At 40.6% G+C, this 144,179-nt stretch overlaps 2 protein-coding genes, 1 long non-coding RNA gene and 1 pseudogene across 7 annotated transcripts; 2 read left to right on the plus strand and 2 right to left on the minus strand.

Annotated features, from left to right (window-relative positions):
- The first annotated feature begins 17,668 nt into the window (after positions 1–17,668).
- Positions 17,669–18,313, plus strand: LOC124963171 (high mobility group protein B1-like; annotated as a pseudogene).
- A 9,658-nt stretch (positions 18,314–27,971) lies between these two features.
- On the minus strand, positions 27,972–35,846 carry LOC124963172 (uncharacterized). Of its 2 annotated transcripts, none has more exons than XR_007104669.1 (3): positions 33,644–35,846; positions 31,385–31,530; positions 27,972–28,027 (listed from the first exon to the last, which is right to left on the minus strand). It is a non-coding gene; the product is annotated as an uncharacterized LOC124963172 (long non-coding RNA). The 2 variants fall into 2 exon arrangements; XR_007104670.1 differs by lacking the exon at positions 27,972–28,027 and adding an exon at positions 28,034–28,796.
- Positions 34,902–105,000, plus strand: Srd5a2 (steroid 5 alpha-reductase 2). 3 transcript variants are annotated; one of them, XR_007104668.1, is made up of 7 exons: positions 34,902–35,382; positions 77,352–77,515; positions 91,733–91,834; positions 94,342–94,492; positions 98,349–98,418; positions 100,387–100,526; positions 103,305–105,000. XR_007104668.1 is itself a non-coding variant. In XM_047522711.1 (6 exons), exons 1-6 carry the CDS (start codon positions 35,102–35,104, stop codon positions 103,323–103,325), a joined length of 789 nt encoding a protein of 262 aa, XP_047378667.1. In that variant the 5' UTR covers positions 34,903–35,101; the 3' UTR covers positions 103,326–105,000. The 3 variants fall into 3 exon arrangements, 2 of the variants coding, with proteins under 2 accessions (XP_047378667.1, XP_047378668.1); XM_047522711.1 differs by lacking the exon at positions 100,387–100,526 and having other exon boundaries at positions 34,903–35,382; XM_047522712.1 differs by lacking the exons at positions 98,349–98,418; positions 100,387–100,526 and having other exon boundaries at positions 34,910–35,382.
- Positions 105,001–137,544: 32,544 nt separating this feature from the next.
- Positions 137,545–140,034, minus strand: LOC124963265 (peroxiredoxin-like 2C). Of its 2 annotated transcripts, XM_047522888.1 has the most exons (2): positions 139,504–140,034; positions 137,545–139,371 (listed from the first exon to the last, which is right to left on the minus strand). In XM_047522888.1, exons 1-2 carry the CDS (start codon positions 139,922–139,924, stop codon positions 139,244–139,246), a joined length of 549 nt encoding a protein of 182 aa, XP_047378844.1. In that variant the 5' UTR covers positions 139,925–140,034; the 3' UTR covers positions 137,545–139,243. The 2 variants fall into 2 exon arrangements, with proteins under 2 accessions (XP_047378844.1, XP_047378843.1); XM_047522887.1 differs by having other exon boundaries at positions 137,545–140,034.
- Positions 140,035–144,179: the final 4,145 nt, after the last annotated feature.

The raw sequence follows: 144,179 nt of genomic DNA on the forward strand, positions 1-144,179 counted from the left end.
GTTTTAATTATGTACATTCTGAACTCCCTTTCTGACATTTCTTCTGCTGTGCTGTCATTGGGTTTTATTGATATAGTATCTAGGTTTGTTTGGGACATTTTCTTCCCATGTTTTCTCATATTGGTCAGATGTCAGTGGGACTCTGAGATATTGCAGATTTCCTCTATTGGCTTAGATGTCCCTGTAGATATCCAGTGTATCACCTCCCAGCCTTCAGTAGCCTGAAGTCTTGGAGGTACTTGATAATGCTATGCTTCCGAAGAAAGCTGCCCCTAGACCGTTACTGGTTCCAGGGCTTGGAGCTGGCTCTGTGTGGAAAGGCTCTCACTGGGGGGCCTGCTCCGAGAAGCAGCCGTGTGGGAAGAGCCCACTGCCGGAGTGTGCAGGGCTACCTGGGGAAGACTCTAGCTGCCCTGCCTGCTCTGATAAGCCACCCCTATCCATGCCTACCACCTAGGCCGAACTTCACCTGGTGGGGGAGACTCACCCTGTGGCTTTATTTTAGTCTGCGTCTCTCAATGCCTCCCCTTCTTGAATTCTGGGTTCTGGAGCAACTGGAGATGCAGTCACCCTCTAGTCCACCATCTTGGATTGCCCCTTGGAAAGATCCTGCAGTCGGAGGGGGCAGGACCGCCTGGAGAAGTCTCTGGCTGCCCTGCCCTGATCCCAGAAGCTGCTTGCGGGTCGGAGCTCTACGTTGGCTCTGGGACTTGTGGCTGGCTCTGTGGCTCTATTTTAGTCCGAGTCTTTCAATGCCTCCCCTTCTTGAATCCTGTGTTCTGGAGTGACTGGAGATGTAGTCACCCTCTAGTCCGCCATCTGTATTACCTGTATCAAAACTGAGCGCTCCTTATGACTTTGGACAGTGGACTTCCTTGAGAGCTACACAGAGCTCCTAACATTGTACTTTGTAGCTTTACCATCTTAGATCTACAGGCTCAACTTGGTTCCTTGGCCACTGTCGACCTGCAACGGCGAAGGAAGGAGGGCTTTGCTGTTCCTTGGTGAAGAGTGCTGCTTCTACGCCAACTCTGGAGAGACAAATGGCCCAGGGATAACTGGGGAAATTCTGCAGTCTCAATCAGTACTCTGTTTCTTGACCTGGATCATGATGATTACACTTGCTCAGGAGACCTCATGGTTTCCAAGCACTGATGCAAAGCCGGGTCTCCTGGTTTCGTTCCACCTAGAGGGAGAGGGCCACTGGGTCCCACAGAACATGCCTCAGGGAACGTGGGTGAAGGCAACCCAGCACCTGGGCCTTGAGCTGTGCTGGCAGCTGCGGCGCTGACAGCTGCTGCATGGGCCTCTAGATATATTTTTTATTGAGTGCATGTTTACATTTCCTCGTACTGGTCACCAAATGAGTTAAGTGTTTGGAGAACCTGGGCCTCCAGTTAATTCTTGGACCCCTTGAGCTGCTTATAATGCACAACAAATAGTCTTCACTTATGAATTTCTTTTCTTTGGCACTGGGGATTGAATCCAGCGGTGCTTAATCACTGAGTCACATCTCAAGTCCTTTTTTTAATTTTGAGACAGGGCCTCACTAAGTTGCCAAGGCTGGCCTTAAACTTGTGGTCCTCCTGCTTCAGCCTCCCGAGTTGCTGGGATTACCACACATGACTTACTTTCTATACATCAAATATGCACAGCAGCAAGTTTCATAAAGACCCAAGGAGAGAGAGAAATGAATGCAACTCCATAACAGCAGAAGACTTTAACACAATTGGAGATAAACCAAGTGGAAAAAAATATGCTGGAATATATAATATGTGAAGAGCATAATCAGTAAGGCAGATCTTGTAGCTATTTTGAAACTTATACCCTGATCTTAGAGAATATATGTTCTATTCAATACTTGAATATAGGGTATATTTATAAAAACTGACCATATATTAGGAAACCTTAATAAATTATAAAAAGTAAAATTAATTCAAATAATGTTATTTAACCACAATGCCATAAATTAAAATTGTTAAAAAATTCTTAAAGGGCCTGAACTCCTGAAAATTTTAAATAAAACCAAAACCTCTTCATTAAACAACAATTGGTTCAAAGGGGAAATGCAAACTGAAGTTATAACACCTCTGGTATCTAGTAGTAATGAAAATATACTCATCAAACTCTACAGAATATCGCTAAAGCAGGAGAGGAAAATTTGTAGCTTTAAATAGCTCTATCAATAAAAATATTTTTATGGAAAAAATAATCATTATTTTAATTTTATAGATTTTGTGCAGCTATGAAACCAAATCAAATGTATGAATCAAGTACAAACAAAACTACCAAATAATGATATTAAAATCTACACCATATTGATTTAATATTAGGAATGTTATTTTGCTGAAACCAAATCATCTTATCAATAAAAATTAATTGAATTAATTTAAAATTATAAGAGGAATAAAGTAAGTAAAAATAAAACAGAAGAAAAATTAATAAAAAGGCTAAATAAATAGGCCCATTAGGGCATATTAAATATTAATCTGGATGTTTCTCTGTAGGTGTGTTTTGGATGAGTTAATCAGTGGACCTTAAGTGAAGTAGATTACCATGCAATTAGGAAAGCTAATTAAGAAGACAATCACAAATGGACAAAATAAGCAAAAACAAAGGAGAAATGATCATTTAAATAGAAGAAACTAAATAAATCATAAGGCACATTCACACAATTCTATGTGAATTAATTTAGAGAACTGGATGAAATGGACAATTTTCTAGGAAAATACAATTTACCCAAATTGATCCCAATAGAAATAGAAAAGTCTTAACAGATCTATTTTGATGGAAGAAATGGAGGAAATCGTCATAAAGGGTCTTCAAGAGCTTTATGCCTAAATACCTTCATAGGAGAACTAGGTCCAGAGACCAGAGAAACTCAGAAAAACAACTCTTCAACATGAAAATTTGTTAGCTGCACTCAAAATAAGAGATAAGCCAGTTAAAAATATGTCTATCATCTATCAGATTGGCAAAAATACCAAAATTTGACAATACACTCCATTGACCAGTTGGTCTGTGAGGGAAGAAACATCATTGGTAGGAGCACAAATGGTACAAGTCCTGTGGAGGGGAATTAGGTAGTAATAAGATTACACATTTTTACCTTCTGATCCAGAAATCCCATTTCTAGGAATCTGTTGTAAGGATTCATTTAACAAATACAAAATGATATGTGCAGAAGATTATAAATTATAGCATTGTTTTTGATAGTACATATTAGAAATGATCTGATTGCTTATCAGCAGAGGGCTAGTCATCACTTATGAAATATTCTTGCCTAAAAGGTTTACCCAGACCCTAGTCTGTAAAAAATAAAAAATAAAAAAAGACTTTAGGTTTAACCTCAGTTTAAAGAAAATACAAGGAATACAGGAAAAAAGTAAACCACAAGGAAAAAGGAAATCTCAAATGTGTCTGTTATATGAGACAATTGATTTGGTTTCTTAGCAAGAAAAAAAAAATGAGAGCATGGCTATTTCTACTAAAAGAGACTTGAGAGACACATTCATCAAATGTAATGTGCAATCATAAATGAAATTAAGGACGAAAGTTATATAATAAACTCAATAGGTGAAAAAAAAGACTTTTGGAAAAATTCATCACCCATTCATGATAAAAACACTGAGGAAACTATGGATAGAAAGAAGTTACCTCAACATTGTAAAGTCTATATATGACAAACCCAAACATTATATTGAATGGGGAAGAAGTGAAAGCATTTCCTCTAAAATCAGGAATAAGAAAAGGATTTCCACTGTCACTATTCCTATTCAATATGGTACTTGAAATTCTAGTCAGAGCAATTAGGGAAGAGAAGGAAATAAAAATTATAAAAGTAGGAAAGGAAGAACTCAAATTATCACTATTTATAGATGATATAATCTTACACTTAGAAGATCCAAAAAGCTCTACCAAGAATCTGCTAGGACTGATGAACAAATTCAGTGAAATAGCACAATATGAAAACATTCAAAAATCAATAGCTTTTATATACATCAATAATGAATCTGCTCAGAAAGAAATTAGGAAAACAATCCCATTCACAATAGCCTCAAAATGATAAAGTGGAATGCAATGCAACACAATAATAAAACACCCAGGAATAAATCTAAGCAAAGAGATGAAAGACTACTACAGTGAAAACTATTGACTACTGGAGAAAGAAAAAGAGGCACTAGAAAATGGAGAAATTTCCCATGTTCATGGATAGGCAGAATTAATATTATTAAAATGGTCATATTACAAATAGCAATCTATAGATTCAATGCAACCCCCATCAAAATACCAAAGACATTCTTCTTTGTTCTAAAATTCATCTGAAAGAAGAAAAGATGCTGAATAGTCAAGGCAATATTAAGCAAAAACAGGAATGCTGGAAATGTCACAATACCCAATTTCAAATTATACTAAAGAGCTATAGTAACAAAAACAGCATGATACTGGCACAAAACAGGCATGTAGACCAATGGAATAGAATAGAAGACACAGAGATAAACCCACAGGGCAATAGTCATCTGATTCTAAACAAAGGCACCAAAAACATATTGGAGAAAAGACATCCTTTTAAACAAATGGTTCTGGGAAAACTGAACATCTGTGTCTGGAAGAATGAAACCAGATCCTTATCTCTCAACCTGAACACGAGTCAATTCGAAGATCTAAGAATTAGACCAGAAACCTTAAAACTGTTAGAAGAAAACATAAGGTCAACACTCAACTCACTCACAGGCAGTGAGTTCTTCAACAGGATTCCTAAGGCTCAGGAATAATACCAAGAATTAATAAACATGATGGGATCAAATTAAACAGCTTCTATACAGCAAAGGAAAGAACAAAGACCATGAAGATAGAGCCTACAGAATAGGAGAAAAATGTTTGCCAGCTACTCTTCCAACAGAAGATTAATATCCAGAATATATAAAGAACTCAAAAAAACTACCATCAAGAAAACAAATAACCCAATCAATAAATCAGCAAATGAACTAAACAGACATTTCTCAAAAGAAGAAGTACAAACAGTCAACAATTATATGAAAAAAGGTTTAACAGGTTTAGCAAATCAGGAAAATTCAAATCAAAACTACACTCTTTTATTTCACTTCAGTTAGAATGACAGTCATTAAGAATACAAATAATAATAAATGCTGGAGAGGATGCAGGGGAAAAGGAACACTTATACACTGTAGGTGGGGTTTTAAACTAGTATAACCACTATGGAAGCCCTGTGGAGGTTCCTCAAAAGTCTAGGAATGGAATGCCATATCAACCAACTATGACACTCCTCAGCATTTATCTGAAAGAATTTAAAGTTGCATACTTTAGAGATATATGCACAATGTTCATAGCAGCACAATTCACAATAGCCAAGTTATGGAACCAGTCTAGGTGTCCTTCAATAGACAAATGGATAAAGAAAATGTGCCATATTCAGAATGGAGTTTTATTCAGTCGTAAAGAATGATGAATTATGTCATTTGTGGAAAAATGAATGGAACTTGAGAACATTAGGTTAGGTGATATAAACCATGTTCAGAAAGTCAAGGATGGTGTGTTTTCTCTCATTTGTGGAATCTAGAGAGAAGGAAGGGGAAGTACAAGAGGAATCTCACAAAAATAGAAGCTCAATAGAGTAAAGAGATGGAGAAGAAGGGAAGAGGAAAGAAGGAAGGAAGGTATGGGAGAATAAAATTGACCAGATTATGTTATGTACATGTTTAAATATGTTACAATGAATCTCATTACTATGTGTAATTATAATGCACCAATGAAAAATTTTTTAAAAAGAGTGTATGGTACTCGGTTGGACATTGGTTTGATTAAACCCATCATAAAACACTTTTTTTTTTTGTGGGGGAGAATAACTGTTAAATTTGAATGTACACTAGGAACTAGTAAATTATTATGCATTTCATTAGTAATAAGTAAGTAGCAAAATGCTATTATGATTATGTAGAAGCGGGTCCTTGCATTATAAAATAGAAATGTTATAATATCTGTTATTTAAAATACTTGAGCAGAAGAAAGCTGAGAGAAGCAAATATGGCAAAATATTAACAATTTCAAATAGTCAACTAAATAATGCTACATAAGTATTCATGATACCATTCTCTCTCCTCTTCTATATGTTTGAAGATTGCAAAAGCAAAACCTGGAAGAGAGGTTTTGTAGCTAAAGATGTCAGACAACTGAAAAATGTCTGGCTGCCTGAGTGTATTCTTGGTTTGTCTTTGAGATTAGTGGAGAGGGAACTGGGCATTATTGGCTAGAGTAATGGGATTGTCCCATCACTTTCTGCAAGCTCTGAGCCCCCAACTACAGTTTGGAAAGTGGCCAACAGGGTGGCCGTCTAGGACACAGAGTTCTCTGAGGACTTCTTCCTCTGCTCCATCCTGTCCTGGAGCTTTGGGATCTCTGTAGGGCTCCATCTGTCCTGGAGACTCTCAGAGTCTCTGAGAGTGGAGCATTCATTCGGATGGTACTTGACTGCTTTGGCTTCTCCCAGACCTCATGAGGGAGGTTCACCTGGGACAGATTATTCATCTATTACCTCGATCCCTGTAAGTCCTCACACTCCTGTGTCTTTGACCTGATAGAAACTGGGGGCTAAGGAGAAAGTACAAAGCTGATCTCATCGATTGAATCACTGTCTTTCCCTGAGACTCTAGCTTTATGATAAATAGAGACTTTGATACTTAAATACTAGCTGATACTCTTGTTTCACCTGTTGGTGTTTCATACATGGATTCACTGTAGGTCATAGCTAGAAATTCTAGGTTACCCTCTTTCCATTTTAAAGATGAAGATAAGTAGGTTCAGAGAAGGTAAGGAATATGTCTCAGACCCTTCAGTTTGTTAGTGGAAGGGCTGGGGCTGGAGTTCACTCTGAGCACAAACTCTTTCCACCTGCCTCACTTCCTATTCATTCTAGGTTACCCTCTTTCCATTTTAAAGATGAAGATAAGTAGGTTCAGAGAAGGTAAGGAATATGTCTCAGACCCTTCAGTTTGTTAGTGGAAGGGCTGGGGCTGGAGTTCACTCTGAGCACAAACTCTTTCCACCTGCCTCACTTCCTATTCAGGCGCTCCAACTTCTTTCTTGGGGTGGTAGGAAGTTTTCTCATGCACCACCTTGAAACCTAATCTGATAAACATTTAAAGGACCGGATTGTGCTTCACTTGGAAAATAAGGGGCAAAATAGTAACTTAGAGTGGTGTATGCAGAGGGCAAGTGAATGGTGAGTGTCGATGTCAGACAAAGCTGATGGAAAAGGCACAGAACTGGGCTGCGTGAGGGTTTGGGATCTCAGTGGGATCCTTTCTTGCAGGGCAAGAAACCTAGTTTTGCCTGTGTTTCTGGAGAGTTCAGACTGTTTAAGTCCCTCCCATTCAAGTGAAATTCTCCACTATGAAAAACAGCAGGCCATTTATGGATTTTCAGAGGAGACTGTAACTGTCCAGGGGTCAAGATATTTGTGTCTGTGTTCAGGGGATTCTTTCCCTAAGGAATTGGGAGCCAAAACCACCACCAACATTTTGCCCGGTAATTTTTGAATGAGCAGCATATTGAGCAGATGTGGAAGGCAGATTACCTTAACGTGACCAGGTCCATCAACCCAATCCATTTGGTGCTTTGGTTATACTTCCTTTGGACTAAGTGGACGGGACACTGCCAAACTTGCTCTTTGGTTCCTTTTGTTCATATGTGTTAATAGAATTGATTAGATGACAGATTTCTTCCCCAAGTTGATTTATACATTGATTTGACTCCAGGTCATTCTTCCTGCTTTGATCAGGCAATCATTATGTTCCTTGAGGTGAAGATATCATCCATTTCATGAGACTTTTGCTAGTTCAGTGCTTAAACTGTAAATTATTTCAAAGTCGCAGCTTGTTCCACTTAGTTCTCAGCCAGGCACCAAGCACATGGGCAAGGGCTCCGGGCCAGTGTTTCCTAGACAGGGAAGCCAAATGGGCTGGGACCGTGAGAAGTTTTCCTTGTTCAGAAGTCATTTAGGAAGCTCAGCCTCAGGGTAAAATGGTTCTGTTGCCATTTATCCACAGCTGTTGGCAGTTCCTTTGTCTCCGAAGGACTGTTTTGAATAGGACTCTCATGTCATCCATCTCCTTGGCAGGGTGGTCTCTCTAGGAGCCCGTGTGGAGTAACACTCTGAAATGTGCTTAGGAGGGCATGCGTGCCCGGAGCAAGGGCTGTGACCGGTGGGCCTGCAGGGTCACTGCTGCTACCTCACGACAGCTCACCAGAGGCACGTGGACGTGAGGCAAGGTGAGATGGCACGAGGCCATAATGCTCAAATATCATGTCACACATCAGTGAGGGAAGCTGGCACGAGAACTGAGAAACAATGCCAGAGTGTTTTCAGCTCCAAATATCATTCCTAGAGGCTGGACTTAAGTCAGGTCTCAAGGCTAGTTTACAGCCAGGAAAACAGAAGCCTAGCACCAAAGCCCACCTGAACACATGCCAGCGGGGAGGAGGGCGGCCCACCGATGGCTCCTCAGAGACCCTTGTCTTCCCACTTGTGGCCCAGGGTCAGAGCCGGCCGACCTCCTCAAGCTGCACTGAAGCCTGGGTCAGCATGGCTGCCTCTCAAGCAGCCACAGGCTGTTAGAAGCCACCTTATTTGTGGCCTCCCTGGTTGCTCTCTAGCCCATCCCTGTAACCAGTCTATTGGTGACTTTGAGAAAGCGTGTTTTCTTGGAAAAAGTGTCCTACTACGAAACAGTTATCCCATCTGTGCTTTGAACCTGCTTTCCTGGCTGGGTCTGAGCCAGGTCTGTCTTTGGGGAGAAGAATGGCATGAGTCACTTTCCAGGGAGGAACCATGTGCACACTCTGAATAACACCAACGGTGGGAGGTTAAGGAAAGGTCCACTGAGAACATAACGAGGCTCACTGCCGAGCCCCGAAGGGGCACAGGCTTTTCTCAGAAGCAGGCATGGAACCCCTCCTGATGACTAAGCTAGCCCAGATTCCTGGGTGATGACATGGTGCTGGGACACGGAGCCCAGCGTTTGAACTTGGTTCTGGAGTTGAGGTTCCAGAAGCTCATCCTCTGGGTCACTCCAGCCTTGTGACATTTTCACTGGGGTGCCACTAGCTATCAGCGTCAGGTGGTCAACTGTTCTTCTTAGAAGGGGAGAGACTGCCTTTTATTCTGTAATTATTTTTTTCTAATTTTTTGATGTCCAAATAACATTTCTTCTACGAACAATTTATTTAAAACGTATTTCACTAGTGAAGTAAAAAGTTGGCCATTCTTGGGTCCCCATTCTAAAATACAATTAGGTTTAGTTGGTGAAATTTTAAAGTGTTTATACCACTGTTTTTGGTGTTCCAAGGAAAAATTGGTTTCTCAGAGACCTGGGACCAGGAGGGGTGTTTTAGAAGAGGGAGGTATAAAGCTCCTTGTGCCTGGATGCATTCTCCTCATCTTCACATTCCCTGTTCCTTCTGAGACCTCGTGTGCCCTTAGCCTTGACCAGCTTCCTCGCTGTGCAGACCTGGTTCTTCAGAACACAGTGAACTTGGCACAGTCGAGCTGTGGTCTGGGTCCACCCCCGGAGCTTATATCCTTTGATGTTTACACTTCCGCCTGACTAATGGCCTGTCTATTTTCCTTCAGGACACAGAAGGAGATGTCTCTTGTTCTTCCTAATGATATTTTTGGCTGACTACTAGAGAAAAAAGATCATATTTAAAACATAACGTGTCCCATGGAACAGATTCTAATTTGATGATATGATTTGAAAGCTCTGTGTGACCTTCAAGAAATATCTGCTACCATAACTTAAATCCTCACTGAGTCATTTTTTCTTTTCTTTTTTTAGTGATCTTCCAGGAAAAAAGGAAAATTAAATTTATTTGAAGTCTGATATCACTGGCGTAGTGTGACAAAAATGTGTGATTAACGATCATAAAAGGACTTACTTGATCATCATTTCTTATCTCACTTAGCATATCACAGGTCCTAGAGGAATGGGAGATATGTTTTCTTTCTTTCTTTTTTTTTTTTTCAGTACTGGGAATTGAACCCAGGGCCTTGTGCTTGCAAGCACTCTACCAACTCAGCTATATCCCCAGCCTGGGAGATAAGTTTTGATGTAGAGATGAGATGGGATGTGCATTAGGATTTTTTTTTTAATAATTAGCTTATGTTTCTATTCTGGGTAGAGTAGGTTGTTAAATAATGTCATACTGTGTGTGTGTGTGTGTGTGTGTGTGTGTGTGTTACAGGGAGGTGATGAAAACTGATGAATAAAGGTAACAGGTGCTAAAAGAAGGTATTGCACGCTCCAAACACATGGACCAAAGGCATCGGGCACAAAGGTTGCCTGCTTTACACCCTGTCTAGGGCTGAGCTTTGGGGTGAGAAATAGCCCTACCCCTAACATTAGTGAGGCTAGGTAAGACTCATAAAATCCTGATTCCATATGTATTTAAAAGCATACACCAAGTCAATGAACTATTAAATATGTTCTTCACTCCCAACTTGATATAGAGAGTTAATCTTATTATTTATGAATCCTATATTTTCAAACTTGCTGACTTGCTAAAATTCACTTGTAACCCCTTAACCAGTACTTACAGCACAAAACTTCATGGTAATTCTTGAACAGGATGGTGAAAAGTCAGAGAGGCCAATAACCATGTTGTTGCTAAGGCCAGGCAAGTGGTACCCTGCCTTCCTCTTTCAGCTTTCCTCACTGTAAATGTGTCCTTTGCGTGGTCTTCTCCTGGCTATGTTTTGCACATTTCTGTGCTTTTGTGGGTTGACTGTGGGGAGCCCTCTATGTTTAGCAGAATCAGGCTTGACCGAGCCATGGGATACAGAGGTATCCCAGCAACTCATGGTCATGGGAGACTGTTTCAGACAGCCGAGGAGTAGGTGGCCCTGTACAGAGTGTCTCAGCCCTGAGGAAATGCTAATTCTCTAGGCAAATGACTTCCCTAACTCCGCCCCATCCTGTTCCTCACAGAGGAAGCCCCTTCCAGTGGGGGCCCCTTTACCTGTGGGACTATAAATAAAGGTGAAGGTGGGGTCCTCCATCTTGTTCGAGGCCCTATCTGGTATGGCTGGTTCATCACACCTGCTTCCATTTGTATTGGCTCTTGGGTTTAGAGATTAGATAAGTTTATTAGTAATTAACTGATCACTGGCACCTTTGTCCTCTCACAGAAACTCTTCCCCTCATCCACGTGGGAAGTGGAAACCCCCCAGAGTTGACTTTGTTGTTGAGAATCCCCCTGAATGTAGTGCTGAAGCGCGGCCTGCCGTTACAAGGAGCGGGAAGGCTGCGATGTGCCTGGTGGTGAAGATGTCAGTGAACGTGGTTGAGCCTAGTTTTTGCGCTGTTAGCTATGAGTTCAGTGTTAATGAATCAACCAAAAATATGGTGTCTTTAAACAGAAAAGCACAGAAAATGTGGTGATGTATTAATTTGTTGCAAAAAGAGAAATCAAGGGAAAAGATTACTCAAAAATGTTGAGATCAAAGGTTTTCAGTAATCTCTGTGTTTCTCTTGAGTCAAAGATTCACTATTCACTAACTCAGTGTTAACAGTGACTTTATGGAACATAACTACCGTGAGTAGTGAGAATGGCCCAAATCTTCAAGGTGTCAGAATCAAAATATATATGTAAAGCTATGGCTTGTGTTTGACTGAAGCTCATCAAAACGTCATATTGAGTTTAACTCAATTATACTTACTCTGCATGTCTGGATGATCTGTTGACAAGTCTATGATATTTGGATAAATAAGGATATGCACAATTCATTACTTATTATAATTTATTTTATAGTATTTGTTTTCTTGCTTTCATTTCAGGAGAGTTACTATATTATTATAATCAATATTTTTACCTAATTGTGTTCTACTAATGGTAATAATAAAACATTTAAAACTAATGGTGTTTTAACTGGACACAATATGAATATATTTTGGTCATAAAGTATAACTTTAAGGGGAAAACAACATTGTTTCAAAAATATTTTTCTGTTAAAATATTAAAATTCTTTATTATAGATAAAATTAAATTATAAGGGGTGGGTATCAGCATTTAATAAGCAACTTTAATATATCTGATCTATGATTTAATTATTTATGAATTTAATGAAGTCATTGGATATTTTTGTAAAAGCAAATGTCTCTGTAGTTCTAGTGTTTGATGTTCATCAACTGCTGTTCTGTTATCATACAAGTAACATCTAGACTTCCATATACACAGATTGTAAGGATAATATTGTTTAATATTGCTTCTAGCTTGCTGTAGAATACTTACAAACTTTATAATTACTGACTACCTCTGAAATCAGAAGTAGAACTTGAAGTGAAGTAAGAACAGGGACTCAGCATTACTTGGAAGCAGTGCTTTCTCACTGAAGAGTCCACTAGGGAGAATCAAGGGAAGGTTAGGTGGACCTGCTCCAGTGGAGTTTGAACTTCCATTCCTGCCAGATAAGAGGGGTTTGGCAAATATTTTGACCTTTACACTGAGATCACAGGAGAGCCATACCTTCGGAGAATAAAACCTGTTACAGAAATAAATGACTTTCCCTAAGACCAATAGGGAAATAAAAATAGAGTTATCAACAAACAATACTAAAAGCAAGGCTTCACAAGTTCAAAGTTATCAAGGTGAGGAGGACCACGTACAAAATCTTTGCAATGTATTCACCATGTTTATTATGTAGTAAAATACTCCTAGATACGTCAAGAAACAGGAAAATGTGATCCACAGTCAAGAGAAAAATCAGTTTATAGAAGCTGGGTACTACAAGTACCCAGATGCTTGAATAAACTGTCTTTGGATTTAATTGAAATATGTTAAAATATATGGAAAATATGAATGAAAATTTAGGGAATTTTAGATGATATATAAAAACTTTAGAAAACAACCAAATGGAAATCCTAGAATTGAAAAAAAATCTAAAATTAAAAACTCGCTGGATGAAATCAGTATCATATTAGGCACTGCAGAGGAAAGGATTATGGATTAAAAGGCGGGTCCATAGACATTATCCACACTGAAGTACACAGAGGAAAACAAAGTTGAAAAATATGTAATACCACCTCTTAGTCACAACATGACTCTACAGGACTCGTCCCTTCTTGCTTTAAACCCCCAAATTAGAACTCCCCAAGAACAATCTGCTGGGGTAATGCCCTGGACTCCCATTAAACCTTTGGTTCACAAGTCCCTTCCTCTTCCTCTTCAGCTTGTGTTCCGGATGAGTTCTCTCTTCTCATTGGACCTTTGAAGTCTTTGAGGTGTGATACACTTTTCTCTCTGGGATCTCTAAGTAAAAGTCTGCTACTTTTATTTCCTGTGTTATGTTGAGTTACCTCCTCTGTGTCTATCTAACTAACGCACCTGAACCAAACTTCTTTGCCTGCAAGGCTGTCCAAGAGAGTGACTATCTCAGCAGGAATAAACTGGATACAGGTTGGACAAGAACTGTCTGCTAGTATCAACAGGTTTCCTGTGAGAGGTACACCTGGTCACAGGTTAGACACGTAGAAATTAGACCACCTCCCAGGATAGAGAAGAGTCCTGTGCAAGGAATACTGTACATGTCTGTGAATGCATCACCTGAATACCCAGCAGGTCAGGGCTAGAGTTTATAACTTAAGTTCTCCTAAGTAAGACCTTGAGATCAAAGTAGGAAAAATATAACATTGTGATATGATATGCACTCATCATTTTAAAAAATACATTTTTACTTTTGACAATAGTTATTATACATACTACGGGGTGTAATGTACACAACATATAAGAATCAGATCAGGTTAATTGGCATATGTATCACCTTAGATATATATCTTTTCTTTGTGTTGGGAACAAGGTTCTCTGTACTAGCTATTTTGAAGCATTCAATTCTTTATCATTTTTTGAGAACACTCTTACTTTTTGGTACAATGATGTTCTAACCTCTTTTCTTACCTACCCTGCATCAACCCTAGAAACAGCCATCTTTACCAGGAATTCTAGATCCTTGTAGTAGGAAATGGTATTAGAAACTAAGATGTGGGCACTATGTGTGCTCACTGCTATGGGATGTCTTTGCTTCTTGTCCCTTTCAACAGGCAGCTAGAAACTATGTGCAAGTATATAAGCATTTGCACACATCCATACAATATGCACATGCACAAATATATGTATGTTCAGATAGGCACATAAACACACATACAACATACGTATTTTAGGAATTATGAAGCCATACCAACACTTCCAGTTACAATTCATCCCCACAGCAATTTTTTTCTTCTCATATTTCATAGTTAAATTTAGTCATTTCTTTCCCAATGAGAAACATACTTCAGAAACATATTTATATATTTCCTCATTTGCTCAATCCTATATCATTCCTAAAATATTGTGCTTTACCTCACGATAAATGGTATTACTAAAAACAGTTCTCCAATGAATAATTTTGGTATCTTTTGTTGAAAATCAAGTAGCCACTTTTGTGTGAGTCTATTTCAAATCTCTTTATACTCTTCCACAACCCCAGCTCCTTCAGATCTCTTGCCTTTGTGATACACTATTGGATTCATTTTACTAAGATTTTGTTAAGGATTTTTTTCATCTATGTCCACAAGGTATAGTGGCTGGGTACTTTTTCTAGTAATATCATGTGGTTTGGGAACTAGGATAATATTGACCCCATAAATTAAAACAAAGTATTTACTCCTATTGTATACTTTTTATTTTAAATACCTTGAAATGTAAGGTGTTAATGTACACACTAAACTTAGTAATGCAAAATGTAAAATGCAGTGGGTCTTGATTTGTTCCAAATTATGAAGTCATCACCCAAATCAAACTTCAGAACATTTTCATCACCCAGTAGAAAACTTCATACCCATTTTAGTCACTGCCTCCTTCCCTCCCTTCAAGCCCTAGACAACCACTGATTTATTTATATCTGTATAGATTTACTTATTCTTGACACTTTTTAAAATGAAAACATAAACCATATGGTCTCTTTTGACTGACTTCTTTAATCTGACATAATGTTCTTGAGATTTACATTATATCACATATCAGTACATTATTTCTTTTTATTGCTGAATAATATTTCATTTATGGATAAATCAAATTGTAATTAGTTATTCATTTATAGATGAACATTTGGGTCATTTTCACTTTGGGGCTATTATGAATTATACTGCTATGAACATCCTATGTCTGAATTTTTGCATGAATGCATGTTTTCATTTCTTTCAGGTAAATACACAGGAATGGAATTGCATGGTAACTCTACAATCAGCTTTTTCTTTGTGCATAATAATTGCACAGAATAGTGGGTTTCACTGTGGCTCTTCATACAAGTGCATAACAAAATTTGATCAATTTCACTTTTCAGTACTCATCTTTAGCTCTCTCCTTGATCATCATCTTCTAGGTTAATGGTTTCTCTTTTACATTCATACATCCCTTTCCCTCTTTCTAACTTCCACATGTAAGGGAAAACATGCAATACTTGTCTTTCTAAATTTGGGTTATTTCTCTTAACAATGAAATTCAGTTCTATTATTTCCTGCAAATGACATAAATTCATTCTTCTTCATGGTTGAATAATACTGTTACATTAAAAATGTGATACATATCACATTTATATACATATATCCTATATAGATCAGATATATCATATATATGATATACATCTCAATCACATATTCTTTATCCATTCATCTGTTGACAAACATCTAGGCTGATTCTGTAACTGAACTGTTGTGAATTATATCATGACAAAAATGGGTATGCATGTATTTCTAAAGTATGCTGAATTTAATTCTTTCAGATAAATACTAAGAAATTGTATTCCTGGATCATATTGTAGTTCTACTTTTAGTTTTTTGAGGAATCACTATATGTTTTCCATATGACTAGACAGATTCATATTCCCACTAACAGTATATCAGGGTTTCTTCTTCCCTGCATCCTCCCCAGCACTTATTATTATTTGTTTCTTGATGATAGCCATTCTGACTAGGGTGATATAGAATCTAACTTTTGGTTAGTTTGGCTAAGAGTTTATCAATCTTGTTTATCTTTTCAAAGAACCCACTCTTTGTTTCATTGACATTTTGCATTGTTCTTTTATTTTCTAATTCATTGATTTCATCTCTGATCTTTATGATTTACTTCCTCCTACTGGCTTTGATATTGGGTTTGTTCTTGTTTTTCTAAGTCCTTGAGATGTATCATTAGGTTATTTATTTGAGATCTCCCTGATTTTGGGAATGTACTGGGGATTGAATCCAGGAATGCTCTACTACTGAGCTACATCCCCAGTGGGCCCCCACCTTTTTATTTTGAGACAGGACCTCGCTAAGTTGCCCAGGCTGGTCTCAAACTTGCAATCTTCTGTCTCAGTCTTCCATATCTTTGATTTTTTTTTTTTCTGTAGGGACTCAGCGATAAACTTCTCTCTTAGAACTGCCTTTGCTGAATGTGCCAAAAATAGACATTGGGAAAAAGATAGACTTTTTAACAAATACTGCTGGGAAAACTAGATATCCATATGTAGAGGAAGGAAACTAGATCCCTATTTCTTACCCTGCACAAAAATCAAATCAAAGTGGATCAAAAAGTTAAGAATTAGAACAGAAACTTTGAAACTGCTAGAAGAAAACACAGGGTCAACATTCCATCATATTGATGCAGACACTGACTTCCTTAACAAGACCCCTAAAGCTCAAGAAATAAAACCAAGAATCAATAAGTGGGATGCCGTCAAATTAAAAAGATTCTGTACAGCAAAGCAAATGATTAAGAACATGAAGAGAACCTACAGAATTGGAGACAAATCTTTGCCAGATTCTTTTCTGATAAGGTATTAGTATGCAAAATATGTAAAGAATTCAAAAAACTTGCTATCAGAAACAAAACAATGGATGTGATCCTACAATATGTATAATCAGAAAAATGAGAGATTACACTCCATTTGTATATGATCTCTCAAACTGTATAAATGCATTCTACTGTCAAGTACAACAAATTAGAACAAATAAAAAAATTAAAAACAAAACAAACAAAAAACTCAACAGATGACCCAATTAATAAATGGGCAAAAGAACTAAACAGACATTTCTCAAAAAAGAAGCACAAATGGCTAACAGATGTATGAACAAACATTCAACATCTCTAGCAATCAGGGAAATGCAAATCAAAACTACACTAAGATTTCATCTCACACCAGTCAGAATAGCAATGATCAAGAATACAAATAATAATAAAACTGGTGAGGCGTTTGGTTAAAAGGTACATTCATACATTGTTGGAAAATATAACACAGGGAATTCTACCTTTATATATATATATATATATACATATATATATATATATATATAAAAGTCACCAATAATAACTAACTAACTAACTAACTAACTAAAGAAATAAATAAATGGAAGATCAGGAGGCTGCGTCAGGGAATTCTACCTTTATATATATATATATGTAAAAGTCACCAATAATAAATAAATAAATAAACAAATAAATGGAAGATCAGGAGGCTGCGTCTGGCTCCCGCTCTCTCAGCCATTGCAGTACATTGAGCTCCATAGAGAGAGTGGGGGGCCAGTGAGAGCCGGATGGGCACTGGGCTACTCTGTGCCTTGCTGAGGAAAAACAATTAAATATGAGCAAAGAAGATCCTAAGAAGCCTGGAGGCGAAATGTCATCATATGCATTCTTTGTGCAAACTTGCTGGGAGGAGCACAAGAAGAAGCACCCAGATGCTTCAGTCAACTTTTCAGAGTTTTCTAAGAAGTGCTCAGAGAGGTGGAAGACCATGTCTGCTAAAGAGAAAGGAAAATTTGAAGACATGGCAAAGGTGGACAAGGCCTCTTATGAAAGAGAAATGAAAACCTATATCCCTCCTAAAGGGGAGACAAAAAAGAAGTTCAAGGATCCCAGTGCACCCAAGAGGCCTCTGTCGGCCTTCTTCTTGTTCTGTTCTGAGTATCTCCCCAAAATCAAAGGAGAACATCCTGGCCTATCCATTGGTGATGTTGCAAAGAAACTGGGAGAGATGTGGAACAACACTGCTGCAGATGACAAGCAGCCTTAGGAAAAGAGAGCTGCTAAGCTGAAGGAAAAATACGAAAAGGAAATCGCTGCCTACCAAGCTAAGGGAAAACCTGATGCAGCAAAAAAGGGAGTTGTCAAGGTTGAAAAAAGCAAGAAAAAGAAGGAATAGGAGGAAGAGGAGGAAGATGAAGAGGATGAGGAGGAAGAGGAAGATGAAGAAAATGAAGAAGAAGAAGATGATGAAGAATAAGTTGGTTCTAGAGCAGTTTTTTTTTCTTGTCTATAAAGCATTTAATGCCCCTGTACACAACTCACTCCTTTTAAAGAAAAAAATTGAAATGTAAGGCTGTGTAAGATTTGTTTTTAAACTGTACAGTGCCTTTTTTTGTATAGTTAACACACTACCGAATGTGTCTTTAGATAACCCTGTCCTGGTGGTATTTTCAATAGCCACTAACTTTGCCTGGTACAGTATGGGGGTTGTAAATTGGCATGGAAGTTTAAAGCAGGTTCTTGTTGGTGCAGAGCACAAATTAGTTATATATGGGGACGGTAGTTTTTCATCTTCAGATGAAGCTTATATGAAATAATTGTTGTTCTGTTAACTGAATACCACTCTGTAATTGCAAAAAAAAAAAAAAAGTTGCAGCTGTTTTGTTGAAAAAAAAAAAAGGAAGATCAGTAGAGGAAGGAGAATAGGGCGAGGGGAAGGGAAGGAAAGTATGTGTGGGAGAATAGGAACTGAAAGGGAGTAAATCAAATTCCATGCACGTATGATTTTGTCAAAATGAACCCAACTACTATGTAAAATTATAATAAAAACAAGCAGACAAACAAGTAATGCCTTTACTGTATCTCACAGATACTCATATGTTGTGTTTCTATTGTCATTTGCTTCTGAGTTTTTAAATTTGACCCCTCATTTCTTCAAAGACTCATTCATAATTCAGAAGTGCATTGTTTAATCTCCATGCATTTATATAGTTTCTGTAGTTTTTTTGTTGTTGATTTCTAGTTTCATTCTATTATTTGATAAGATGTAGGAAATTATTTCAAATTTTTGAATTTGATAAGATATGCCTTATTATCTATTTTGGAAATGGTGTCTTAAGCAACTGAAAAAAGTATATTCAGTTTTTGTTAGAAAAAATAGTCTGTAGATATCTAAGTACATTAGGTCTATGGTATTGTTTAACTCTGTAGTATCTTTATTGATTTTTCATCTGGATGACCTATCTGTTAGTGAGAGTGGTGTATTAAAGTTACCCACCATTATTGTATTGAGACTATTTATCCCTTATATTGAGTACTGTTTGTTTCATTAAATTAGGTGCTTGGAGGTTTGTAGTATAAATATTTACAATTGTTATGTCTTTTTGTTGGATTGTTTCCTTTACCACTATATAGTGAATTTCTTTGCCTCTTTTGACAAATTTAGGCTTGAAGTATGCTTTGTTGGTTATGAGAATAGCTACTCCTACTTGCTTTTAAATTCCATTAGCATAGAAAATCATTTTCCATTCTTTCATTTTCAGTCCATGGATGTCTTTTTCAGTGAGCTGTTGTTGCTGGAAGATGACATATAGTTGGGTCTTGCTTTTAAATTTAATATGCCTATATATTTTAATTGGAGAATTAAAGCCATTTACATTTGGTGTTACAAAGAGGTATGTATTATTTCCTATCATTTTGTTTTATTTCTAAAGCTTGATTCCTTTCTAATTCTCTTTTGCTTATCTATTTTTCTAATAAAATGTTTTTCTTTCTCAGTCTCTCTTGGTTATTTTTATCTTCCTCTGGGTGTAGGTTTATTTTAAGTGTTTTCTGTAATGGTGGTTTAGTGGTCATAAATTCCTTTAGTTTATGCTTATCTTGGAATGTTTTTATGTTTCCTTTGATTCTGAAGGATAGCTTTACTGAATATAGTAAACTTGTTTGCAGTTATTTTCTTTCAAGGCTTGAAATACATTATTTCATACCCTCCTGGACTTCAGAGTTTCTGCTGAGAAATCTGTTATTCTGATGAATTTACCTTTATAGTGACTTTTCTCTTTCAACTTTTAAAAGCCTTTCTTTGTTCTGAATTTTTGACATTTAAATTATAATGTGTCATGGAGAAGTTTTTTTTCTGGTCATGTCTACTTGGGGTTTTAGTCCAATATCTGAATGTCTAGTTCATTCCCAATGTTGTGGTTTAGATATGAGGTATCCCCAAAAAACTCATGTGTGAGACAATGCAGGAATGTTTAAAGGTGAAACGATTTGATTGTGAGAGCCTTAACCTAATCAATGCAATAATCCACTTGAATGGATTAAGTGGGTGGTAACTGTGGGCAGATAGGGTATGGCTGGAGGAAGTAGGTTGCTAGGGGTAAGTCTTTGGGGAGCTCTCTCTGTTTCCTAATGGCCATGTCCTGAGCTTCTTTCCTCTTCTGTCGTGATGTTCTGCCTTACTTTGGGCCCACAGCAATGAAACCAGCCATCTATGGACTGAAGCTTCTGAAACTGTGAACACCAAATAAACTTTTCCTCCTCTAACATGGTTATTGTCAGGTCTTTTGGTTACAGTAGCAAAAAAACCTGATTAAAACACCCAAGATTAGGCAACATTTCTGCAATTATTTCGCTGAGTATGTTTACCATGCCATTAACCTGTATCTACACTATTTCTTCAAGATCTGTAAGTCTTGGATTTCATCTTTTATTATTGTCCCAGAGGCCTTGCATTTTCTGTTCATAGTTTCTTTATTCTTTTTTTTTTTTTTTTTTTTTTTTTTTTTTTTTTTTTTTTGATACTGGGGACTGAACTCAGGGGCACTTGACCACTGAGCCACATCCCCAGCCCTATTTTGTATTTTATTTAGAGACAGGGTCTCACTGAGTTGCTTAGCACCTTGATTTTGCTAAGACCTATTTTGAACTCGAAATCCTCCTAATTCAGTCTCCTGAGTCACTGGAATTACAGGTGTGCACTACCGTGCCTGGTTGTTCATAGTTTCTTATTCTTTTTCTGTCTGAATGTTCTAGTTTATCCATCTTATCTTTGAGCCTTGGTCTTCTTTCTCTTGCTTGTTCTACTGTATTGGTGAGATTCTCCACTGAACTTCTTTATTTGGCTCATTGAATTTTCGTTTACAAAATTTCTGTTTGATTCTTTTTCAGAATCTCTGTTAACTGAAGTACTCTTTCATATCCTGAATTGTCATCCTTAGTTCATTTGTTCTTTTAATTCATTGATCATTTTCATAATCAACGCTTTGAATTCTTTGGTAATCCCTCCACTTCAGTGTCTATGATTTCAGTTATTGAGAGTTGTGAACTTTTAGAGGGCTTATTACCTTGTTTTCTAATGTTTTCTGTATTTCTATGTTGAGATTTGTGCCTTTGTTGAAATGGATATCTCTTCTACTGTTATGCGAGGGTCTTTTTGGTGAGCTTCTTTCTCTTTGCCATGTGTCTGGAGCTGGGGGTATATCTGAGTTCCATAAATACGTTGAATGTGTTTCAAGTGCTGTGTGCGGTCCCCAGCACCACTTTGAGAGAATAGAATAACCACCCAAAATAACAACATCTTGAAGCAAACTATACTAACCTATAGTAAAAACTTTGTGAAATGTGCTCTGATTCCACTAATCAAAGAGAAGAAAGTGGGAGTAATAACATAAAATAGGTTGAAAATTAGGCAATAAAGAATATAAAGTTAATATTAAATGATGTAGAATAAAAAAAGAAAGAAAAGGGAAAGAAGAAAAGGCACAAGAAAGTTAGAAAAAAGGAATAAGGAAGGGAAGGAAAAGAAACAGAAGAAGAAAAATATGAGGAAAAAAAGATAAAATAGCAGGGGAGAGTATAAAAATGAGAAAGGAGAAAAAAGGGAATAAATCCAATTAATAATTTTTTTAAAAAAGAAGCCTAAAATTATATAATAATAAAACAAATAAAAAATAACAAAGGAAACCAAAATAAACCAGTGCAGAAGACAATGCCAGCAAAGTAAAAATTAATATTAACAAAGACTAAAATGTCTCCTTGCGGAGGTATTTAAGGCAGAGAGACTTTTTCCAGGGACTTCCCGATTTGGTGTACACCAGTTACTGGGGCGTAACAAATGTTCAAGCCTTGGCGCCTGTTCTTGTGTCTCTGGGCTGGGAGGCAGTGACTGAATCCACGGCTCTGGGTTGAGTTGGAGAGCTGCATATTTATATTTATCTTTTCCTGTGTCTAGATCAGTCTCCTGCTTCAAAAACATGTACCGACCTTGAGCCCTGAAGCCTATCCACACAGTCCTCACCCTGCTCAGCTCTGGTGTGCATTGGTGTGGCTTTGGTAGCTCCACGGGGGCCCATCAGTGTGTTCTCTGGTTGCACAGAGAGGACAGGCCTGGGTGTCTGCAATCCCGCACCCCAATGCCTTTCTGGTGCAGGCTGCTGCTCGGTGTGCTGGTGGGGAGAAGCCGGAGCTATTAACACAGACCTCACTCCACCCTTCTCCAGTGTAGCCAAGGTGGACCCTAAGCTCCGCAGCGCCCCCAGGAGGTGGAGAGGCTCCTGCCTGTGCACAGAAGGTGGTGCTAGAGTGTTCTCAGCCCAGAAGGCTAAACCCCTGCAGGTGAGGGCAACAGTTTGTGTGTGTGTGTGTGTGTGTGTGTGCGAATGGAGTAGATCTTGGTGCACAGGGAGAAACTTGGTGCACTGAGGTTTTGTGGTGTACTCTCAGCCCCATGGCAATATTTGGGGCTATCTTCAGAAGTCATGAAGATGCAGGAATTCATTTTTCCCAAAGCTGCAAGCTTAGGTGTGACCTTCACAAAATGACTTCCTGTCACTACTCTCTACTCCCCAGAAAAGTGGAGCCCTTCTCCTGAATGGTCTACTAGGCTACCGAGCTACACCCCAGCCTTAAACTCCACTCTTAACACCACAACATTGGAGGTTAATGATTTACCATTTAATCTTTGGTTCTGATTTGTATTTCCTTAATAACTAGTTGTGCTGAGCATCTTCTCATGTGTGTATTGGTTATTTGTATATTTGTTTTGGAGAAATGTTTATAAATTTATAAATTATATCTCTGTATCCATTGTTATAATTGTATATGTGGTATATCAACACATTGATCCTTGTCTCCTTAAAAACTGGATTATTAACTTTTTCATTGTTGAAATGTAAGAGTTTTAATATATATTAAAATGTATGAATATATATGTGTGTGTGTGTATATATATATATATATATATATATATTCTTGATAGTAGACCTTTATGAATGATATGACTTGAAAATATTTCTCCCACTTTGGGGGCCATTTTTTCAAATTTCTTGGTGGTATTATTTGCAGAAAAAATGTGTTTGGTTTTAATAAAGCTCAATTAATCTAATTTTAATTTTGTTTCATGTTATATCTAAGAAACTTGCTTAATTTAAGGTCATAAGTATTTACATATGTTTTCTACTAAGTTTTATAGTTTTGATGCTTCCATTTGTGTGTTTGATCCATTTTGTACATGACATGAGAGTTCTAACTTCATTCTTTGCTTTTGACTAGTTGTATTAGTACCATTTGTTGAAAGAATTCTTGTTTCCTCATTGAATGAACTTGGCACCCTTGTTGAAAATCAGTTGATCATAAATGTGTAATTTATTTCTGGACTCCAAATTCTGTTCAACTGATATTTGCATCTTTCTCTTATCAGTACTACACTATTTTGATTACTGTTTCTTTGCATTAAGTTTTGAAATTGGCAAACGTGTGTCCTTTGGTTTTTTTTTTTTTTTCCTTAAAGATTGCTTTGTACATTCTGGATCTCTTACATTTCCATATGAGTTTTAGTATCAACTTTCTTGTTTTTCTGAAAGAAATATCATCTCAGATTTTGATAGATATTGAGTTGAATATGTACATCAGTTTGGGGAGTGTCTTGGTTTCAGGCTGCCAAAACAAAATACCAATAGGAATTTGTTTTTCACATTTCTGAATGTACCAATAGGGGTCAGTGTCTGGTGAAGGCTCTCTGAGTTGCAGATGGCTGCATTCTTGCTGCATCCTCCCGTTGACAGAGAGAAAGGTATCTCTCTGTGTAAATAAAGCCACAGTCATCTCAGACTGGACTCTGTCTGCCCTGAGAACCTTAATTAACCTTAATTATCTACTCTAGACCCTGTTTCCAGATACAGTCACATTGGGGTTCAGGGCTTCAATACATGAATTTTAATTCAATTCAGTTCATAGCAGGGAGTATGGCATCTAACAATGTTAAGTTTCCCAACACATGGATTTGGGATATCTTTCCATTAATTTAAATCTTCTTTAATTTCTTTCAATACTGTTTTGTATTTTTTAGTATATAAGTCTTACACTTAGTTTGCTTAATTTATTTCTGAGTATTCTTTTTGGTGCTATCATAAATGGATTGTTTTTGTAATTTCATGTATTTTTGTAATTTCATGTATAGGACTAAATTGATTTTTATATTGCCGAATTTTGTAAACTTGCCAAACTATTTATTGATTATAAGTTTGCTTCAGCATCTTATTCACAAGGTGATGTCATTGGCAAAACTCAGGAGAGTTTTGTTTTCTTTCTTGCAGTTCCAAACGTAACTTCCCAATGTAGTTATAATTGTAATTTACTACCTCACATAAAAAATAAAAATTTTGCAACATTATACATTTATATCTCTGTATCCTTTATGTTATAGTTGTATATGTGGTATATCACACATTGATTCCGCCAGTTATCGGTGACAAGTTCTGCTTCCTCAAATATTGTAGTTTGAGCTTTAGAGAAGCATTCTGAGGCAAACATAGAAAGCAGGTTTTATTTAAAAAGTAGTAACGCAGACTTCTCCCGGGAGGGAGAAGGGGGTCAAAGCTAGTATTCTGCTATCCCTAGAAATGAGAACCCTGCCCCTTTTATACTTTTTACTTTCTTTATTGTGCTCTCTCCTCGCTTATCTCTCCTTCCTGTGCCTAGGTCCAGGAGATGCTGGTGGGATGGCCAAAAGGGGAGAAGCAGATGGGCAGGGAGAAGTGCCAAATGGAGTGACCAGGCAGGTAGCAGCCCAAAGGGTATTAATTAACTACTCCCAGTCTGCAACATTTTGGGAGGGGTAGTTTAGGCAGGTAATCTTGGTAATCAAAGGGCTCTGGAGACACTGACATTCCAATTTCCCAGGGGCGACCTCCAACTTCCCCCACCCAAACTGGTCTCTATTTTCTCCATCTGACCCAATCACCTATTTATACCAACTGCCTGTCTTTAATTCTGGCTTCAACATTAGAAATTTTATAAAGCAATGTTGTAACAAAACTATAAACAGTTATATGGTGTCTTAGTCAGTTTGGGCTGTTATAATGGAATCTCATATTCTAGGTGACTTAAACATTTTTTTTCCCCCCAGTTTTGAAGTCTGAAAATCCCAGATCAAGGGACTGGAAGATTCGGTGCCTGATAAAGGTTTTCAGGTGACTGTCTTTTCATCGTGTCAGTAAGTGGCTAGGAGAGTTATCTTTCTTCTTACTGATTCCATTTATGAGGGCTCCACTCTAATGACCAAATTACCACCTCCCAGCCCCACTTCCTAATTTTTATTTTTATGGTGCTGGGGATCAACCCAGGGCCTTATGCTGCTAGACAAGTGCTCTGCCACTGAGCTACAGCCCCAGCCTAAAAACCCACTATTGATACCATGACATTGGAGGTTCATCTTTTACCATGTAATCTTTGGGGGGCATAAACATTCAGTAAATAGCATTTGAATTAAAGAATAGTAAAAGGAAAAAAACAGCTGTTTGTTTGTTTTTTTCATTTATCCAAATGCCCATTTCTGACACTCTACATTTTTGGTTGAGGAGCCATATCTTCATGAGGTATTTTTGTCTTTTAGCGAGAAAACCTTTCTTTACAGTGTATTGTTCAGTAATTATGAGTATTACATATGGAAAGTGAAAAAAAACAAACAAAACAAAACAAAAAACTAAACATTGAGGATTGAGGAGAGGGAGTGAAAAAGAAAGCCACACACTGAGAGCTTTCTCTGTGCATTCTTTCCCGAAAACAGAACAATCCCTAGTAAAGGAAGCCAAAGCATTGATCCTTCCCCCATTGTACTTCCCAGGGACAGTACAATGGGCCCCTGAAGGGACGGAGAGAAACACTGAATGCTGGCCCCAGACCCTCCATTCTGTTCCAAGTAAAAATATTGCCCAGTAAAAACAAATTTTCAAATTCTCACACACCTGTTTCCTGAGTGCCAAACTGATAAGCTCACTAGACAACCCTTCAAAAATAACCTATATAAACCCAGTCCCTGCCTTTGTTCAGTGGCTCATTTTCTACTGGGAAAGTGGATCCACCAATGCCATTTCATTCCTGCATCCCCTGTTCCTGTGTGAAACTTCGTTCCTGAATAAACAGCTGAGATGATTTGTGAGGTTTGTGTCCTGCCCGATCTTTTATGCTAACAATGAATCCTGAAATTTTTTTAAAATCTGAAAATATTCTCATTTTGCTTTCATGTCTGGTTTTTTCTTGTTGGGTATAGGTGGAATTTGGGACTGATGGAGTTTTATTTCAGTCTTTTTGAAGGTGCTCCAGCGCTCTCTTCCTGCTGCTTATTTTCCCATGAGAAGTTCGCTGTCAATCAAATTGTTGTTCTCCATAGAAAGTGTGTTGATTTCCTATTCCTGATTTTAAGATTTGCTGTTTGGTTTTGGCCTTCAATAATTAAATATGTCATCCCTCAGTGTGGAATTTTTTGCAATTTTCTGCTTTTGGCTCAATAAAAACCTTTCAATTTGTAAACACTGACCTTTTATCACCCCTGGGAATATTTCAGTGATTCTTTGTCTGCATTTCTTTAGTGTCTCCTTTTTCCTACTTAATTCCAATTCATATACATTTGGCAGTTTGATTTCATCTATAGTCACTGATGCTATGTTTGCTTTTCATCTTTTTTCTAACAATGATCTTCAAGTTCAATATAATTTCCATTGTCTTTGTTCAGCAGTTATGTGTAACCCCTAATATTTAATTTCAGAAATTGCATTTTTTGGTTCTTGAAGTTTTTGTTTTAAAAAGTTGTTCCTATATCTCTATTGAGATCTCCTATTTTTCTTTTGATACTTTCATGCATCAAAACATGTTTTATCTTAAGATTCTACCTTTATTTTATGTTAGTGCATAATAATGATACAGAGTGTTCTAATCGGCTTTTTTCATGGGTGTGACTAAAAGACCTGACCAGAACAATTTTAGAGGAAAAGTTTTTTGAGGGTTCGTAGTTTTAGAGGTCCCAGTCCACGGACAGCAGGAGCCCAAAGTGAGGCAGAATATCATGATGGAAGAGTGTGATGGAGGGAAACAGCTTGAATGATGATCAGAAAGCTGAGAAAGACTCCACTTGCCAGATACAAAACATCCCCCAAAGGGACACCCCCCATGACCCACCTCCTCCAGCCACATCCTACCCACCTTTAGTTTCCTCTCAGTTAACCCCATCATGGGATTAGTTTGCTGATTGAATTAAGGCTCTCGTAATCCAATCATTTCTCCTCTAAACTTTCTTGCATTGTCTCACACATGAGCTTTTGGGATTCACCTTATATCCAAACTATAACACAGAGTAATGGGTTTTACTGTGGCACGTGCATGTAACATATTTTAATAATTTTAACTCCCCATCACTCCATTACTATTCCCTACCTTCTCCTCCAATCCCCTTCCTCTTCTCTTATAGTCTCCCTTCTCCTTTCATGTCATCTTTTATCCCCCTCTGTATTCTACACATGAGAGGAACATGTGATCCTTTTTTTTCTGAGTCTGGTTTATTTCATTTAACATTATGATCTCCAGTTCCATCCATTTTCCTGCAAATGACATAATTTTGTTCTTCTTCATGGCTGAATAATAGTTCACTCCGTAGATACACTGTATTTTCTTTATCCATTCATCTGTTGATGGGCACCTAGAATGATTCCATATTGTGGCTATTGTGAATTGTGTTATGATACACATGGGTATGTAGGTATCTCTATAGTGGGCTGACTTTAATTTTTTTTATATATATTCCAAGGAATGGTATAATTGGATTGTATAATAGGTAGTTCTTTTTTTAAGCTTTTCTGAGGAAACTCCATACTTATTTCCATAGTGACTGGACCAATTTATATTCCAACAATTTTTATACCAACAGTTATCAGGGTTTCTTTTTCCCCAGTATGTATGTATGTATGTATGTACGTATGTATTTATATTCTTGAGGACAGCCATTCTGACTAGGTTGAGATGGAATCTCAATGTAGTTTTGATTTGCATTTCCCTGATGGCTAAAGATGTTGAACTTTTTTTTAGTGTAATTATTGGCCATTTGTACGTCTCCTTTTGAGAAGTATCTACTCAGTTCATTTGCCCATTTATTGATTTTTTTTGTTATTGTTTGTTTATTTTGGTGTTCAGTTTTTGAGTTTTTTATATATTCTGGGTATCAATCCTCTTTTGGGAGATTATGTGTTAGAGATTTTTCCCCTTTAGACTGTCTCCTCACTGTTGTTTCCTTTGTTGTGCGGTTTTTAAACTTGATGCAGTCCCATTTGTGGATTCTTGCTGGTACTTCCTGAGCAACAAGAGTCCTATTGAGGAAGTCATTGCCTGTGCTGTATGTTGAACTGTTTCCCTTATGTGTTATTCTAGCATTTTCATAGTTTCAGATCTTTATATTTAGGTCTTGGATCCACCTTGAATTGAAACAAAAAGCATGTTTTATTTTATACTTTACTGAGATTGATAATTGTCACATGTTGAACTGTGTCCCACAGGAGTAGGATGGGTCCATAATCCATTATGACTGGTGTCCTTATAGAAGGAACAGTTAGATACAGGCACATACACAGACACACACAAATAAACATGGAGAAAGTGACGTGACTATGAAGACAGAGGTAGGGATGATGCTTCTGCATGCTTCAGAATGCCAAAAATGGCCAGAAAACCACCCACAGTGAGAAAAGAGGTATGGAACATGGTATCTCTCACAGTCTTCAGACCCAGACAACCCTGTGACACCTTGATCGGAGACCTCCAGCCTCCATGACTGCGAGACAATAAGTTTCTATTGTTTAAGTCACTCAGTTTGTGACTCTGTTAAAGCACCCAAGCAAACTAACAGAATTATAATGGCCACTTGTCTGATAATTGTAAAATTTGGTTCATCTCAGGATTGAATGCAGTTTTCTTTTCTCTTGAGAAGGTAGCTGATTTTTTAAATATACATAAACTAATTCTATTTTATTTTATTTTTTATTTGTTCTAATTTGTTGTACATGACAGTAGAATGCACTTATACACTTTGATAGATCATGCATAAATGGAGTGTAATTTCTCATTTTTCTGATTATACATATTGAAGGTATTCGATTTTATTGATTCTTCCTGTGTCAGGTAATTTTCAATTGTATCTTGGACATTATCAATGTTACATTGTAAAGATTATGGTTGTAGTATTTTTTCTTTCATTAATATTGTTTCCTTGTTTCAGCAGGTCATTTCCTTAGCTGGACCTGCTTCTTCACAGGTATACCGTGAAGGATTACCTTTACTTCAAAAGAGGGTTGGCTTTTGTTCCAGGTTTCTGGTAAGTAGCCTATAATCCTTAGAATTTATCGAGTAATAGAAGTATCTTTGTCATTCATGGTGGGTCCTGATAATTTATGCTAATGAGGTGACTTAGGATAAGGGTCAGTTACACCAGAATGACCAACTATGCAATTGGAGTCTTATTATATCAGCCTGACCTCTGGGGGAGGGGATGAGGGCTAGAGATTGAATTTGAATCAATTGGCAATAATTGAATTAATTGCCCCTACAAAATAAAATCTTAATAAAAACTCTGGACACTGAATTTTCAGTGAGTATTTTTGGTTGGCAATATACTCCTTGAGGAGAGGACAAGGAAGTTTTGTGTTTTGAGTTCCCCTAGTCTTTACCCTATGCATCTTTTCTTTTGACTGACTCTAATTTTTTATCTTTTTACTGTAATAAAACTGTAATTATAAGTATAGTGCTTTCCTGAATTTTATGAATTGCTGGAGTGAATTATTAAACCTGAAAGGTTAGTGGGGACCCCTAAATATGCAGCTAACTGTTCAGAAGTGCAGGTGGCCTACAGACCCCTCAATTTGCACTTGATATCTCAAGTAAGGGCGGTCTCATGTAGGACTGTATCCTTATCTGTGAAGTTTGGCCACTCTAGTAGCTGGTATCAGAAGTCAAGGCAATATGCTTAGTAATTGGGGAATGCTACTGTGTTTGTCAGGTTTTTGTTACTGTGACCAAAATACCTGACAAGAACAACTTAGAGGATGAAAAGTTTACTTTGGGCCCATGGTTTCAGAGGTTCAGTCCATGGTCAGCTGACTCCATTGTTCTGGGCCTGAGATGAGGCAGAACAACATGGTGCACAGGCACAGTGAAGGAAGCTGCTCAGCTCTTGATAACCAGGAAGCAAAGCAAGACAAAGCATGAGGAACTGGGAACAAGATATGATCAAGGGCACGCCCCCAGTAACCTACTTCCTCCAGCCATGTCCCACCTGCCTACAGTGACTACTCTGTAGTCCATTCAAATTGTTAATTCATCAAGTGGATTGATTCACTGATGCAGCACGCATAATCCAGTCATTTCATCTCTGAGCATTCCTACGCTGGAGAGCATGTTTTCAAAACATGAATTTTTTTCAGGGAATATTTCTAGTCCCAACCATATCAGCTGCATTGTTACTTGTCTGGATTTAATTGTTTTCCTTTAAAGAATGTTCATTAGTATAGTGCTACTGTGTTTATCAGGTTTATGTCACTGTGACCAAAATACCTGATAGGAAAAACTTAGAGGATGAAAGTTTACTTTAGACCCATGGTTTCAGAGGTTCAGTCCATGGTCAGCTGACTCCATTGTTCTGGGCCTGAGATGAGGCAGAACATCATGGTGCAAGGGCTCCATTTTACTCATTTCTCCTAATAGCCTACTGCTTGTTGTACTGCAGGAGTTGCTATGGTAATGAGGGGAAGCTAACCTGAGAGAAGATTGTGTGATGTTGAGGGGACAATAATCTCCATAAATATAAGCCAAAATTTTATTATTCAAATGCTTATTGTTACAGATTGAATATTTGTACCCTCCCAATTTCATATTTTGAAGTCATAGCCTCTCAGTGTGACTATGATTGGACATGGTGTCTCAGGAAATAATTAAGATTAAACAAGGTCATAAAGGTGGAACCTGGACCTGATAGAATTAGTGTCCTTAGGAAGAGACACAAAAGTCTTACCTTTCTCTCTTTAAAACTTCATGAATTCACTGAAGAAAGACCATGTGAAGATTTAGCAAGAAGGTAGCTCTCTACAAGCCAGGAAGAGAGCCTTCCCCAGAAACTGAATTGGTTGAAACTTGATCCTGGACTTGTAGCCTCCAGAACTGTAAGAAAATAAATTTCTGTTATTTAAACCATCCAGTCTATGGTATTTTGTTATGGCAGCCTGAGCACACAAATACAGACATCAACAATAAAGTGGCTAAATAAACTGTAGTATACTTGCATAATGGAATGCTGTACAACAATGAGAACAAATTTCAACTCTCTGCAACTATACAGATGGATCACACACATGCATGTGCACACATATGCATGCACATACATGCACACCCACAGTATTCATCATGCCTTACTGACACTGGAGGGATTGCCCCTCCCAGAGCTAGCTAATTCCTAGAGATTGTAAATCATTATCCATGTATCTTTCATATGTAGACCAAACAACTTCTTAATCAGGTTCTCACACTCTGGACCACTTTTTCCTTGCCTTAATCAGTCGGGAGTCAGAAAACAGACAAACAGAGACAGCCCTATGCCCCAGAGCCACTGGAAGCATTCAAAGTAGCCATTTCTAAGCTTGCATATTCTGCCTCATTCATTTCTCCCACAGTCCTGCTGGCCCTGACTGACCATGGTGTTTCCTGCTAGTCTTGTGTGGCATACTGTATCTCCCCTTATCAGGGATTTGTGAATGTCAACTTTTTCTTTTTTTTTTTTTTTTTTTTTTTTTTTTGCGGTGCTGGGGATCGAACCCAGGGCCTTGTGCTTGAGAGGTGAGCACTCTACCAACTGAGCTATCTCCCCAGCCCCCCAACAATAATTTCTGTGCATGTTTTACCCTGTCTGATTAAAACAAATTCCAAGTACCATTAAAATATACACAAAGAGTAAATATTGTATGACTCCATTTATATGAAGTTCAAAAGCAGACAAAACTAATTTATGGTGCTAGATTGGACTAATTTATGGTGCTAGAAGTCATGGTAGTGGTTATTCTGGGAAGAGGATGCAAGGAGGTATGAGGGGAGCTACTGGTAATGGTAATCTGTCTCTTGGCTTAGGTGCAGGTTGTACATGTCAATCAAGTTGCATATTTAACATGGGGGCACTTTTTAAATCAAAGTGATATAGAAGAGTTGCATTATTGACTCCAGTTCTCTCCCTATACCTCTGCCCTTTGCTATGTAACTAAGCAATACTTATCCCACTGTGGCTCTGGAACCAAGTCTACCAGGTGACTTGATTTGGTCAATAGAATGAATAGGAAGTAAACATTTGCTGGTTCCTGGTCAGAGCCCCAAGAGACCTTGTGTGATTTTGTTCTATTATGTCTTTGTTACTGACATAGAATGGTGGGGCTAGCTCACTAATTCCAGGATGAGAGCCTCAGCTAAAGCTCCTGATCCAAATCTTGCTTCAAGCAGGGCTCTAATGTGCTCTGCCTTATGAGCACTTGAAGAATATATGAGCAGAGTCAAGATCAGAAAAGCCCAGACTAGATGAGTTGGCCCCTGGCCAACCCACAGATGTGCACACTGAAGATGACTGATTTTATTAAGCAGAAGAGCAAAAACTTTTAGGTATAATAGCAAGAACTGTTATACTAGTGGAAAAGAATACGGATGACCAACATTGGGTCAGAAAAGGAAAAAAGAAAGAACAAAATTAAGGCAGTAGAAATTTCATTCAAAAATGTTATTCCATTGAACTGGGTTTGAAACGTCACACTGCTTGTTCTAAGACTGTGTGACACCATGAAACCTATAGCTCCCTGACTCAACAAGCCAGTCCTCCAGGGAGGCCATAGCTTTTGAAGATAGAGAAGAGGTAACAATGAGGAACAGAGAGGGCAGATTTGGGTAAGAGTGATGGAGGGGAAGACAAAAGGGTTCAGTTTGGGGGAGGGTGAATTTGATATCTCTGAAGGGCATCCAAATTTTCTAGCAGGGTGAAAATGCAAATCTGAAGCTTGGGCCTTTGCTGGTGATCTAGTTTTGGGCATCTTCAACTAGCTGCTAGTGACTGAGGAAGCTAGGACTGGACTGCACAGTAAAGCCAGTGCAAAACTGGCTGGAAGCAGATGCAATAACTATATTTTTGGTTATTCCATACAAAGTGTCTTGGTCCATCTGGGTGATTCCTATGTGGTGATCAATTAATAATTGAAGCATGATTGCTGTTTAATTTTTAACCAAACAGGGAGATGATAAACACCTTTTGGTCAGCAGCAGAAGATGCTCTGGAGCACTAAAGCATCACCACAGTGTCCCAAGAATCAGAACGCATCCCAAACTGGAGAAGATGAGGGACTGTGCCTTTTCTGCACCCGCTGGGGGCCCTGGCTGGAGCGGATGGGGAAATGCTGAGAGGGTCTTCGGCGGGGTGGTGAGTCGGAGCTAAGGGGGAATGGTGAAGAACTTCCCAAATGAGGAGTGAGAGAAAGGGGAGGGCCTAGAGTTGACCACCAAGCAGAGCCCAGAGGGACAATAGGGGTAAAGTAATCAAGGAAGGTAGGGTAATCAAGGAAAGCAGGTGAACCTAGAGGGAGAAACCCAGGACATATAGAAAAAAGAAGGATGGGGGGAAAGAGGGAAACAATACAGAGGAGGAGGCAGCCAAGAAAAGCTGGAAGCCGAATCAGGGAAGGGAAGAGGTAAAACGAGGGCGTGGTGACTGAGGAGGAAGGGAAGAGAGAAAGAACCGGGTCCAGAGCATGAAGGCTGGACAGATGTTTGGAGGTCAGTGGCATCACCAAGGTCAGCAGCTTAGGAAACCTGACGCACCCGCTCCAGAGCTGGAAGAGGGAGTCCCGCGGGAGAAACCCCAGACTTAAGCCGGAGTATGTGACAGTTTCAGGGGAGGGCGGATGGGCAGGTGCGTCCACGCCTGCGCCCAGCGAACCCAGCTCTGATTGAAGTGGGAAGCTCCGTACACACGTGCAGATGCAAAGAGAAACCGCCAGGGAATTAGAGACAGGGACCTGCCTGGGGGTCCTGCTGAGCACAGAGCTGATACTGATGTTAACAGTGGTAAAGGAGCAGGGCAGCCCGCCAACAGCAGAGGGGATAGTGGACAGTACAAGCGCCAGAATGCCAGGTCTAGGGTCGAAGGAAGGATCCAGGGTTGAGTGGGAACTGCAGGGAGTGAGCATAAGGACATCGATGAGTTAGGGAGATCCTGGCTTGGAGGTTCGAACGTGGGGGCTGCGTGGCGAGGGCACAAGGTGTGCGTTTGGGGAGTCAGACCTACGTGGCCAAATTGTCTCTGTGTTTTTCTATTCCTTATTGCTTCGTCCCAGAACTTGCGGCATCAGCGGTTGATGGGCGCGGAACAAGTCATCAAAGGGTAGCCAGCCTAAGGGGAGAGACCAGTGGAAAGCCGTAGAGAGGGCAGGCGCGTGGGCGGGGGCAGGCGGCCCAGGACAACTTTGGCACCACAAAAGTCTTCGTCCTCCTCTCTGCCGGGGCTGCAGCCTGAAAAGTCAGTGCTGAGAAAGGGGCATCGCTGCTGAGCCGAGGCAGGGCGGGCCGCGCCGAGGTGGGAGGCACGACAGAGGGGAGGGAGCCCGGGCCAAAGGGGCGGACACCGGGTGGCGTCTAGAGCTTCATAAAGGGGCTGTGGGGGCCGCTCTGTTCTCTGCGCGGGGCGGTCACCGGCAGTGAACGCTGCGCGATGCCGGTTCGGTGCGCGCAAAGTCCGATGCTGGCAGGTAGCGCCACTGTAGCCACCCTGGGGGCACTGACTCTGTACCTCACCAAGCCCTTCAGCTATGGGAAGCACATGGAGATCTCAGCGCCCGGGGGTACCTGCCTGCCCGCCCGCACCGCCTGGTTCCTGCAGGAGCTGCCCGCCTTCGTGGTGTCCGCAGGGATCCTCGCCTGGCAGCCCCGCTCCCTCTTCGGACCGCCTGGGACTTTCCTTCTGGGCCTCTTCTGCGCACATTACTTCCACAGGTAGCGTTTTTCTCCTGCAGGCGCGGAGGGCGGCACCCAAGCCTGGCTCCCGGCGCCCAGGAGCCCAGCGCGCCGCGCGCACTGTGGAACGTCGAGCGGGCAGCGCGGACCCGGGCAGGAGCGCGGAGCCCTGTCGACGGCACCTGGCAGCTTCCAGGGCTCTGATCTGGACGCCAGCGAGTTGGGAGGCGGCCCCGCGCCCCTCTCAGAGGTCCAAACCGTCTAGTTGCACTGGAGAAGGCGGTCCGCCTGGGCGGGAGAGGGGCTGGAAAGCACAGGCTGGGCAGAGCTTTTGGCCCAGACTGTTCTGTCTCCAAAGGTCCTTGTTCACTTTGAGGCGCCCCTTCTCTTGTTTAGCCTTTCCGCTGAGGGCTGGGGCCAGGTTGGTTGGGGATCTTGGGAGTCTTCAGAGTTGGTACCTTCTGAAGGAACCTCAGCTCAGATGTTCTAATCAACTTAGTCTTTGCAGAACTTCACAGGGAAGAGAATATAATGGGATACCACTGACTTAAGCCAGAGTCCCTCCCCCTCCCCCCCCCCCGCTTCTTAGGCTCCACCCCAAGGGGACAGAATTTACCATTAATTAACGGATATACCTTTCCAGGTCCCCTGGGACTTGAATTGTGAGGCAAAGTTAACTGTGAGATCAAATATTCTTTTGATGAAACATTGAGTTCAGTAGAACTTTGCCTTTCTGGTCTGGGAAGGAAAAACAGGAGACCAGAGATATCAGGATTCCAGGAATGACTGGAACCCCAACGAAGACAATGGAAGGGAAGAACACATTACTAAATTGTCTACCATGCCCAGTTCTTTAGTGTCTGTTGCCTGGTTTAGCCCCATGGTAACTGCGTGTGATGTGTCTTTATTATGCCCACTTTACAGACGGACTGAGATTATGTGACTGAATGAAGTTGATGTAACTAGTTCCCAGCAAGGTTCACATCTGAGCCTGTGAATCTCTTAGATTCGGCTATGAAAAGTAGGTAGATATTTCATGCAGAGAGAGAAGAGAATCCATGGTGAGGAAAAGGTTGCCAGACCAGCTCAAGACCAGAATAGGAGCACTGCCTTATTTTGAGTAGAGGATATTTAGGGTCAAAAGTTGAAGGAAATTTGGATTAGAAGGATAAAAAGTACCTCTGGAAGGTAAAGGGTATAATCCTCTTTCTTAAGGGAAAGTGAGGCCTCATTTACAGGGGAAGGGGTATCAGAGGCATAAATTTCAACCTGTTTCTCCTTAATTCACTCTTATCCTCTGATCTTCTTTATTGGTCATCATTTAGTAATTATGCAATCTTAACTGAAGTTTTGCTTGTTTAGAAAGATGAATATTGGCAAGCAATAGTGAAATTTATGTTCTTCCAACACATATTTACCAACAGCCTCTTGTGAACAAGATTCCAGGCTAGTTACTAATGACTTCATTTTATCTAGATTTAGGTGGTTTAATTTTCACAGAAAGAAGGATATTGGGTGTAGGACATAAGAGATCAGCTTCTGATTTCACTGATTCGAAATAGACATTGGCAGAAAAATATGACTATATTGACAATTATTTTTATCTTCAGATTAACTGCTGTTGTCTGACCAACTGCACCATACACAGTAGTTCATGAGGTCATTTCGTATTAATGATTAGTGTTTTTGACAATCTTATCAACAGAATTTTTAGACTTATTTTTAAACCAAAAAGCACTTTGCACAGTAAGTAATGACCAGAGCATAAAAAGAAACCAAGGAAGTAATTACCCATAAAACAAATGTGTACATACTGTTCGTCTTTTCAGGGGAAATTTAAAAATATGAGTAACAGATTTGGAGATTGATTCTGTGTGAGAGGAAATTGCCCAGTGAAAGCACAACTCTGAGTGACTTATCCCTAAGACATCAGGATAGGATGTTTGCCAACTTTTCCCTTTGTTTAAATTTTTCCTTTGAGGCCCTTGCAGTATTGGAAGTATTATCATTTTGAATACTTACTCTGTGCCAGGAACCCTACATGAATTTACCTACTAATTGCCTTACCAGTTTTTTAGGTAGGCACTATTACTACCTCCATTTTGCAGATGGGAAACTGGGGCAAGAAAAGATTCAATAAGTTGCCCAAGGTCACACAATACCTTGAAAAATTAGAGTTCAGACTCAGGCAGTTTGGATCCAGATCTCATGTTCTTAGCTATAATGATAGGCTGCTTTACACTTGTTCTTGCTACCTCATGCTTGCTTAAAAAACAAGCAAACCTATATCATTTTAATTATAAAAATAATGAATATTTACTAAAGAAAAATGAAAAACTTAAGAAGTATAAAATACTCATAATCTTAACATCTAAATATATTAACTATTAATGTTTTAGAACATTTCCATCATGTTTCATCTTTCTCAGTAGATTTTTAAACATGGTTCTTATATTGAATCTAGGGTTGTCTTGTTCTGCTTGATTACCTAACATTTTATAAGAATTTCCCACATTATCATAGAACCTTTGTAAATATCATTTTAATGGCTACTTGTTATTTCTTCTCAAGTAAAAAATATTTTATCTATTTGTTTGTAACTCTACACTTAATTTGTGTGTGTGTGTGTGTGGTTAAATGAAGCTGTGATGTGCATTTTTGCATGTAAATTCTTTTCAGAAATTGGGACTGTTTTCATGGTCAAGATTCCCAGAAAGGAGGTTGGGAGTATAACTCAGTTCTAGAGTGCTTGGCATACATGAAGCCCTGGGTTCAATTCCTAGTGAGCGCATGCACACACAAGCACACACACACCCAGGAGTGATTCAAAAGCCATGAGCATTCTTTAGTGTCTTGATACATATCTGCTTTTCAGCCTTTGGTGTCATTTGGCTTGACATATTAAGGAAGAAGCATTAGGCTGTCTTGGCTTTACCCTGTCCTGTGCCCTGCTGTGACACAGAGGGTAAGACAGAGGGATGAATGGCTCAGGTTTGGTTGAGCATCTTTTGCAAAACATTCCTTGGGGACTGGACTGTTCAGTACAGTCCTGTGGGACAGAAGTTAAAATTCATTGCACTTTTCTCAATACAAGGATAACACGCTAGCATCGAAGTTCCAGAAGGGCAAGGTTTTTTGGTCTCTTTTTTTTATGGCTGTTTTCCCAGTGAACAGAAAAGTAGTGGTAGTTGGTACTCACTAAAATTTGTTGAATGCCTAAATGAACTCTATTTGCATAAGCAGTACAGACAGGATTGTGAGAGTACTTGCAATTACGTAGCAATCATTCCTGCTGAGATTGCATGGCTAGGTCAACTCAAATCACTCTCTTCCCTTCAGAATCTATTGTTGTGGATTTTTGGATTGTTTAGCCAGATGAAAATGTCTGCTGCCTAAGCACGTTGCCTAATTCCACTGCCAAGTCGCTTGAAGTCAGAGTTATCTCACCTCTTGCTGACCTCTGCTACGGCCCTGGAATGGCTCTTTGTCGGGACTCTCTGGTTGATCTTCACTTCTCTAAGAAGTCTTGGTGTCCTAGACCTTGGTCATCACACCATGGGTATGCCTGTGGTCGCTGATGTCTTTTTAAAGATTGGGTGTGAACTTCATAATTTGTTGAAAAAGAAAAAGAAATATATTTTCCAAAAAAAGAGGGAAAAAAAGGTGACTGTATTGTGAAAAGGTGCAGAATGGAGTGAAATAACACATTGGAATCTGTTTGAATTCAGAGAGGTCTTTCTGGGGTCTAGATGCTGAAACATTTTCCTAATTGAACAAATAAAATGATGGTTTCAATAGGATGCATTGTTGTTTTATTGGTTAATTCACTCCTCAGCAGCACAAATTCCTCTTCATCCTTGGAGACTCAGATCAGACATCATTTCCTCCAAGAAGACTTACCTAAGTCCCTTCTCCTCTGTGAAGGCAGTTACGATGCCATTCTTTGGGCTTTCATAGTCGCCAGTGTGGCCTTCCAAATGCCCTGCACACTGGATAATAGTGATCTATTCTAAGGAAACTTGATTCTCGACTGTCCAGCTTCACAGAAGCAAAGGTGAGTCACTTGGAAGGAAGTAGGAGCTTGGCATTTAGCTTCCTCCTGGGCCCTGCCAGTGTGTCACTTGTTCCCTAAGAAGTGCAGAGTGCCAGACATGGCAGCATATGCTCATAATCCCAGTCACTCAGGAGGCTGAGGCAGGAGGATTGCAAGTTTCAGAGCAGCCTGGGAAATTTAGTGAGACACTGTCTCAAAATAAAAAAAGCGGGGAGGGCTAGGGATGTAGGTCAGTGGTACAGCATCCCTGGCTTCAATCCTCAGTACCAATAAAGAGCTAACTAAAGTAAAGAAAGAAAGAAAAGGAAAGGAAAAAGAAAAGAGTACAGATGTTTCAGACATTCAGAAGTATTAAACTCCACTTAGGAAACTGCTCATTGGCTGAGAATCACAATGATAATGAATGCCTAGATTGGAAATGACAAATCTCTCTTTTTACAGATTAGAAGAAAAGTCCAGACAAGATAAGCAACATTCTTTAGTCAGTCATGTGTTAGTGACATTTGAGAGGCATACTGTGGAAGTTCAGATTCACTGAAAGATTTTTAGAATGGGGGTCAGCAAATTTTTTCTGTACTTTGCAGCCATATGGTTTCTGTTGTAATTAACTTACCCCTGCTATTGTAGCAGGATAACAGCTGCAGATATTATGTAAGCAAATGAGTGTGCTTGTGTTCCAATAAAACTTTATTTATGAAAACAGGAAGTAGGCCAGATTTGACCTGGGGGCCACAGTTAAGCCCTTCTTAAGAAAACTAGGAGGAGCCTTACATTCAGTGCTCTGCCAATTTTCTAATAAAATTTGATTGAATTCTGCAATAGGTACATTTTAGAAAATTTCTGTTATGTAATAGGGGACATGGTAGCAAACATTCTTTTCTGAGAATTCTTGGGTTCTAAATTCTTTATTTGAATCTTTATGGGAAATAGTAGTTGTCTTGGTGACATCATAAGCACAGCTGAAAAATGTATACCTTTGTTTGCTAAAAATGTAAACAAGTTTTAGATCTTTCCTGTTGCACTCTTACCACATTGCAAAAAGGACCAATTTCTTGCTCATTTTAAATCTAACTGAATGTCACTGAAAAGCTCATTTTGAATCTAACTTAATGTCATTGAAAAAGAACAAACAAGATGAGGAAGCAGGAATCCAGATTGATGAAGTGACATGCCATGCAACTTGATACATGTCACTTCATTGAACCCAGGTCTCCTAATCTTTATCAGAATTCTGCATGTTGAGAAGTACCTTAGTTCTTACAGGAGACACTAAATGTACAACAGCTGGTGCTTTCCCTCAGGAGGAAGGCAGGAAAGAACCATCATGATGTGCCTGTCACTGTTGCTGATGTGAAACTTCAGTGATAGCAGTGTGAGTCTCTGAGTACCAAACAGGTGGGCAAACGTAGAGTGAATGGGAAAAAGACCTGGGGTCGGGGGATACAGTCATGGCACTGGGAAACACTGAGGACCCTGGTGTCTGTCTGTCTGAGTATGCCTGGGACAGAGGCCGGATGGTGGGTGGTTTTGAGGAAGCCTCCAAATATGTCCCTCTTCCCCATCCAGGTTTAGAACCAGCTAAGAGACAGTCCCAGGGCTTGGGTGACTGGAGACACATCACCACACATAATACTGATAGAACTGGTTTTGGGGAACATGATTTAGATTTTGGATCATGTGGGCCTCTTATCACTGTACCTCAAAGCTATTCAGTCACAACGATGGCTGGATAAGCAGAAGTCTTTTCCAGTGGTTTTTATTCTGCAGTGACAGAAGGGCTGAGCTGTGCACACTCTGAGGTGTTCTCTTCTCAAGTTGACCAATCAGGTCCTTCCCATCTCTTTGCTTGAGAGGGAATGGGTCAGAGACAGTGGAGAGAACAGGAGGGCCTTTTAGCAAGTGGGTGTGGGAGCAGAAATGTTTTTGGATCCTACACTATAGACACTTTTTCTACCTATTGCTCTTGCAAGAGCCTGGCAACTTGCTCCTGGAACCTGGGGCACTTTCCATTCTGCCACTGACTCCTTGCTGTGTGCAGCCATGGATCTCCAAGACCAGACTCGAGCTGTTTAAAAAGTTTCTGACCTTAACCTGGGAGCCTTTAATGATACTCAGCTCAACATAGGAGCTCTAAATTTTAAAAACCTCTGAACTGGGGCCAACAGTGCAATTTGTCTTCCATTTGGTTATGGATGGTGAGAAGGGAAGAGAAAGTCAGTATTTATTGCCAATATTTATTGAGCCCTTGGTGTTCCAGTCATTATGTTATGTGCTTTACATTGGTTGTCTCATGCTGTTTTTGATTATTGGTGCTATTTCACAAGTGATTGCAGTGGGGACGATTGGTGGGGGCGAGTGAGTGGGGATGAGAAATCAAGCACTTGAGCTGGTCCTTGAAGGATGGTCTCTTCTCAGACTTTTGGGTGGGAAGGCGGTGCTCTGTAAATAAAAGGGCCCATTTGATGATCTGTGACTTAAAATTGCTCTGCTGTACTCCATGTACTCAGTCCTGGAATCTCTCTCCACTTTTAAAGTTCACACGTCTTCTGTATCTATGTTATACCATCCGATCCTACTACTCAATTCTTAAGTCAAGCTCTGGGCTGTTTTCAAAATTGCTCCATCATATTTGCTCCATGTTATCCAGGTGGATCCTCAGAACTGCTGTGAACAACATGGGGTACTTTACTACTGACCTTTTTCCTGACCATGAACCATCTCCTGATCCTTTTCTGTGTACACCTCTTTTCTCTCCCTGCTCCTTTAGCAGCAGTGTTTGATCTTCTGTCCTTCAAAACGCGTATGCAAAAATTTGTAGCAACTTTTTCTGTAGCCCCAAACTGGAAACAATCCAAATGTTGGTCAGTAGGTGAATGGGTGAATAAACTGAGGTGTAACCACATAATGAAATATTACTCAGAAATAAAAATGAATGAACTACTGGTGCATGTTGCAACATGATGAAAGGAAACATGATTATTCTGGGTAAAATAAACTTAACAAAAAAATCTTCCATTTATATAAAATATTTATATAAAATTCTACAAAATTCAAATAACATTTAGTGACAAAATACATCTGTGGTTTCTTGAGGACAGGAGGTCAGGAGGGTGGAGATAAGTGGTATGAAGAATCTTTTAGTGGTGATGATTATACTGAAGGTGTTGATGTGATGTGGTTTGATATATATCACATCAAATTGCACACTTTAAGTTCAGTCCATTACTTATAAAGATAAAAAACTCAATTTCAGTGGGCCTTTGTGTCACTGAGAATTGTTCAAATTCATTGTGAAGCTCAGCTGACAATCTTTAACAAAATCTGGAAACCTTCATTTTGTGTGTGTGTGTGTGTGTGTGTGTGTGTGTGTGTGTGTGGAGGGCAAGGGAGAAACCCAGGAATGCAACTCAAGGGAAATAATGCAAAAGAAACAAATAAGCCTACACAGTTATAGTGTTACCGTTCACAACTGTGAAATGCCAGAAGTTACTTAAATATTCTACAAATGAGGACCAACTGTAATCAATGTAATTGAATATCATATACAGTTCAAAAATATTAGTTGTATGGACTCTGTGTTTGGTACTAACTAAAGTCATTTGGTTAAAATATATGCATAAAGATCATACTCAACAATCTATCTCAACATGTATGAATTCATATTCATAGTGATTGGAATATAAAGTGATGGGAAAGTTGATACTTTAGGTTTGTATTTTTCCTCTAATATTATTAATGTATTTAATGGTTTAATATCTACTATAGCTGATAAAAGAAATGTGTTGGTCAAATTTGTGTCACTGTGACCAAAATACCTAAAAAGGACAACTTAGAAGGAGGAAAAGTTTATTTGGGCTCATGGTTTCAGAAGTTTCTTCTGTCCATGTTCAGCCAACTCCATTGCTCTGGGCCCAAGGTGAGGTGAAGCAGAACATCATGGTGGAAGGGTGTGGCAAAGGAGCACTGCTGCATTCTTAGCAACCAGGAAGGAGGGAGAGAGAGAGAGAAGAGGACAGAAGAGAAGAGAAGAGAAGAGGCGGGGTGGGGCAGCAGGGAAGACGATCTCTTCCAGGGCATAGGCATGCACTCAGTGACCCACCTGTGCAGTGAGGTACCCTTACCCATTGTAATTCCTGAGATGCCTTCAAGGCATCTTTCCTATTGTCTCTGTGTAAGGCACTTAGCATCTCTTTAGTGGCTATAATCTTTCAATAACCACACCTTGCTCAGCCTAGTTTACATGCACTTTTCTGGCCAAACTGTTAGTTTTTAAAATCCTTCAACTCTACTTTCTGTTCCTGATTCTCACAGTAAACTTGGCTAAAAGCTGCCAGCAAAAATCCATGCCACTGCCTGAATGCTGTGCTGCCTTGAAATTTCCTCTGCCAGATTAGTTCGTCTATCATTTTTAAATTCAGCCTCATACAGTCTCAGGACATGGGCAAAATGTAAACCAAGTTCTTTGTCAGAATATAATATGAATGGCCTCTAGTCCGATTCCAAATAGAATCTTCATTCTCCTCTAAAACCTCATTAGCACAGCATTTACTGTCTGCATTCTGGCCTTCTGAATTCACACCAGAATCACCCATTAAACTTCACTTACGACACTCCAAAGTTTCTTTATCCTGTATCTCCAAACTTTTCCAAACTCCTCCTACTAACTAGCTCCAAAGGTTTCTGAACCATGTGGTTAAGTTAGTCACAGAAATGACCCCACTTCTAGGTACCAATTTCCTTGTGAGATTTGCATCACTGTGATGGAAATATCTGACAAAGAAACTTTACTTAAAGGAGGAAAAGTTTATTTTGGTTCACAGTCTCAGAAATTCATTCCATCATTTACTGACTCCATTGCTTGGGCCCAAGGTGAGGCAGAACATCATGGTGCAAGGGTGTGGCAGAGGAGTGCTGCTCCATTTATGGTAAACAGGAAGCAAAGAGGAAGGGGAAAGGATTGTGGGGAAGATGAGTCCCTCCAGGGCTTATCTCAAGTGACCCATCTCCAGCCATACCCCACCTGCCTGAAGTTAACCACCTGGCTAATCCATTTAAACTAGGATGGATGATTAGATTACAACTCTCACAATCCAATCATTTTACATCCAAACATTCTTGCATTAACATAGGAACTTTTGGGGGACACCTCATATTTAAAACATAGCAAGAAATAATACAGATATTACAAGATTTAAAAAATTATCCTATATACTTATTATGCCATTAAATCTCAACAGAGTTCAAGACATCCTGTAAGTAGGTACTGCTTTGAGAGATTTCAAAAGACACTCTTCATGTGTAAGCCTCCCCATTGAGCCACCATGACATCACAGCTTCTGAAATTGTCATCTTTCATATTTCTCCTTTCAGTTAAGATGTCAAAGATTCCTAAAATGAAAGCATATTACCTGGCAAAGTAATGTCCTTTTATTATCTTCTGTGTCTGAGGGGATGTCACCTCTCTCATTAGAAAATGGTAATTTATGTTTTCTCACTTTGCCCTGATTATACCTGACTAGAGCTTCATCAATTTTATTGATGAGGAATCAGGTATTGGTTTCATTGAGTTTATTAATTTAGTTTCTTGCTTGTTTTGTATTTTGATCTTTATTATTTCTTCTGCTTGTTTTGGGTTTAATTTGCTCTCCTTTTTCTAACTTTTTAAGGTGGACACTGAGGTTGTAGAGTGGGAGACCTCCTCTTTCTTCTAATATGGACATTTATTGTTGTGAATCTCTCACCAAATACTGTTTATGACACCTCACAAATTCTGATATATTTCATTTTAATTTACTTAAAATACTTTATCTTCATTTTTGATTTAATCTCTTACTCATAGGTTACTTAAAAGGGTTAGTTAGCTTCCAAATAATTAGGGAGTTTGTTATTAATTTCTAACTTAATTCTTTTATGGACAGAGAACATACTTTATATTACTGAAATCCTCTTAAAAATGAGTGAATTTGGTAAATTTTCTATGTAAATGTAAAATAATGGATATGCTGCTTCCCTAATAATCTTTGGATGGTCAGAAATTGTACCTCATTGGATGTTAGATACATTTGTATTTCCATAAATATGCTTGAGTTTTGCTCTGGAATGTGTTTAAATTACTTGGAAACAATCTGATTCTTTCATGTCTTCATCTGATTTGTTAGGTGGTCTCCAGAGAGTCCTAGGGCTAGGCCTACCTAACACTCTTCTCTAGCAAGGCTCTTTTGAGTGCTCTGTGCAATGCCTCATGTGTTATGGGTCTTTCTATCTGGCTGATGAAGGTGGACCCTAATCCTGGCCATGTGTAAGCATTGGTGCTGTTCCTTTTGATCTTTTTGGTTGGTTCTTTCCTCAAAATGCGTGAAGTAGCTCTCTGATGAATACTTGAGAAGGACCCTCTGTAGGTTTCTCTGTGTTTCTCTCCTCTTTGGCCTGGATGGTAAATCCAATTTATGCTATCCAGTGTTGACTGGAAGCAGAATTCTCTCCAGTGGGAGTTAGCATTTATTTTTGATAATTTAATAATCTGCAACCCTGGTTGATTGTTTGGTGTCAGTGGCCTCTGCTTGTATTTGTGTCATGTTTAAGCCCTTTAGTTTGTGTTTATAAACTTTCCACCAGTTTTCCCAGGTATTTGCTTTATTCCGTTGTGGCCCTATTTTTTGTTCCACTAGAGAACATGGGTATGTTAGTATTGTTCTACTAGTAGAGTCTTGGAGCTTGCAAACAGGGCTAACTGGCACTGTACATACTGGGTGCCAAGTGTTTCCCTGCTGAGGATGTATTTGGAGAGGAGCTTAATTCTAGAAAGAAGAGGATAAGCAATGATGGGATCTCTTGCTTTCCCTGCGGGAAAAGGAGGGGTACATTTATCTATTGTTTTCCCTCTAGGTTTGGGGTAGGTATATAGGAGGCCTTATTCTAGAAATTGCAAAAGGGTATTCTTGGGGCCTTGGGAAATGTTTTTGGGAGAGCATTTGCCCAGGAAAGTGAAGGGATTTCTACCTTTCTCTGCAACTGCCCTTTGGATACTATATAGCATTTGCCTTTCTCCCCATCATAACGTGAATGTAAGGTGTCTCACCCCAAAAAACTCATGTTAAACAATGTAGGAATGTTCAGAGGTAAAATAGTTTAAGAGAATTAAAATCTAATTGGTGGATTAATCCATTTGATGGATTAGCAATTTGAATGAACTAACTGGGCAGTACCTATAGGCAGGTGGGGCATGACTGGAGGAAGTGGGTCACTGGCATCATGCCCTTGGAGATTACAGATCTTATCCCTGGTTCCTCATGCTCTCTCTGATTCCTGATTGTCATGATCTGTCCTCCATGATGTTCTGCCTCATCTTGGACCCAGAGCAATGGAGTTGGTTGACCATGGACTGAGACTTCTGAAATCATGAGCCAAAACAAACTTTTCCTCCTCTAAGTTGTTCTTTCCAGGTATTTGGGTCACAGTGATGAAAACTAACTAATATATTCCCTAAACTTGGTGTCTATTTTATTTTGTTTTTATGTCTACCTGTAGCCCATTTTTGTGGAGAGAACAAGTCACAAATTCTTGAGGTAAAATAAGACAAATTCTGTAGGGCTGTATAATTATAGAGAGGCTATTCAGAGAGAGGGCAAAGACATAAATAAAAATAACATATGCATAAAATAAGGGGGGAAACAAGTTAAAAAAAGAGTCATAGTACAAAGTAGGAAATATGGAAAAAGATAAAGAGATGAAGCACTTCAAAAAAGACGGGGAGAGAAGAGGGAGCACGGTTGCAGGTTTTTCAGGGGCTTATCTTGAACAAGTTAAACCTAAAGACCCAGAGTCTGAAATTGAATCCCTGTGCTCAAGTGACATGGCTCACTAAGAAGGAATGCTGGAATTGTTTAAAAAAAAAAAAAAAGTCTAAGAAAATACTAGTGAAGTTCAGGGGTGCTGTGAGATGGGAAGAGATGAGCACTTGAAATGAGGACCAGGAGATTGGGCTCTGGACACACATAAAACACTTTGGTTTCAGGCTCCTCATCCATCAGAACTCACATTCCACCTGCCTGTCTGTCTAGCTGGATGCTTATGCCAGTGGGTTACTCTTGCTTGATAGATTTCTAATGAGTAGTGATAACAAGATAGAAAGAAGAGCCTTTACTTAGAAAGAGTCCATCCGTTAATCAAGGACATAGAATATCCAGGAGCACTTGTCTTTCCACCCACTCATGATACTTAATTTCCTATAACTAGTGATTTGTTTAACAAGGGGGACAGGTGTATGCATAGCTATGCTTGCTCAGTTAAAAGGGAGGGTGACATTCTGCATGCATGATCTTAAGTCACCCTGTTCTACTTAAGTCCTGACAGTTCTCACAGCAGCCTTCCAGTTGATTTTCAGAGCTATTTGGTGTTTGCAGTCCCTTGGCATGCTGAGAGGTGATCTAAAGGGCGCCAGGGCAGCATGTGCAGTAGCTCCTCAACGCTTTTGCCATGGATTAGGGGAAAGACCTTCTGGAGTTTTCCCAAAGCTCCCTGGGGAGCTGGTCTTGCCAGTGTCCTCTCTGGGCTTTTTGACTCCACTCCTGGAGACTACTGCCCTCCTGGAGTTGACCAATGCACTTCTGTCCCGGATCTCCCCCGTTTCTTCTATCCATAGCTTTACCTGATGATGATGATTTGTAGTTTCTAATCCATTCCTGATTGATCATCCAGGCACAGCACAGCCTATTCTGAGAAATTATCATAAATTCCTATTGCTGTGAAGGTTTTCCATGGGCCTGTTGTAAGGATGTTGTTTGTTGCACATCTCAGTGTCCTTTTCTATGAAGATCGGGGGAGAAAATTTTCTCATCTTAAATTAGAAGCTACAAAGATCCCATTTAGTGTGTGTGTGTGTGTGTGTGTGTGTGTGTGTGTGTGTGTTGGTTTATTTACTTCTAAGCACCGATCGTTTTAGCTACCAGAAAACTCACGGTTAAATTTTCATTCTATTCTAGAAAACACACCTGACTTGTCAGAAGAGTCAGGGTGCTAACTCCCACTATTGATCTACCTTCCTTTCATGCCCTTATTTTCTTTTGCTCCCTGTTTCTTTAGATTTTATACTATCTTGCTGCATGTTATACATCTATGTTTATGACCTCAAGCACCTGTATTTCTTTTTTTGGAGTGAATTAAGAATGACTAAAATAAAAAGAAAATACAGGCATAAATATTTTTTTCTCTATCCAAGTATGTGTTAAAATATTCAGAGAATAAGGGGACTTTGAAAATAAAAATTAGGTTCTGGGATGACAGTTAAAATGATGTCACTTAGTAAGAAATATTGTCCCAAAATTTTATATCAACCATCATTAAGGAGGGGATAGTGAATCAGTTGAAGATAGGTTTCCTGGGAAATATTTCCTTTCCTGGAAAGATACCATAGTATTTTCTGTAGAATCTTAATCATTTTTTTTTCTCGATTGAAAACTAGAAAGGAAAACATCAAGAAAATGTTCTATTCTGGGCTTGGTTGGAAGCAGGTCAGATTACAGGGGCCTTATCTGAAACCTGGAGACCAGATAGTCTAAAGACCCCAACATCAGGCACAGAAGCTGATGAAAGTTAGAAAACACAGTCATGAATATCTGGGGTCAGAGTGTCGGCTGGGAAGTGCCCGTGGTGTGGGGATCTAGCCGTATGGATACATTTGGAAGTAAGGGCAGAGCTGCCTAGAGCCTTAGACCTTTTTGGAAATAGAATGTTTGCAGATGCAATTAGTTAAGACAAGGCCATCCTGGATTAGAGTAGACCTCAAATCCAACATGACTGGTGTTCTTAACAGACGTGGAGAAACAAAGGGAAGATGACCATGTGAAGACAGAGGCAGAAGTTGGAGTGATGTTGCTATGAGCCAAAGAATGCCAAGGTTTGCTGGCCATTAACCAGAAGTGAGGAAGAGTTAAGAAAGGACTCTTCCCTGGGGCCTTTGGAAAGACCATGTCTTACCAACTCCTTGATTTTGGACTTCCAGCCTCCAGAACCATAAGACAATAAATTTCCATTATTTTAAGCTATCCATGTTGCACAATTTGTTACAGCATCCCTAGGAAACTAACATGCTGGAAGAGTCAGGTTCACTTCAGGGAAAGGACAGGTCAAGTGGTAACCAAATCGATCCCTTCTTACTGGTTAAGTGCAATGTCAGAGTGGTTCTTTATGGTAAGTCATCCTCATGGTGAGATACTTTTTGTTTAGGAAAATGTATGAGAGTGGATTTTGTTTTAGAAGCAAAATGAGAGTCCCCATGTACTTGACTCTTAATTTCTGTGTCACAGATCTTCAGACAAGTGTTTATCAGAAATTGGGCAGATTAGATTCTGGAAATGTGGGTGAATTTTCACTTCTCACACATCCTCATTCTTTCTCCATTTTTTCATTATCTCCAACACCAAAATTAAAAAAAATTATTTATTACTAGACAGTAATTCAACGAGGAGTCATTGAATTGTTCCTGTGGGACAAACCTTGTTAGAAACTGATTAACAACTGATTGTTACACATTGTATACATGTGTTGAAATACACTGTATCCCATAAATATGTCTAATTACTATGTGTCAATAAAAAATAAAAAATGAATTTTAAAAAACAAATTCAGTAGGCTGGGGATATAGCTTAGTTGGTAGAGTGCTTGCCTGGCATACACAAAGCCCTGGGTTCAATCCCCAGCACCACACACACACACACACACACACACACACACACACACACACAAGATCAATCATTATATTACAGGGGGGAAATGTAGTCTTATTAAATTGAGCCTTCTACTAGATTTGGCAAGTCAGTTTCTTTGTGTGGACATAGCCTTTGGAGAAGTCAAAACATCTGAGCAATGTAAATTTTAGAGAATTAATTAAGTCTGCCACAGGGAACAATGATGTCAGTGATTTTTAACCTGGAAGCACATTAAAATCATTTGGGAGAATCCACAGAAATTACTGCTAGTCGAGGTCATACGCCCATTATTCTGATAAATTTATCTTCAGGGTGCCTCCCTCCTTTAATTTTAGAGCTGCTCAGGTGATTGAATGTGCATCCATGCGTCTTCTGATTCTCTGATGTGGACACATGATCATGCATGTGATTTTCCCCCTCACACAGAGATTGCAGTAGAGCAAATTGCGTGAGAGCAGGAACTCTGAACTCTGGCCTCAGTGCCACCTGGACTTGAATCCCAATTCTGCTCTTTCATAGCTGTGACCTTGTGCTAACTTAATCTCACCGTGACTTATTTCCTTCTCTGAAAAATAAGAGTCATCATCGTAATAATACCTAGCTCTTAAACGATTGTTACAAAGATGGAGATGATATGTGCAAGGCACTGAGAACATTATCTGTTAGCAATGTATTGGCATTAGTTGTTTGTGGTCCTTTGTTGACATTTCCCTTACTGGATGTCCTCTGAAGGGAAATGGGGGAAAAAAAAAGAAATGAGAAAAGTAATGAAATAACATTACTCTAACAAGGTGTTTTAGTTCCTTATGTAACAAATCAGCACAAACTAAATGGATTCAAATAACATGTTTTTTCCTCTCAATATTCTGGAGGCCAGAAATCTGAAATCAAAGGGCATTGCTTCCCAGAAAGCTCTGAAGGAGAACCCAGGTGTTTCCTCTTGCAGCCTCAGATGGCTGGTAGCATCCCTTGGCTTGTGGCTGCAATCTCTCTGCTCCATCTTCCTGTTTCTTCTCTGCCTATGTCCGTCTTGTACCACGAGGTTGCATTTAGGGCCTGCCTGGATTACACAGGATAAGTTCCTTCTATTGAGATTCTTAGCTTAATCATGTCTTTTCCCGTATTAGATAATACCGATTTTTCTTGCTATAATAAGGTAATATTCACAAGTTCCAGGGACTTAGGACATAGACACTTCCTTGAGTGTTAACATTTAACCCATTTCACAAAATGCCCCTATAAAAAGCGAACTCAAACAGGCTGCTCCCTGGCTCCTTCTGTGTTTACTCAACCTCGCTCTTGCCTGGGCATCTCATTCTCCACCATGTCCCAAACCATTATTTACATAACAGCTCTGTATTCAGTCAAGTGAATATTGGTTTTCAATGATTGTGGTTATTTCTCTGCAGTAAAGGTCCAACAAAGATAGGTCTCTTGGGGAAACTATTTTATGCTGAAACCACACCAATTCTGGACTTATACTCAGAAAAGTCTGATGCTTATTTCAAAAGAGAACAGTGAAATTCCATATTAACCAGGACTCTTTTAGTTTCAAGTGACAGAAAAACCAACTTGAGTAGGTTTGAGTGAAACCCTAATATGTGAACTCTCATAACTGAGAAATACCAACTTCAGGCTTAGATTGAAGCAGTGGTTCCAAAGATACCATCAGGGCCTTATTTCTCTCCAACTCTTGGTTCTACTTTTACTGGCTCATTTTTTTTTTTTACCCCCCAGAAAGGCTGTCCTTTGTTAGAGGTTAAGACTACTGAAGTATGTAAGACTTTACTTCTTATCAAGTTCAAGACTCATGGAAAAGATAGTCCTAGAAAAAATGTTAACAAAACTTCACTGTTTTTTTTTTTTTGTTGTTGTTGTTGTTTTTGTTTTGTTTTGTTTTTTTGTTCACTTGCTTATTCCTGAAACAGTGTGATAAGACCATCTCCTGCCCTGGTCAGCCAAGGAACCTGGAAAGCATGACCCTCTTAGGACATGGGCTAGACTGGGAAAGGAGGTGGATCTGTGGTGGGGAACCAGGGTAGGTGTCTTAAAAAGAGAGAATAAATATTGGACAGCAAATGTAACAGGTAATTGCTTTGGATGCATGTAAAGGTTTAGATCTGGTGTCTCCAAAAAGCTCACGTGTGAGACAATGAAAGAAGGTTTAGAGGAGAAATGATTGCGTTATAGTCTTAACCTAATCAGTGAATTAATCCATGATGGGATTAACTGAGTGGCAACTGGAGGCAGGTGCGGTGTGGCTGGAGAAAGTGGTTCATTGGGGGCGTGGCTATGGGGTATGTATTTTGTATCTGGAGAGTAGAGTCTCAACTTCTGATCATTACGTGAGCCGTGTCCCTCTGCTGCACTCTTCTGTCGTGATGTTCTGTCTTACCTTGAGCCTTGAAGAATGGAGCCAGGCTCTGAAACTGTGAACCCTCAAAAAACTTTTCCTCCCTTAAAGTTGTTCTGGTTAGATCCTTTAGTCACAGCAGCAAAATAACTGATTAAAACAGTACAATTAAATCCTTGGACTAAAATGCTGAAAAGTAAACCTGGATTCTTTTAAGAGCATATGGAATCCCCCCACATTGTATATGTTGGTTGCAATTTCCCTTTTTACTTGGAAGTAGAAGAGTTGTTCTGAAGCACAGGATCCTCATTTAAATCCCATGTATGCTGCCCCTTTGTAGCTATGTGGCCTTAGGTAAGTTACCTGATCTATAGTCAGGATAGATACCTCCTTATCAGAACCATCCATCACCAGGAATGTAAAGAGAATAGCCTGCCTACCTGAGCCTGATCTGGATCTTATGGTAGATCTAGTTTTTAACTTTTTTGAGAAACCTCCACACTGTTTTCTATTATGGCTGTACTAATTCATATTCTCACTAAGAGTGTGCAAGGGTCCCCTTTTCTACTCTCTTATCATCTTTGATCTTTTGATAATAGCCATTCTAACTGGAGCAAGGTGCAGGAATACAAGTACTGCATGGTCTCACTAACACATGAAATCTAAAAAACAAATCTCATGTTAGTAGAATAATGGTTACCAGGGCCCAGAGAGGGAAGCGGGAAGAGAGGTGGGGAGAATTTGGTCAATGGGTACCAAGTGACAGTTGAACAGGAGGGATAATTTCCAGCACACAAGGTGACTATAGTTCATAATAACATGTTTTAGTGTATTTTAATGCTAATACTGTACTACTACTAATAGTATATTTCAAATAGAAGACTCTGAATGTGTCACCATGGAGAAATGATATATTGATCTATTAGATGGATATGCTATGTATATACAGGCATCAAAACATTGTGTCGTACCCAATTATATAAATGTTTACAATTATTATATCTTCTTGTTCTACAGAATCTTTTAATATTAATGTCCTTTAAATCATAACTTTTTTGTTGTCTGTTTTTTCTGATATTAAATATAGTCGATCTTTTCTTTTCTTGTTTCTATTTGTATGAAATAACTCCTTCATTTAATTTTTAATCTATTCATGTCTTTAGATCTAAGATGAATCTCTTGACAGCATATATTGGAATCATTTAAATAAAACTATTCTGCCAATTTCTATCTTTTGATCTGAGAGTCTAATCCATTTACACTTAATTATGGAAAAGAAGGGACTTTTGTAATTTTGAAAGTTATTTTATATATGCCTCATAACTTTCTTGGTCTTTCATTTTCTTTATTACTGTCTTCTTTGTGTTTAGTTTTTTTTTTTTTTTTTTTTTTTTTTTGTGGTGCTGGGGATTGAACCCAGGGCCTTGTACTTGCAAGGCAAGCACTCTACCAACTGAGCTATCTCCCCAACCCTTTAGTTGATTTTTTTTGTAGTAAAATGTTTAAGTTCCTCTTTTGTTTCCTTTTGTATGTATCCTATAGTGATTTTCTCTATGGAGACAATTGGGATTACATTTCACATCCTAAGATTACAATTCTGTAGCTTGAATTTATACCAGTTTGACTTTAGTAGCATACAAAACCTCTGCTCCTTTGACAGCTCCCTCCCTACCCTTTTTGGTTGTCAAAGTCACAAATTATGTGTGTTTATACATTTTGTGCCCCAAAGCACAAACTAATAACTCTCTAAAATGCATTAGCCTCTTAAATTATGTAAAAAAGATGTGGAGTTACAAACCAGTGTCACAATAGTACTAGTTTTTAAACTAATAATTATTTATAAAAAAAATCCGTCAGTGTTTTAAATTATGTAGAAAAAAGAGCAGATATGCCCCTCTCTTATTCTACGACCTTTATGTAATAGTCATGCATTTACCTCTATTGAAGTCTGTATTTCTTCATATAGCTTCTTGCTATTCTCTAGTGTTTTTTGAAAATTAATTATAAATGCATAATAATCACATCTAATGGTGGGATTCTTTGAGACATATTTGTCCTTGCACATAATAAAATTTTATTTCCCAATACCTTCCCTTGTCCTCCACCCCTCCCTTCCCACATCCCCTGCCTCTACCCTATAGGTCTCCCTTCTGTTTTCCCTCCTTTTTACTTTCACAAGATTCCTTTTTTTCTTTTTTCTCTTTAGCTTCCACATATGCAAGACAACGTATGACCCTTAACTTTCTGAGTGTGACCTGTTTTGTTTAACATAATGCTCTCTGCTTTCATCCATCTTCCTGCAAGTGACATAATTTTTTATATTTATAATATTGTGCCGTATTATTATTTATGGAACAATAATATATATGTAGGTACATAAATATATAATAATATATATATTATGTATAATATGTCCATTCATCTGTTGGTGGACACCTAGATTGGTTCTATAGCTTGGCTATTGTGAATTGCACTGCTACATAGATATGCATGTATCACTATAGTATGCTGACTTCCATTCTTTGGGATAAATATCTGGGAGTGGAATAGCTAGGTTATATGGTGGTTCCATTCCTAGTCTTTTGAGGAACCTCCATACTGATCTCAATAATGACTGTACTACTTTACATTCCTACTGACAGCGTGTAAGTGTTCCTTTCCCCCATATCCTCAGAAGCACTCATTGTTATTTTTCTTTTTAATATACTGGGGATTGAAACCAGGGATGCTTTACCACTGAGTTACATTTCCAACCTTTTTATTTTTATTTTTTAAATTTTGAGACAGATTCTTCCTAAATTTATAAGGTTGGCCTTGAACTTACGATTCTGCTATCTCGGTTTTCCAAATTGCTGGGATTACAGCTGTGTGACACCCTGCCTGGCATTATTTGTGTTCTTTTTTTTTTCATTTATTTATTTATTTATTTTATTTTAAACAAATGGGATACATGTTGTTTCTCTGTTTGTACATGGAGTCAAGGCATACCATTTGTGTAATCATAAATTTACATAGGGTAATATTGTTTGATTCATTCTGTTATTTTTTTCCTTCCCCCCATCCCTCCCACCCAATAAGATGACTAGTTTTTTTATTTTTATTTATTTATTTATTTATTTATTGGGTGCTGGGGATCGAACTCAGGGCCTTGTGCTTGCAAGGCAAGCACTCTACCGACTGAGCTATCTCCCCAGCCCCCTATTTGTGTTCTTGAGTATTGTCATTCTGACTGGGGTGAGATGGAATTTCATTGTGGTTTTGATTTGTGTTTCTTTGATTGAGAAAGATATTTTTTCATAGGTTTGTTGTTTATACTTCTTTTAAGAAATATCTGTTTAGTTCATTTGCCCATTTATTGATTGGGTTGTTTTCTTGGTGTTGATCTTTTTGAGTTCTTTATATATTCTGGATATTAATTCTCTATTGGAAGAGTAGCTGGTAAAGATTTTCTCCCATTCTGTAGGATCTCTCTTCATGATTCTTGTTATTTCCTTTGCTGTGTAGAAGCTTTTTAGTTCAATACCATCCCTTTGTATTTTGATAGAATGATCTGTAGATCATTTTATGTAATATGGTCCTTTTAACAATATTAAATATACTTAACCTGTGAACATTGGAGATCTTTCTATCCTCTAGTCTCATCTTCTATTTCCTTTTCAATGTTCTGTAATTTTTGTTGTAGAGATCTGTCACTTCTTTGGTTAGATTTATTCCTAAGTATTATATATTTTTAGACTTTTGTGTATGTAATTGTTTTTCTGATCTCTTTCTCAGCAAGTTCATTATTAGCATTTAGAAAATCTATTGATTTTATATGTTGATTTTTGTATCCTGATGACTTAACTGAATTTGTTTTTATCAGATCTAAAAGATTGCTGGTGGTGTCTGTGGAGTCTTCTGAGTATAGGATCGTATCATAGCATTTCCTATTTGTATTCCTTTTATTTCCTTCTTTCCCCCAATTGTTCTGTGTGAAATTTCAAATATTATAATGAAAATTAAAAGTTAAAGTGGATATCCTTGTCTTATTTCAGATTTTCAAAGGAATGCTTTTGATTTTTCCCTATGCAGTATGATGCTGGCTTTGAGTTTGTCATATACAGCCTTTATGATATTGAAGTTACTTCCTTCTATCCCCATTTCTTCAGGAGTTTTGTCATAAATGGGTGCTGAAATTTGTTGAAGACTTTTTCTGCAACTATTGGGATTCATATAATTTTTTTGGTCCTATTTATGTGAGCTATTATGTTTATTGATTTGCATATGTTGAACCATCCTTGCATTCTTGGAATGAAACCAAATTGATCATAGTATATAATCTTTGTAATATGTTATTGAATTCGATTTGCTAATATTTTATTAAGAATTTTTGCATATATGAGCTTTTTGAAGAAAGGGTATTCATCTGTTGTTGGATGGAATATTCTGTAGATGTCTGTTAATTCCATTTGATCTATAGTATGTTTTAAGTCTAACATGTCTTTGCTGATTTTATTTCTAAATGATCGATTGGTGAGAGAGGTGTATTGAAACCATCCTGTTATTGTTTAGGGATCTATCTGAACCTTTATATTGAGTAGTGTAATTAGTTTCACTAATGTTTGGGATATAAATATTCACAATAATTATAATTTCTTGTTGGATAGTTCCTTTTACCAGTAAAGGTGACTTTTTATGTCTCTTCTAATTTCTACTTAAAGTTTGCTTTGTCAGATATGAAAACAGCTACTCCTGCTTGCTTTTGGGTTCCATTTGCATACAATATAATTTCCCATTCTTTCACTTTCAGCCTTTTTGATGTCTGCCAGTGAGGCAAGTTTCTTGTGGGTAGCACATAGTTGGGTCTTCTTTTATAAAAATAGTATCTGCCAGTTTATGTCTTATAATTGGAGAATTAAGGTCATTTACATTAGTGGTAATGTAGAGAGGTGTTTATTCCTTCCTGACATTTTGATTTATTTTTGATGCTTATTCAAACCTAATTCTCTAATTGCTTATCTATTCTTATCTATTTTTCTAATGGAATTTACTTTTTCCAAGTTCTCTTGTTTTTTATCTTGTTTGTAGAATTCTTTTAATTTTCTTCTGCAATGTTGGCTTGGTAGTCATGAATTCCTTTAGTTTATGCTTATCTTGGAAGGTTTTTATTCTTCCTTTGATTCTGAAGGATAGTTCTGGGTCTAGCAATCTTGGTTGGCAATGTTATTTTCCTTCAGTGTTTGAAATACATTGTTCAAAGCCCTCCTGTATTTCAGGATTTCTTCTTACAAATCTTATGTTTTTCTGATTGTTTTTACTCTAAATGTAACCTAATGTCTATCTCTCATAGCTTTTAAAGTTTTTTCTTTTTTCTTTGGTTTGATTTTTGGCATTTTAATTATAATATGTCATGGAGAGTTTTTTTTTTGGGGGGGTCTTGTCTACTTGGGGCTCTAAATGTTTCTAGTATGTGGAAGTCCATGTTGTCCCAAGGTTTGGAAAATATTCTGCTACTGTTTCATTGAAAGGATTATCACTGCCATTAGCTTGTTTATCTACCTTTTTTCCTGCAATTTCAGTGAGTCTTAAGTTTAGTCTCTCAATGTTGTGCCAGAGCTCTTATACATTCTGATCATAGTTTCTGTTTTTTTCTTTAATACTGTTTGAATGTTCAAGGTTGGCCACCTTGTCTTCAAACTCTGAAATATTACCTTCTACTTGGCCTAATGTTTTGGAGAGACTTTTGATGGATTTTTATTTGATTTATTGAGTCTCTCATTTCCAAGATTTCTGTTTTTTTTTCAGAATCTCTCTTAATTGAAATGCTCTTTCACATCCTGATTGTTCCCTTAGTTCATTTCTTAGCTTTTCTTTTTAATTCACTGATAATTTTACCAATCAGTTTTTTGAATTGTGTGCCTGGGATTTCATCAACTTTGATATATTTGTATTCAGTTATTGGGGAGTTATAAACTTTTGGAGATACTGTGTTTCCTTGTTTTCTCAGGTTTCCTACATTTCTGTATTGACATTGTGCATCTGCTGAAGTGGATCTCTCTTTAGCTGTTATAGGAGGTCTCTTTAGTAAGCTGTTTTTTTTTTTAACCAGTTTTCCAAGCCAGGAGTATATCTCTGGTTCACAGAAACCATTCAGCATGTTCATGATGCTTCTACCAATCTCTAACACCACTATGAAAGGAGGTAATGATTACTCTAACTGATTACTTGAGATCCAACCACAAACCAACATGCTATAAAAACTTATTTAAAATGTTCTCCCCAACTTTACTAATCTAGAGGTGGAATAAGGGAGTAATACCCTATAATAGGCTAAAAAATAGTTGTAAAGAAAGTAAAATTGATATACTATATAGGGCATGAAAAAGAAAAGAGAAATGAGAAAAGGCAGAAAAGGAAAAAGAAATAAAAAATAGGAAAGAGAGAAGAAAAAATGAGTGTAGAAAAAAGAGGGGTCAAGAATATAGAAAAGAAAAAAAAAAAAGAAAAAGATGGAATGAATAAATCCAATTGACATATTACCATGAAGAACATAAAAAGAAAAAAAGAACAATAGCAATAAAAATAACCAAACAAATCAAACCAAACAGAAAAACTACATAAAAAGAAAAAAAAAAAAAAAGAAACAATAGGGAGGGGGAAGAGAGAGAGAGACAGAAGAAAAGTGAAGAGAGAGAAGAGATGGAGAGAACTTAAAGAGGAATAAGATAGAGATAGAATGAATAAATCCAATGAATACCCTATGACATTGAGGGGAAAATTTGGGCATGGGGCACACACTTGCAACCCCAACTATTCAGGAAACTGTGGCAGGAGGGTCACAAGTCCAATGTCCATTCTGGGAACTCAAGGAGACCCTGACTCAATACGAAAACCAAAAAGGGCTGGGAAAGTAGTTCAGTGCAGATCATCCTGGGTTCAACTCCTAGCACCACGGAAAAACCCAATGAGATAGAAAAACAAACAAAAAACGGGATTGAGGAGGAAAGGGAGATAGAAGAGGAAAAAGCAAAAAGAGAGAGAAAGAGAGAGAGAGAGGGAGAGAATAACACAGAGAGAATGACATGAGTGAATATTTCCCATTAACATATTATAATATTAAAGAAAAGTACATAAAATTGGATTAAAGGACGTAATATCAAATAGTGGCAAATCTATTAAATCAATATAGAAGCTAATACCTGTGAAAGCAGAAAAGCTAAAGTTGGGTCTAAAATTAGCCTTTGCTGAGCTATTTGAGATGGAGGAATTTCTCCCTGGGCCTTCCAGCTCTGGATTATACCGGATATTGGGAGGGGTAGTAGAGACTCAAGCTTCAACTGCATAACCTCTGAGTGTCTCTGGGTGTAGAGATAGCAACAACACTGGCCCTTTCCACAGTCTGTTTAGCTCTTGACCTGACTAGATCAGTCTTCAGCTCAAAACTCAGCTTACTGTGCTTCCCCATATTGACCTGGCCGGGCCACCTCTGGTATGACCCTGAGTGGCTCCAGCTTCTCTGTGATGTTCCTGGATGCCTAAAAGCTCCTAGAAGGGCTTGAGCGAGTGACTCGAGTGCCTGAAGCTCTGCTGCTGGATCTTTCCCTGGCGGGGAGGATGTCCTCATTTCCTGTGGAAAAAGCCATATTCCTGGGGTTAACTGTGCAATCTTCCTCCACCCTTCTCAGGGGCAGTCAGGTGACTCTGAAAGTCCCATAATAAATCCTGCTGATTGAGATCTGGACAGTTTAAACTGTTTCAGATTGCAGCTGGAGTGTGTGGGCCTATCTGGGTCTAGATCACCCATTTCAAAGGTCCTGCCATCAACCTGTTACAATCGAGGGCTCTCAGTGGGTTCTGCCACTGTCTCACTTCTAATACCAGAATGGTTTTTGGTTTGACCACTCACTAACCAAGTGAAAAAAAGAAAGAGAAGGGAAAGAAAAGGAGGCTGTTTGGTCTTTGAGATTAAAAAAAAAAAAAAAAAAATCAGAGACAAAAGAGAAGACCAAAAAAAATAAAGTGTGCTGGCATTTCTGATTTTTCACAAGGACAGTCCAGACAATGATGTCCCTTTGAAGGTTCCCAGCTCTCACCAGATCCAGAGGAAAGTGGGCCATGCTGTGCAGATATGCTCTTCAGCCATGCTGTATTTAAATCTCCTCTGCTCATGCGGCATGCCTGCCTGGATGATAGAGTCCACATTTCTTGAAATCTTGATGATTTCTTTTTTTCAGCTCTCCAGAGGGGAGCTTCCTTTCTCCCACTGAGAAGCCATGTGTGGGTGCCGGTGGAGTCTTTTTGTTTTCTTTTTCTTTTTCTAATTCTCTTTTTACTCTAACAAACCACTATTGGGGTGCTTCACCTGGCAGCTGGGCTGGATCAGGTGGATTTCAAGGTGTTCCCCTATCCCACCCTGCAACTGCACACTGCTGATTGAGTTGCATTATCAGGGAGCAGACAGCATGCAGTGGATGCTACTTGTCCACCACTTTAGACATCTCTCTTTTTCGCACTTCAGCTACAGACCTCCCTTGACGATTTCTTGTACTACAGGTCTATGGTAGTAAACTCCTTCCGGCTTTGTTGAAAATGTTTTCTTTTCTCCCTCATCTTTGAAGTATAGTTTTGTTATATGTAGGATTCTTGATTGACAGTTTTTTTTTCTCCTCTTAGAATTTTGAAAATACCAACCGATTGTCTTTCACCTCTAAATGAGAAATCTGTGGATAATCTTATTGAAAGCCCCTTTCACGTGATGAGTGGCTTCTCTTTTGTTTTTTCGAAATTTCTTTTTGTGGGGCTGGGGTTGTGGCTCAGTGGTAGAGTGCTTGCCTAGCATGCATGAAACACTGGGTTTGATCCTCAGCAGCACATAAAAATAAATAAATAGAATAAAGGTATTGTGTCCATCAACAACTAAAAAAATGTCTTTGGAAAGTTTTATTATAATGTGTATCAGTGTGGGACTCTGAATTTATCTTGGAGTTTATCATGCTTCTGGGATGTATATATTAATATCTTTGATCAAATTTGGAATTTTTCAGTCATTATTGCTTCAAATGTTCTTCTTACCACTTTCTCTTTCTCTTCTGGGACTCTCACAATGTATATATTGGTACCCCTGATGGTATCCCCCACAGGTTGCTTGGGTTCTATTTATCTTTTGACTAACATTTTTTAAAAAATTACATCATTATAATTATATGTAGTAGTTGGGTTTGTTTTGACAAACTCATACGTGCATGCAATTTGAACTCTTCCAGTTTAGTCCCTGTTCCTCCTTTCCCTCTTTCCTATCGCTTCCAATTCTTCTTTCTACTCAATTGATTGTTTACTTTTCTTCAATCTTTTTCCTTTCTGTTCCTCAGACTCAATAATTTCTGTTGTTCTATATTTAAGTTTTGCTGATTCTTGTTTTTGCCAGGTTAGTTTCCTCTGAATTTTGTTTTGGTCGTAGGACTTTTCAGCTCCAGAATTTCTTTTTGGTTTCCTCTTAGATTTCAATCTCTTTCTTGGCTTGTCTTTCTGTTCACACATCATCTTACTGACTTTATCCACATCTTTGAGTTCTTTGAATATGTTCAATACAGTTATTTTAAAGTTTTTCTGACCTAACATTAGGTCTTATTTTTGGGTACTGGGGATTGAACTCAGGGGTACTCGACCACTAAGTCACATTCCCACAAGGTCTCACTGAGTAGCTTAGTGCCTTGCTTTTGCTGAGGCTGCTTTGAACTCATGATCCTCCTGCCTCAGCCTCCCAAGCTGCTAGGATTATAGGCATGCCCCACGATGCCTGGCTAAGTCTTTTTCAGTGACAGTTTCTGTTTATATTTTCCATTGAATAGACCACATTTTCCTTTTTTTTTTTTTTTTTTGAATGCCTTGTGATTTACTTTTAAAGTGAACATTTTAGCAATGTGATAACCTTGGAACTCAGATTCTCCATTTTCCTTTGGATTTACTCTTTTTTTGTTACTGTTTTTGATTTTTAAAATTGTTTTAGGCTATTTCTGTGCCAAGAATTATCTTGGGTGAACATTAGGCCTTTGCAGGTCTTTTGTGAGTCTGCATCTCCCCCTGGTTATGTGTATTCACTCTCTAATTTTCCCTGTATAGTTAGTAGTTCATGAATATTTTTATCTTTACTATCTGTCTCCCAAAAGGGGAAAATGAGAAAAATAAATGGAATAAAATGAGGCACTGGCTCTTTAAAGTCCTTGAAAGTCACATTAGTCAGCGGCTCTTACAACAATGGCGAAGATAGAACAAACCACAGTAACTGCCTATCTGTCCATACCTCTGTTATCAGAAACAAAATCCTCTATCCAAGCACACATCCATGATATTTGGAGGACAGGGTCCTTTTTGCCCACCCTGTCTCTTGCAAGTTATTCCAACAAACATTTACAAAGCTTCTTGCCACCGGACTGAGTATGGGTAGCAGGTAGCTGCTACTGTGCTGAGAGATGAAGTTCACTGGAATTAACCGCAATCTACCATTCAAGCCTTTTCCTGAAAGTTATAAGCTTTTAGTGGACTCCACCTTCCAAAATAGTTATATTAGGTTATGCCAGTATAATTGTTTTCTAGATGGGGAGGCAGATTCCTGGTGCTTCCTATTCTACTATCTTCCCCAGAACCATCTCTTTGCTTTCTATTTTTTTTTTTAATTTTAAAATTTGTTCTATTTAGTTGTACATGACAGTAGAACACATTTATACATTTTGATAAATTATTCATAAATGGAGTATAATTTCTCATTTTTCTGATTGTACATACTGTAGGATCACGTCAGTCATACAGTCATATATGTACATGAGGTAATAATGTCTGTTTCGCTCCTACCCCCATAACCATTCCCCTCCCTTAACTCCCCTCTACCTAGAATAAAGTGACTCTGTTTCTCACTAGCCCCCCTCCATTGTGAATTTGCATCCACATATCAGAGAAAACATTCAGCCTGTGGTTTTAGGGGATTTGACTTATTTTGCTTAGCATGATATTTTCCAACTCCATCCATTTACCAGCAAATGCCATAATTTCATTCTTCTTTAAAGCTGAGTAATTTTCCATTGTATGTGTATATATATGTCTCTCTATATAAAATGTGGTATGTGGGATACATACACATACCACATTTTCTTTATCCATTAATCCATTGAAGGGTACCTAGGTAGTTCCATAGTTTAGCTATTGTGAGTTGAGCTGCTATAAACATTGATGTGGCTGTGTCGCTGTAGTATGCTGAGTTTCAGTCCTTTGGGTATAAACTGAGGAGTGGGATAACTGGGTCAAGTTTTCTAAGGAATCTCCATACAGCTTTCCATAATGGTTGCACCAATGTGCACTGTACGAGTGTATGCAATTTGTACTGTATGAGTGTACCTTTCTCCCCACATCCTCGTCAACATTTATTGTTGTCTGTCTTCTTGATAATTACCCTAATTATCTTCTTGATAATTACTCTGATTGGAGTAAGATGAAATCTTACAGTAGTTTTGATTTGCATCTCTCTAATTACTAGAGATGTTGAACGTTTTTTCATATATCTGCATATCTTCTGTGAAGTGTCTATTCAGTTCCTAAGCCCATTTATTGATTGGATTATTTGGGGTTTTTTGGTGTTAAGTTTTCTGAGTTCTTTATATATCCTAGAGATTAATGCTTTATCTGAGGTGCATCTGGTAAAGATTTTCTCACAATCTATAGGCTCTCTTTTCACCTTATTAGTTTGTTTCTTTTGCTGAGAAGAAGCTTTTTAGTTTGAATCCATCCCATTTATTGATTCTTGATTTAACCTCTTGCACTTTAGGGGTCTTGTTAAGGAAGTCAGATGGTTGACTGACATAGTGAAGATTTGGGCCTACTTTTTCTTCTAGTAATCACAGGGTCTCTGTCCTAGTGCCTAAGTCCTTGATCCACTTGAGTTGAGTTTTGTGCAGGGTGAGAAATAAAGGTTTATATCACAACAGACACAACTGAAATACAGAAGATAATTAGAAAGTATTTTGAAAATTTATACTCCAATAAAATAGAAAATATTGAAGACATCAACCAATTTCTAGAAGATATATGACCCCCTAAAGCGAATCAGGAGGACATACATGATTTCAACTGACCAGTTTCAAGTAATGAAATAGAAAACACCATCAAAAGTCTATCAATTAAGAAAAGCCCAGGACCAGACAGATTCTCTGTCAAGTTCTTTAAGACCTTCAAAGAAGAATTAACACCAATACACCTCAAATTATTCCATGAAAGATAAAAGGAGGGAACTCTTCCAAACTCATCCTATTAAGCTAATGTCACCCTGATACCAAAACTAGACAAAGACACATCAAGGAAAGAAAACTTCAGACCAATATCCCCAATGAACATGCAAAAATTCTCAACAAAATTCTGGCAAATTGCACACAAATATATATTAAAAAGACAGTGCACCATGATCAAGTGGATTTCATCCCAGGGATGCAAAGTTGGTTCAACATACAGAAATCAATAAATGTAATTCACCACATCAACAAAATTAAAGTTAAGAATCATATGATTATTCCAATAGATGCAGAAAAAGCACTTGACAAAATACAGCACCCCTTCATGTTCAAAACACAAGAAAAACTAGGGATAGTGGGAACATACCTCAAATCATAAAAGCTGTGTATGCTAAACCCAAGGCCAACATCATTCTAAATGGAGAAAAATTGAAAGCAGTCCCTCTAAAAACTAGAAGAAGACAAAGATGCCCTCTTTCACCACTTTATTCAACACATCGTTCTTGATACTCTAGTCAGAGCAATTAGAAGAAAGAAATCAATGGCATCAAAAGAAGAACTCAAACTATCACTATTTGCTGATGATATGATTCCATATTTAGAAGATCCAGAAAATTCTACCAAAAAACTTCTAGAACTAATAAATGAATTTTACAAAGTAGCAGTATATAAAATCAATACTCACAAATCAAATGCATTACTTTACATCAGTAATGAATCCACTGACAGAGAAATAAAGATAACTATCCCATTCACAATAGCCTCAAAAATAAAATAAAATAAAATACTTGGGAATAAATCTGACAAAAGAGGTGAAAGACCTCTACAATGAAAACTACAGAACACTAAAGAAAGAAATTGAAGAAGACCTTTGAAGATGCTCCTGGATAGGCAGAATTAATATTGTCAAAATGACCATAGTACCAAAAGTGTTATACAAATTTAATGTAATTCCTATTAAAATCCCAATGTCACTCTTCATAGAAAAATAAAAAGCAATCATGAAATTCATTTGGACAAATAAGATACCCAGAATAGCCAAAGAAATCCTTAGCAGGAAGAGTGAAGCAGGAGCATCACAATACCAGACCTCAAACTATACTACAGAGCTATAGTGATAAAAACAGCATGGTAATGGCACCAAAATAGACATGTAGACCAATGGTACAGAGTAGAAGACACAGAGACAGACCCACATGAATACAGTTATCACATACTAGACAAAGGTGCTAAAAACATTCACTGGAGAAAAGATAACCTCTTCAACAAATGGTGCTGGGGAAAATGGAAAACTACATGTAACAAAATGAAATTAAACCTTTATCTCTCACCTTGCATGAAACTCATCTCCTTGCTTTCTTTTGATTAATGTTTACATGATATATTTCCCCCATTTCCCCTTCCTTCCTTCCTACCTTCCCTCTTTCCTTCCTTCTACTTCTTACCTTTTATGTTTATCATCTTCCCCTTTGAAATATAATTGTCTTAATTCTTTCCCCTCCATAATTTAGAATTTCATAGTATATTTGTGTGTATTGATTTTTTTTTCTTTCAGTTTAAGATCTTCCTGATTCTTGATGACTGATTTGTAAGTGAAACCTGGGCATTTAGGGAATTATAAGAGGCCAAATCTTGTTTAAACCCCCTTTCTTGTGATGAAAATTGAACCCAGCACCTTGTGCATGCTAAGCATGTGCTCTGCCAAAGCTTCACCTCCCACCTTCTGTTTTATCCAGTGTCTCCTCACCATGCTCTGGCTAGGGAAGAGGGAGCTCCATCCACCTCAGGTGCTGTTGGGTGCGGGTAGAAATTCAGGGTCCTCCTTCAGGTATCAACACACTGAATGTGGAGGAGGCTTTTGTTTTGAGTGTGTCAGGTGGAAGTTCTGGTTTCCTACTAGTCCTTCACTGATACCTGCCTTGTTGAGATTCAGGAGTGTTAACTTCCTCTTTCCAAATGACCTCCACTGATACCAAGGAGCAAGGGGTGTATGGCCTCATTACTGCTGAGAAGCGGTGACTATCCCAACTAGGACTTCTCTGATACCACCCAGGACAGGAGGAAGATATGGGGTTAAGAAGTACAGGTATTCCATATGGTCTTTCCTAACACTGTGAGGACATGGGGAGAACCTGTTATTTCCCAGTAGGAGTGAAAGTCCTGGCTCTCTACCAAGCCTTCTCTAATGTACCCTGGCAGGGGCTTAGAGTGCCCTCCATAGCTTGGTGAGGGAAAATATAGGCTTCCTATTGGACTTGTTTGGTGGGGGTGGGAGTGGGGTTAGTCTCCCCCCTACTTGTGCTGTTTGGCTATGGTACAGAAGGTATTTTCTATTTTTGTCTTGTTAGGTTGCTGCTTTTTCTGGTCCCTTGGCTAGAGAGAACAAGCTTTGGTTGGGCTTTTTGTCTTCATAGTTGCTAACTTTATCAGCTCTAAGTCTGGAACATATGAGGCAAAAAGGAAAACGCAGGAACTCACAGCTTTGATTTTCTTCAAGTAACAAGTTTTCTAGTCTGTGTGTCTTGTTCTTGCTATCTTCCAGAATCTTCTTATGTCATATATATGGAGATATATATATATACACATATATATATCTGTATATATTTATATCATATATATATGTGTATATATACATATATATCTCTATATATATCTCCATATATATGACAATTCATATATTGCCCAGGGACTTAGTTGTATATGGCAGGAGGATTAGGTGAAAAGTACATATAATTCACCTTTCTGGAAGTGAAAGTTGTGATACATATTTAATGAGGTATAATTTGAAGATCTGCATTCATGAAGTATATACTATTTATAACCTATTATAGACTCCTTCATTCGGCATTCACTCCAAGCCTTCTGCGCGCCAGGTGCCGTTGAAGTCATGGCAGATACAATGGTGAACAGAAGTGATAGTGTTTCACTCCCTGGGGACCATACATTCTTGTGGGAAGAGATGATGAATGAACAGAATATATTAGGTCGGGTAGTAAAAAAAAGGCTATTGGAAACAGTAGAAGGTTTATGAGAACAACAAGTGCTAGAGGCATTGGGGGTTTGGTCTGACACAGGACCATCAGGGAAACATTTGAGCAGAGATCTGGAAAAAGTAAAGCACAGGAATGAGCCCTGTGGGTGTCTGGGAAAGAGCTCTCCAGGCAAGTGACAAAGATCTGAGATGGTAAGTACTGGGCCTAGCAGCTAGGGAGGTCAGAGTGAGGTGGGAAGGAGGAAAAGTAGAAGATGAGGTTAGAGACATTTCCCATAATTGTTGGGAAACCAGACTGCACAGAGTCTTGAAGGCAATCATAAAAAATCAGGCTTTTCCTTAGTCATTTGGGGGCTTTTAGGGGAAGTGATGTGGCCCAGCTTGCAGCTTTACTTAGTATGCTTTATGAAGAACAGGAAGTGAGGTGTTCAACTGAGGAGGCTTTTATGATGGCTTGAACTTAGAGCAGAGGAATTGGAGATGTGACCAGATCCTGGAAATATTCTGAAGATAGAAGTGACAGAATTTGCAATATGAGAGAAAGAAGGAGAGAGATAAAAGATGGTTCAAGGTCTTTAGCTTGAGAAATTGAAATAAACTTGATATTTACTGGAGTGGCTAAGACTTGGGGAGGTACAAGTTGGGGGAAGGTTGGGGAATCAGAGGTTTTGCTTCTGATGTGTTGAGATTGAAACATCCATTAAACGAGGTGTCTAGCAAGAACTTGGCTGTATGAATCTGAGTTCAAGGATTGAAGACATCCTTCTGGGGACATAATTTGGGAGTTGTTATAGATGGATGATCGTCTTAGCCTGTTTTGTGTTGTCATATTACCATGAAGACTGGGTAATTTATAAAGGGCAGGAACTTCTTTCTCAAAGAGTTGGAGGCTAGGAAGTCCAAGACCAAGACACTGGCATCTGACAAGGGCCTTCTTGTGTTTTCATATGGCGTAAGCTGGAAGGGTCAAAGAGAGTGAACCCACTCTCTTTTTATGGTGGCATTAATCATTTTATGGTGGCATTAATCCATTTGTGAAGGTAATGACCCAAATACCTCCCCTGTGACCTGAACACCTCCCCCAGATCCCACCTCCCAACACTGTTGCATCAGGGATTCAGACCATAGCAATGATATTTGACGGTAGAACACAAGATATTATCACATTTGCTGGTGGCCGTAAATAAAGGAGAAAAAGTCCTGAGCCCTGGGGATGCTCTAATAGTTAAAGGTTAGCCCTGGGGATGCTCTAATAGTTAAAGTTTAGCCCTGGGGATGCTCTACTAGTTAAAAGTTAGGAGGATAAAAAGAGACCATTGAAGGGAAATAAGGAGAAATCAGTGGCGTAGAAAAACTGAGAGAGTGTGGTGTGCTGAGTGAGGACTATTTTCAGCAGGAGGAAGTGATTAAGTTGTCAAGTAAGGAGAGAGCTGAAGTTGGCTGCCATGCTTGAATCGTGCCTGTCTCTGCCGGCCTCACTAAGATCTGTTTCTGTGGGGGAGGAGGAAAGAAGAGGAGGAGAGACCGAGAAATGGCAAACATAGACAACTCTTTGGAGGAGTTTTGTTATAAAGGAGAGAATAAAAGTGGGGTAGTGGATAAAAGAAGATATGGGGTCAAAGTAGGAGTTACTACTATAAAGAACAGCTAAGTACAATGCACGGAAACTTTGCATTTATGTATATGAAATTTGAATTTATTTTGATTGACAATGAAGTCTAAAAATTTCATATAGTGAAAAGTCTTTTAGTGGGTTTGATAATCTTAGCAATAGCATTTATATTTGAGAAAGACTTAGTTAAATATGAGTTGGTCTATGCAAGATGTGTAATTTCTCAGTTTTTTTCCTTTGGTTTAATTTGGATTTGCAATTTCAGTTAACCCTTTACAATGAGAGTTCCCCCCAGATGAACATTTACTTAGCAGTGATAGAAAACTTTATATTTACAGAGTACTTACCAGTCTCTGTATTAGAATCAACATAAAAAAATTAAAATTGACATTAGAAGGGTAGGAAGGGATTAAAGAGAGGTGGTCCCAGACCAGGAAAATGGAGTCCCAGGTTGTCTTGGGAGGCCAAGGGGAAACTTGCCTACGACTCTGCAGTTCTGATTTGCAGGCTATTGGGCTAATTGACTCCTCCCCTTCTCTTCATTGTTTTTATCTTTTCGTACATTGATACACTTATTTTGGACCACTCTAGAACCTTCTGTCTGGGCTATCTGCACCAAACTTCTCGACCTTTTCCTCTGGAGAGCCCAGTAAGCAACATTTCCTAGTCTTCCTTGCAGTTGGGGGGCAGAGGTAAAAAAAATGTGAGGCTTGAAGTATGATGCTAAGAAAACCTACACAGTCCTTCATGCTCTTGTGCTTTGTTGGCTGGTCAGATGTGGCAAATCCCATGGGAGAGCCTGGGTCCTGAATGACTACGGAGCACAGCATCCCACCTGTGCTGTGCTGTCAGCCAGGAGCCAGCTTTTAGTTCCTTGAAGCTTTGGGCCTTTGGAGTTGTTTGTGGCAGCAGGGAGCCTATCCTGATGAAAGCATGCTCCTTCGGGTGAGATCAGTGACTGTGAACTTTTGCATTCAGACTTAGAAGGTCCAGAGGGTCAGGGTCAAGTGCGTACATTGTTTAATTTGGAAGCATAGCTATTTGTTTCATGCCTTGGGTTTTGGATTTTATCTTGACCTTCTGGGGGAACACTGTTAGCACTGACAAGTCTTTATTCAGAGGCAAACAACTCTTCTCTAATGAGTTTGTGCATCTTTCCAGGACTGGTTCCCTTTGAGAAGTTAAGCTACCTTCAGGCCCCCAAAACTCTCATGGGGTGTGAGGGTGAGAGGAAGCCATTTTTTAGCAGCAATCCTGTGTCAGATACTTTTACTTGCATTGTATTATTTAATTTTTATAATAATCCAACGAAATAATAAAGTATCATAAAGAAGTATGATTAACCTCAATTTATAGAAGAAGGAATTCGTCCAAGATCATGGAGTTATGAAGTAGTAGAATCCTTCAAGCAAAGCCTTTTTGATAGAGAAATACTTGTTCTTTCCATTTCATCTTTACTCTGTTCTATTTCCCTCCAGGGAAGGAGGAAAGAACCTGAATTTAATTTGCTTATGTACACGGTGGTATTAGAGAAGCCACCTCCTCTTCCCTCTTGGGTGTATTTGCATTTTGAAGGAGGTGAGAAACAGAGAAGCCAATTACTGACTTAAAGAAATGAATTGTAGGCACTGTTGTGACTGCATAGGGTGGAAGGACCTCTGCAGATGACCTGGAGGCCTGAGGCCAGACAGTGGGAAGCTGCAGGTGGCTTTAGTTTGGGTTTAATTGGAAGCTGACCTTTCTTTCCTCTTCAAATCTTTAATACAGAGAATTAAAAGTCCTTACCATCCAGCAACGGGCCAGAGGCCGAATGGTAGAGGTGAGAAGATTTAGCATCCTGAGCATGTCCGTGCAAACTCCCTGATCCTACAGAGTTGGCCATGCTCCAGCCTAGAGAGATGTGGAGAGAGTCAGGACCACCTTGACAATTTTAAGTCTATACAATTTGGCTTCCATGTAACACAACACTCTCATTTATGTCTTTTTGCTAATCACTCTACAGTTTAAAATATGCTTTTATGCAGATTATCTAATTTGATCCTCGTAGAAATCTTGGGAGGCGACAGGGAAGGAATTATCATTCCATTTCCAGGTAAGGTAACAATGACCCAAGTTCTCTGACCTGAAGTTCAGGCTGCCTGCTTTTGATGGGAGGTAGGGGGCGGGGTCTGAGATAAACCTCACAGGCTCTGAAGCTGAAATCCATATCCAAAACCAACTGTGCCTATCTATGACAGTCTCCAACCTTCCTACTCTTTGTTCTAGAAATGTCTGATGAATGCTGCAGGTGTGTGGGCTTGTCTGGTGCGTGGGTATGTGTTCACTCTCATATGTGCACGTGCATATGGATGTGTACACAATGGGTGTGAAATTTACAAAATCAAGTATCAGTTCTTGTCTTGGTTCATTTTCTGCTACTTATAACAAAGTACCTGAGACTGTGTAATTTGTAAAGAACAGAGGTCTATTTATGTCACGGTTCTGGAAACTGGGCAGTCTGGAAAGCGTCTTATGAGCATTTGCTCAGTAGCTGGCCAGGGCTTTCTTTCTGTATCATAACAAGGCAGGTGGGAGGGGTGGGGGGGAAGGAAAAAATAACAGAATGAATCAACACCTTTACCCTATGTAAATGTATGATTACACAAATGGTACGCCTTGACTCCATGTGCAAACAGAGAGACAACATGTATCCCATTTGTTTACAAAAAAAAAGCAGACGGCATCGCACGGTGACAGAATAGAACACGGTGCCAGAGAGCTGCGCTGCTGACAAACCACTCCTTTAGTAGCCCGTTAGTCCATGAATAGATGATTTTATTCATTAAGTAATCACATCTCAAAGGTTTAATTTCCTAAAACAATTAACATATGAATTTTGGGGTTAAGTTTTCACCCCACGAAATTTTGGGGACAAGTTTCAAACCATCCCAATTTTCAAAGCTTCAGAATCCAACTGTCTACCTAAGATCATCAGTCAAAATTCAGAAGCCGTTTTTTAGAGTTCAACTCTAATTCCATGATGAATGTGGCTCCCTGGAGTGTCCTTCAAAGAGTCACTATGTGCTTGAGTATGTTGAGGCCCCAAGATGTAAACATATAAGTGAACAGTAAACACATTAGGTCTTGTTTGATGTAACGGATGCTGAACTTAGCTATATAAAACCTCTTCTTTGGTGTATCACTTATTCACGTGTGGTGACAGTGTATCTTTTGGAAAATGTTCCTGCAGGAGAAATTTGGAAGGTTTAATGTAGGGAACTGGGCTTATCAGAAAACCTAGATGTTGTCCTTACTCCGTCATCAGTTGGGTCTATAATTTTGGACACATTATTTAACATTTTTGGATCCTACCTTTTTCATGTGTAAAATTAACAGTTTGATAAGATTTTACCTCTAAAAATCTATCAATCTGTCTCTTTAGTGTCAAAACCAGTGTGGCCTGCCTGGAGGAGGGTTTGAATGTATGTATTATACTTTGAACTCTACTTCATCTACCTTAAGTCTCATCATCTCATATTTCTAAAATAAAATTAGTAAATATTGCTGGGGTCTTTTCAATGGTAAATTTCTGAAACCTAAAAAAATTCTTTTTCTAACCATAAGGAACTTTTAAAAACAATGTTTTACATATACACATATGTAAAATATGTAAAATATATATATATAATCATTGTAGATGGACACAATACCTTTATTTTTAGGTGGGGCTGAGGATTGAACTCAAGACCTCACACATGCAAGGTGAGCGCTCTACCACTGAGCCACAACCCCAGCCCTTTTTTGTTTTTTGGTCATAAGAAACTTTTGACATCTAAATACTACCTGCTGGAGAGTCATTTTTTTCCTGCATGATGTCTTTTTTTTTTTTTTTTGGCGGTGCTGGGGATTGAACCCAGGGCTTTGTGCTTGCGAGGCAGGCACTCTACCAACTGAGCCACATCCCCAGCCCCTGCATGATGTCTTAAATCTCCAGTTAGTAGTTCTTTCTGGAACCGTCTGCATAAGATTGATCGCTATTTATTCTACGTATTGTGTTCTTTAACTGCTACATTTTTCCTGTTTTATGTTTTCATTTAGTTCTTTTATGAATGACTTGTTTTCTGCCTTGAAGAAAACATTTCTCTGAGAATACTTATTGGGCTTATTTTAAATGGCTCAGTTGTGGTAATGCCCCTTAATGCAGTCTGTGCTGTTCATTATTTATTATGTGTATTATTTTTATTTTGTAAGTTGATTATTTCTTAGTGGTTGTACTTCTCAGGTGTCTACCTGTCTTGGCCTGTGAGTCACGTGTCTGTGAATGTATGGAGTTAGGGCTAAAGTCCAGGCTGGTCACTGTCCCTCCTGGGAGGGTGAGCTTGTGCTCTAGGGAGGGATGAGCTGGGACCAGGTTCAGTGGTGGAGTGCTTGTCCAACATGCCTGGCTCAAGCTCCAGCACTGAAAAAAGAAGAAAAGAAAGAAAGGAACAGGAGGAAGGGATGAGACTCAGGGTGAGAACCCCAAGTCCACAAAGCAGCTGCTCCCCGCTGCCCCAATGTGGTCCAGACTGCACAGATGCCTGGTGACCTGGGCTGTTTCCCATCACAATGGCGGTGCATAGGGAGAGTTCTCAGGGCAGAGGCGCGGGCTGGGCAAGACAGGATGTGAAGGTTCTGTGCTGCATCAGAGGCTGCCCTGCCCCACCCGCCAGGTCCCAGCATGAACCCCTGGTCTTTATGCGGCCGTCATTTCTCTAGGGTTGAATCTGAGAGTAAAGGAAGCAGTAGCCCATACTAGTTTGCCACCCCGTGTGACCCAAATAACAGAAGGAAAAGGAATATTCAGTGAACCCTTTCATAACCTAGCCCCATTCTTTCATTCCTCTGTATTTATTAGCTCTTTTAAAAATGAGTCATGCAGGGCTGGGCTGGGGTTCAGTGGTAGAGCGCTTGCCTGGCATGGCTGAGGCACTGGGTTCGATCCTCAGCACCACCTAAAAATAAATAAGTAAAGCTGTTGTGTCCGTCTACAACTAAACAATATTGAAAAAAATAAAAAATCACCCAGATATCACTTAATCCGTGGGGCAATTCTTTGGAATCCTGTGAATGAGGCGTTTTTAATTTTAAAATTTATCCTCTGCAAGTTAACTAGTATTCTTCTGGTAAGAAAAGCTTTCACTCAGCAATTGAAGATCAGAACTCTAGTTCCATTAAGAAGGTGTAGGATAAATGCTTAATTGTTTCCTTAGTTGTATTTTATCAGAGTCATGATCGCCTCTCATGGAAGCAAATTTCTTTAAATTTTTTAAAAAATATTTTTCTAGTTGTTGATGGACCTTTATTTTATTTATTTATCTGTGGTGCTCAGGATTGAACCCAGTGCCTCACACGTGCCAGGCAAGTGCTCTACCACTGAACTACAACCCAAGCCCCTAAATATTTTTATATATTACTGTGGACTCATGGATTTTATTTATTCAATGTTCATACTCGAATACAGTCATTATTCTTTTTTGACACCTGGTTCGTCACAAATTTGGCCTCTTTCCAGTGGGTACATATGTAATTTTGACAGTCTTCATCCCCAATTTAATCATCAATTGTTTTCATCCCAACACAATAAAACATCTCTGACTCACCTCGTATGTTCCCTTATTCTGATGTGGGCTTAGCTAGTTCTTCAGATGCCCTAATTCATTTAGGGAAGGTGTTTACAGATTAAGACAGATGTCACTGAAATCCAGAGGGTCACTAGAGACTATTTTGAAAACTTTTACTTCAATAAATTGGAAAATTTTGAAGAAATAGATAAATTTCTAGGGACATATGATCTACCAACATTGAACCAAGAGGATACAGAAATCCTAAAAAGACCAGTAACAAGCAATGAGATTATATATCCACTATGGAAATCAGTATGGAGATTTCTCAGAAAACTAAAAACAGAACTATCATATGATCCAACTGTAACACTCCTGGGTATATAATGGAAAGAATTAACATCAGCATATTCTAGAGATATCTACAAACCCATGTTTATTGAGGCACAATTCACAATAGCCAAGTTATGGAGTCAGCCTAGGTGCCTGTCAACAGATGAATGGATAAAGAGAATGTAGTACATATATAGAATGGAGTATTATTCAGCCCTAAAGAAGGATGAAATCAAGTCATTTTCAGAAAAATGGTTGAAACTGGTGATCCTAATGTTAAGGCAAACATACCAGACTCAGAAAAGATAAGTTTTGCTTGTTTTCCCTCACATGTGGGATCTTGGGGTGGAGGAAAGACAAAGTGAGTGTAACAGACACTCTAAGAAAAGAGGAAGGGGATCAGGGGAGGAGAAAAAGGGAGGATGGGGTACTGTAAATGGGGGTTGGATATGATCAAAGTATATTATTTGCATCTATGAATATGACACAATGAAACCTGTTATTCTGTATAATAGAAACACACACACATACACACAAACTACAATGATCAATACAGTGTGGTTCTAGCAATAAATATAATCAGTGGACCAGAACCCAGAACCCAGAAGAAGAACTGACACATGTGGTAAGTTAGCATATAACACCAATGACAATGAATATTGGGGGAGAGAGAGATTTAGTAAATTAATTAGCATCAGAAAAAATTAAATTGGATTTTTATCTAACTTCTTGTAACAAAGGACACTGTGGATATATTGAAGGTTTAAATATGACAAGAAAATAATTAAAATAACAGGGAAGTTGGGAGTTACAACAAAATAATTTCAGTGTAAAGACAACCCAAATATCCATCAAAGTAAAATAAAGTGAAAGAGATGAACAGAAGTGGAATACTCACACCCAGGATGATACACAACAGTAAACTGAAGGAGCTGCCGCTGAGCGCAGCCATCTTGACCTCCTACTTGTGATGGGGAGTTAAAGAATAGCCTAAGGATCATGGAGTTTGATTCTACGTATATGGAATTAAAAGTGAGCAAAATGAACCGATTTTCAGGGATACATACAAATATGACAGCTTCGTAAAGAAACGGAAGGAAGTGGTGATTATAGAAATGAGACTAGGGAGTGCACACGGACCTCAGGTGGGGACAGTGTCCTATTTCTTGACTTAGTTACTGTCTGTCTGGGTGTTTACTTGGTAGTTATTAATTAAGCTTTTCACAAAGGTTTATAAATGTTCCTGTTTTCCTTTTATGTTGCACTACATGAAAAATTTTTAAAAAGTCTGGAATTGAACGACGTATCTTGGGTACATTTTTTAAAAGTGTTCATATTTTTAGGCCCTTCTTTCTAGATAACTCTAGGTTCATAATTTGTGACATTTGGAGGAGTCTCTATTCTCAAGGGATCCTGCAGTCCACTTTATAGGGGATGCTATAGTGTCAGTTACTAAATATACAAGAGAAATTATAGAAAGCTGTCCAAATGCCATTTTGCTGTTTGTGGATAAACCAGACTTTACCATTCTCCTAATTTATTGGTAAGATTTTTATTCATCATCATCCTTATTGTTGTTGTTGTTGTTGCTGTTATTTGCAGTACTGGGGATTGAACCCAGGGGCACCCTTACCACTGAGCTACATCCCCAGCGCTATTTTTTATCTTTTATTTTGAGACGGTGTCTCACTAAGTTGCCCCAAATTTGAAATCCTCCTGCCTCAGCCTCCTGGATAGCTGGGATTATAGACGTGTGCCACCACACCCAGCTCCAGTCTAGGAGGAACTAAATTTCACTTCAAGATTTGTGGAAAACCGATCTCCAATCCTAGGTTCATAAAATTTAATTTATGAACTACTGAGTGGGATGGTCTTTACCTTTCAGGACTCGTGAGAATAAAATGAGGTGCTGAATGGATTTGGTGAAATAAGACAAATAACCTAAATGTTTACCCTGGAACCAGACAGTAACATTCTTCCATTGCATAAATTTCAGGAAAAGCTGAAACGATGCACTCGATGTGATTACCTGTTTTAAACGTGGTCCTCTCATTGTTTGATTGTTTGATTACTTTTCTTTCTTTTGACGGTGGAGTCTGACTTTCCGCTCCCTCTATCCCAGGACATTCATTTACTCCTTGCTCACCAGAGGGAGACCTTTTCCAGTGGTGTTCCTTTTCAGAGGAAGTATCTTCTGTGTTGGGAATGGATTCCTCCAAGCCTACTACCTGATTTACTGTGCAGAATACTCTGAAGAGTGGTACACCGATATCCGGTTTAGGGCGGGTAAGTGAATCTCACCCCTTCCCAGCGGACGCCCCTGTCCAAGGTGTGCATCGCCATCGCCTCTCTCCACCCTACTGTGGCGACCTCTTAATGAGCCCCTTCTCCTCCTCTCACGCCTTTACCTGGTCTTTTCTCTGGGTGGAAGCCCATATAGAGGGATTGCTCAGATTTCCCGTCTGGAACCTGTCTCGTGGATCTCCGCGGCTCTCAAAACAGTGTGCGAGTTCCTTACCGCGGCGTGAAACCGAAATGTCCTTGGTGGTTCCTTCCTGCTTCTCTCCTGCTCATGTCCTGTGCTAGCCCCTGGACGGACCTTCCTGCTGAGCTGGAAACGAAGCCGTCCTGCCCAGAACTTTTGTGCAGGACTCTCTCGCTGCAGAGAATGCTAGGCCCCGTGCATCCATGCAACGCGGTCCTCACTTGATTTAGGTCTCTACCTGTTCGCATCTCCTCCAGGAGACTTCCAGACTGCCTACCTAAAATAATGGAAGACACTGGACACTGTTTTATTTTCAAGTCCAGGAAGGCTCATTTCTTTGAATATTATTTTGGCTCAAAAGAAAAAAAATCACAATAGAGACTATTTCTAATCCCTCTTAGTATCACAAGTCACATTCTACCCATCAGGTTAGTACTTCTGGATCTATCTCCAGAACATGGGACAACTGGGCTCTCTTCTCACTAACTCTATTAACTGCCTGGACTTCCATAGCTCCAAAATCAGTTTTCCATCCTTCAACTGCCTACATACACTCTCTCCAGAGCATTCAGGGTGAACATTCAAACCCACAAATGACCAGAGAATTCATCGCATAAATACGGGCACAGATCTACAGTAGACTACCCTGTAGCCACAAAAAGAAAGAAATGAACAAAACAAAGCAAAAGCAAAACACAAAAAAGTGCTCGGTGTGTTCATGCAGAGACACCTCCAAGGATGTGTGGTTAAATTAAGATAAATAAAGGTGCGAACAGTGTATATAGTATGCTATTTTTTTAACATAGAAATGGGACAGAGGAAAAATTGTGTGTGTGTGTGTGTGTGTGTGTGTGTGTGTGTGTAACTGGGAAGGAAACACTGGAAATATAAGTCTCACTATGTGCCTCTGGGTAAAGAGATCAGAGTGGGTATACCTGTGTACCTCACTGTACACTCAACTGGTAAGGTAACCACACAGGAAAATGGCCAGTTCACAGGAAGTGCAGGAGACAGGCAGGTGAAACACCTCTGGGAGGAAGTAAGCCAGTTGTATTTGAAAAAACGGACATTCTGAAGGACAGCAGTCTAATTTCTTCAGCCAGTGAGGGTCCTAAACCAAACAAGAAGGAGGAGGAGGAGGAGGAGAAGGAGAAGCAGAAAGGAAGGAGTCTAAACTTAGAGGACGTAACATCCAGATGTAAGATGGGGACTTACACTGAACCTTCGTTTGCACAAACCACCTCCAACGGTCATTTGGGGGACATTTGAGGGGATCGGAATATGGTTTGAGTATTAGATAAGGTACATATAAAAAAAGAACCTATACCTTAGGATCAGCTTCTTCAAGAGAACTTGTTATTTTCAAATCTCTTTTTGTTCTGTTGGGATAAGCCTCAATCCACCCTGAAAAGGTGTCTTTTCGCGCAAGCAAATACCTGAAGTTTTCCCGGGGGATCGGGTATTTGAATATGATCTACTTGCCAATCTTGAAGGGCTGTGTTCTACTTTTCAGCCTCTGGATTGTTCGGGACACACAGGACACTGTTCTGAGTCACCCACTAGGCAGTCTGTTGGAGGTGTGACCCTGGCAAGGGGGCTTGATGACATTCACCTAGATGTCCCTTCCACAGTGAGCATCCTCCCGTGGGTGCCAGACCTGAGCTTCAGGCAGGAGGATGAGCTATGGGAATCCCGTCTCCACTTGGCAGTGTGGTCCCAAGAGTATAAACTCTATTCTTTGGCCCATTTCACATCGTCATCAGTATACAGAGATTGGTCTAATTCAAGCTGAGGTATCAGGGTGCTGATAAACAGTTTGCTCTTTGTGGTCCTTTTGGTTAATGACCCGATTGCACCTGGACATGGAGGTATCAGTCTTTTGATGACCAGAACAGTGCATGATGGCTACCTGCTTTCATTTGGCCATGGATGGTCTGTATCAATGACAGTGTTTTAAGGGCATGTGTAATATTCTTGTTTTCAGGGATAAGGTTCACTCTTTCCAAATAGCTCCATGTGCAAATGCTATTATGCAAGTGTATTTTGAGTCAGTGTAAATGTTTTCCTTTCTTCATTTAAACACCATAGAGGTCTTCCCAGAGCAATGTGCTTGGCTTTAGCAGCAAAGCCTGGAATTGAATATCTGATATTCACTGATCATTGTCCTTGAAGCTACTTCTGTTGGCGAAGAGATCCCCCGTACAGCTCTAGGAGAGGATGATCAGACACGTCCAAACCCATATACGGTCTCTAGGATCTGCAGACGGTCACGTTGTATTGGCCCGTTATCAGCGGGCAATGGATTTAGGCTGGATGTGGTTTTGACATTTGGGTTGTCTGGTAGGATGACCTGGTATCTCCCCATCCTCCCTGCAGTCATCTATTGTAGTAGGACCAGGATTGGGTGAGGGACGCTCAGTAATGGGTGGTCCTAGAGTGCATTTCTCAGCCTCTTGAAATAAATCGCAGTCATCGTGTGAAGGCAAGGGGCCCATCCTGGTGCAGTGTGGACCAGCTGTTCTGACCAATGGTTCACTAGTCACTGCGTGTCTCCCAATGCCTGTAAGAGGACCCCAAGGGCTGTACCTTGTTTCTCATGTACATACGGATTGAATTCCTTATGTAAGTCAGGCAAGCCTAGGGCAAGAGCTGGCATGAGACTTTGTTTTAACTTCTAGAGGATGTTTGGCATTTGAGGTCCAAATCAAAGGTTCTAGTTTTGTTTTCTTTTAAGGCCTCATACAGTCTCTGGCTACTAATCCAAAATTGTGGACCCAAATGTGGCAGAACCCCTGCTACTACCTCTGGTTCCCGGATCTCTAAGGTTCAAGATAGCCTGCTTCCATTCTGACATCAGGCTTTGCGTTCCTTGGCTAATCTGGAATCCCAATAGGTGACTTGTTTACAAATCCAAGCCTGTTCAGTGGACATCTTCTATCTACATGACGCGAGGTGATTCAATACAATGTAGTGTGGAAAGTCAGTGCTTGTAGTTGGGGCTAGCTGTGAGCAGGTCATCCACACATTGCAAAAAGATTCCTTGATCCAGCTATAATTCTTGAGGTCTTTTGCTAGGTGCTCATTAAACAGACTAGCGGAGGTTTTGAATCCCTCAGATGGGACAGTCCAGCAATATTGGGTGGTTACTTTGGCGTCAGGGTCCTGCCACTCAAAAGAAAACAGAAATTGGGATTCAGAAGAATGCATCCTTTAAATCCAGCACTGTGAACCAGCCATTGTTACCTGGCCTCAGGGCCAGCAGGGTGTAGGGTATTGTATGGTGGGGTGAATATCCAGGTATCAGTCTTTTGATGACCGGAACAGTGCATGATGGCTACCTGCTTTCATTTGGCCATGGATGGTCTGTATCAATGCCGGTGTTTTAAGGGCATGTGTAATATTCTTGTTTTCAGGGGTAAGGTTCACTCTTTCCAAATAGCTCCATGTGTAAATGTTATTATGCAAGTGTGTGCTCTCCAGGAGAGTAGGCTCACTTTCATTTCATAATTCATAGCTCTCAAGTTGCACAAATGGGTACTCATCAGTGTGAGATTTCCTCACTGGCAGGATAGGGATATTGTGGAGGGACCGGCGGGACTGAATCAACACACGTTTTAAAATTTGCCTAGAAGAGTTCGAATCCCGCCGAGTGCCTTTCTTCTGAGTGGGTATTGCTTCTTCTTGGGACAGGCTCTCCCTGCCTTACGACCTTAGGGAGCACTGACAGCCCTTCCCGGGTCCCCTCAGCCCATGTGGACTTCCTCACTTTCTTGTAGACCTCTAGGAGAGTAGGCTCACTTTCATTTTTCTGGATGGCAAACAAAAGCTGGAACCCGAGTGCCTTTTCCAGGGGCATATGCAAATGAAGCCTTTGCTTTTTGTGTGAGAAGGTTATTTGAACGTCTAATTTACATAACAAATCCCAGGGGAGGGATCAGACAATCTGGCATGTACAAAAAGCTATGCCTTAATCTGTTCTGCCAGTTTGCATTCAAGGAGTTAGAGCAACAGAAGCTTCTGAGTCTCACCTGTCACTCCTACCGCTGCCTTGGTATTATTAACGTTAATTGGGTCCTCGCTGTTAATTGTATCCAGGACCCCTATGGGGCTGTTTGTTTTGGGGAGGGGGTGAGTACGACTTTTCATTTCTATGGTTGTACACAATGTAGAGTCACATCATTCATGTAATTATACAAATACATAGGGTAATGCTGTCTGTTTCATTCTACCATCTTTCTGTCCCCCACCCCTTCCACCCCATTTTCCTCTACATCCAAAGTTCCTTCATTTTTCTCTCCCCACCACCAACCCCCTCATTATATATCATCATCCACTTATCAGAGAAAACATTTGGCCTTTGTTTTTTTGGGCTTGGCCTATTTCACTTAGCATGATATTTTCCAACTTCATCCATTTACCAGTAAATGCCATAATTTTATTCTTCTTCATGGCTGAGTAGTATTCCATTGTGTATATATACCACAGTTTCTTTATCCATTCGTCAATTGAAGGGCATCTAGGTGGGTTCCACAATCTAGCTATTGTGAATTGAGCTGCTATGAGCATTGATGTGGCTGCAACACTGTAGTATGCTAATTTTAAGTCCTTTGGATATAAACTGAGGAGTTGGATAGCTGGGTCAAATGGTGAGTCCACTCCAAATTTTCCGAGGAATCTCCATATTGCTTTCCAGAGTGGCTGCACCAATCTGCAACTCCACCAGCAATGTACGAGTGTGCCTCTTTCCCCACATCCACGCCAACACTTATCATTGCTTGTGTTCTTGATAATAGCCATTCTAATTGGAATTAGATGAAATCTTAGGGTGGTTTTAATTTGCATTTCTCTAATTACTAGGGATGATGAATACTTTTTCATAGATTTGTTGATCACCTGTATATCTTCTGTGAAGTGTCTACCCAGTTCCTTAGCCCATTAATTTTTTTATAGTAGGCACAGTGATTTAAATTTTTTTTTTTATTGGAGAGCAGTCCTTCCCCTTCTTTCCTCTAGACTTTTTCATTTTTGAGGATCTTTTGCAGAAGCTGCCTATAAAGCATGTGTTGGCTTTAGTTTCTCTTCCTCCTGGGCATTGTATACATTAAAGCATTATTAGCTCCCTGTGAAGGGTTGATGTCAATTGTCCCCTTTACCCACTGAAGCTTTTGGCCAGTGTCTGGGGTGCTCTGCCCAGTGAAGGTTGTGTGGCTCATATGGAGATTTGCAGGAACTCTGGATCTGTACCAGCATATTTTCTATGTGCATGATAGATTTGTTCTAAAAATTCAGAGCAATCATCAAATACTTAGAAAAATTAAAAACAATTAGGAGATACTTACAGGCATTAGTTCTTTTTGTTTTAAAATCTGCCCTTCTGTTGTTAAATGTTTCTCTGTGGAAATCAGTAGGACCAAGAGGCAGGTGTCTGCCTGGGGACTCCAGAAGACCCTGAGACCCACTTGGCTCTGCGAGCAGAACACGGGGCACCGCCTAGGTGTATCCATGGGAGATGGGTCAGCACAGTGGTTCAGGGTGTGTAAGGGGGAGGAGGGGCAAGTGCAGAGGAGGGCCATGAAGGCCACGTTTATCTCCAGTGGTAGCCTTGACTTACAGTTATGGCTCAGAGAGGCTCTGGGACTTGGGCTTCGATTCCAGAGTTGGGCTTCTGCAAAGATGGCTCTTCCTTCTCTCCACATGAACATGGGCCCTGCTGCTCGAGGTACAGGATCTGCAGGGCCCAGCAGTACATGACCCTCAACTTCTAAAGTTGGGCCCTTCAGGTTCTGGGGATGCCATCGCCTCTTTGTTCTTTTAATATTTTTAGTTGTAGGTGGACACAATGCATTTATTTTGTTATTTAGTTTCTTAAGGTGGTGCTGGGGATCGAACCCAGTGACTCACACGTGCTAGGCAAGCACTCCACCACTGAGTCCCAGCCCCAGCCCGCCACCACCATTTGCCTTCCATTTTGGGCCAGACTCCCTGGGGCTCAAGGTTGCCTCTCTGCACACCTGGTCACCACCCCTGCTTGGAATCATAAAGTCCGATGGAAGAGGTTGCAGCTTTGGGGACCTAGTTTCTGATTTTTGAGCTGTAGTCAGGCATCCTCAGCCTTGTGCCTTCTTTCTGGTACTAGGATTGAACTCAGGGCTACTCGACCACTGAGCCACATCCCCAGTCCTACTGTGTATTTTATTTAGACATAGGGTCTCACTGAGTTGCTTAGAGTGTCACTGTTGCTGCAGCTGGCTTTGAACTTGAGATCCTCCTGCCTTAGCCTCCCGAGCTGCTGGGATTACAGGTGTGCACCTGGCCAATTATGCATTCTTTAGGCCCCACTACCTGTAGGGTACTGCTGAAGTGGGGATTGCCCTGCCCTGGCAATAGGTGTTTCCTGGCCAAAGGGAGTGCCCTTCAGGTCTTAGAAGGGAAGACCATTCCTGTTCCTAAGCCATCACCTGGCTGTGCCAATAGGTGTGTGTGTTGCAGCAGGATGGGATTGCACTTCCTGCACTTCCTGTGATTGGCAGGTCACCCACAGGCATGGGAGAATTTGCTGGTGCTGGAGCCAGGTTGGAGGGAGCACCAGGGCAGCTGGCAATGGTTTAAAATTGGGATTGAAAGGGTTCATTATATTTAAATTTATTAACTATTTCTCAGCTTTCTCTTCTGGCACTTCTCTCTCCTTGCATTCCAGAAATGATGCCTTTCCCTGCACTTTCAACTCAGTTTCTGGCCATTCAGACGTCTTCTTATGTCACTGCATAAATGCTGACACATACGGACTCTCATTCCATTTTCTTGATCTCTGGCAGAATAATTCCAACTGCAAGATTGTATGGTGTTTTAGTCAGCTTGTTTTCCCCCTGCTGCTGTGACTTAAAGGACCCAACCAGAACAACTCTAGGGAGGAAAAGTTTATTTGAGGGCTCATGGTTTTAGAGGTCTCAGTCCATAGAAGTCCAACACCATTCCTTGGGGCTCCAGGTGAGGTTGAACATCATGGTGTAAGAGTATGGCAGAGGGAAGCAGCTCACGTGGCAACCAGGAAGCAGAGAGAGAGAGAAATACTCCACTCGCCAGATACAAAATATATACCCAAAGCCACACCCCCAAAGTCCCACCTTCTCCAGCCACATCCTACCAGCCGTCAGTTACCACACAGTTAAGCTCCATCAGGGGATTAATTCACTGATTGGATTAAGGATCTCACAACCCAATCATTTCTCCTTTGAACCTTCTTGCATTGTCTCACACCTGAGCTTTTGGGGGACGCCTCACATCCAAACCATAACATTCTGCCACCGTTCAGACTTCTTCTGTAACTGCATAAATTCTTGCACGTAGGGACCCTCATTCTATTTTCCTGACCTCTGGCAAAGTAATTCCAACTGAAAGAAAGAAATTCAAGAAAACCTTAGAAGATGGAAAGATCTCCCATGTTCCTGGATAGGCAGAATTAATATCGTCAAAATGGCTATACTACCTAAAGTGCTATACAGATTCAATGCAATTCCAATTAAAATCCCAATGATGTACCTTACAGAAATAGAGCAAGCAATTATGAAATTCATCTGGAAGAATAAAAAACCTAGAATAGCTAAAGCAATCCTCAGTAGCAAGAGCGAAGCAGGGGGTATTGCAATACCAGATCTTCAACTCTACTACAAAGCAATAGTAACAAAAACGGCATGGTATTGGTACCAAAATAGACAGGTAGATCAATGGTACAGAATAGAGGACATGGACACAAACCCAAATAAATACAATTTTCTCATACTAGACAAAGGTTCCAACAATATGCAATGGAGAAAAGATAGCCTCTTCAACAAATGGTGCTGGGAAAACTGGAAAACCATATGCAATAGAATGAAATTAAACCCCTATCTCTCACCCTACACAAAACTCAACTCAAAATGGATCAAGGACCTTGGAATCAGACCAGAGACCCTGCATCTTATAGAAGAAAAAGTAGGTACAAATCTTCAACTTGTTGGCTTAGGATCAGACTTCCTTAACAGGACTCCCATAGCACAAGAAATAAAAGCAAGAATCAACAACTGGGATAGATTCAAACTAAAAAGCTTTCTCTCAGCAAAGGAAACTATCAGAAATGTGAAGAGAGAGCCTACAGAGTGGGAGAATATTTTTGCCAACCATATCTCAGATAGAGCGCTAATTTCCAGAATCTATAAAGAACTCAAAAAACTCTACACGAAGAATACAAATAATCCAATCAACAAATGGGCTAAGGAAATGAACAGACACTTCATAGAAGAAGATGTACAAGTAATCAACAGATATATGAAAAAATGTTCAACATCCCCAGTAATAAGAGAAATGCAAATCAAAACTACCCTAAGATTTCATCTCACCCCAATTAGAATGGCGATTATCAAGAACACAAGCAACAATAGGTGTTGGCGAGGATGTGGTGAAAAAGGAACACTCATACATTGCTGGTGGGGTTGCAAATTAGTGCAGCCACTCTGGAAAGCAGTGTGGAGATTCCTCAGAAAGCTTGGAATGGAAACACCATTTGACCCAGCTATCCCACTCCTTGGCCTATACCCAAAGGACTTAAAATCAGCATACTACAGAGATACAGCCACATCAATGTTCATTGCTGCTCAATTCACCATAGCCAGATTGTGGAACCAACCTAGATGCCCTTCAGTTGATGAATGGATAAAGAAACTGTGGCATATTTATACAATGAAATATTACTCCGCAATGAAGAATGATAAAATTATGCCATTTGTAGGCAAATGGTCGAAATTGGAGAATATCATGCTAAGTGAGATAAGCCAATCTCAAAAAACTAAAGGACAAATGATCTCGCTGATAAGCGGATGAGGACATATAATGGGGGTGGGAGGGGTTAGCATTAGGTTTAGGGTTAGGTTTAGAGTTAGGCTAAGGAGAGCGGTAAGAATGAAGGAAAGAAGGACTGTATAAAGGGAAAAGGGTGGGAGGGGTGGGGGCGAGGGGAAAAAAAAGAAACATCATTACCCTATGTAAACGTAAAAAAATAAAAAAAAAAAAATAGAAATTGATAAAATAGAAGTCATGTTCCCAGGTCACATGTGCATTCCTTGGCATCTCTTGGGAATATACTGGCAAAGATGTTTGATGTCGCTATTTAGCTTTTTAGGGTCCATGTGGTCTTGTTGTCTATAGGTACTATTATGAAATTTGATTTTTTTTTTCTTAAGCTCCTATAACTCTTGATTCTTGAAATATGCTAGTGCTTAATTACATGATGCTTCACATGATACTAGAATATTTTCATGTAATTACTTTAGTCTGGCTAAGGTTTAGCAAGCCCCTAGCCTCTTGAAGGAGGGTGCTTTCTCTGTACACTGAGATGGTAGTGTAAGTATTTTCTAACCCTGAGACTTTGTTACCAAACCTCATCCAAGTTCATCAGCACTGAATTCCATAATAGGTTACTCCCTCTTCATTCATCTTTCCTAAATAGTTCTAGCTCTTGGGTAAAAGCACTATATATTTTAATTTGTTTTACTCATATAGTTTGCCTACTGACTCTGATGATAGTAAGAGAAAATATTCTGTTTGTATATGTAGAACACCTGCTGATAGAATACAGTTCAGTTTTTAAGTTTGCCAATAACAGGCACAACAGTTATTTTTATATTAACTAATATAGTATTTTCTAGATTTGTTTATGAGAACCATAACCTTGTTTTGATCATCATTTTCTTTTGTGATCCAGTGTATTAATAAAATCTACAACAATGAAAAAAAAAAAAAAAAAAAAAAGTAATTCCAACTGCAAGGTTGTATGGTAATCCAGAACACCATGTGGCAGTCACCTTCCCTCACTTTCCAACACATACAGAGGCCAGGCAGTGTTGCAGGGAGACATGAAGGGACAGAAGCACACAGACAACTGAAAGAAATTCCAAAATCAGGGGGACAGATGGGAACCTCTAAAGTACAGACAGACCAGATTTACATATGGGAACAAACTCCTAGGTTCCCAAATCCCACCCAACCGTGATTCTTACTCTAGAGGCACCACAGATACCCCTTTTGTGGGGAGACTAGATATGTGGAACCCAGGGTCTCAGCATGCGTGCTGGGAACTTACCAGATGACCAAGGTTTTACAACTTTACTGCATTCAGTTTTCTTTTTCTCAATAGGCTAAATGGTTGAGTGAGCCACACCCACTCAGAGAGAGAGAAGGGGAGTTCCCTGAAGCAAAGGGAACCTTGGCAGTCACTGGCACTGTCTCTCAAACTCTTCCCTTTTTCATGGGATGGCATGTCCATCAAAATGGTCCAAACAGAGGCAAATTTACCCCATCTCTGAAGTCCTAAGTGGTCAACTCTCAAAGAGCTCACCAGCCACTTCACGTCCTCAGCATGGAAGAGAGTGGAGAGGGAGGGGTTAATCAGAGTTCTGGACCTTCCAGAAGTCTGGAGCCTGGAATGTGTTCAGTTGCTATCTGGGTCACCAACTGATACCATAAGCTCAGTTTTTGTTCCTGATGCCAGTCCAAATAGCAAGGGCAAATAGTGAGGGCAGAGTTTATGATAAAAAGGAAAAAGAAGTTTTATTGATTTGCTAGCAAAGGAGACGGCCATGGATGGAGGTCCCAAAGACTGCCATCTCATTCACGAGGTGAAATAAGCACCTTAGGAGGGATTACAAGGACCAGGCTCCAGGTATAATTATCAGTGTATCTAGTTAGAGTCCAGCTGGTGCCCTCGAGAGAGCCATTGCTCCAGTTCCCAGGTCAGGAGTTTCTTTATTCTTTTGGGCAACAAAGAACACAGGATCTTAGTCTGGGATGGGGAACATGTTAATCTTGGTTCTCCTGCTGTTAGGGAGGGGGAGAAGGAAAGGAGGAGGAAAAGAATAAAAGCATCACAGTTTTAAAATAAGTCACCAATGGCTGATTGAGTAGCAAGGTTTATACTCCAAGCATGACGGGAGCTTACGGCACTGCTTGGAATGTAAAGTTTGGGCCTGTTTAGTCATCTTCACGTAAAGATGAAAACCCGGTAGCAGTGAAATGCTACCATGAGAAGGACACAAACAGAAACCTGTAAAAGACTCTTGGAAATGAGTCTAATTTGGGGGATATCAACTTGGTAAAGTGCTCTCCTAAGCTTCAGGCTTGTACACTTGACTAACACAAAAACACTTAACATACAAGACAGCCAGTAATAACTAGCACCACAGACACATGCGAGTCCTTTATAACACACCACTTTGGCTTTTACTTTTAAAGAAAACCCAGAATCTACGTATCAGTAGGATAACTATCAGAGAATCGCTTTGCTTTTCAAACAGGTCTACAGAAGTTAAAAAACCAAAGGACTGCTTCAGATCTGTTACAAGTTTAGGAGACCATGCTAATGACCACAGATCGACTGATTGGCTGGTGTACATCTCATATACACAATAATAATGAAATGCTTACTCAGTCATAACAAACCCAGAAAATCATGACCTTTTCTCTCCTTATCTTTCTCCTCTTGCTGTTTAAATGACTTTGGCTCCAACTATTAAAAAAAAAAAATCACAGTTTAGCAATGACATTTTATACATTTGTTCAGGAGTGATGGATATTATATAAAAGAGAACACTTATTGGTTACATTGCATAAATTAAATCTATGTATCTTTGACTCTACAATTCTCTGGGTGATGTCTAGATAAAACTCAGATGCATGGAATATCTTACCCTCATATATACACACACCTCTAACAAAATAAGAAAAACTAAATGTATTATTTTACATGTTCTAAAATATCTCTTTTTTTTTGTTCTGAAATGAAGTGTTCTTCTGTATTAAAAGGGCTTTTATCCTAAACATCTAACAGAGTAAAGTACAATCCTGATTGGTCAGAAACCCAGACAAAAATGTATGCTAACAATTCTGAAGACATTTGAATTTTTATTTTACAAACAAATTTAAATTAACACAATTGTTCACTCATTTATCTGTAAGTCAATTTGAATAGAATTCCCTAGGATATTTTATCATTATAGATACACAATTAATTAAAAATTTTCAGGTCACACAGGAGGTTGAGTTTTAAAAGGTTTTTTTTTTTTCCCTTTAACTTCTCTTTTCTTTTATCTTGGGGCAATCCTTTTTCCAATGTACTTTTTAACCCCTGCTCCTTAATTTTTACACCATCAGTTTAGACAGATATTGAGCTTCTCATCTCTACTTTATGCATAGAAACACACAAGTACACATGCTCGAAGGCACCACAGACACAGAACTGGGTACAAGATCCAACAACTATGTCACCTGCCTGACATCCAAGGTTCCAATGGCTGAGATGCCAAAATGGTGAGATTTTTCACTCCTACAAATGCTACTAAAGGAAAACGGCAGAAGTGTGCAGATGGCAGAGAAAGGGAGTCCCCAGTGTGCCACCAGAGTGACTTACACAGCCCAAGAGCCTACTGGCTCATCCAAGTGTCAATTGCTTGCATCAACACAGAGTGCTGGAGCAGCCTGCCCCATGGCTGATGAAAAAAAGGGAGAATTTCTAGAACAAAAAGGGAAACTGGAGTTAGTTCAGAGACCTCCCCCATCATGGGGCTAGCTTGCCACAAGCAGCAATCCTCCTGGCTGGCTCACCAAATTTGTTGTGGAACAAGTCATGCTGCTTCCCCTTTGACAGATCAGTTAAGTTGAGTTGAGAGATAAAATGTTGAGGCAAGGAAGGTAAATTTACTCCAGAAGGCTGCTGGAGGAGAAAGCCCTTCTTGCTGGGATGCAGATTTAGTGGAATTTTGTATAGATGGTTGAGGGGTGTTCCTTATATAGTACAGTTCCTGCTAATGCATAAAAACACCTCTAAGGCTTGTCTTCAAAGTGACTTACTCAAGGGCATGCAGACAACTTCCAAGGTTCCTTTCTTCCCCACTACTGTGCATATTCTTCCCTCTCTTTCCTTCTTGCCCTTCACCTCAGGGAAACTTGCTTTCAGGCCAGTGATATTTTGACAAGACAAGATAGAAAAATCATGATTTCACATCCCACCAAATTAGGTGAAATTAGATCTGATTAATTTAATTAAACTTTTCTTGCTTTTTGCCTGCTGTATTTTGATCAACACAAATTTTATTAAGAAATGTGACTGGGCCTCAATGTTGGACCGTGAGTGTTTCTGGACTGTAGTACTGTCCACTGGGATGAAGGACCTAGCATGCCTGATCCTGTAACTTCTTACCTAAGTAAGACCAGAACTTTTTCTGTACCAGTGGATGGTATTTGTGGAGACACCTTCAGGATATGTGGTTAAATTAAATGAATAAAGCTAAGAGCAGTATAAACAGTATGTTCGTATATCTTACGCAACAAGAAATTTCCAGTAAGGTGTCTTCTGCATTCCTTGGGTGGCTTACTGATGCCACTAAGAACCCAGACCCTTCCTATGTTAATGCTCCACTGTTCTCAGAATGCTTGCCTGTAGTCTTCATTTCATTCATTTTATAGTAGCAAAACACTGGCTGGCATTTAAGTCAGGATGAAGGAGGAAGTAGAGGCATTGGTCCCATCTGTACCCTTCATCAGAAAAGTCCCTGGAAGACTCCCCCTTTCCTTTTTTGACAGCGTTAGGTGATTTGATCACCTTTCAGTTTTTCAGCCTTGATAATGGGCAAAAGCGATTAAGGCAGAATGGTTGTTGAGTTAGCCACCCAGTTTATTTGAATGGGTCCAGGGCTGATTGTTATTCTTTCATTTATTTGCTTAGTTACTTAACAATGGCACAATGTTGCTACATCCTGCTCTCCTCTTTTCTGCCTCCTGTCTCCACCGTGGGTCATGGTGCTTGTCAGCATTTTGGTTTAGAGCACAGCACAGCCCTTCCTTCCTCCAAACTTGGGATCCTGTCTTAGTACCATTCCTAGATTAATTCCTTCATTTTTAGGAAAAAAAAAAAAACAAAAAAACATAGCATGTCTGAAAAATGTCAAAATCAGGACACATGTTTCAACTTTCTTTCTCTCTTATTTACCGAGGTGTCTTCCTATTTATTTTGGGAATGGGAATCAACATTCACAGTGACTACATATTGCGCCACCTCAGGAAGCCTGGAGAAATAACCTACAGGATTCCACAAGGTAATACCTCCCCTGCCCACCAGGTTCCCACTCTTTCTTGGAGCCTGTGCCAGGGATTAAACTGTAACAAGTGGAAAGGGTAGCGAATGCACAAGTGTAAACAAGTCTGGCTTGCTCCTGATTTCCCCTCCATGCTCTGTCCCCTCCATAGCACATCTGTATTTCTCATGTGTACCCAGAGGCTCAATAGCGCTATAAGAACCATCCCCTGGAGGTGGAAGAGGGTGCCAGGCTTGGCAGGGTAGGAATAGATTGCAGTCAATTTGTGGTAGATTTGATTGTTATGCAGCCAGAGTGTGATCCTTTCTAAGTTAACAAATAAAGCTGGAGATTTCATTGCTGTGTCAGCATCATAGAGTGCACTCACAAGAACCTGGATAGCATAGCCTACTAAGCGCCTAGGCTCTAGCCCACTTTTAATTGATTAATTAATTTTTTTGGTACCGGGGCTTGAACTCAGGGCATTGACCACTGAGCCCCATCCCCAGCCTTCTTTTGTATTTTATTTAGAGACAGGGTCTCACCGAGTTGCTTAGTGCCTTGCTGTTGCTGAGGTTGGCTTTGAACTCATAATCTTCCTGCTTCAGCTTCCTGAGTTGCTGGGATTATAGTTGTGTGCCCTTGTGCCCAGTTTGATTTTTTAAAAACTGTGCATATTATTACCTTTCAAATTTTTTGTTAAAAACTAAGACACAAACACACATGTTAGCCTAGGTCTGCATGGGTTCAGAACTATCAAAATCATGCCTTCCACCTTCATATCTTGTCCCATTGGAAAGTCTTACATGTAAAGACACACATTTAGCTTTACTGTCCTATGATAAATTTTTTTTTTTGGATACTTAAGAATGTTTTACAGTTAACTTATTTTTGTATTCTAAAATAAGAAAAATAATACACCATAGTAAATTCATGAAACATAGCAGTAGTTTATTACCATTACAAAGTATTATGTCTTATACATAATTTAATGTGCTACACTCTTATACGACTGGTGGTATGGTAGATTTGTTTACACCAGTGTCACCACAAATACACGAGTAGTGCATTGTGCTAAGACATTATGCTGGCTACGACTCACTGTAATTATAATCTAAAGGGTCACCATTGTATAAGCAATCTGTTGTTGACAGAAGCATTATTATGCAGCACATGGGTATACAGTTTTGGAGATGAAAGTACAGAATATTTGAAATCCTAATTATTCCCAAGAAATGAGGGTGTGAGATTAACAGATAAACAGGCAGGAACGAATCAGTTTCAGTAATCCTTTAACACATTTAGGTGGGTCAGTGTTTCCCACCCTTCTTGGTGTAAATGCAGTCCTTTACTTATAGCAAAACAATGTCTTGAATTATGACTTGATGTTAGTGTAGATTGATATCCATTGATTAAGAAAATAATGACAAAACTGCTATGAATTTGGTAATACATTCAAATTATTTGATTATTGTTAATTCCCTGACCATTATCACTCTACCTCAAGCAAAAATGATTCAGTAGGTTGAAATATGCCATTTATTGTGCTCACAGGCAATTCATAGGTCCTTTGCAACCCAGCAGTGGTTCCTCCCAGGAGCTGGGATTGGTCATTAGGAAACCACTGACACATCCATAAGGAAAATAATTTTAAGGGGTTTTGATATTTTAAAATCATCACTTAATAACAACAAAGAGCAGAGAAAGTTCTTAAATGCCACATTACCAAGATTAGTTTCCAAACTTTGGGTTAAGATAGAAGATGATTAAAACATTTTTATATAGCTATAGAAAACTATAGTCAAAACTTTCCCAGTTGAGTTTGAACGACAAGGTTTGATTGTGGATATATTTAATATCAATAGAATTGTGGTGATTTCTAGATACAGTTCTGAAAGACAAAATACCTGGTTGGGTAGGAAATGAAACATTTAAAATCAGTAATAGCAGACTTCACCAGCTTCCAGCAGGACACAGGCTGCCTACTTTAAACCTGAACATAGTATAGTGCCTTGGCAGAGAGGCAGCATGGGGTAAGGGTCAAATGCCAGAGCAGAACTCATCACTTTTTGCATCTATTCAGATTTTCATTATTTTAACGTATTATGTCGTGCCACTTACGTGACTGTGACCATGCAGTGTCCTGACTGACTAGTGGTGGGGTGCCCAGGGAAGGGGAGGGAAGGTGAGAAGTAGTCTGGAAATGTCGCTTGATGGAACAAAACATAAAGCACCTTTTCCTTGTCCTGCCCAATGCTTGTGGTCCAGCTGTTGTTAGAGATCTGGATGGAGCCCATCAGGCTGAAGTGGTCATCCTCGGGATTCCAGAATGTTCTCCAGACAATAGGCTGCTGTTGCTGTTTTTCTTTGTCCCCAGGAGAACTCCACTAAGCTCCTATGACTGTGGAGGGAGTCTCCAGCCCCACCTTTATTCTAGTACCTTTATGTGTTCTGGAACAGTACATGGAGGGGTAGGAGTCTCAAGGATTCAGTTCTGAGCATTGACTTTCTGATTCTTCTGCACACAGGTGGTTTGTTTACATATGTTTCTGGAGCCAATTACCTCGGTGAGATCATTGAATGGATTGGCTATGCCTTGGCCACTTGGTCCCCTCCAGGACTTGCTTTTGCCTTTTTCTCACTTTGTTTCCTTGGGCAGCGAGCTTTTCATCACCACAGGTAAGCTTTTCAATAAATATGGCAGCACCCAGGTAGCTTTCCTTTCCAGCCAGGCTTTTAGCACAGGGAGTCTGATTTAGGAACCTTATTTATCCTTTTTAAGGGAAATTGGATACAATAATTTGGGCTGTTAAACTCTGACTTTTAAGGATTTTGCTGACATTGCAATTTAGCTGGATGACAGAAGCAGTACACACTTTTCTAAGAGCAAAAACAAGTCCATGTACATGGAGGTCCCTGAGGTGACAGTTGGGAAACCACTGTGTCTACCCTTTGAAGAAGCCTTCCTGGCAAGGGCATCTCCTATTTAAGTGACTGTTGGCCCAGGTTCTGTGCTTGGGGCAGTAAGCTGTAGATAATGAGTTAGGAGACAAAAGCAGTCACTTCCATTTCCACGTGCCAATTCAGTTCCCTTCCTCCAGGATTCTGGAAGTGTGTTCTGTGGGGGAGACCACAGCTAGCATCCCCCAAAGCATCACAGGAAATTCTGAGGTACAACCAGGATAGAGAATCACTGGGAAGAAGCACTAGCTGGGTGCCAATATGGGTGCTGTTTTAGGGAGCTATTTTTAGTTCAAGGCTTGGTAATCGCAGAGCCCTGTAACTGCAGAAAGATTATTTATTCTGGAATCTGCCAGTGCTGGAACTTGTTCTGGTACTGTTTTCCTTCCTTTACCCGCTTTCCACCTTTCATAGCCAAGGCTATGGTAAGGTAGGGTAAGCTATCACGTGTGGTGTGCAATTGTCAGACTGCCCCCTCTGCTGGTACATGCAGGTATTGCAGGCATCTAGAACCTTCCCTCTGGTCTGGTCTACAGCTTCATTAACCCCACCAGGGTGGGGTGGGGACAAAAACGGGTAACTAAAAGTATCACTGGAAGGAAAAGGGTAGCGCATGAAGTTGTTAACTGGCTTTAAACCTGAGTGTGACTTTTTTTTTTTTTTTAACATTTTTTTAATTATCAATGGATCTTTGACTTTATTTACTTATTTGTGTGCTGTGCTGAGGATCGAACCCAGGGCCTGGCGCATGCTAGGCAAGCGCTTTGCCACTGAGCCACAGCTCCAGTCCTCTGAGTGTGACTTTTATATTCATTTCCTAAAAAGACTTTTGTGGAAAGAGAAAGTCTGTGATTCCTGGAGACAGCGGGAGATGCTGTAACAGTGGTCCACTTTACCTTTTGAATATAGTCCTTGTTGCTTATTTTAAAAGGGACATGTTTTTCTTTTCCTCTTCTCCCTCTCCCCCTCCCTAACCAGGGGGCGGGGAACAAGATTACCTCGAGTTATCTGCTCCCATAGGAAGGAGATGTCACCAGATTGAGGGAGTGACTATCTCACAAATTAACAAGTGAATTTCAACACACCTTCAGGGCACAACTAGGATCCCTTGTCAGGGCACACCTGAATGTATGTAGCCTTTGAAGAGCTTCTTTAAAAGCCCTCTGTTGTCCCTGATGGGCAGAACCACAGCCTCTGGGACTGGAGTCACTGTGTTTCTCCTTTGCTAGCAAAGCAATAAACCTTCTCTTTCCTTTTTCTCAAAACCGTGTTCTCATTATTAAATTGGCATGAGTTGGCATCAGGGAAAAGGACCAAGTTTTTGGTAACAAAATTGGTTTTCTGTTGGTTATCTGTTTCTTGGGTCCCAGATGGGACCCAAGAGCAGCCCCCACTCCAACTCTCTTGGGCGGGCCTGCCACTCCACCCTGCCCTTCCATGCAGAGATGTAAGATGAACTCTTCTGAGAGCTGCCTGCTGGAAAGTTAGGAGACAGGCAAATGTGCCTCAGGTTGAACTCGAGGAGCTATTCCTGTGAGTAAAGGGAGGGACTAAGGGGTCATCCCAGCAGCTGCTGAAGCCCCTTTTTGCTCGGGGGGGAACTGCTGCCTTCCTTCCCTGAACTGTATGGATTGCTCCATCTTGGTCTACTTTGAGAAAAAGGAAATTGCAGGCACCTTGCAACACCTTGTAAGGTGTTGCAACACCTTGGCCATTTGGTAAGCTCCTCCAGCGTGCACACTGAGACCCTGGATTCTACATAGCTGGTTCCTCTTTGTGGGAACATCCGTGGCACCACTAGTGTAGATGTCATGGTTAATCAGGAATTGGGAACTTGGGGGAATTTCCCCCTATCTGGTCTGTCTGTTTTAAAGGATCTTGTCTGTCAGTCATGGTTTGGGGATCCTCTCTGTTTGTCTGTCTCTATGTCTCCTGTTTGTATCTGTTTCTGGACCTTTAAGACATGGGCAATACTATATTGATCCTATAGATTATTTCTTGGGAACTATTTTGGCTGAATGGGCCACCTATAGATATGAACCTAAGGAAAAGATGATGTTTTACTCTAACAATCTGGTCTTTGAATGGTTTTCTGAATTAATGTACAATCTTGCAGTTGGGAATTGGTCTGTCAGGTAAAATTAGTGAAAGATTCTGTATGTACAGGCCCATGTACAATTACATTATAAGGAGTCTAAACAGTCAAAAACTAAGCTGGATGCAAAGAGGTGCTGCCTCTAATGTGCAGGACACCAAAAGAGGATTTAAACATTTTTTAAATCCTTTCAACCCAGTGCTGACCGTCTGAGTACTGCTTCTCAGCCTGGCTCTGGGCAATTGCTCATCATCCTACTGTGGGTCAGGGACACCAGTCCTGGGATAAAGGGAAAAAAAATCCCAGGAAAGCTGCCTGGTCTATAGAGAAATATGTGAAGAGGACCTGGCCTCTATTCTGACTTCCAGCCACTCTTTACCCATGGAAATAAAATCAGAGTTTGAGAACAGGTTCAGTTGACCAGTTCTGCCGACAAATGAAATCCATGTGGGCTGTAGGCCTCACTGATTTCTTTCTGGGTTCTTGTCTCATGAGTTCAAAGAATGAAGTCCATGGAGGTGGCAGAGGACAAAAATAAAAGAAATAAAATTGGTTTTGAATGAGGAAAAAAAATGAAACTCTCTGTGATGTGAAGGGGGAGCTGGTGGAAAGCTTTTCCCCTTGAGTATACTAGTCTGGGGGCTGAGGCTTCTGGATAAGGACATCAATCAGAGTCCACATTGGAATCTATGCTGTACAGATGTGGGGAAGGAACCAAGGCTATTGACTTGGCTCATGACTTTCTATTTGGCTGTGTGCTTTTAGTCCTTAAGTGTCATTTTTTTGGTAACCTCCTTTTGGGTCTACCCTCACTTCCATTTTCCTGCCACTCAGACAAAGGAGTAGACTGGAATGCTTCACCTCACAGAGTGACCTTTTCATTTGAAAAAAGCCTTATCTGGGGCCCATTACACTCACTGTCTGACCCTTAACTAGCCTATCTTATGGGGGTGGGGTAGGGGTAAAAACTGCCAGTCACAAAGAACAGGGAAAGGGCTACCAGTACTATTAAATTATAACCTGGGGGCAAAACAGTATCCCCTTTTAAGATCTGACAGGATGCCCCATTTGGCCAGGGGACACTTCTGAGTACAGCCCTGCCTGTTACCCACAGAGCTAAAATAAAAGGGCCTCCCAAATCCCCATGTATGAAGCACCTGTGTCTTGGCCCTGCTGACTACTGCAGAGAGGTCCCTAACAATCTCTGTGTGGCCAGTTCATTGGACAGAGTGCCCTAGAGGTATATGTATATAAAGAGAGAGTCTCTGGGTACAATTGACAGTGGGGAACTCACTTGTTGATGGCATGATGATGGAGATAAGGGAGACTGATCAAACAACTGGGACCCCTTGAGTGCAAACTGGAAGGAAAAAAAGATTAGGGCACGGTTTTTAAAATATGCCAGGCTGTCTTTTCCTTCTCCTGGGATAAAATTTGATGTGTGAATTAGATGTACATGTAACATTCTCACCCCAATAGCAACAACTTCATATGCAAGTGCTTCCCAGGAAGAGAAAACAGAGCCTGCTCTGCTGGAGGTCTACTAGAAGTGAGTAAGGCCTTTTAGGCCAAAGGGACCCTGGGAAAGGTGATCAGTGTTATCTTAACCAAGAGTTGTTTTAGGAGGAAATAACTTGCCCCAGGGGGGAAAAGAACCCCTTAAGAGAGAGGCATCAGCGGGGATTCATTCTTCTCTAGACTGTTGTTTAAAATGTGTATCAAGTCAACTTTGCCAGATATCCTACTCTGCCTATTCTGACTGTTAAAAACCTCACACTGATGAGTGCCAATTTGTGCAAGATTCGAGAGGTATGTTAGAGATGTATATATCTGAAACTAAGCATGTTTATCTGAACCTTATCTAAATGTTCTATAAATGTATACAAAATAAAAATTCATGTAGGTTTATCCAATAAGTGTTCTCTTTCATACATCTGGCATAAAAGTGCCACACTGTCTGCTTTGACTAAGTCTAGTTCTGATCATTAACACTGTGCCCTAAATGCCTAAGGGATTTAAGGATATTCTTGATTTTTGCTAGTACTGCTAAACTCTACAAGCCTGTAATTATCTGTGGATTCTGAATTTTACTGTGAAAATTAAACCTAGTTAATGTAAGGACATCTGTGTAGTTGTGATGCTATTAGTTCTCCTTTGTATAATGAAACTATTCATGTTCTCTTAGTACACAAGTTTTAAAATATAAAAAAAGCAGATTATGACTTGATTATGACTTGTGGTCAGCAGTTTCAACTACCCGGGAACCTAAGGAGAAAGGGTTTTTATAAGGCGCGTCCCTTTTGGCAATGAAATCTTCACTTCCCCGGCTTCTTCTCCCCCTCCTAATCCCTCCTCTGACTCCGACCCAGCTAAGGAACCACCCCCAGACAGGTCTCCTGAGGTCGAGGCCCCTCTGGCCCCTGCTCCTCCATCTCCTTTGCTCTGCTCTGTTTCTGGGTAGCTTGAAACAACAGAAATCCTTTCCTTGCAATTTTAAAGAGGAGAAGTTTGAAATTCAATGCATTCAGTGCAGGGAGAGTCATGCTTTCTGATGGTTTAAGGGTAGAATCCTTCCCTGCCTCATCCCAACTTCTGGTAGTGGCCAGCCATCCTGGGTGTCCCTGTATTATGAGTTTGATTTTGTCCCCTAAAGACAAGTTGAAGTCCCAACTCTCAGCACCTGTTCCAGCCTCACTCTACCCTCCATCTCCATGCAGCTGTCTTTGTTAGCACAACATGACTGAGCTGGGTGCAAACTTCATGGTTCAGCACGGTCTTTATTCAGTGATGAAATCATGCATCCGGTGGACCCACTTTCCTGATGGAAATTGAGCCACTGGTCAAAGGGGAGGTCTGTGCTTATACAGGTTACACTGAGAGGTGACTTAATTATTGACAGAGTGTGTCCGTTTGGGCACTCAAGAAACAGATTTGTGAGAAATTGAAATTCATTTTTGCTGGGCACTGTTTTTACTTGGAGAAGAATGGAGGTTCTGGGGTCAGTGTTCAGTGCTTATCTCTTTCCTTTCTGGGTCCCATTGTGAAAGCACCCAGAAAACCACTCTGGATGTAGGAACTCACACAAGAGATTTTATTAAGCAGATGAACAGAGTGTCTGCCCTGAAGGGTGAGAGAGAGTGTGTGAGAGGGAGAGAGAGAGTGAGAATGAGAGAGAGAGTGAAAGTGAGAGAGAGAGAGTGAATGGCAGGGGAGCTATTCTGAAGTAGTGGAAGTTCACGGGCTAGTCTGACCAAGACTGATGAGGAAGTCTATGATCCAGATTGTAAAATGGTATGTGTGGTGGGGTGGGTAGAATCAGGGGAGAAATGGCTGCAGCCTTGTTCCCTTCATTCCCCGTTTTTTGTTTTCATAAGAACATCCCTTCTGGGCGTATGGGTGAAGATCCATCTGCAGTAACTGCTTCCTGCTTGGCATGGACGTAGAACTGATTACTTGTAGCTGTGCTGGGCATGGATGGTACCTCCTCCATCAGTGTCTACTCCTGGGACTCATGCAGGGAGTCCTGGTCCAGTAGGTCAAACTCCTGGATCTCCAGTGGCATCCAGCGCATCTGCACACCCTGAACAACCACGGGCCTCGGCTGTAGCAGATTCAGGTCTCCGGTTGCCTAAGGAATGTCAACTGACGTTGAGGAATGTGAGTGGCATCCCATGCTATCTATCTGCTCCAGCAGGTACATGAGGCAGGTGTTGACCTGGGGCAGGAGACCCAGGAGGAAGAGGAAAGGGAAGCATAAAGTGAACACAGTGGCCACATCTTGGGCACAGAAGAAAGAGTCAGAGAAGAGTGTGAGGCCATGGAGGGAGATGGGCAGGAAGGGCTATGCTGAGCCCAGAGCATCCAGCAGCCAGATGAGCAGACAATGCAGAGGTAGACAGGCCGACTGTACACGATCACCCAGTTGTGGCCGTGCATGGGAGATGCTGCATCAGGCTGCATGCTCTTGAGCAGAGAGTACTGACAGGAGGCAATGACCAAGCAGAACTGAAAGACCCAGATGTCAGTGAAGAAGCCCTTCAGCAGCAACAGGTAGCCCAGGAAAGCAACCAACCTGCTTAGCCCAATGTCGAAGATGTTCTCTACCACACCCACGTCCAGTCCAGCAGAGCCAGCAGGGCAAGCTGCTAACACATGTGCAGGACCGCGTGGTGGGAGGACTGGGTAGGCTGGGGTGCGGGGGCAGAAGCAGAAACAGAACAGGGCAAAGGAGATGGAGGAGCAGGGGCCGGAAGGGCCTCTGCCACAAGAGACCTGTATGGGGGTGGTTTGTTAGCCGGGTCCAACTTGGAGGAGGAATTAGGAGGGGGAGAGGAAATGGGGGGAAGTGAAGGTTTCATTGCCAAAAGGAGGTGTTTAGGTTTGCAGGAAGAGCAAAGATCAGGTTGAGTGCACAAGAAAGAAAAGCTTGAATGTAGGGAAATCTCTTTACATTTGCCCACTCGTTCACAGAAGCTGTATCCAAGGTGCTATTAAGTGGCCTTTTGGATTGATTATCTTAAGGACATTGTGACTGAATATCATTGCACAAGTGAATAAGTTTTGGTGGCTTTAGGCTGGGGGTCAGTTGAAGGGGTTTAAGATTGTCTAGTAGACACCCCAGGGGTGAATCTGCCAGAATGGAGAATCTCCATGGTGGAGACTGATAAATAGTTGAGTCAGTGTCCAAGATGTCCTGAGGTCACAGACTGGTTGGCTGGAGACAAGGATGGAGCACAGTGAGGGGAATCGTCACCCCCATCAGTGTGTCCTGGGCAAAAGCTGAGGGGATTTAGGACCTGGCGCCAGGAATTTCGAGAGGAAAAGTGAAGAGGAGCCTCAACCCAGAGACGGAATTTCCACCATAAAAATTGGGGACACACCCATCAGATAAGGTCAACAAGGGGAGCAGCTGTAACTGTAGAAGTCATGTCTAGGGGAGCCCCACTCCTCAACCACCTTGAGGGCACTGGACAATCAACGGTCGCATCTCAGGTCAGCAGAGGAGTGTTTAAGTCGACCTAGGGGAGAACTCACCAATCTGAAGGCCAGTGGTGGAGGTGGAACCGAGCATCCGGGCAAATGGAAGGTGAGACTAGTGTCCAGGGGTCAGATGGTATTCCACTCACCTAAGTCCCAGTAGAAGAGCCCATCCGAGTCACATCACCAAGGAAAGCACCCAGAAAACCACTCCGGACGTGGGAACTCACACAAGAGATTTTAATAAGCAGATGAACAGAGTGTCTGTCCACGGGGGTGGGGGGGAGAGGGAGGGAGGGGGAGAGAGGGAGAGGGAGAGGGAGGAAGGGAGGGAGGGAGAGGGAGGGAGAAGGAGGAAGGGAGAGGGAGAAGGAGAGGGAGAGGGAGAGAATGACGGTGGGGGAGCTATTCTTAAGTAGTGGAAGTTCACAGGCTAATCAGGCCAGTGGTTGATGAGGAAGTTAATCTAGATTGTAAAATGGTGTGTGGGGGGCGGGGGACAGAATCAGGGGAGAAATGGTTGCAACCTTGTTCCCGTGTCACATTGTGCTGTCACTGGGAAAGGATTCATTCGGGGAAGGATCAACTCTTTGTCTTCCTCCCAGAGACTGCCATTCTAGGCTTGATGGATATCTCCTTCCCAGGATTGTCCTGTCACTGGGAAAGGATGTATTGGGAAAGGATCAATGCTATCAATGTGTTGCTTTCTTCCTCTCTACCTCTTCCTGGGCCACACTATTTTGGGGTTTGTCATTTTCCATATCTTCCAGTCTCTCCTGTGTGTCTCTGTCTTATGTCTCTTTTCCTCTTCCTTTTAAGGACACCTGTCCTATTGGATTAATGGCCCAGTTTGCTCCAATGACCTCATCTTAACTTATTATATCTGCAATGATCCTAGTTCAAAATAAAGTCATATTCCCAGATATTGGGAGTTAGGACTTCAGTACATCTTTGGGGTGGGGGGCAAAACTGAGCCCACCGCACTGCAGCATTCCCAGGGTTCTTGAAGGGATACTTTCCTGGGAACATCACCAATTCTCTGGGGTTAACTTTGGCCATCCTCTTTGGGCAATTCTGTTTCCCTGTATTTCCCAGCTGAATCCAAATGGTGCTTCTTTCTATTACATTTTCAAAAAAATTCTGGTAAAATAATATCATAAAGTTTGCCATCTGAACTGTTTTTAAGTGTAAAATTCAGTGGGATTAGATGTGTTTATTAATATTGCACATCCCTCACCGCTGCCTCTGGCAATTCCTTTTTGACTCTCAACATAAGAACTGTCAACCTTTATTAGAGATGGGCTATGGCAAAGAGAAAAGGATATGCAAATGGCCACCTGGAAGACACGAGCCCTCAATAACTATAGGTCAACTAATAACCAGGGTTTCAGACACAATGACCTTGACTATGGGCTGCTATTCCATTATATTTGTGACTCTGGCTTTCTTGTCTTTTAGGTTCTACCTCAAGATGTTTGAGGACTATCCCAAGTCTCGGAAAGCCCTTGTTCCATTCATCATTTAAAGAAACCAAATAAAAAAGGAGCAAAGCTACCCCAATACCAGTAAAAACTCTCAAGATGCTGAAACTGTAATTTGCAAAGTTACATTATATAAGTACATATGTATAAAGTGGTAGTTATCATTGTGCCAACAGGCCTGGGGATTCTGCATGATGCAGAATCTGTCCTGATCTCCTATTGGAGTTTCAAAAAGACCTTTTCTAAGTGGAGACATTTTCTTCTTAGCTATGCCTCCTCAAAAGTGTAAAGCTTCCTGTATGTTTTTTCTACTGGCTAATCCCAGTACATGTGGCTTTTTCCTACCCTGTATCAATGAAGGACAGCTCTGTAGCCAAGAGTGTTTGGGGTGAGGGCAGTGCTTCGGAACTTATGAAAGGCAGACATTTTGAACCTCTGCAGAATAGTAGAGGATTAAATTCCGAAGCCACATATGCTCAAGAGCACAACCATTCCTCAATGGAAACCTTGTCACATCTTCCTTAATTAGGAAAGATGAGAAAAGGCAGATTCACATCTGCCTCCTCACGTTGCCAAAAATATACTGATTCATTTTTGTGCAAATTTGTGCAGTGTCTTAATTGATGGGTGCCTCAGTCTTCCAGAAGATTCCACAGTTCCCATTAGAGGTATCAGCTTAATCCAGAAAGCTGGTGTGAGTTTTCTTGAAGGTCAGCTGTGTTGTTTTGGTTTTGCTTTATGGTGCTGGGGATCAAAGCCAGGGCCTCATGCACGCTCTACCACCGAGCTACATCCCCAGCCTGAAGTTCATATTTTAATGACAAAGAAAAGACTAGGACCCCCAAATGGTTACTGAGAGAGTAAAGAAGTGCTTTGCAATATACATCACGGACTCTCATGCTCTTGGAAACAAACGAGAATAACCAATAAGAGAAATTAATGAGTGAGATCTAAAGGATAGGCGATACAACAGAAGTCGTGGGCTGCTTTCCTCTTCTGGAATTTCTTCATCAGAGTGCTCAACACCTGTCAAGAAGATGTGTCCCCCCTGGGGGGGCAGGCTTGAACTTCAACCTTAATGGTCCCAAGGGCAGAAGATGAGAACTGCAGACAGAAACATCTGGACAGAACACTTGTTTCATCATATTCACTGTTTCACACCTAGCTGGGGTTTTCTTTAATAACTTGCAGGATCTTGGCACACAGCCCGAGTTCCCACATGAGAACTTGGGACTGAGTAGCAAGTAAGCATTTGAGTTTGCAGCGTCTTGTGAGGGTATCTCCTGTTGGACTCAAAGGAAAGGGATGAGCACTCAGAATCTGAATATATACAAATATTTGTCTCCTGGTCCTGCTTTGGGGAAAGCATTGGCACTACTCAGCAAACTGTTTGAGAACGGACCACCAGGTTTATCAGGTGTGGTGCTAACATACAGAAACTCACTCTGTAAGACACATGGAGACTTGAAAGAGCTGGGGAGAGAGTGGTTTACTGAAAAATACCAATTGAAATTATATAAATATGTGTTTCCTTGTTCATTAAATGCCTTTCAAGTCGCAGATGTTAAGTAAATGTGTTTGAATTAAAAGATCCTGGGACTTCTGGAGATTTTTATACTGTATTAAGTTGTATTTCCCCCCATCCCCCAACCCAGTTTTTTGTGTTGCCTCCATTTTTGGCTTCTCTCTTCATTTTTGCTAACCTGAAATTAGGGACTGTGAGCAGGAAATGAAATATGACTTACAAGTTTTCTCAATCTCAATTCAAAGTTCCAAGGAAGTACAATAAAGGAGCAGGAAAATATGTTTTCAGGTATACACAGGAGGAAAACTGTGTGTTAGCTTTCTGTCACTATAACAAATACCTCAGATAAATCAACTCATAAAGAGAAAAGGTTAGGTTGGTGTGTAACTCAGTAGTTGAGTGTTTACCTAGCATGTGTAAGACCTTAGGTTTGATCCCTGGCATTGAAAATATTTTAAAAAGAGGGGAGAAAAGTTTATTTTGGCTCATAGTTTCAGAGGTGTTAGTCTATGATTGCCTGGTGCCATCGCTTTGGGTCTGGGGTGAGGTTCATGGGAGGAGCATGTGGTAATGTAACACCATTCACCCCCTGGCCAACCAGCCAAAATAAAGGAAAAGACTGGGTTCCCATAGTCCCTTTGGAGGGCGTACCCCCCAGTGATCCAAAGACCTCCCACTAAGCCCCACCTCCTTGAGTCACCACCTCCCAATAGTGCCAAGCTGGGGAACTAACCTCTAGCACATGGCCTTATTGGAGCTCCTAAAGATCCAAACCATGGAACTCACTGAGATAAATGGTAGCTTGAGCTCACCTGAAATAAAAAACGTCTAGTTCTCTTATGAATTAAAAACTGCTTTATTAAATGCTTTATTTTATTTCCATGAAAAACCCAGGGCAGTCCCTGAAATGTATTAGGTGCCCTGTAAATGACAGCTACTCTTCCTCTAGTACTCCGGAGATCAGGACAAAACTGCTATGTGGCAATTCCACATTTTTGCCACAAGAGGGCACTTTCCAAAATGTTATTCAGACAGACAATACTGGGCTCAATTAGGTGACCTATATTGTTCGGCTGGAAATCCCCACAAGACTCCAACCATTTGGCCATTCCAAGTTAGCATTATTATATATCCATTTAATTTAAATGAAATATAGAGCAAGCTCCACATAATCTGAAATTTTCCCTGAGTTATTGTCAGTATTGTAGAGCCATTGTTTTTAACTCTAGTTTTATTTGTTTAGGGCTAGAATATAAATATGAATTAAAATAATGAAGTCTGAATCTGTGCTCATTCTTAGTGGAATTTCTCCCCATTCCTCCTAAAAATGGAGGGCAGCAAAAATAAAGCCAATGGAGGTTTCCACAGAGTGCTTTTGGTGAAAGTACTATAATGATGTCTTAGCTAACGAACGAGGTGCTCTATCTTGCTCTTGTCGAAGAAGTTTTCGTGGAGGGAATGTTTTCTGCTGATTTTGTAGAACTTAGACTTAAGCTGAAGTAGCCCTTCAACATCAGCTAGCCCCACCCCTTGGGATCACAGCTGGAGACACTGAGGCCATGAAATGAAACTGCTTCCCTAAGGTTCAAGTGGTCTGAGCTGCAGTCTCATCTTGTCCCTTGGAAGGTCAGAAGTCTTTTTCTTCTTACGGGACAGACAACTTTCACAAGAGAGACTCAGCACAACCTCCTGAGTCTGAACACACTCATTTAGTGATCACTTAATGGATATTTACTAAATGTAAATAAAACGTTAGTGGGTAGAAGGATAATATTTTTAAGTTTTTATTTATTTAATGGTGCTGGGATCGAACCCAGGGCCACACACATTCCAAGTGTGTGCAGAGTACGTGTGCTACCACTGAGCTACATCCGCGGCTCTGAGGATACTGTTGAATTAGGTACGCTACTTGCCCTTTGGGGGCTGCCACTTGGATTTCTATAAGACTCATGTTGGAGAAAAATAGCCAGATCATAGTACTGGGCCTCAATTCAGACACACTTGTTATCTTGTCCTTGCTTGTGAGTAATCTGTTTCTTTCACTCTGGGAGGGCCAGGCCAGTGTCCTTGCCATGAACCAATTTGACAAAATGAGTGATTTTCCTGCCCTGGTTGTCAGAGATGACCTTTGTGTTCAGTATGGAAAAGATTTCTATTCACAAACTCCCCTTATCTCAACCTTAACTTCAGGAAAACAACACTGGCTTGTGTCCTAAAAGTTAATAATAATAATGAAAAAAAGACTAATGAAAAAAAATTGCAACTAAGTAGTGATTTAGTGGTTTAAACTCTTCCAAGAACAAATAAATAAACCTGGAATTTTAGGGTTCTGGGGTTTTATAATGGCCGCCTTGACTTTCACCTTGACTTTCATGGCAGTCTCACTAAGAAGCAGACCAGCCAGCAAGCTCTTGGTGTGTGAAGGATGGATTCAAAAAGAGTCATTTCCTTCCTTCCTGGGCTTTGATTCCCTAAGAGCCTGCGGGCAGAAGTCCAGGCAGAGCAAATAAGTAGGGTTAAAACAAATGTAAAGCGAATCCTTCTAGGAAAGGCTGCTGATGGTTTTACAGCATTGACACTATCCGGTGATAAGAGAAAAAGGGGCTCGGAGCCAGAGGCCAATACAAGGCCTGGATGATTTCATAGCCTATGGAGTGAGACACGTGTTCATCCTCTCCACAAGACCACTGAGTTGTGATCTTCCAAGGCTCTCTTACTTGTTTTGTGGGGTATTTCTTTCCTCTGACTTGAACTTGGAGTTTGGATGACTTAAGTAACTGGGTCGGGAGGGTCGAGGTGTTGACCTAGCTGTGCTGGATCCTGGGCTTGCTGGGTTCCAGGTTTGGTTCTGCAGACTGTAGTCAGAGGCTAGAGGGGGGTGTCCAGCATCCCTCCCCACGTGGCAGGAGGAGCATGGGGCAGTGAAGGCAGGTGGGGAGTCATGTGGGAGGCCACCGGAAGGCGGCCATGAAGCAATGCAGGAGCCTCGGGAGAGGGTCCTTCCCGGGTAGAGTGGGTTTATCCCCTTTCCTGTCACCACACTGCCTGAACCTGATCTTTCCTTACACTCCCAGGGAAAGAAGTCCCTCTGAGCGGGAGAATAAACTCTTCTTTGAGCTCCATTATCATAGGAGAAGCTGGGTTTCCTTAAACACAAGCCATATGGTTGTGCCTCACAATAAATAATTTAACTGTATTTCTGTCAGCTCACCTCGTAAAAATGGTTTTCGGTTTGCATAGCAGTGACCGTTATGAGAAAGAGGTGAAGTCATGGTTCTGAGAAGTGTATGGTGGCATCCAAGTGCCAAGAGGCCAGCGGGGAGAGGGGGGCATCCGGAGGAGTGAGCCTCGGTCCCGCTCACGGCCCTTTTCCTCTTCCCCAGAGGCTCCCAACAAGGCCGTCCTTCCTCATAGAGATGCATGCTCTTTTTTCTTCTTTTTTTCTGTGTTGACTAGAAAGCTAATACCAGTTAAATTTCATTCATTAATTAATACTTTGCTTTGTCACAAGTTGTCTTTTAGACACTGTTTCATTAAAAATATTCTCCCTGGTGGTTTATAACAGGATGAACTGTCAGTAGCTGAGTGGAGGTACACAAATACAGGAATAATTAAGAAAGCCAGAGATAAAGCTGGAGAGCAATAGTGCGTGGCCAGAGAACACGGACGGTGGTTGAGAGCGAGGTGACAATTGGGTGGGTGCTGGATCCTCACAGAAGGAAACCAGTTAAACTTATAGCGCTCACAAGACGGAAGCAAACACAAAAACAAAAACCAAAACCAAGAAAGTAATTGTCCTGAGATGTCGACTGTTAGTGTTTTGAGAGCCTTGATACTTTTCTTCACTGTGGTGTGGGGAATGCCTTTAAATAAACACAGTGGTCTCTTCTGTCTAGCTTCTTATCATGTCCTCCTGTAAGGACAGTGATCAATGCCACAGCTCAATTCTGTAGAAAGCTTGGTTCCCACTTTGTGTGCAGAAAGCCTAACAATGAGAAAAATCCAGCTGATTTATAGTCATGGCTATTGGTGAGCCCTTTAATAAGCTGAGATAGAAAAGCCACCAAAGAGCAGAATTCCCAAAGGTGAGTCCAGCACATAAGCTGTTTCACTTTGGGCAAAATATAGGAGGAAGAGGGGACTGCTGTAAGAGTAGGAAAAAAGAAAAATAGGAATTTGGAGGAGTTCTTAATGACTGAGTGGGGCTTGGCATGAGAGTTTAGAACTCCTGGGAGCCCGGGTCATAAATGACTCTACTGGGAGGACCAACCATTCTGATCTGCCTAGTTCAGAGGAATCCCTGGGATGACGTCCATGCTCAAACTGGAAAAGTCTCAGGCCCATCAGGATCAGATTGGAGTCTCCTTGCCTGGCCTTTGACCCAGACCTTCACCTGTAGCTTACAAGACAAATCTGGGACAAGAAAGGAGACCCAAGGAAGACCCTTTTGATTGTGCACAGTCACAAAAGCTCATCGTCTTCCACACCTTTCTCTTATACAGTGGAAAGCGCAGTGGCTTTTACCTATAATCCCAGGGACTTGGGAGGCTGAGGCAGGAGGATCACATGTCCAAAGCCAGCCTCAAGCAACTTAGCAAGGCCGTAAGCAACTTAGCCATATTCTGTCTCAAAATAAAACAATAAAAGGACTGGGGAAGTAACTCAATGGTTAAGTGCCCCTGGGTTCAATTCCCAGTACCAAATAAATAAATAAAAATAAAATAATAATTAAAAAAAGTAAAAAATGGAAAAACTTATGCCTCCTCTGAGGACCCAAGTGAAGAAGGGACCCCTGACTCTGGGGGAGAAAATAAGGAAAAACAAACACCAGGAAGGGGGAGATTCAGGAATCCATCCTTGACCCAGTCCCAGTTTCCAGTTACGCTGTCCCAGGGGAAAGTAAAAATTATTTCTTTGGGACAGAAAATTCACCAATTCTCTCCATGAGTCTTATGCCTAGTGACAAGCATTAGCCGTCTGCTGCTGGAGGAGGGTCGTAAAATTGTCCCACGTCCCAGACAATGTTACCCTGAGGCTGAGGGAGGGGTAGACACAAAAGCTATCTGCTCCTGAGGAGAGGGCAGGAAGCCCCATCAGGATCAGAAGCCTGCAGGGGTGCCAGAAGAGGTCTGCTACCACAGGGAGCCTGGTGGGCAGGAAACTCCCACCTGCCCAAGATGCCCACAGTCCAGAATTTGGCTTCAGCAGGGCGGGGTTCGAGGAATCCCCATCATGGCGGCCCAGTGTGTGGATCTAGTACGATTGAGGCTGGAGCAGAGGAACCAAGAAACTACACTATGCCCATCATTCACCTCATACTCAGGAACAAGCATGAGCAGTCTACCCACAGAGAGCCCCCTGCTCCATGCGGCACACACATCCTAAAGCCGAGGCTGGAGAAGACTAAGGAACTATCCCTCTGGCCTGCAGGCCTCACACTGTGGCTGGGCTCCGATCCCAGGATCTCTCTCTACTCCCTTCTTGTCACATCAACATTTGCACCCAGTCCTCCCCTCCAAGCTTTTGTTCCTCTTCCAAACAGGCCAGCAATGTTTCCCACTCCCTATTTCTTTTCCTCAGCAAAACTGAATTCTTCTTCAGAGCCCTGCAGCAGCCTCCTTCCCTCTTGTCAACCTCCCCTGATCTCTGGAGGAAGGACAGACTCTTTCTCCTGGATGATTTATGGTTCATGCTTTTGCAACAGGGGTCGCACGTAACGTGGTCCTGATTACTAGCCTGTCTTTCCCCCTCTGTGCAGCCTGACGTCCAGAATAGTCTAGTCTGCTAACTGAGCCTCGTCAGAAGGGCCAGTGTGTGGCCTTTTGGATGGGTCAGAGGTTGCCGGAGCTGATGGATGCTTCCTGTGGGGAAAGAAGGAAGCTGCTGGAAGAAGCCTGATCATCCATTTTTGCCCTCATGGTGTCTGTGTTGTTGTAAAAGTGAGCTTGAGTTTGGGGAATGAGAACTGATCCATATATCAGCTGTTTATTCAACTGAGATGACCTCATGTCTTCTCCTGGGATCCCCAAGATTAGCCATTTTGGGCCATCACAGCTTCTCCAGGGAATTATGCAGAGGGAAAGCTTCAAGCATGAATGCTGTATGTATTGTCACAGTTTTTCTCTCAGAAACTTAGGGAGCTTAGTGAGCTGGGCTGGTCACTGGACTTCATACTGGGCTAATGCTGACAAGGAAAGCAGGCTGAGGCACTGTCTTGATCCCCCTGCCCTGTGCTGTGCTAGTTTCTCAGCCTTCCAGAGGTCGAGTCAAGGAAGAGCACATTCATGTACCCCTGCTTCTTCCTTCTCCTTCTAAGTCAAGATATATGGCCCAGTAAGAAAAAAACTGCAAACAAAGTGGCCGTGTCGTTGAGGAAAGTGAAAGGGCACTAACACACCACTCTGGCAGAATGGTATTCACCAAAGCTTTACTGTGTGATGAGCACCTCTCTGATTGATCTCACAGAGCTGGAAGGAAAACGAATTCTAGGATCCGTGTGCAAGCTTCTCTGAACTCTGACAGTGTCTTGCTTCTTAAGCAGTGTAGTTGGTTGTGGGTCTGTTCCTCATTTTGGCAGGTTTGTGTGGAAAAGACTCAGTCACAACAGTATCTGAAACTAAGGACTGGCACTGCAGAGAAACTAGATATTCTTTATCAGGATGCCCTTAAACTAGTTTCTGATGAATGACAGTCATCAGAATTGATGGATCTTCAGTGCATGGTTTCATTCTCCCCACTGATATGCAAAATGGAAGGATCGTATTCCTAAGGCGTACAGCATTGTGCTTGCTTGCATTCTCCTTCTTCTGTGGATCAGTCCATACATCTGTCTATACATATAGCCATTCATCCTTCCAACCACAGAAGGGAAATCAAATGCTAAAGGAGAGCCTATCTTGTGTCAAGTACTATGTTAAAGGCATTTTACATACAGTATCTCATGTAATCAGATTATTATGTGCCAAATACTATGCTAAATACTAAAAATATTGAGGTCAATGAGGCATAGCCTCTGAGTCAGAGGTGTTGGTAGAGTAAGTAAGGCAAAAATCTAAGAAATCAAGGTACTAATAAGGCACAAAGAAAAGTTACAGGAATCAGGGAAAGATGTCAGTGGACAGTGTTAGGAAATGAAGTGGGACTGTTATAATTTGGTTATGCAGAACCTCAGCACGGGTCAGGGTGACAGAGTGGAAGCCTTGAAGAGGAAAAGTTCAGCCAGGGAGAGAGCTGTAAAATCTGAACTTATGAGGTTGAAATCATGGGCCCATGAGTTTTACTAAAGGACTTAATTATAATTCTCATAGAAACTAATTTTTCCATATTTTTTATTGGTGCATTATAATTATACATAATGGTGGGAATCGTTGTTACACATTGGTACATACGCTCAATATAATAGTATAATTTGGCCAGTATCATTCCTCAGTATTTCCCCTGTTCCTCTCCTCCTCTACTTCCCTGGTTCCTTTCCTTCCCCCTTCTTTTTTTCCCTTTTTCCTCTCTAGCTTCCACATATGAGAGAAAACATATGACCCTTGACTTTCTGAGTTTGGCTTATTTTGCTTAAGTAATGCTCCCAAATTCCATCCATTTTCTTGCAAACAACATAATTTCATTCTTCCTTATGACTGAATAAAACTCCACTGAGTATATATCTTACATTTTCTTTATCCATTCATTCATTGACAAACGCCTCGGCAGGTTCCACAGTTTGGCTATTGTGAATTGTGCTGCTTTAAACGTGCATGCAGGTATTGCTATAGTATGATGGCTTTACCTCATAGAAGATCATTCTACCCTCAGTAGTTAACCACCCCAGAAGAAACTGTCTCCTACACTCTTAGACACATCTAAGATACTTAGATACTTAGAACTATTGAAATTATCCATATTGTGAATTTGCTCTTAACCTACAGTATGCTATTCAAGGTCCCTATTTTTTCCTCCTGGGTGGAGAATCGAGATCACATAAAAGTTCTTGGATCCTGAAAGATTAGGCAAGGTAGAGACAGCCTGCTTACCGAGATGGCCTAGAACCAACAAGGGACAGAGTCGTACATGCTGGAGCCATTAGGGTTTGACTTCTTCCTTTCCCGATGTTTCAGGTTTCCACACCACACCATCCCTTGCTCATATCCAGAGAATCTCTTCTTTTCCTCTACCTTTGCAAGAACCTTGATGCATCAGCATCCCCATGTGGTCTCTGTCTCCAAACTCTTGTTTTCTATTGGCTTTTCCCTCTCCAAATAAAAGCACAGATCTACTCTTCCCTTTAAAGAACAAAAACAATCATACTTTTCCCTTTTCCAAATCCTTGCTTGTTTTTGTTTATCACTCATCAATTCCTCACAGTTCTCCACATTTTCTTATTCCATTTCCTCTTGTCTAAATCCCCATTTAGTCTAAGCATGTCTTGGTTTCCACCCTCTTACTCCACCTAAATGACTCTTTGTGTATGTGTTATCTACTGCTGCGTAACAAATTTCTCAACTCTTTAATTGTTCACAACAGCAAAACAGTTGTTATCTCACACTTTTTCTGAGGTTCAGGAGTTTGGGAACGATTTAGTTGGATGGTTCTGGTGCAGGGTTTCTTGCACCCTTACAGCGAAGCTGCCAGCTGGAGCTACAGTAACCTCAAGGTCAACTGGGGCTTGGGCACCACCTCCCCATCCCCTCACCTCATCATTTCCTCTTCACCCTTCTCTCTTGATGTCTGACTTTCTTCTCTCTTGGTTTGCTTCCCACTTCTCAGGCTTAGTTCTCACTCTCCACTCCTCTTTATTTGCCTCCTACATATTGACACACTCCCAAGCAGAATGTTCTTTTGTTCCTAATTTTCTCTCCTAAACTTGCTGGCATCAAGGTGAACTCATAATGCTTCTCTTAAGCCTTGTCCTCCTGCATTGATTACTTTGGAGTAGTCACACTGGAACTGCAGCTGTCCCCCAACTTTGGAAATCTCAGCAATGCCCAAATAATTAGCTGAATTGGAGGATGCAAACCATGGACTCTTGAGCAAGTTTTATTTGTTTAAACTAAGCAGCATTTAAAAACTCTGAAAAATAACAAAAACCCAGGTTTTCATCTACTCATAAAACCTGAGTTTCTACCTCACACAACAGAAAAGGGCCAAGCAACAGCTATCCTGTTTATTCTTAGCATGTGACATCCAATATACTGTGCAGTTTGCCATTGGTATATCTGGAATACTTTTCTGTTTTTGTTACCTACATAGACTATGGTAGTGTATGTCTTAGTGTTATCTGGAAACACAGAGATAGGTTTGTTAATGTTGCAGAATTCCATTGCATATACAAAAATATAAGTACTTACGGCAATAGTACAGGGAATTGGACTTTGCATTGCTCCAGATTGACTTCTAAATAAAGAAAAAGGAAGTCAAGTTCTGTATGAGTGAAGACTGGAGCATTTTAGCATCTATGATGTCTGCTCTCTGTCCTCTGATGTTGTTAACTACTAATGTAGAAAATAAGCTCTCTGATTAATTGGTTCTCGTACAGCATTTAGAATATGTTTGGTCCAAGGACCTTGGAAAGGCTCCACTCCAATTCAATTATTGAGTCATTTAAGTTAGCATGGCAATTTCTTTCCTCTTGGTTTGACTCAATTATTTGAGTCAATTGACTTCTTGTGGAACATCAGCTCTGATGGGAGCGATGTGTCGCTTTCCTATACTTATTCCACTGGGAGTGGAGTCAAGACCCCAGGGGTCTGAGAATCACCTCTCCTAGAGATGCATCTCCTTCCCTAGTTGTGGCCGCAGGTAAGAGATGGCACTTGGTTTATGGTTTATGTTGGGTAAGCTCAGCCCTGTAGACCAAAGTCACACAACCTGAACCTGAACAACTGTTCCTTTACAAACAAAACAGAACACTATATTTTTGAAAACTCCAAAGACTTCTTATATTATTAAACTAGGGATAAATAACATGTAGGACAAGATTATAAAAGAAGAAAACTGTTCCCAAATGGTAGTTTGTTTAATCTGTTTCATTTCCCTGAGAACATTTTGCATGCAATTAGTGTCCTTCTCTGATAAAACTAGGCTTCCAAACACCTCTGCTACCTTGTCTGCCTGCAATTCACTGATTATATTTATGATCTTATTTTTCCACCTATAAAGAGCTTCAGGAGTCTAATTTTTTCAGGGATCTTTATTCCCTTGCAAAAGTTTATCTACTCCTTCCCTGGTTCCTTGCATAAAATGAGAACTCAGTTTAAGACTAGGTTTCTTTTAGAAGGTCTGCGTATAGCATTTTTTCTCTTCTCTACTGTACTAAAATATATTACATAAATAAAAATATGGCATGAGCCAAATATACTCCTATTTCAACAGAACAGTTTCTCTGCAGGCACTGAGGTTTAAGTATCCTATCAAATGAAATCAGCTCCACACAGAATTTCCCCTCTGAGTGACTATATTTCAGAGAGCTCATTACCTTTGGCAGCAGGAGAAATTGGTCACTCTTCCTTTAATTTAGGCTGTACAGGCAGGGGAATAAAACCAAGTCTTCTCAACTCAAGTGAACCCAAAGAATTGAGTAGCCTCAAATGGCACAAGTTGCTGTTTACACTCTTAGCTCGTGTCATTGAAAGTAGGGTTGGGGTTCTAAACAGGTGGGCCATCTTCTTAGGTTTCCACTTCTTTAGCTGAGTATACATAAAGTTGACTCTCCTTTCAAGAAGAAAGGGAAAGTAAGTGGATCCTGGGTGGAGGCCATCAAAAACGAAACAAGGAAACAGGATAACCAGGCATTTCACATTTCTTATCACATTTGATGTCATAAAACTTTGATAAGAAGGTACTGTGCTTGTATCATTTTATTGAAAGGGGGGTATTATTGGTGTAAGGTATGAGACTTTGAAAGACATGATGGCTGGCTAGGATTCTTTCCCAGGTCTCTCTGTCCCACTCTCCAACCTATTTTCTTTCTATTGTCCCATACTGCCTGGAGCAGAAGGGACAGGGAGAAACAACTAGTGTAAGGAATTATGACCCATCCACTTGAGGGTTCTGTTGAGTGGGGCTTGAGAAGCTAAGGGGAAGATGGCAGGTTAAGAAATACCCAGTGAAAAGGCTGAGAAGTGAGTACACGGTCCCAGGAGACCTGGGAGAACCTTGAAGACCTAGTCTTACATTTTGATGGTTTTGGAATGTTTGGGAGACTTTTTTGGTTCTTTTAGCCTAAAGTGAATGGTGAATGATGGAGAAGGCTGTGTATTCTACCCAGGAAGGAGGAGGAGCGGTAGATAGCAGACTTGATCTGACTTGTGTGCCGAGAGAAGGACTCTGCTTGCTATTGGGAGACAGACAACAGGGGCTCAAACAGAGAACTAAAGAAACAAGTCAGGGTGAGATAGGATGGTGATAAGAACCAGGTGGAGGTGGCAGAGAGAGTGGCGAGTGGCTGAATTTAAATTGTATTTTAAGGTAGAGCTGATGTTATTGCTGATGGATTGAATGCAATGTGTGAGCAGAAGCGAGAAACCAAGGATCATGTCAAGATATTTTGTGGCTAAGAAATGGATTGAAAGACTATCAACTAACTGTTATGAAGAAAGAGCAAAGCAGAAACATTTTCAGAAAGGTAGAAGGGAGCCCAGTTGAGATAAGGATATAATAACCTCCATTTATCTATTAATTATTCAAGTGAATACTTTAGGAAGACAATTGGATAAAGTCTGGAGATGCTATACATGAGTTGGCTATCAGGGCCAGGTGTATGACAGCAATGTTAGGTATCTAAATCTGTGGGATTGAGTATAGTCACCAGGGGAGTGAGTGTAGAAGGAGAAGAGGAGAGACCCAGGGACTGAGGGCCACTCTGACTTTTGTGTTAAGAATAGCCACTGAGTGACCTTGGCACCATCCTCAATTTCTCTACTCCTGCACCACCATCCAATCCATCAATAAATCTCTCTTCCAACCACTTTCATGGATATCACCCCTATTCAGGCCACTGTGATCCCACACATCAGTGATTTAAGTCGATTTCTGTCTGCTTCCATTCTTGGTTCCCTATGGCCAATTCTTAATACAAAAGTCAGAGTGCTCCTTGCAAAATGTAGGTCAGATCATGTCACCACCCTTAAACTCTCCAAGGGCTTCCCTTGTCATTCAGTGTAAAAGAGAAGAAATCCTTATAATGACTCATAGAGTGGTTATGTATTGGTTAGTCTGGGATAATTCATTTATACCTATTGTTATGTATAGTCATTAATAGCATCACTTCCTTTATTCTCAAAATGCCCTGTTTGTATAAATTATCTTGTCATCCACGTTACATATTTTCTGTGATCTGGTGCCCTGACTCCCTCTCTACTTTCATTTCATTCTACTATCCTTTGTCCATTCCATTTCAGGTACACTGCCTTTTGGATTCCTCAAATGAATCAAGCATGGTCCCATCTCAGGGATTTGCAACTGCTAGTCCTTGTGTATGGAATGTTTTTGCTTTATGCATCTGCATGGTTGTCCCTCTGTTTCTGCAGATGTCTGCTCACATGTTATTAGAAAAACTTCCATGCCCAGCACTGACTGTCGGGTCTCAGATGCATGACTGCCTTCTGTGTTGTCCCCTGTGCTGCAGGAACTGAATGTCAGATTCTGTTCCCAGTAGACATGTAGCTGTGTTCCACCAAGGGAGGCATTCATGCAAGATTACTATCCACAGGAAAGAGAAGCCATTCTGTTTATGGTAGTGACAGCATCTCCAGCAGAGGTACTTATGGCCACAGAGGGGCTTCTAGCCTGTCACAGGCTGTGATGATCTCAGCTGTGACAGCAGGGACTGTGTGTGGCTCCTGAGGACCTCAGTGACAGAGGCAGGAGTCGTAGGCACCTGTATCAATGGCACAGGAGCATGGAGCTGGAGGCGCAAGGACTCAAATGAGTGTGGGTGTCAGGAGCCCTTGAGTGGCTGCACTTGCATCACTACAGGATCCTGCAGGTGTAGGTGGGGGTGAAGCAGGCCAGCCACACTGGCCCCTTCAGGGTTGTGGATGAAGCTTTTTTGAAATCTCTAAGCTTGGGTACCTCAGTATGTAACTGTGTTCAGTCTTTTTTTTTTTTTAATGGTGCTGGGGATTGAACCCAGGACCTTGTGCATGCAAGGCAAGAAGTACTCTACCAACTGAGCTATATTTCCAGCCCAGAGAATCTTTAAAGAGGCAATTAAGTTGAAATGAAGTCATTAGAGAGGGCCCTATCTTAATCTAATTGGTGTTTTTAAAAGAAGAGGAAGGGTTGGGGCTGTAGCTTAAGGGTAGAGTTTTTTCCAAGAATGTGTGAGATCCTGGATTCCATTCCTAGTATTAGGAAACAAACAAACAAAAAAAACTCCAAAAACAAACAAACAAACAAAAAACAAAACAAAACAAAACAACAACAACAACAAAACAAAAAAAAAGAGGAAATTTGAAAACAAGTGTGTACAAAGGGAAGATGAGGTGAGGACCCAGGGAGAAGATGACTCTGATAGCTAATTTTATATCAACTTGACTAGGGTCATGGTTAAATATTATTCTGGGTGTGTCTGTGAGGAAACGTGTTTCTGGATGAGGTTAACATTTTGGGGGATAGGTGGTACCAGGGATTGAACTCAGGAGCACTTGACACTGAGCCACATCCCCAGTCTTATTTTGTATTTTATTTAGAGACAGGGTCTCACTGAGTTGCTTTGCACCTTGCTTTTGCTGAGGTTAACTTTGAACTCTCCATCTTCCTGCCTCAGCCTCTCCCCTGGGATTACAGGCATGTGCCATCACAATGCTGGCCTTGAGATTAACATTGAATTAATAACCTGAGTAAAGCAGATTGTCCTCCCAATGTGGGTGGCCTGTCAGATCTGTTTAAGGACTGAAAGGAACAAAAGATGGATGTGAGGGAGAAATCCCTTTCTGCTGGACTGTCTTTGAGCTGGGACATTGAGTCTTCTCCTGCTTTCAGACTCAAAGTCAGATTGGAACTTACACAATCCACTTCCTGGTTCTGAAACCTTTGGACTTTGACTAGAATCAACTTTCTTGGGTCTTGAGTTTGCTGACTATGGATCTTAGAACTTCACATCCTCTCATAACCCCACGAGCCAATATTTTATAATAAATCTCTGCATCCATCCATCAATCCATCCATCCATCCATCCATCCATCCATCCATCCATCCATCCTATTGGTTCAATTTTTCTGGAGAGCCAAAATAATACAGTGGCAACTTGCAAGACAAGGAGAGAGGCCTCAGGAAAAACCAGTTCTGCCGACACCCTGATCTCAGACTTCTCAGACTGTGAGAAAATAAATTTTTATTGTTTAAGCCACCCAGTTCATGGTACTTTGTTATGGAATCCCTAGGAAACCCACTCATGTGGTAGTGGCTTCTCACAGTACCAGATCTCTGGGTTACATACTTCTCTCCCCTTCCCACTTTCAGTCCCTTTAACACTTTAAAACACTCCCTGTTCTATGAAATCCCTTTGTGCTTAAAATACCTAAGGTGGTTTCTTTTCTCTGACTAAACCCCTGACTGATACAGTATTTGCTATCAAGGCTGACAGCTCCTAATGTTGGATCAAACTGCAATTATTGATATGGGTGCAATGGCAGAGACTTTGCAATCAATGTGTTATCATGGGCCACTGGAGTGATTACAATCAGCTTGCTTGTTTAGTGGACTGAAACCTGGATTTGCCAGCAACCTAATTCAGTGAAGTTTAGGTGCTGTGACTTCTCTGATGTAACAGAAAAGAGGGAATCCAAGGGCTTAGAGACGGGAAGGTTGGGATATATCTCTCAATTGTAACCTTCCATTATGTCCCCAGGAAGACCCAGAACATTAAAAAACATTGATGAGAGAAACGTAGTCATTCTGCAAAGCTCTGTAGTGTCTGTTTCCTGCTGGCTACAAGAGAAAGTGATAGATGTCACTATTACAGTACATTCCCCAAGTGGCCAAGGCCATGGGGCAACACTGAAATTCTTGGACAATGTGGGCCCAGTTACTTAAATGGTTGCCAATGGTGAGCAGGAATCAGATGCTGTGATCCAGTGTAGCTGTTTGATTAGTGTCTTACTGATCAGTTGTCACCCAAATAAACTAGTAAATATGATCAGAAACTTTTGAGATCTGGACAATAGTCCTATTGTCATCTTGTTATCACAGCAGAGGATTGGGGTCTTTCACTCTAGTCCCTGATAAGAGCCAGTTCAGAGCCTGGAGGAGAGATTGAGTCTCTCTGAGCAGACTCCCATACTACCTTGTGACACTACCACAGTTCCACAGTGTAAGTATTCCTCTGAGGTTTCTCCATAGGACCTGCATCCAAACAGCACGTAACTGTGTGTTGAGGAAGGAGAAATAAGGTCATTAGGAACTATAAACAAGAAATTAAACTAATGTTAATTCCGGGGGACCTAAATATATTCATGATCTACCAGCATATGGGACTTATGACTGTTAGATGGAGTATTGGCCTAAAACTAACTCAGAGTGGGTTTAGAAAGTCTTTGAATTTTGAAAGTTCACGAATGCCTGGTTGGAATAGAATTAAGGGTACTGGGCAGAAGTACCATGTTGATTTCCTGACTTGTGGACTGAGGGTCGTTAAGGTAGGAAGATCTAAGCAGAAACTTCTGGAACTTCCTCTCCTTACAGGCAGTACACCAAGGCTAGTGCCATACACCTGAATAAACTGTGCCACCATCAGAGACTTGACAGATTTAGGATGGTGATTCCAATATCCCTACTTAACCTGCCTGTTGGCTTGGCCAGAAGTAACTGAGTCAAGGAGAATGACTGCATTTTTGAAAATTTAATCAAATGTAATTATAATTGCAGCAAGTGATGTAGTGGACATAGATGCCATGGGAGATCAGAGCCACCTGTTCATCCAACTGACTTATGTTCCAGGACCATTCTACTTAATTATGGCTTGCTGCTGTGCATGACCAATGTTGTATACTGGGTTTCAGATGATGGCCAGCTTATAATGAGCTGCTGTGATTGAATGGTATTTTGGGTTCCATGGTCAGACTTTTAGTCTCAACTAAGACTCAGTATTAAGCCAGGAACTGTTTCTCTGAGGCGAACAATTATTTGTGTAGGAGAACATAGCTCTTCTCTAGAGGGAGTCTGTAACACCCCTGCTTGCCAGAGATTCCATCAGTGTCCTTATCTGCCACAGACACTGTGGGCATCACTGGAACATCTAAATTATAAGTCCCAAGTGGTTGAACAGCTTTCACTAATTGGACAAATTGCAGAGTCCTCTTACTCTCAGTTTAATTTACATCTAGCATGCTTATGGGCTTCATGGCCAATGAGTCAGAGTAATGCACTTAAATGAGGTATAGTCTAACATGGCTTTATATCCCAATTTGCCCAGACCAGTCTTAGTTGATTCTAGAAGATATAATCTCAACCAAATAAAGGGATGCTTAGGATGTTTCATTCCCTTGGAAAAAAATACTTTCACTTACAGAGATCTTCTCTTGTATAGATTTTCCCCGGGGATTGGTAGGGGGGAGTATGTCCCTTTCTATTACTCCCTTGGGTAAATGTTATGAATTTTTATAGATCCTTCATATTTACTGGGAAAACATGTCCTTTTTGGATGTGTGCTATCAATACCCATTTTGAATAGCTTTTTTGGAAAGCATCTAATCTATGAGGGCAAAGTCTCATCTCACCATTCTGCCAAAGTCTCATTTACCTATCAGGGACCTTGTCCTCTGATGACTTTGAGGAAATTCTGAGAGGATCCTTAGCGTGGGCTTATATAGGGAAGAAATGCTGATGTATTAAAGGTATGGTGGTCAAAGTCTGACACCAGAGCACATTCACCCTCTTCCTTCCTGAAAAGAAGTTTCTGCCAATAAAAAATTTCTTATGTTTAAATTCCAAGTCTGGGGGCTTGTATTTCCATAACAATTCCCACATGACATTCCCATTAGAGGCTTCTCAAAGCCTACAGCATGAAAGTCTCGGTTGAGAAGTTGAATTTAAAGGTATGGTTTATTTTTTAAGAATTTTTGTTAAGGTCACACTTGGGAACAGACATTGGTCCCCAGTCGATTTCTCCATTTTCTTCACAGAGTATAGAACATAGGTTTGGAGGCCAGAGAAAAGTCCTAGTGAAAGAAGAGGAGGCAGCTGGAACTTGACCTGATGGGACTCTGGGCACATGCTTAGTTCAGTTAAGATTTTCTTTCTGGTAAAAAATTGTAGTTACAAACCTTAATGGAATATTATCAATTATAAAAAGAAAAAAAAATCCACTCAAGCTGGTGTTCTATAGAGTACACTGTTTTGAACAGGAGAATGACCAGGCTCTGGTCACATCCATGAGGCCATTTAAAAGGCCTCAGTAGCATGTCCTTCTTTCTCTTTTCTTCCACAAACCTCTCCTCTATCTTTGTTAATACCTAAAATCCCTTTGACTGGGAATTACATTATTCAACTTAAGTGAGAAGTGTTGAAGTGCCTTAGCTCACTCTCCTTTGGAAGGGAGAGAGCGCAGGGCTACATCATTAAAAAGAGAAGAGACTGTGCAGAAAGAGTAACAGGTGCCAGGTGGATTTGGACAAGGATTATTTAGATATAGAAAAAACTGAGTTATTTAGGGGAACTTTGAAAACTTCCTGGAGATGGCCCCAGCCTTCCCTGCCTATTGCAGTGGGATTGGGCAATCCCTCTTGGAGGCAAGGGCTTGGTATCCTTGTGAAGCTGACTTTGAACAGCTTCCTCTGGGCCCCAGACACATGTGAGTCCACCTCTGTGAGGAGGGTCAGCTAACATGAAGGTCCATGGACACGCAAAGTTTCCTCCCACCTCCGAGTCTCCCCTCCTTGTGTTCCCTTTCCTCTTTGCTTAGACAGCTTCTCACATTTCAGTTTAACTGTCATCTACTCTGGCTGGGACTCAACTAAGCTAGCTGCAATTCTTCATCTTTGTAGTGCTTTCCACCATTGTAATTTAAGCATTTATTTGTGAGATTCATTATTTAATGCATGTCTTTCACACTAGGTTAGAGTCCAGGGAAGCCAGGATCATGTCTGTCTTTGTCACACTGCTGAGTCACAGCACGTGGTATTTGGAAGACACGAAGAATGAATGGAATAATTTAGAATCTTGGTAGCTCAATAACAAGCATAGTGCCTTGCCCAACAAAGGATCTCAATCAGTGACTGTGGAATTAGTGGAATTCCTGGTTGTCCCATGACTCTGTGCTCATCGGTGGGTGGCCCTTTCTATAACTTGGCTTTCTTTTCCTGGCTTTGCAGGGGGGAATCCTGCTGGCTCAACTCAGCTTTTTTTGCCACCATGTTAGGAAGTCTGAGGAGTCTCCTGGAACAGGCACCTAATAAGAGTCAGGGACCTGGATGCTGGTCCCACTGCAGTCCTGAGGGGAATGAGCAGGGGGTGGGAGGACAGCCTCACCTGAGGGGCCCAGCCTGAGACCAAATGCACTGGCTGGAAGGATCAGCCCATCAAGAACGCACGATTTAGTTCAGTTGCTCAGCAAGGCTCCAGCAGCACTCGTAACTGTGCCCTTCTGTTTCTAGGTCCTTTGTGTTTGGGGACACTGCTGCCTCTGTCTGGCAGCCTTTCCTCTCCTTACCCACCTGCACACACCTGCTTACCTTTCCAGACTCCGTCCAACCCCTCACTCTCTGGACATTTCCAGGTCTGCCCTTATCCCTGCTTCTCCCAGGACAGATCACTCAGTTACTGTGCCTGCTCCTTTCTATGCCCCAAATGGGCGTCCATAATTCTTCTAGGAAAGCTAGTGTGGGGATTTGCCTACATATGACTCAGTTCCTTTTAGGAATGCTTTTGAGTGCAGAGGCAAGTGAGAAAATAGTGATTTTTAGGTCAGTGTCTCTTGGATGATGAGAGTTAAAGAGTCCAGCTATTACTTTTGTCCCTTAGGGCTTGACCTTTGCTGGGTGCTTAATAAATGCATGAATACACCTTGTAAATGAACTGAATAACATGCTATGGCAATGCCATCTGGGGTAGGGACTAAGAGATGGACTCTGAAGCCAGACTGGCTGAACTAGAGTATAGTGTCCTTGACATACTAGCTCTAGCTCTAGGACCCAGGGCAAGTTACTTGCTATGGCTTGAGTATAGTTAGAGTGTTCCCAAGGATTCACTGTGATTGGAACCTTGGTCCTCAGGGTGGTGATTATCAGAAGTTCTGTGAAACCTGTAAGAGATGGGGCCTGGTGGGGGTCCTCAGGTCAGTTGAGGACATGCCCATCAAAGGAATTGTGAGACCCAAGTCCCTTTCTTCTTCCCATTCAGGAGGCAACCCCTTGCTCCTATATGTGCTCCCCCTATGATGTTTTGCCATCTCTGGCCTCACCACAGGCCAAACCAATGAGACCACCAAGCCTTGGACTTAGAATCTCCAAAACTGTCAGCTAAAGAAACCTCTTTTTCTTCATAAGTGGCCTGTGTCAGTTATTTCATTATAATGACACAAAGATGACTAATGTATTCCTTTGCCTCTCTGTGCCTCAATTTACACAAAATGAGGGATAAGAAGAATAGCAGTCATATCGAAGCTTGCAAGAGGACTAAAAAGTAGAATATATAGAGAGATAATTTATCTCTCTGTCTATATATAAAAGGTTAGCATTTTTTTTAATGATTATTATTTGGACCCAGTGGTTAATTTAGCTGCCTTTCTGTGCGGCTGTCCACAAATCTTTATAGGGAAGCTCAGGCCAATGCAGTAAAGTTTCACAGGGTGTGGTAGCAGGAAGCCAGGCACTGGGGCCTGCACTTGCTCTGGTGAGATTCCTTGATGAGGGGCTTCATGTGAGTGGGGTTCTTAACTCTCTTCTCCCCGTTCCTGCTGCCCTGTCCTTTTACTCCTTCATACCACACTCTGGGTTCACAGCAAACATGTGTGCACATGTGCATATGCCTACACCTTTGTCCCCAAAGGCACCATGTTGCCCCAGAGAAGTAATCAGATCTCAGTTCTCATCAGTCCTGCAAGTCTTGAAAAGGTCCAGCCCCAGAGGTCACTATGTGTGAACTGCTCTCCCTTCCATTCATTCCACAGGTGGGAGGACCGGCCCCTTGGCTCATTCATGTCTCCCTGCTCACCCTCACGTGCTGGGGTAGTTGTGGGAGATTTGGGAACAGTTCCATCCACTGGAGCATGAGTCGGAAGGGGCTGTGGGTCAGTGAACTGCATCAGAGAGTAAATATTTTATGCTTTGCTGTCCATGCAGTCTCTGTGGCAAACACTCAGTTCTGTCACATAGCACTAAAGCATTCCTAGATAATACATAAATGAACAAGCATAACTGCGTGTGCCAATGCAACTTCCTTTACAAAAATAGGTGGAGGATGAGATTTGGCTTACTGGCCAAGGTTTGCTGACCCCTGTCCTGGAATATTCTAAACCAAACAAATTCTGTCATACCAAAAAAAAAAAAAAATCAACATTTTCCAAAAACTTACTTCTGGTCAACTAATAAGTCCCACTGGAAGGATTCTCTAACCACATCAAGGTCATCAATTCCTCCACTTTTTCACTTTCTATCACTGTCCTCATGAACCTACTTCTCTCTTATTCCACTTGGTTCCATGCACCGTTGCTAACACTATAATTAGTTTCTTGCCAATGCTGGTAATGTTCTTGCTTGTGCTTCCTCTGCCAAACCTTTAGCCCTGAACAATTGACTCCTGGCTTTCTGTATGACTCTATATCACCCTGCAGACTAGTCTTGCTCTAAATTGATGTCCATACATATAAAATATGCCCCAGCCAACCTACTATGTTTTCCTCATCACTTGCCTTCCTACTCTGAGTGACCTTGTTCATTCACACATGCTATGGTTTGCATATGAGGTGTCCCCCAAAAGCTCACATGTGAGTCAATGCAGGAAAGCTAAGCAGAGCTTTAACCCAATCTGTGAATTAATCCCTTGATGGAATTAACTGAGTGGTAACTGAAGGCAGGCAGGGTGTGGCTGGAGGAGGTGGGTTTTTGGGGGCATGCCTTTGGGGTATATATTTCGTTTCTGATGAGTGGAATCTCTCTCTTCTTTCTGATCATCATGTGAGCCACTTTCCTATACCACGCTCTTCCACCATGATATTCTGCCTCACTTTGAGCCCTGAGGAATGGAGCAAGCTGTCTATGGACTGAAACCTCTGAAACTGTGAGCCCCTAAATAAACTTTTCCTTCCCTAAAATTGTTCAGGTCAAGTCTTTTAGTCACAGCAGCAAAAAAACTGACCGAAACAGTATATTGGCTTTTTTTAAACAGCCTTATTTTCTGAACCCAAGATGATCATTCAGTTACAGTCCTGTATGGATTCTTGCTTCTTCTTATACCATATGTATCTGGAGATTTTATCTGTAAAGCAGGGGTGACAGCAGCTGTGCATTGGGTCACTGAGCCTCCATCTCAGGAGGAGAGGCTGGAAAACTTAAAACGGCCTATCTCATACTTTTCTGCAGCTAGAGTTCAGGAGGTGAATTTCGTCTTGCCAAGCATACAATTTGGCACTTGTGTCTTTTCTTTTTTAAAGTTTGAGGTGAAGTGGAGGCTATATTCTTGCAAAGAAAGTTGTAAAAACATATGACATTCTCACAAACAGTTCCAGGTTTCACTCTCCACCTTCCTGGGAGTAGAAAAGGAGGGGCACTGTCCATAGCTTCATGATCTGGTTCTAATCTTAATTATATCCCGGGCTGTCCATTTTGCAATTTCTTGGACATGAGAGGCAGCTGGCAGGGCAGTGGCTTTTGCTTCGATAGCCATAGTGACAATCTTCAAGGAGTAACTCCCACGTCAGATCCGTTCTATGTCTCTGGAGGATTATTCCAGGAGGAACAGTCTGGAACCTGATCTTTAAACCCTTTCAATGGATTTGAAAAGAATCAATTCTCTGAATTAAATCCCTTCCTGCTTGAAATTCTCAAAGTTGTTTCTATTTCCTGAAGAGCAGAACCGTGGAAAGGCGTTGCCTGGGCAAAGCCAACTGACTCATGATGAGGAAGCCTCATGGGCCCTGCAGCCTTTCCCTCTGTGAATGCTTTGAGGCCCAGGTTAGGCCCTTAGCTCCTTTCCGACGATCAGCTCTCCTAGGTCTGATGGGGCCGGGATGCTGACTCATGCTAAGAGCTCTCAAGGACAGGATTTATGAAACCAAAATGCTGATTTAACAATTTACAATGAGGACTGCCCTGCCAAGAAAAGCAATTGATGCAAGTATTAGCTTGACCAGCATTTCTTTTGATTGTGGTTCACCCAGATTGGAACTCAAATTTTTAAAGACTGTTCGAGGAAAAGGCCATGGGAACAAAGAAGAGCCATAACAGGGAAGGACTTATTCCCTGGACCAGACTAACTGAGGTCTTGGGCACTCTATTCCCTGGGCAATGCTGGAATGGACTTTGGAAAATGGTGTCTCTGAATTCTTTTCTGTGCTTCCCAGGAGACCAACTTCCCTTCTGATCCTAAATATGGGAAGGCAGGCAGGCAGGCAAGGGTGGAAACTGCAATGTGGGCATAGATCGTGTCTCCCCAGGCAATCTTCCAAAGAGAGACTCAGCCTTGAGAGTTTTATCTTGGAACAGAACTTTGCCCTAATTTCTGTTTAACTTTTGCTATCTTTAAAAAAGTATGCAACGGATGAGCAAAGGTCAGTTTTGGTCAGGAATGGCAGGCTTAATATTGATAATGAAGAATTTTGAGAAGGGACTGTATTTAACAAAACATCTCAATGCACTATTTTTTGACATTAAAGAGTAGCCCTTGGAGATTTTCCTGGGTTGACTGGCATCAATCAAATGCTAAACTGTACTGCACAAATAATGAAAACAGAATTTTGAGCGTCAAAGGGCAACTTACGAGGGGACAAGGTGAAGACGGACGCTCCATGCTTCTGTCTTCCTCCCTTCACCAAAGCCACAAGGACTAATCCAAGGAAAAGGGAGAGAGATGTGGGGAGAGGACCTAACAAAATACGTGAAACAGAGATGCATGAAACAGAAGGTGAGAAGTTCTGTATCCAGCCCTGGCGAGTGTGTCAAGCTGGGGCCTCCCTGATAGTACTCCAAGATCTTCGATAAAACCCTACTCTTCATATCTGCCCATGTGAGTGATACTTTGGGAATGTAAGGAAGAAGGACTGAACTCCAGGTTTGGAAATTTATGCAAGGTGGACGAGAAAAAAAACTGCACAAGGGAAGATGTAGCAGGACAAGAATTCTGTGAAAGGAGGGATTTGGACCAAGCAATGACCAGGAGAAATATGTCTCTATGAATTCGCAGGAATTGTGGTGGAGGGAGGGAGTGTACTGAGTGCTTGTCATCTGTAGGATCTAGTTCAGTCTGCTTTTATTTCAATCTGAAAGGTCAGGATAAACACGGGGGGCTGGAGAACTGGGTGCAGCCAGGACCCATGCAGCCCAGAGCTGTAAGGTTGGGCCTAGAGGAGGAGGAAGATGTCAAGTACAAGAGGACGTAATGTAGTCTGTCCTGCACATGGAGCAGGTAATTTGTTCTCTTTTGTTCTCTTGAAAGGAACTAAGAGCTTAGTTTTCCAGAAGTGGAACCAAAGCTTTTCCTCTGCTGTCCCCTAGACTCTGTCTCTCCCACCCCATGTGGTTTGACCAGCCAAAGTGGTTTCCCTCTTATTCCTAAGAGCATCCCTGGACTCTCTTCTCACTGTACAGAGTATGAGGTCATGCCAATTCATGCTTCTTTAGCTTTTAAAAGAAAGCAGGTTACCACCTCTTTGTTCTCAAGTCTTAAAGGAATTTTGATGGTGAGCAATAAAATTCCATCCCGGTAAAGACGGTAATTGCAGGGTGTTAAGTACCTGATGAAACACTCTACCCCCTTGAGAGGAGAATATTTTCTTCCAGTTGGGAAAAGCAGATCCTGAAGCTGCCGTCGTGCTGCTGCCTGCCTGGTGCTCACATGAAAGCTTCCATGCCCTCCCCACTTGGGTTCGAAGTCCTGAGGTATCAACAGTTTCTTGTCAAGGAAGAGAGCAAAGCTGAGCCAGGGGAGTAATAGTCAGACAGCTATGCGTGCCCTATGGAAAGTTCTATGTGGCTGCCAAATGCTTCCTCTCACAGAGTGTAACTGAGTGTCTGGGAGAAGGTTTGACACCAGGATGTTTAAAGCTTTTAAGTGCCTTAGCTAGAGCCAGGAATTTTATTCACCAGAAAGGATTTTGTGAGTGAAAGGAAAGTTTTGGACTCATTTTCTTTCTTGCTTTTTTTTTTTTTAAGTTCATGAATAGAACCAGAGTAAAATTTATAGGAAATAAAGATTAGTGAATCACAGCTTCATTTTTTTTCACAATAGTCTAAAGGTGGAAGCAAGCCAAATGTCCAAGATCAAATCCACCAAAATGTGGTATACACAGTGAGACATTATTTGATCTTACACACAGGCTATAAAAGATGAACCTTGATATCAGGGTTTGTGCTAAGTGAAACCAGCCCATCATAAAAAAAGAGATGTAGTGTATGATTCTACTTATAGGAGGAATAGAGGGAAGGCAAATTCAGAGACAGAAAAAAAGGACATTGGGAATGGGGACCTGGTATTTAATGGGTATGCAGTTTCAGTTTTGGAGATGGATGGTGGTGATTATTGCACAACAATGTGAACATATTTAATGCTGCTGAATTGCACACTTAAAAATGGTTAAAACGGCGAATTTTATGTCATGCATATTTTGCCAGAATAAAAAGAAGAAAGATGTTATTGGGAAAATTTTTCATTTCTTTAAGTTATATTTTTCAACCTGTGTTCCATGAAACTACTCACGAAAAACAGACAAACAAACCACCATAGAATCTCCAAACAAAGCACCTTAACCAGAGAAAAGTCTCTGAGAAAGCCTGCTCTGGAAGTAACTTTTTTTAACCCAGCATTTCATATATATATTGATCTTAGTACTCCTGTACTCTACCAGAGATCACTTAATACCTATCAGAACTACTTTTCTGCAAAAAATTATCAGTTTGGAAAGCATTTTAAGTCACTCTCCAACTTATATAATAGCTGTGTCTAGAAAGCAATAGATGCTTTCCTTGATGGACTTTAGAAGCCTAATTCCTTACAGATATACTTCAGGAACTTTGCAATTAGCAAATAGAGATTAATTTTGTTGCGCTTCGTTATTTCAATAAAGAGACCATACATAAAAAGCTCTCAATGAGTTGACCTGCTTACTTGAAAACTAGTTTGAATTTTGCTGATAAGAAGTCCCAGGTGGAGTGTAGGCATATGACTTGCAATTAAAAATCAATCAAATGACAATAATTGTCCCACAACTGTTGCCAGGGGTCTCCTTCACCTTGCCTGATAAAAGGGGTCCATTTGTTCTGCTTGGATGACGAGGCTTATGGAAGACACAGTCCGATTCTTGCAGTTATTATTTCATGCTGAGATTCTTCCTTTCCTCTCCATCCACAGTTGTAGAAAAAAAGATTCTTTTATGGTGTGTCTCATGTTCACAAATCAGCATTTTGGGGAAATATTTCTACTTTCTGGAAACAAGGAACTTGGATTAGATTACAAAAGTTTGGAGTAGCTCCCCTGAATCACTTTTTTCAAGTAAAAGAGGAATTTTCCTTTTTCTTGGTAAATCAATGTTGCTGTCTTTACCTCATGAAAAATTTGAAATCTAGATACTTCCTGTTGTTTGGATCAATACTTTTTATAAGTATTTGGAATTTGCATACAGTTTCTTTTTCACACCCATAAAACCTTTTCTTATTCTTTTGCTACTGCTAGTTTTGAAGATTGTCCTTAGAAAAGGTGGAAATTTTATAACTTTGAGAACAGAACATCTAAAAATGAAACAAGGCAAAGTTTTAAAACACCTGAATATAGGAACATTCAAGAACGACCATTAAAAGAACTGCAGTAGAGTTGGAGCTGCCAAATCAGAAAGAAAAATGCAACAAAATAAGTAGAAAACCATGTCACAAACTGAATATTTAAAAAACAAGAAGAAAAAGAATCTTATAAAAGCAAGCACGAAGTAAAATGGTAGGAACAAGTTCAAATATTTTTAATAATAAATGTAAATGAGTTAAATATGCTAGTTAAAATAAACAATAGGTTTGAAAATAGAAGCACAAAATTCTGCCATGTGCTTTTACAAAAGACACACCCAAAGGTAATGGTTCCAGCAAGTTAAATAATAGTAAAAAGGACAGTATGATAGTAGAGTGAAACAGACATTATTACTTCACATACATGTATGACTGATGTGATCCTGCAATATACATAATCAGTAAAATGAGAAATTACACTCTATTTATGTATGATCTATTAAAATGTATAAACACATTCTACTGTCATGTGCAACAAATTAGAACAAATAAAAAAAATTATAAAAGAAACAAAACAAAAAAAAAAGAAGGATAGAAAAAGAACACACCCAGGTCCTAAATCAAAGGCAGCAAGGCATTAATTTCAGATAAATAGATTTTAAGATGAAATGTATGTTCAAGAGTGAAGAGGTCTCTATACAACATTTAAAAAGCTGAAATCTCGACATAGTTCTAAAAACATGAAGTGAAAATCAGCACCCATGGGACAGGAGTTACCATCAAACTTCTAACAAACCCACCTATTGGCGGAGAAGGGAAGCTGAGAAAATTTTGGAAAGCCACCAAAAACAATTGTTCAATTTTCCATTGAAATTTCAATAGATGCAGAAAAACATTTGACAAAATATAGCACCTCCTCATGTTCAAAACGCTAGAAAAACTAGGGATAGTAGGAACATACCTCAACATTGTAAAAGTCAAATATGCTAAACCCAAGGCCAACATCATTCCAAATGGAAAAAAATTGAAAGCATTCCCTTTAAAAACTGGAACAAGACAGGGATGCCTTTTTCACCAGTTCTGTTCAACATAGTCCTTGAAACTCTAGTTAGAGTAATTAGACGAAAGAAATTAAAGGGATAAGAATAGGAAAAGAAGAACTCAAACTATTGCTATTTGACAATGACATGATTCTATACTTAGAAGATTCAAAAAAATTCTATCTGAAAACTTCTAGAACTAATTAATGAATTCAGCAAAGTAGCAGGATATAAAAACAATACCCACAAATCAAATGCATTTCTATACATCAGTGATGAATCCTCTGAAAGAGAAATTAGGAAAATTACCCCATTCACAATAGCCTCAAACAAACAAACAAACAAACAAACAAAAAAACACTTGGGAATCACTCTAACAAAAGAGGTGAAAGACCTCTACAATGAAATTTAGAGAACTCTAAAGAAAGAAATTAAAACAAACCTTAGAAGATGGAAAGATCTCCCATGCTCTTGGATAGGCAGAATTAATATTGTCAAAAAGGCCATGCTATGCTACCAAAAGTGTTACACAGATTTAATGCAATCCTATTAAAAATCCCAATAACATTCTTCATAGAAATAGAAAAAGCAATCATGAAATTCATCTGGAAAACTAAGAGACCCAGAATAACCAAAGCAGTCCTTAGCAAGAAGAGTGAAGCAGGAGACATCACAACACCAGACCTTAAACTATATTACAGAGTGATAGTAACAAAAATGTCATGGTATTGGCACCAAAATAGACAGGTATACCAATGGTACAGAATAGAAAACACAGAGACAAACCCATATAAATAGTTACCTCATACTAGACAAAGGCACCAAAAGCATACATTGGAGAAAAGATAGCCTCTTCAACAAATGGTGCTGGGAATACTGGAAATCCATATGCAACAAAATGAAACCAAACCTCTATCTGTCACCCTGCACAAAAATCAACTTGATGTGGATCAAAGATTTACTCATTAGAATAAAGACCTGGTGCCTAATAGAAGAAAAAGTAGGCCCAAATCTACATCATGTTGTCTTAGGACCTGATTTCCTTAATGAGACTCCTAAAGCTCAAGAAATACAATCAAGAATCAATAAATGGGATGGATTCAAACTAACAAACTTCTTCTCAGCAAAGGAAACAATCAAGAAAGTGAAGAGAGAGCCTACAGAATGGGAGAAAATCTTGACCACACTGACCTCAGATAGAGCACTAATCTCCAGGACATATGAAGAACTCAAAAAACTTAATGCCCCCAAACCAAATAACCCAATCAATAAATGGACTAAGGAATTGAACAGACACTTCACAGAAGAAATACAATTGATTAATAAACATATGAAAAAATGTTCATCATCTCTAGCAATTAAAAGAAATGCAAATTAAAACTACTCTAAGATTTCATCTCACTTGAGTCAGAATGGCAATAATTGAGAATACAAGCAGTAATAATTGTTAGTGAGGATGTGGGGGAAAAGGTACACTCACACATTGCTGGTGGGAATGCAAATTGGTGCATCCACTCTGGAAAGCAGTATGGAGATTCCTAAGAAAACTTGGAATGGAACCAACATTTGACCAGTTATCCCACTCCTCAGCATATACCCAAGGACTTAATATCAGCATACTACAGTGACACAGCCACATCAGTGATTACAGCAGCTCAATTTGCAACAGCTAAACTATGGAACCAACCTAGATGCCTTTCGACAGATGAATGGATCAATAAAATGTGGTACATATACACAATTGAATATTACTCAGCCTTAAAGAAGAATGAAATTATGGCATTTGCAGGTAAATGGATGGAGCTGGAGAATATCATGCTAAGTGAAACAAACCAAATCCAAGAAACCAAAGGCTAAATGTTTTCTCTGATGTGTGGATGCTGATCTGTAATGCAAGGAGGTAGGGGAGAATGCAGGAACTTTGGATTGTGCAGAGGGGAGTGAGGGGAGTGATGGAAAGGTGGGGATGGGAAGGATGGTAGACTGAGATGGACGTTATTACCCTATAAACATGTATGATTACATGACTTGTGTGACTCAGCACCATGTACAGCCAGAGGAATGAGAAGTTGTGCTCCATTTGTGTACAATGACTCGAAATGCATTCTGCTGTCATGTATAATTATTAGAACAAATTAAAAAATAAAATAATAAATAATACCACTTCCATAACATCAAAAATACAAAATACTTAAATGTCCATTGTCCCCTAATTTTTCCATAGAAATATAATCTCAAACAAAATCTCAGTAGATATTTTTTTTTGTTGAAATGTATAGGCTGATTTCAACACTTACACAATAATATTATATCAGATTCAGAATAGCCAAAACAATCTTGAAAAAGACAAATTAGAAGACCTTTGCTTCTTTTTTTTTTATTATTGTACACAAATGGAATACATGTTGTTTCTCTATTTGTACATAGAGTCAAGGCATACCATTTGTGTAATCATACGTTTACATAGGGCAATGATGTTTGATTTTTTTTCCCTTCCCCCCCACCCCTCCCACCCCTCTTTTCCCTCTATACAGTCCTTCTTTCCTTCATTCTTTCCGCTCTCCTTATCCCTAACCCTAAACCTAACCCTAAACCTAAAGCTAACCCCTCCCACCCCCCATTATATGTCCTCATCCGCTTATCAGCGAGATCATTCGTCCTTTAGTTTTTTGAGATTGGCTTATCTCACTTAGCATGATATTCTCCAATTTCATCCATTTGCCTGCAAATGCCATAATTTTATCATGACCTTTGCTTCTTAACTTCAGGCCTTATAAAATGATAGTAATTCAGGTAATGCAGTTTGAGTATAAGAAAGACAGATAAATAGAATAGTATAGAGAGTCCAGGAACAGATCAGCCCGTGTATGGTCAATTGATTTTTAAATTGTTAAGTTGTCAAAGGAATTGAATGGGATATCAAAGTTATGAAAGTTATTTTAATAAATGATGCTGAAATAACTGTATTACTTCACAGGAAGCATGGATCTCAACTTTGCTATGCTCAAAAATTAATTTGATATAGGTTACAAACCAAAGCATAAATGCTAAAACTATAAAGTTTCTATGAGAACAAGAATATTTTTGTTACTTTAGAGCAGACAATAATTTCTTAAATAGAATAAAATTCATTAACCATAAAATAATTGATAAATTATACTGAAGCAAAATTTAAAACTTCTCATCAAGAGACACTGTTAAGGAAAGTAATAGCAAGCTATAGACAGAAAGAGATTTATGTACCTAAAGTAGAAAATGCACAGAATCTCTACAACTCAAAAACGCAAAGACAAAAACTTCAATTTAAGACAGGAGCTTAAATATGATATGTAAATGGCCAGAAAGCACATGAAAAGATATTCAAATTTATCAGTCATCCAGGAAGTGAAAATTGAAAGCACAAAACACAACTTGACTCCCAATCCAATGGTAAAAATGGAAGAGATGGATAATATTAAATGTCAGGCAGGATGTGGAGTAGCTGTAACCTACGCATTATTAGTGGGAGTGTAAGACACCATCTTCACGGACAATCAAGAAATCTCTTCTGAAGTTAAACATACATCTATTTTATTGCCTAACGTAATAGAAGAAAGGATAAATACATTGTGTATTCTTAATGCAATACTATTTGGCAATAAAAAAAGAATGAATTGCTAAAGCACACAACAGCATGGATGAATCTCAAAATCATTATTCTGCATGAAAAGCCAGACACAAATGAGTGTATACAGTACGGGTTCATTTACATGAAATTCTGAAACAGACAAAAGTATTGTAATGTACAGTGATGGAAATCAGAATAGCAGTTGCTACTGTTGGGGGTAAAGAGTGAGGATTGATTGAAAAGGAACTTTCTGGAAAGGTAGAAATGGTGGGGGTAAAATGGGCAAATACATTAGTCAAAAATCATTGGCTTGTACAGCTAGGATTTATGCATCAAATGGTATATGAATTAAAAATTAAAAACTCCATGACACGGTAGCAAATTGTGATTTCACCAACTCCTAAATGGTAAGTTCAATGATCCTGCTCATGGAGTATATTCTCCTTGACCTCCTGAGCTCTCCACTTGAAGGACTCCATTGCTTTTTCTGTATCTAGCAGAGCTTCCTTCCTTCACTCCCCTCCAACCCAGGGTCAAACCCACACCTATAACTATCCCTCCCTTGCAGATACCCACATCTCTCTTGTTTCTTCGCTCCCACTGCATTTGCCTGTGGCAATTCCATCCTGCATACAGCTGGACACTGTCCTTTCTGTGCCTACCTGTCTGCATGCTGCTGAGTATTTCTGGGCAGAAGTCCCATGCTTGGTTAGATTGATAGGCCTTTTCTCTCCTGTGATGACCTGTCTTTCTCCTGGCTTGTGATTTCCAACCTCAGGTGGGAGGTTGGCAATGCTAGTTGCCACACAGCTGGGCTGAGATCATTCTTTTGCTCTCAAGGAGTATTTGTAAATTCTGCAGGTTTCTAGCTGTACTCCTCCTGCCCTGAATACCTTTTAGCTCATGACCTTGGCTCATGTCCGTTAAAAACAAAATTACAAATACCCCTCCTAAAACCCCAAGGTGCAACACAAGAAACTCCACCTGTTTCTCTCCTCACTACCAAATCCAAACACCTGGTGGCATCACCACCCAATTTTTCTCCTCTCGATCTCAGTAGAGGAGTTCCTTCTTCCCTTCTGCAAAGCTGGGCCCCTCACACTGCTCTCGATCCTACCCCTTTGGCCTTATCAGTGGCTTGCTCTGTTGTTAGCATTTTGGTCTTCACTCCCCGTTGGATCCATCCAATAAACATTCAAACATTCGATCACTACCCTTCTTGTCGTAACCCCCTCCAGGTATTGTCCTGGTTCTTTGTTTCTCTGAGGTGCCCTTCTTGTAAGAGTTACCTGCAGACAAGTCCTCACCTCTTATTTATTCTTCATTAGATTCAGTTTTGGTTTCTGCCCCCTCCACTTCTTGCTAAGGTCACTGTCCTCAACGTACTGGACCTGTCTGCAGCATTATAGACTCTTAACCACTCCTTTCTTGCGACATTCTTGTCTTGGCTTCCATGACACTGAACTCCCTTGGTTTTCTATTAGTTCTCTGGTCTTCTCAGACTCCGGTGCCAACACTCCCCTCCCTCGCCATCTGCATGCTCATTTAAGAAGTCCACAATGCTCTTCTCTTCACCCTTTCAGTCCTCACTCCATCTGTCACTGGAGAGAGGGGAACTGAAGTTCCAAACCTTGGGTCTTGTGCCCTGATGAAAGAAAATTCAAGATGTGAAAAGCCAAACAAGAGATTTTACTATGAGTGAAAGTATAGTAAGAAAGCCGAGAGCACGCTCAAGAGAGGGAACTGGTCACCTCAGAGCAGAGAACAACAAAGGAAACGATGCTGCTTCCAAGTTTATTGCTGTTTTATGGTTGCCTGGGGAGCTGGGGTCCACCTTGTGTACTCTTTATCAATCTGGTCTTCAACTCCTCCTTCACATCCAACAGGGGAGTTTTTGACTTTAGTTGGTGCTCTCCAGAACTGTCATGGTGGCCATCCTATTTAGGGGGCGCTTCACCTACAAGTCAATTCTATGTTAATATGTGTATTATGGTCAACATTCCAACAAACTTTACCTTAGTGCACCTGCACTATGACAGAAATTTCTCTTCTGAAATTCGCTGAGAAAGCGGTGGTCATAAATCCTAACTTTACAATGACTTTGGTTGACTGTGTCAGGAGTTAGCCCATTGGTCTTCCTTTCTTTTTTTTTTGTTTTTTTTTTTTGTTTTTTTTTTTTTATTTTAAATTTTATGAGAATTTAATTTTTATTGATTAAAACATGACTGCTTATGTATACAGATGTGAAAATACAGATATTTGGGTACATTAAATATATTTTTTATAATTTCATATGCCTTATAAAAAAGTATTTTAAGTTCAAAGCAGTATTACACTTGCTAATTACCAACATTTTCATTTAACTGCATCTTTCATCAGTATTTCTGGGATGCTTCCCAAAAAACATATTAAGATTCTAGAAAAATAAAAGATGAAAATAGTTCTCTAAATAAGAGCAATCTGGGGGTGAGAAATAGCCATTGTCTAGCAATGTACAACCAAACTGTGGAGTAGATTTGTTATCAAGTTTCAAAAATTCATTCTTAAAATTTCAAAAAGTATACTGATTATATATATATACATATATAAAACACATGTATATAATACATACAATATACATATGTGTGCATGTGTATGTATATATACATACACATATATATATGTACATAGGCATTTCAGTGTAGTGCTGGGGGTTGAACCCAGAGCCTCATGCCTGCGAGGCATGCTACCACTGAGCTATCTCACCAGCCCTGACCATATTTTAAAGGCATGATTTAAATATCTTAAATAGGCTGGGGGTACACAGCTCAGTGGCAGAGCACTTGCCTTGTATGTGCGAGGCTCTGGGCTTGGTACCCAGTTGCACATTAAAACAGAAAAACAAAGACCCCAAAGACCCTAAAATATTTTTCTCCTTCACTTGCATCTCCCTACCAGAAACAGGGAGTGCAACAGGCAGCCCGTGCGGCTGTGTGTCAGAGGCTTGGTCTGCACTTCGTCAGGGGAACAACAGCATGGGTACTAGCGGGCCTCAGGCTGGTAATCTGCACCTATGAGGAGGTGTGATGTGACAGGCATTTGTCCTATAACGTTTAAAGATCTTTGCCTAGTGGGCTGGGGATATAGCTCAGTTGGTAGAGTGCTTGCCTTGTAAGCACAAGGCCCTGGGTTCAATCCCCAGCACCACAGGAAAAAAAAGATCTTTGCCTAGTCAAAAGAAAAAGAAAAAAAAAAAAAAGTCAGTCATGCTCTTTAGAGAATACCTAGAAAATAAAGAGAAGTTTGGAAAGGAAAACAAAAACAGCTGTCATCTTACAGTACTGGCAATATTCTGGTGTGTTTACTTTCTGTTTTTTTCCTAAGCATACAAAAATATAAACACATACATATAAAAAAAAGTGGTTACACTGCTTACGGAATTTGATACCCTGCTTTTATCACTGAATAAAATGGTCTTGAATTATCTTCCATCCCTTTATATAATTTAATTGCTGAAACCATCTTTTATTGAATGACTGTACCATGTTATTTAATTTTATGACTTTTAAAGTTTTATCTTATATATTTAGAAGTATGTATGTATGTATGTGTTTTTTTATTGTTATTTTTGCAGTTCTGGGTAAACCCAGGGCTTGTACTTGCTAGGCAGGCGCACTACCACTGAGCTACTGTCTGTAGCCCAAGGTAGATTTACTTTGTGTTATTTTGCAAAAAGCTACAAAATTTAAAATATAAATCACATTTTTGACAACTGAAGCCTCAGCATGGATCCAACTGGAAGGAACCAGCTCTCATCACCCCTCAGGGGCTGGGAGGGGCCAGCGGCAGACACAGCACAAGGGTGCTGCGCCCTGGCCCTGCAGGCACGTTCCCAGGACCACTGGCAAGTCACACATGGATAACTGAAGGTCTGCTTGTGAAGTCCACCTGCGGAACTCCTACAAGCTGTAAGACAGAGTTTATGGGTTTGTGATCCAACCTATTCCTATCACGGTGCATAAAATGGATGTTGTTACCTGGACCTACGATGAGGGTTCCACCTTGCTGGGTTGGGTCTCCTTGGAAGTCAAAAAGAGGGCCAGTCACTGCCCGCCACAGGCTCCGAAGGCTTCCTGAGAGCAGATTGGACTTTATGTGGGGGCTCTGTCCTGAGGAGGCAATTTCTTCACCTCTTTTCATTCCCAGTCTTTTATAAATTTCTCTCTCAGGATCAACATAGATTTCATGGGAATACCCAGTCAGTTTACAGAAAGGCTCAATATGATGGTAGGATGACTGTCCAATCACTATAAGGGTAACATTCGCTTCTTGTAAGAAACTCCTGGGGATCTTGGCCAGATCTTCTACGTATTCTTTGCAGATGTAACACAGGAAATGCCGCACGAAGACCACCACGGCGCGGCGCTCCCGGAACAGCGCGCCGAAGGGCAGCCTCCGCCCCGAGGCGTCCAGCACCGGCAACTCGGCCACAGAGGGCGCCAGGGGCTGCCCGCTCTCAGGGCCGGTCAGCGCCGGGCTCAGGGACCGGGCGCCGCCGCCGCTGACCTGCTGCGTAACTGGCGCGGCCATCACGACCAGCGTCCGAGGGCCAGGGGTCGGCTCCAGCCGGCGCGGGCGAGCGGACCAGGCGGCGGGCCCAGAGCGGACCCGGCGGGGCGGGGCCGGCGGAGCGCCGCGCTCCCGGCTGAAGCCCTGGTCTTCCTTTCTTGATGTATTTCTTAATTGACTCCCTCTGCCTCTCCCCATTTATTCTCAGGGCTTTTGTACCTTTTGTTTTTCTATAAGTTACTTAATTATTCATTTGCCTTAAAAGTAATTTTAAACCAGTGACCCTGCCATGTTATGAGTTTGCATTCCACTGTCATTACTACTTCTATGTAAAGCAACCATTCCCATGACTTTTTTTTTTTTTTTTTTTTTTTTTTTTTTTTGGTGCTGGGGATCAAACCCAGGGCCTTGTGCTTGCAAGGCATGCACTCTACTGACTGAGCGATCTCCCCAGCCCTCCCATGACTTTTGATATCACAGATGCTATGGCCCTTAAATGAGTATCTGTGGCTCTTGTCCCCAATAAACTTCTGTTTTTCCCCTTCCTAACCCCTCAGGCATCTCCCTCTTCTGGGAGACTGAACTGGGGGATAATTAGTTCTATCATTCTTACTACCTTCTTACCCAGGGCCCCTCCCCCATACATCATAATTCATCACATTTTGCTATCAATTCTCCCTCCAAAACCTATCTTGAGTTTATTACAGACATATCCATATCCATCTGCACACATGTAACCCAAGCCGCTACCATCTCTTGATGTCTAACCTCCATACTGGTCTTCCTGTTTCAACTGTGACCTTACTTCAATCCGTTCTCCATGTCTAGCCAGAATGAGCAAGTGGCAGTAGAGAAATTTCTCACACTCACACAAACTCCCCCAACCACAGGAAACTGCCCATGGCTTCTTTCCTGAAAAACACAATCTAAAACCCCTCATGTGATCTCGAGCATGACCTAGCTGTCCTCACAACCTCCCCTCTCTGGGCTTTCACTTTGGTGATTGCCCAGGAAGACCTACTGGTACCTAGGATATATCAGACTCTTCCATCTCAGAGAGTTTGTACAATCTGTTCACTTGGCCTGGAACATTCTTTTCCCTGCTCTTTGCCTGATTAACTCAGAATCAGCTTTCAAATTCAACATTGCTACCTCAGTGTGGCCTCTCTCTTACTGTATCACGACATGTTTCTGACAGCCCGGTCTTTTCCATTGTAACTTGTACCCTGATCTGTGTATGTTTATTTGTATTTTTATTGATTTAATGTTACTTTTCTCTAAAGATATTTAATCTCCATGAGGGCAGAAACCAGGTCTGTTTTTTTCTTCTTTGTATAACAGCAGGTACCCAATAGTAGATACCCACTAATTATCTGTTGAATGAATTTGTTGTTGAGTAGAAAGTAGATAAGAATAAATTCTCTACCCCAGGCCTGGATCATTGTCTGATTTTCTGTGTAACTATCCCTAATCACCTCCAGGCAGCATATACAATTTTCTCCTACAATGTTCAGTGTTATAGTCCTCTGTGTTTACTTTTATAACTCTTAATGGTACACATCCCTAATATTCATTAATATCCCCTTCTCTTTCACTTTGAATTACAGGGAAGATTAAACTTTCCAGCTATGATCAATTAAATTATTGTTTCCAATATCTGCTGTCCTCCATGTGTTAAAAATAATTATACCTTCCAGTGCTTTATCATTCTTCTTGGCCCTGTGACTGGTGGGAGCATCTCCATCACAGAAGAATCGTGTTTCTGGATGTCAGGTGTTGGTCACATGACTCATGCAGCCAAGGGTAGGAGTGTGGTAGGCCACTTCTGAACAGAAGCATTAGGGCCATTACACCAATCCACAAGCTTTATTTTCTGTCCATCATGAGAAAGAGTGTGTCCCATATGGGGTTGTTCCTTCAGTCTGGATCCCAGGGTTTTAGGTCACCTGAAAGCCATATGTCACATGAAACCACTATTTTTTGTAAATCCTTGAGATTTGGGGGTAGATCTTGTTTGCAGTTTAACCTAACCTAAGGTAACTCATGGACACACTGCCTTGAAGTTTTGTGTGTCATGTGACTGGTTCTGCCTAAGCACTGTGTATCATTTCCAGGCAGGTTTGTCTTGTTCAAATCTCTCCAGGCTTCAGAAGTTAGGGCCTCCTGGTCCAAATGCAGTTACACAATGAAGAATTGGGAGCACAATGTAAAGCAGATTATACATTTATGAGCTGGGAGGGAGGGAGTGAGAGGGAATATAAGATTGCCCATAAGATCTTTTGTACCTAATAGAAAAATGCTTTGCTCAAACTTGACTCCTTACTAATGTCCTTTGGGCCCCTATGTCATTTCTTGGATAGGACCTGGCTGTAAGGGTCCTGAAGCCCTGATTTGTAAGGTGTCCAAGGTCACTTGGTTTAATGTCTGCTTCCTCTCTCAAGTGAGAGAGGAGGCCCTGTGCATTTCGTTCAGTGCTGAGACTCCAGTCTGGCTGCACTCAGAAGCCCATACTCCCTCCCTGCCTGGTTACTGGTATGTTTCGGTGTGGAAAGTGGGGTGCGGGAGCGTTTCCCTGAGAAGTGCCTAAAGAGTATCATTGGTTTATTGTTAGATGCATTTGGTTGGGAAGTTCTTGGGACAGGGTCTAAAATACAGTATAAATACCGCCAAGTTCCAACTTCTGCCTCAAGAAACATTTCTTAAATACTTGCTCCACTCCTGGACATTAACAAATATTATCTTCTTAGAACAACCAGGTAAGGAAAATATTACTATTTCCATTAGGCGGTGGGGAAATAGGTTGAGAGAATATAAGGATCTTGCCTTTGGGTGCAAAGCTAGTGAACTGAGATTTACAGATATTTGAATCCGATGCTTCTCTCACCCCTGTGCTCTCTTACTGCATGTTAGTGATGAGGATCCCCGTATCGGTATTCCCTTCTCTAAATCCCATCCCTAGCACCTTTCCCCTTGAAACCTCTTCTTACTGGGCTGGTATTTGTGTGTGTGTGTGTGTGTGTGTGTGTGTGTGTGTGTGTGTGTATCTCCTGAAAACAATCACTTTGTGACAAAAAATAGTTCTTACATGTATGAAAGTCCTCAGGGTCAAGACTTGGGAATCAAAATAGCAAAGCCTTCTTTCCCAACTCCTGTAGGTCACTTTGGTACAAGGTGTGCAAATGAGGCCAAGCCTTGGACTGACATAGGAAGCCAGGGGTGAGTAGCACTCCAGGGGGACCCCTGGGCTGAGACCCTCCTCTCAGGAGGCTCCTTGGACACCCATGGCATTGCCTACCGCCCATCTGAAGACACTGGGGTGCTCCAGAGGAAGGAGAAGCCAGGCGCAGTTTCCCTCTGCTCACACTCCTTCCCAGAACTAATTGTGGGGCTTCCCACGTCAGAGAGCACACTATAATCAGGGGGACACCCTGGGGTGACCACTGGCACCCATATCTCAGACAGCACCATTAATTGCTCCTGCCATTATCACGTCTGTTCTGAAGCTGATCTGCCAGCTCTTGTGGGTGACGAATCCTCAGCCAGTGGCTCTGCAGGGCACTTCGGGCCTACAGCGCTGGCCTTGAGGAAGCTCCCAGTGGAGATGTGAATGGCATATGAGAACTCTGATGTGCATGCCGAGTCTTCCCCCTGTTCTCAACGCTTTCTTTCTGTTCAGTGGTTGCTGGTAGGAAAGAGAGGGGGCTCCAGTTACTTATTAAGGGAGAGGGCGGGTGCGAGGCATGTGAAAATGAGTCTTTAATCAGTTCAGGCCTATTACTGCTTCTTGGAGTTGATATCTGATTCTCATGCCCTATTCTTAGACTCTGGAAAACTGTATTTAGCACCATGAGTTGGGCATTACCATATTCGTATCTCATCCTGCAAAGCCCAATACAGCATCATGCTGCCTATAGAGTGTGAAAATGAAAGACAGCCTATGCCCTGTGGCCAAGCAGAAAGGGACTAAGTGTGGGGCTTTTGTGTTCTGAGAGGGCACAATGGGAACCTGGCAAGCTTTGAGAGGGGAAAAGCAGTGAGCAGGCAGCTTCTCCTTCCCCAGCAGGGAAATGGGAAGAGATTGTCTTACTTTCTAGGGCCTTAAGTGGAGAGGGGCAGACAAGCCCCTGTCCCACCCATTCTCAGTGACTTCCTGCCAGAGCTGACCCACCTGACCTGGTGTGGAGTCCAGTTGGCATCATGCCCCTGGAACCTGAGGCCACAGAGGTGGGCAAGGGCACTGGCTCACCCGTCCTCTGCCTCAGGCTGACTTTCTTTG

Source organism: Sciurus carolinensis, chromosome 13 (genome assembly GCF_902686445.1).
Source record: "Sciurus carolinensis chromosome 13, mSciCar1.2, whole genome shotgun sequence".
NCBI classification, from domain to species: domain Eukaryota; kingdom Metazoa; phylum Chordata; class Mammalia; order Rodentia; family Sciuridae; genus Sciurus; species Sciurus carolinensis.

Bases quoted from the DNA above. Each gene is read 5' to 3' on its own strand.
- Srd5a2 (XM_047522711.1), top strand. From the start codon at position 35,102: ATGCCGGTTCGGTGCGCGCAAAGTCCGATGCTGGCAGGTAGCGCCACT. The intron at 77,516-91,732 runs GTAAGTGAATCT...TTATTTACCGAG, and splicing joins CGATATCCGGTTTAGGGCGG to GTGTCTTCCTATTTATTTTG. The intron at 94,493-98,348 runs GTAAGCTTTTCA...TCACCCCAATAG, and splicing joins CGAGCTTTTCATCACCACAG to CAACAACTTCATATGCAAGT.
- LOC124963265 (XM_047522887.1), bottom strand. From the start codon at position 139,924: ATGGCCGCGCCAGTTACGCAGCAGGTCAGCGGCGGCGGCGCCCGGTCC.